Consider the following 144,179-nt stretch of genomic DNA (forward strand, 5'->3'; position numbering starts at 1 on the left):
TCCTGTGATGATTTTTCGTGCGCTTCTTTTGTAACCAGTGTTGCTTCCTGCAGTAGAGCCTGCTGTGACGAAGTTTCAGTTGCCTGTTCTTTTTCGGTTGCTCCTTTTGATCTCAAACAGTATTTATTTCGGGAGCAAACGTTGGGCCACGTAAAAGAGCATGGCGTCGAATGTGTTTTGCTTTCGGCCAAACGCTTCTAAGCCTTTAATGAGAAACAGGAGAGTATTGTTTAACCAACGGAGCCCCTCACGCCGTACGCGCTCCTCACCGGCTGGAGGTTTAACAGCTTCTGCATGTGCGCCTGTATAACGTCTCTTCATAGCCGAAACCCGATTTGAGCAGCTCCAATGCGCCTCGTAGCAGCTCGCTGTCAGAGGAAGGTCCTTTATTACATTCGCTGCGTCTCCTCTCACAGCTGCCAAGAGGTAGCCAAACTTATCCAACGCCATGAGTTCGCTATTGGCGTTGATAACTTGATCAAACTCCTCCCAGAACTCCTACCAGCTAACGCTCTTTCCGCCGAACTTTATCAGCTCCAATTTCGGTAGTTTAACTTTACAAGGCGGCGCCCCTGCTTTCTCGTTCTTCGGGGCCGGCGTGGCTTCGGCCCCTACGGACGATTCTCGCGAGCACCGTTTTGCCTCATTCACTTGAGCCTCAGGGCGGACAGCCGCGCTAAAAAAACTTCCAAGGGTGTTTCGCTTTTCAACCTGGCTCTCAGTGTAAGCGTCAATATCGGCAACAACTTTCGCCACCTGTGAACGCAGGGCTGATCCTTTTAACAGCGAAGTGATTTACAAAATCGTAATTTTTCGTGTCCGCGGTTAAAAATATCAAGAAATTGCAGAGCGGGTACACCTGAGAGCGGGAATCGCGGCGACCACCCGGCAGTTAACAAAACGAACCAAATGCTAACGCTCCTGTGTGCGTACCTTGTGACGACCGGCCAGCGCGCTCTGCACACGTTCGTCGCGCAAAGCATACCCACTTAGGGAGATTGGCCAAGATTGCGGCAACCGCGCAGTTAAAAAGAACGAAAAAAATTTGAGCTAATCCACATGTGAATGTGCTTGGAAAGCAAAGCTGTAACCGGCACCCACAACGATTACACATGCGACGTCATTTAAATTCATTCACGTCGCTCTAAAAACAGTGAAACCAGAGAGAAGTGAAATGCACTTAACCACACCCTTCATTACTTCAAAGAGTTATTCTTGGTACGGTTAATCAACGATGATGCATGGGCGGTGGTTGGTTGAGTTGTATTGGTGTAGCACATGAGTGGAAACTTTTTTTATAAAATTAAAGGAAGCTGAAACAAGGTGTTAGACGATCTCAATTCTCCGTGTCTGCCGCCGCGGACGGAGGCGACAAGATCGGCAATCGAGACGGTGGAGGAGGACGAGAAGAAGAAGGAGGAGGAGGAGCACAGATTGCGGCCTATGGGAGTGGTTCTTTCTTCACTGGAGCCCATATGCAGTCCGCGCCGCCTGTTCTCTGTCCACCAACTGAAGTTGGGTAGGCAGACAATGGCTGGACAGCACCATCTACCATTTCTTTGTAGGGTAGTTGACGGAAAGAGAGGTGGGTGCTCAGGGCTAAAGTATCACAACCCCATTATGTGGCGGAGTGTTCCTACTTTTGCGTAATATCTACATTCAGCGTCGTAGCGATTCGGGTGCATTAAGTGAAGAGGAGTCGGTTGTGGGAAGGAGCCGGATTGTATGTGCCGTAGGGTAATTTGTTTTTCTCTGGAAAGGTCAGGGTAAGATAAAGGTATGGTCTGTCTCTGAAGGTGATAATGCTGGGTTATGTCCCTGAATGAGACAAGAGCGTAACTGTCCTCGAGCAGCTCCATAGCACGGGGGGTAAAAGCGGATGCTTGTTGGTGGGTGAATTCGTTGCCCTCCATGGAAGCGTGAGCGGGTGTCCAGAAGTTTGGGGAGTGGGTTTTTAGCACACGCAGTGCACGTCGGGACACCCAACCCGACCGGCAATTCCGGAAGGCTTCTTGGGAATCGGTTACTAGTATCCGAACCCCTGGTTGAGTGAGAGCCAAGGCGAGGGCTGCCTCTTCTGCTGCCATCATGTCTTGTGTCTTGAGTGAGGCACACGCACGGAGGTTGGTTCTGGAGGTAGCCACGATGATGGCGTACTGCTGCCTTCGATGTTGGGAGGCGTCAGTGCATATAACTGCATGATCCCCACAGAGGGTGGTGTTGAGCGCTTGAGCCCGTGCTTGTCGGCGACCCTCATCGTGTGGGGGGTTCATATTTCTAAGTAAAGGAAGCATTTTTAGTTCTTGTCGCCCAGAGTGCGGGAGTAGATCAAGCGGAGTGACATTCTGTGCTGCCCAGCAAATCTGGTGAAAGATGCGGCGACCCACCGCTGTTCTGCTCATTCGGAGCTTCTGGTTAGAAAGATGGCCCTCTATCAGCTCTTCCACGGTATTGTGGAGCCCCGTGCTAAGCAGACTCTCTGTGGACGAACTCAGGGGAAGACCAATGACCTGCTCACTCGCCTTTCTAATCATTATATAAATCATCTTAATGTCATCCTTGTTCAGAAGAAGATAGGGGGTTGACGTAAGTAAAACTTGAGAGGACAAAAGCTTGAATTAATCGAAAGGTATTGGATTCCTTGAGGCCTCGCTTCTTCGTGGCAACTCGCCTGATCATGTGTATGATTTCATTGATGCTGTGTTTCGGGCGCTGCAACAATACGTCACTCTTGGTGTTGGCCTGGAGATGTAGGCCCAGGATCTTGATGCGGGGGCTTGGAGTGAAGGCCTGGCCATCAAGGAGTATTTGAATGTGTTCCTTGATGTGTCGTTTGACGTGAGGGCGGACGACAAGGAGCTATGAATTTTTACGTGAACACTGAAGGCCACAGGCGGTAGCACATTGGTGCACTAGAAGTGAGATGCCCTTCGTTGGCGTGAGCTTCCTTCAATTTTTGTAACTCCTAGCACACGCGCAAGGCTCGCACAGGGCCCCTAGCTGTGCCCTAGACGGTGCGCACAGTGGCGCGTGAGTTCGCGTGAAGCTATCACGTGGCATTCAGCGTGAATGCAGGGGTAAACCCGTAGATGTGCTTGGCGAGTCCACCACCTGTCTTCCCTGTCTCCGCGTGGGCTCGTAGCTTAATCGGTAAGACAACGGGCTCTCGCTCTGTTACGCTTTAAGTTGCAGGTTCGATTACTGGCGGTGCCAGTAAATTTTTTTAATTTGTTCGCAGGAGGTTTCTGTTGACACCAACTTTCGCGAAAGAACGGTCGCAGGCACAAGGGCAACAAGCATGACTGTTTCCAGTGCTTCCAAACGAAGAAATCCCGCAAAACGTTTCAGTAAATATCATCTATAATATGCAGCGAGGAACTAATGGCAGCGCCTTTGGTATTTATAGCAGCGAATAAAACAGCCCCATTTTGCAGACGGACCAGATATTTCCGCACTCCCGCATGAGTGCGCAAAATGACTGCCAGCTGCGTAAGAACTCAGCGATTCATGCGCGAAGAGATATTCGCACCCATGCGCCCAAAGCCCAGTGCTAAACGCTGCGCTCCCCTGTGCCCGGATGTATTGTTGTGTGAAGACAAGTACGAGTCTGTCTTCCTCGCCGCTGCTGGTGATGCACGGATTTGCACGAATCCGGAATGGTCAATCACTTTACTCGGAAGTACGAGGATTTTTGGAATGTATACGAAGCACCTAACCGCGGATTTGTAAAAGCATTCAGCATATGTAGGGACCGTTGTGGACCTGTCTCCCACAGGGCTCATTCACCACCTTTCTAAAGCAACCACCGATGTCGTCGAACGAGGCTATGGAGCTTGAAGTGGGCTTCCAAAAAACGGCCTCGACCTCATGACGAAGCTTCTGCAGTGGGTGAAAATCCTCACGTCAAGGAGATGCATAGGCGAAGAGGTTTCTCATGAGGGATATTTCGGTTCCTGTTTCTCTGGCCTTGACGCCATCATGTAATCCTTTAGGGCCTGAACGCATGTTTGTTTCTAGTGCTATCTTGATGAACGCAGCGGCTTCTTAGCCAGTGGCCCCTGCACCGTCTTCAATGCCAAAACGTGCATGTTGTACATGCCCCAACGTGGCATACAGGTGGTAAAGACTTGCAATACTGAAGATAGTGATGAAATGTCCTTCCGCAACTATTCCGCCATTTAGATTGAAGGTTTTGAACAGCTAATTAGGTTAAACCAGCGCTTCAAGTACGGGTATTCAAAATACGCCGTACATTCAGAATTTAGGAGTGTACAGGTGCTGTCAGAAGTAACTGGAGCACGGGAGCTGTTGCCGAATCGCATAGGAGCGCCGTGTAGCTAGACCGGCAGCAAACGAAAGGACGATAACACGCATGCGGGCCTGGCGACGTCGATAGCCCACATGTACACCTCAAAATACTTCCTTTAATCTGCATTCGAGAATTCTTGGCAGCATACTGGTCTCGCCGAGGGCGCTGATAGGAGAGACACATCTGACCACGTCTTTGGCACACTTCGAGCGCACGCGAGCTGCCTGAGAAGCCGTGCTCTCACGGGGGTCTGCAGTGACAGTTTTTTGCTTCAACTAGTTTTACGTGTGTACGCTAATAGCGCCATCGCCAACACCAGTATGCTGCGAATAATTCTCGAATACGGGTTAAAAGAAGTGTTTTGAGATAATAGGTGGGCTATCGCCGTCGCCAGGCGCGCATGCGTGTTCTGGTCCTTTCGTTTGCCGCTGGTGCAGCGACACGGCGCTCCTATGCGGTTCGGCCACAGCTCCCGTGCTCCAATTACTTCTGACTGCACCTGTACATTGGCGCATGCTGGTTTTCGAGGCTTCATTCATTCAACTATGTTTTGCTGTGGGAGGATTTGTTTATCTTCACAGATGCAGTTTATAACGGCAGGAAGGTGACCGCAGTCTTTAGAAAGAATGCAGAGGGGGAAGTTTCACGTTTAAGGTGCCCAATGAGAAATCCTAGCAGTACGTTGCAGTCAGTACGTTGCAGCCCATTCAAAGAAGATCACGCTTTTCGGAGCTTTATGTCCGGCTCTTCTAAGCCACTTTTTGATCAGAGATCAGCTCATTCATGCTCCGATCGGCCTTAACACAGTCGCGTTACTTTAAATTAGGGACAGTTTCAAAGTTCACGTGACAAGGGTGGAAGCAGCCGCTTATCCTGAGTACACCATCCTGAGTTCGGCATCTTGCGAAAGGCTGTATAAATGTGCAATAAAAACTAAAGCGAAAGTTATTGGGTGTGGATAACAGAACAAAAGAAACGAACACTGTGAAACCAAGACTAAAAAAAACAGTGAATAAACTGAGAAAGTATGGAAAAGAGCCTTGGAAATATGAATAAAAGCACAGCGCAAATCGGCCAACCATGTAACGTCCTGGATTTGCATAAAAATAATGCAAATCCAGGACGTGACTACAATCCTCATCGTCATCATCATTATCATCAGCCTGTCTGCGCCCACTGCAGTCTCTCGCATAGATCTCCAATTACTCCGGTCCTGTGCTAACTGCGACCAATTTATCCCCGCAAACTTCTTGATCTCATCTACCCACCTAACTTTCTGCCGCCGCCTGCCACGCTTGCATTCTCCAGTGATCCACTCTGCTAACCTTTAAAAAATGACTTTTTTTGTCTTCGCAATTGGGGACGTTCAGTTTCGTATTTCTAGCCAAAAACAGTTTTTCCGCGGTAAGCAAGTGGTAAGCGACCACATCCTCTTTAAGAATGTTCTCCATGTTTATTTACATTTTTTTCCATAAAAAAACTTCCAGTTCCAGATCAAAACGCCTTTCTGGAACCAGCTGTATTAAGAAATTGATTAGCAAGCATTGCAATGCTGATTTATCAGCGAGGGCAATCCAAAGACGCTGTTGCACCTTTTTTCCACATTTGTCCTTCCGAGCCGCACACGAAAAAAGATCTTTTTTTGGCCTTCACACTCTCAACATTGCAACATTGGATGCTGTTCTTTCATTCAATGATTAGAGCTACGCACGAGCCAGCATTCTGAAATCATTCGGATCGAACCCTGGACGCAACGCCACAATCAAGTGGCTGAAAGAGGTTGACCCCAACCGGAGATATTTTGCGAGCACAGCTGTACGACAGTTCACAAAATAAGCAAGGCAAGTCAGACAACATGCTGAAAAGCAAAAAAAAAAAAATGGCTTCGACGGTGATTACGAAGCTGGTGCTGGTGCATTTATTTAAAAAAATAAATGGCTCCAGGGGTGTTTCTGGCAAAAAGTATTGTTTTTCACCTAATTTTTTACTTTAAACTAAATTATCTCAAAACAATGTTTTTTCATTACATAGCTACCATTATTTCCTATATCTTCCAGCACAACGAGCGGATTTTTTTCTTTGTCTTCTACATAAATTGTCACACCTACTGTACTAGAATTGAAAATATGCAGGCAAACGTTTTTTTTTGTCGCAAAAATTTTAATATAGAAATAACGCCGAAATTGTAATAACGAACAAGAAATCGTAAAAATTTAATTTTTAATGCATGTTCTTAATTCTGCTACAGTTCAAAGCACAAAATGGGGAAGAAAATGATCTATACATTTTGTAGATTCCTTTATTAGATTCCGAGAAAAATGTACCTCAAAATCTCCCTAAATGCATGGTAAGTATATGGCTTATCCTGTTGTCTTAAACATCGCGCTGTAATTTAAGAAAAATAGCAGCTTCCGATGATTGTGTTCAATTTAAAGGGAAGCAAATAAAATCCGCTGGTGGCTTGCGCACTACAGCATTTATTTTCGCGCTGCCAAGCAAGTACAAAGTCCAGTAATTTTGCCCTGTCTTTGAATGGCGTTATGTTGGTTGGTCTCCGGGCAGACCTGATAGGACAACAAATAGGTTTGAATCCTATCGCAAAACGTAGTTTAAAATCGGGCTTTGAAGTGATAACGTGTACTTCAAAGTGATAAATGACCCATCTAGAACAAATTTGTTGGACCTCGACAATTCCTATCGCAAATAGGGTTGTTCTTTAGATTTACAAAATCTGATTTAGATAATTCAAACACTGTTAAACAAGTCATTAGCACAACAGTCACGCACGGTATCGATGTGGACGTGTATCATAAGCTTTGTAACAATTTTTTCATTATTGGATGCACAAATAAATGATGTTTCTTAAACAGTTTGTCCTACCTACAACATTTGGAGCAGGATTTCCCAAAACTATACTTCAGTACAGGATATATAGTACTGCTGTGAGCGACCAACAATGAATCTCAGGGAACGAACAATTTCGAATATTTGCCTGCACTGCACCCGAAGAGCTCCGAGACGCTGCGGAAGAAGTCATGATGTAGAAATTTATTAAACACATCATGGGCTTATTTCCAGCGAACATATCATTACATTATTACATTACATTACAGTACATTAGCAGCTTGACCTCATACAAAGGGGTGAAAAATTTCCGTGAGTGAACGGCTGCAAGTCAGGACCACTAGCCGAAAACTTCAGTCTTCGGAACAGCTTTCCGTTTGGGCCGACCACCAGGCTTACGCTTCCGTCATCATCTCAGACGGGCCCGTCCCAGGCTTGCCCTGCTTGCTTCCTGACAGGCTGCGGTTGCGAGCGGAGCCTTCGAAGATCAGCTTGCTCAACTTCACAGTGGGCGCTTCACAGGCCACGAAGAGCACGTACGAGAGCAGCAGACTCCACACAAGTAGAGCGAAGAACAGCGTCAACTAAAGCAAACACGAGAAAAAAAAACAATCATCGGATTTAACAGCCTGCACTTTACAAACAACAATAACACAGATTGCAGGTACAAAACAGATCGAGGCTGTGGGTGACAAACACAATTTCAGAGAAACTTAAACCAAAGTCTTGTCGGCTGACACGCCGCGAGGGTAGGATTCATTGCCGCAATATGTAGGGCCGACGCCAACTACCGGCGCGAGAAGTAAATCGGTTCAAATGAGAAATCGTACGCAGGGCAATTTCATTGGGGCGCAGGGCACCGGAAGCCTAAGCCGCTCTTCGCACTTGTTCATTCCACGAAGTACTCAGCATGGAAGGAGGGAGATGGGGTCGAGAGGTCAAAATTTTCTCTCGCCCTGCCAGCTGCCTTTTTTTGCCTATGCTAAGCAAAACACATCGTCCATATTGCAGCTTCTTTCAAATTACCAACATATCTTCTTTTCCCTGTAATTTTCATAGCACTCAGGACGCCAATTACACATAGAGGAAAAGGTGGTGGTGGTAAAAAACATTTTTTTATTGAGCAGCCAAGGGAGCTGGAAAGGGACGTGGTCAGCCTCCTACGTTTAGGAGACCGCGAGCCTGCGCCAAATCCAGGGCTCGTTGCACCAGGGCGATTTGATGCTCCGGCGCCGAGCTGGTCAGCGCAGACTCCCACTGCTCAAGGGAGGGGGAGTGAATGGGGTGGGGGTGGTGGGGACATGAATACACAAGGTGGTAGGTTGTGAGAGGGATGTCACATTGTGGGCAGTTGTGGGGGAAAATGGACGGAGATATGTGGGAGAGGATAGTGTTGTTGTAGAAGGTTTCTGTTTGTAGACGCCGATATATGTGAGCTTGGTGGTTGGAGAGACTGTGGTGTGGAGGAGGGTATGTTCTTCTGATGTGTGTGTAGTGCGCGAGGAGGGAGCTGTAGGTAGAGTCCAGCGGAGTTAGGATTCCATGGTGAGAGATGAGGCGCCCGGCGGTGTTGGTCCTTGCGGTTGGAAGTGTCCAGGTAAGGAGATCACGGGCTGCGGCATGAGCCGCCTCATTCCCGGCAAGGCCAGCATGGCCTGGGGTCCTGACTATATAAATTTCAATGTCCTCGGGAAGGTGTTGGAGCGCAGGGAGGGCCTGGGGTGGTGCAAGGCCAGCTTGATACAGCCGACCGGCTTGTTGGGAGTCCATAATGATGGTCAAGTATGGTTGATGCTGGTGTGTGGTAGTTGCATGGGCGATGGCAAGCGCTTCGGCTGAGGTGACCGGCAGATTTCGATAGGTGACGGCTGTGGCCAGATGTCCGTTCGAGTCCACAGTAACTAGGGTGGTGCGCGTGCGGTCGGGAGTTGTAGCAATATCCTTATATCGGGTTTGAGAGTCGGCGCCGTACCGTTTATCAAGCATCTTCACCCTGGCTTCGCGACGTCCTCGATTAAAAGATGAGTGCATGTGTTTGGGTACGGGGCTAACCTTCAGGCGTTGACGGATGGACAGGGGGATGCGTTGGAGTTCGTGTTGAGGGGAAGGGGAGGGCCGGCCAATGTTTTGGAGAACGCGTCTACCTGAGGGAGTGAGGGCGAGGCGATGGAGGTGGGACGTCCGCTGTGCTTCTAGTAGTTCGCTGAGCGTGTTGTGCAGGCCGAGGTGAAGCAGACGCGCATTGGAAGTATAAGGTGGGAGTCCAAGGGCGGCTTTGTACGTTTTCCGTATTAGAGCATCCAGCTTGTTGATTTCCTATGGTTTTAGGTTGACAAAAGGAGTTCCGTAGGTTATACTGCTGACCAGCAGTGCTTGGACCAGGCGGCAGGTGTCTTGTTCTTTGAGGCCGTGAGTGAATCCTCTTATTCGTCGTATTAGGTGAGTGAGCTGTGTGACCGTTTTCTGTAGCTGCGGCAGGAGGGTGGCGCCGGAACCATCGTAATGGAATAGCACACCCAATATACGGAGAGTGGAGACTTGGGGAATAGGAGAGCCCTGGATGGTAACTTGCGGATCGGGAGTAGCCACAGCAGGCCGACCTGGCATGCGGGCGCGAAGGACTAGGAGAGCCGATTTGTTAAGTTCGCATGTCAAACCTTTGGGCGAGAGATAGTCGATAGTTGTGTCGATCGCTTGTTGGAGAGCGTCTTGTTGTGCCCCGCTGGAGCCCTGCGTTGTCCAAATGGTCAAATCGTCCGCGTAAAGAGCGTACTGGAGACCGGGGATAGCTTGTAGGCGACTCGGAAGGTGAAGGAGGCAATATTAAATAACAATGGTGAAATAACGGAGCCTTGTGGGGTGCCCTTGGGCGGAATGTGGAAGATGGGGGATCGAAGGGCCCCAAGTCGCAGTGTTGCGGTCCGGTTTCGGAGAAAAGCTTTTACGAAGTGGAAAGTCTTGATGCCGTAATTGGTCGTGTTGAGGTTTTTCAAAATGGCTTGATGCGTGACGTTATCGAACGCGCCCTTGACGTCAAGTGTTAAGGTGGCCCTAGGAGTGGCTCTGCTCAGATGATCTAGAACCTGTTCCTTGAGCTGAATTAGTACGTCTTGCGTAGAGAGATTCTGTCGAAACCCGAACATGGTTAATGGATACAGATTGTGATCTTCCAAGTACGTAGATAAACGTTGATGGACCAGGTGTTTGAAAAGTTTCCCGAGGCAGGACGTCAGGGAGATGGGCCGAAGGGTCGTGGGCGAGACGGGCTTGTTTGGCTTTGGGATTAGAGTAATGTCCGAATATTTCCATTATTCAGGTAAGGTGCCTTCAACCCAGTGGCGGTTGTACAGGTCCAGGAGCGCCTGCAGGGTGTCTTCGTCCAGGTTTCGGAGAATGCGATATGTTATCTGATCTTTGCCTGGTGCAGTATTGCGTTTCAAGCGGGCAACTACAGCATGGAGCTCGGCGAGGATAAAAGGTGCGTCCAACTCATCGTTTGCCTGGCCGGTGTAATGTGTTTCCGGGTAGGTCGGATAAGAGGCTGGGTCTCCAAAAAGGTGGAGTTGGATAGACCTCAGGAGGTCTTGCGAAGACAGCGAGCTGTTCCGAATCAACTGGTGTATTTTGTGGTTTGTTTGTCGCCTGGTAGTGGTGTCGTTGAGGAGGGACCGAAGCAGATGCCAGGTTTTCTTCGTGTGCAGAGTGCCTTGGAGCTTGTCGCAAAGAGTACCAATTCTGTCGTTGAAGATCAGCAGCGTAGGTCTGTGGTAGCTGTGTTAGAAGGGCTATGCGTTTTTTCAAAGAACGATTGTGTTTCTGGCGTTTCCAACGTTTTGACAGGCTTCGTCGAGCTTCCCAGATGTGCATAAGGTGGGGGTCCGCGGCTGGTGTACTGTCAGTGAGTGCGATTTCTTGGGTGTGCTTATTGACCCGCTTTTCAAGCTCCAGTGTCCATTCGTCAAGATTTTGATCTATGGGTGGTAGAGGAGTGACGTCATCTCGAAACGCGGACCGATTGGTTAGGCGGGCAGTGCCCTTCCGAGGAGACTTCTTCGAGGTCGGAATTCGGATGGAGATGATCTGATGGTCGCTGCCAAGAGTTTTATCCAAGCATGACCACGTGATATTTCGAATGTTTTTTGTAAATGTTAAATCGGGTGTGGTGTCACGCGTGACACTGTTACCGGTCCGGGTGGCGACTGTAAGGTCATTTTGCAGGACTAACTGATGATTTTGGGTGGCGCGTAACAGAGCCGTACCCTTCTTCGAAGCGCGCATATATCCCCAAGCCGTATGCGGGGCATTAAAATCACCAAGGAGGAGCAGCGGGTTGTCATTGGCCTTGAGTGTAGCTTCATGCAAGAGCGCCTCAATGGTGTGAAGACTGCTGGTGGGAGGGCTGTAGATATTTAGTACATAAATGCTCGGTTGCGATGGGCGGGTGGAGATGATTTCAACGAAGGTATTAGGAATGGTCTGACTGAGCTGGTGTGCTTGGGCTGGGTGGAAATTCAGTACAAGGATGGCTGTGCGGTTTTGCGGGTCCTGGGTGAAGGCGTTGTATTGTGGCAAGCGAGGGGCAGGAGTATATTCTTCTTGAAGAGCAATGACATCTGGCGGGTCCTGTTGGGTAAGGAGGGCTAGCTGGTGTCGCTTACTACTGAGAGATCGACAATTCCATTTATATACGACGAGGAAGGCCTCCGGTGCGCTAGTCATAATAGGGTTGATGCTTGAGCTTCTTGGTCGGGTGGGAGGACGCCAGGGTGTCATGTATGCCCTGGATAGCCTGTTCTAACTTGTTCTGTCGGTCAGTGAGCGCCTGAATGCCAGAGCATAAGGGGGCCAGACTCTCTCCTTGGGCGTCGATGAGTTGCTTTAAGACATCGACTAGCTTGCTGTCAATGGTGGCGTTTATCTGGTCGGATGTGGGCACGACTGGTGCGACAGGTGTGGGGAGAGGGGACGCAACGGGGGCCTCAATCTTCTTGGTGAAAGTGTCACGTTGGGTTTGAAAACGTTGTTGTTGTTCTTTGAGTTCTTTTAGCACTGATTCGTAAGTAGGGGGGACAGGGGGGAGAGGTTGTGAGGGGTGGGAGGAGATTGGGTTGGGAGCAGTGGGAGTGTTGCGAAGGGCGGCTGACCAGCTCACCTGTGTTTGAAGATTACGATGGGACCTGGAGCGGGCGTCCGTCGGTGGGGTATGTAGCTCCGGGAAATCTTCAGTACAGTAGGCCAGAAGAGGTTGGTGGCTGGGCTGGCTGCGAGGCTTGCATGGAGCTGGGGTGGGAAGCAGGCGCTTGGGACAGTCCTTGTGGGCCGTGAGGTGAGGGCCTTCACACAACTTGCAGCGTGGAACGCAGGGATGATCCGGAGGGGGGTTGGAGATGCCGCAAGCCGGGCAGCATGGCTGGTCGGGTTGGGGGCACACGTCATGACGGTGGCCGATGTCGCCACAACACTTGCAAGTTTGGACGGCACGACGATAGGGCGGCAACGCACTAGTTCGCAGTCAAATTTAATGTAGTATGGTACGCGTGGCCCGTTGAAGGTGAGCAGTGCAGATCTTGTGTTACCCATCATCCGGGCGTGGATCAAATATGGGCGGTTGGTAGCCGTGAGTTGAAGGAGTTGCTCATTCGTGGTGTTCTCCGGGATGCCATGAATAACGCCCCTGGAGGTACCTGGTAGTGGCTTTATGTAGGCGGAAACGGCGTAGTCGGTTCACCGAAGGGTTATAGTGGCGAGTTGGGATAGTCGATCAGCCAGGTAAGAATCCGGAGTGCCGGCGACAATGAGGTTGGGCCCCGGCCGGGCTTGGAGAGTGACTTCCTTGCGGAATTGCAGGTCTGACATATGGCTGGCGGTTGCCAGGCTGCGAGCCAATTCTGAGGTGGGCCAGTCACTGACTCGGAGACCACCATGGGGGCGGAAAACCGTGACGTGGTAGGTTTGGGGGAACCGCGGAGGGGGTATTGGGCAGGCAGATGCTGGGCGCTTAGTGGCATTGGAAGGAAGTACTTCGTTGTGAGTCAAGGATGGTCGCTGCCGCGATTTGCTGACTTGTATCCACGGATTTTGGGGTGGCACGGTACGACCACTAAGGGGGCCAAAGTCCATTGCTGCGGCCTGGTTGTTCGCAGGGTTGGAGGCTTCCTGGTCGGTTGGTTGTAGTGGTGCGATTACGCCAGGAGTAAGCGCTGTAGCCATTCTCGGAGAAACAAAAGGGTTATTTATTTATTTATTTATTTATTTATTTGTTTATTTATTTATTTATTTATTTATTTATTTATTTATTTATTTATTTATTTATTTATTTATTTATTTATTTATTTATTTATTTATTTATTTATATTTTTTATTTATTTATTTATTTTTACGAGCACCTCACAGGCCCTTGGATAGGGCATTGAGTAACACGGCTAACAAGACGTGAATGCATGTATTAACGTCTAACGCGAGTAAAGCGTGAAAGGTGAATTTAAAAGTAAAAGCTCCTCATAAGTAACGTTGAAAGCAAAATTGAATATGTAAATCCGCATCAGACATTATGACAGCAAAGAAAAATACGACAGAGAGCAGCGTGCAAACTCTACAGGGGATGAGGAACAGCTGAAACTGGCAACATAATTTCGCATAATATACAGAGGTGTCATAATAGCTATAATACATATTGCTGAAATTAGTGTCTATGATACGTATTTCCCAGCAGCTCAGAAACGACGTTGAAAGGAAGGGATATTTTGCAGACAGTTCAATCCCAAGTAGCTTATTGGTTTCTAATAAGTACCGGCCTCGCTTGTTGCAGATTTTCGGAATATGCCACAGCCATCGTCGGCGTCGTTTTAGTATGAGATGCACGAAGGAAGGCCGGTTTTAAGGTATCACTATTATGGAAGGTTTTGAGCTTCCTGGTTAAAACATACATTTGTAGTGGTGGCAGCTTCACCCGCTAACAGCGCCACTATCATCATCACCCTTGCATCCCACAATCATCATCAGCAGCGGTGCTTGCCGGGCTGCGTCAACAGTGCCACGCGCCGTGAGAGGAGATCGAATTCGACCGAGCGCCTGGGCGGTCGCTTGCCATCGCCGCTCCCACTCCAGTTCCGGCCGGGCCTTGCGCACCCCAATAAAATGTAGGAAGCCACCGCACACCAGCCGAGTCTGCTTCCTACAAGTGGTGACGTGGAGGTTCCGCGCCTGATACCCGGCCAGCGGCACACCGACATGGCGACGTGGGGGACCTGCCGATACCGGTGTTCGACGCACGCCACCTCAGAGGATGGTTTTGCAAGCTTGAGGTCACCTGCTCGCTGAACTACGTCACCATTCAGCCGCTCAAGCACTCCATCCTCTGGGAGACGCTTCCCCTCGAGCTCCGCTGCGTCCTCGCCCTACCACCGCCCAGCGAAACACCCTACGATGACCTTCGCGCTGCCGTGCTGGCACACTACGGCTTGGGGGACGACTGCTTTCGGTCTGCAGCAGATAAGGTACTCGCGCGGTCCGTGCACGCTTCGCCGCCGCACATCGTCCCTCCTGCAACCATCGGCGTCGTTTCCTGCAACGAGTGTCGCCATCGCTGACTCCACCGCCAGCGCGGCAGCCATACCTACGACGACAATACCCACAGCCGATGACGTCACGGACGCCAACCAGCCGCAGCTCTCCTCCTCCCCTTCTACCACCCCATGCAAGGGCTGCGGTGAGTGCTCCGTGAGCGTTCCATCCTTCCCAACCTGGTCGCCCGCTACACAACCGTTGCACGTCAAGTCCACCACGACAGTAACACAGAGCCCCGCTCCACTCCTACCGCAACATGACTCGGGTGAAGCGACAGCCGCGGCACCCTCCGCGGACACCAACACAGCAGCGACCCTTGCTCTACATGAAACGTACCGCCAGTACCCCGTCAACCGCGACGTGCACGATTACCAGGAGAAGCCCGACCCACGGACAACAGACGTCCAACCTCATAAACCATTGATGTCGCCACCAGAGGAGCGCGTTCCCGAAACTCGACGCCGACGTCACCATCGACGCCGTAAGCGCCAGTCAAGAAATCGAGTTTCGCCACTGGCACTTCTTCGGCGCACATCGACGAGGCGTCAGTGCCGTTTTGCCAAACAACGTCTTGCATGCCAGCTACGACCAGCGTTGCGGGCTCATTGGTCGGCGTTCCGGGATGTGGGTGACTCGCTGTAGCCGCTGTCACCCTAGGCGTCGTACTGCAGTTGCACTTAGAGCATACGCAACGATGTCGCACCAGACACCGTGCTCAAACCGTCACCTCCGAGAGTACAAGCCTCCTCTTACCGGCACACGAACGCCAGTGTACACGCGTCACAAGAGGCTGGTCGTGGAACGCCCGTTCTACCGGCCCCGCCAAGTTTGCACTGTGGCCCCGGATCGTGCCTCTTTCACTTCGGGACTACTACACCGTACACCAGTTCGTCCCACTTTGCACTCCCAGCCAAGGCCACCTGAGGCCAATCAACGCTCCGGAGGCCCACAACGGACTGACCAGGACTGCTTTTATAAGTTACGCACGATTTGACCTGGACTGTCTAAGGACCTACCATGGACATGCTGTTTATTATCTGTACATAGCTTGTACTTCTCTTTCTGTCTTAACGCGCCCTGCGCTAGGGGGGGAGCTCTGTAGTGGCGGCAGCTTCACCCGCTAACAGCGCCACTATCATCATCACCCTTGCATCCCACAATCATCATCAGCAGCGGTGCTTGCCGGGCTGCGTCAACAGTGCCACGCGCCGCGAGAGGAGATCGAATCCGACCGAGCGCCTGGGCGGTCGCTTGCCATCGCCGCTCCCACTCCAGTTCCGGCCGGGCCTTGCGCACCCCAATAAAATGTAGGAAGCCACCGCACACCAGCCGAGTCTGCTTCCTACACATTAAATGCTATACACTATACAGGTGCCGTGTTAATGTTAACGAATACCAGTTGAATTTTACGAAATACCGTGGAACTGCGGCTTTGTGGAATGAGCCCCATTTAGCACACCGTTTGCTGTCTCTGTATCCTGGCCTACCGGCCACAGTGACGGAAGTGGCGACATCTACCGGAGTAGTCTAAAACCAAATGCGGCAAAGTGTTGTCGCTCAAAGTTAATCGCTTTCGTTTAAACTAGCTTGAATTTTTGGCTTTTTAGATAAAACAGTCACCATACAATAATCTCCCCGTGAGAGTGTTACATACATCTCTCCCGCAGCTTCGAAAAGAGCATATTGTTAATGCCGGCATCTATTGTGCTGTATTGGCACTAGATAACGCCAACAAGCTTTCACGCATAGGCCAAATACTTCAGAACAAAATAATTTAATGTGTTATAATATTGACGAAAAAATATGCTTTGCGTTGCTGAACTAGATTCAAGAGCCCTATACATTTCGGGAGCTCAACAACTTATACGAGCTATTTGAGCCGGGCGACGTTCTGTACAAGCATCGCCCGTTGTATAAGTGCCGTCGTTCGTTCACGAGCTTTTCGGCATTATTTCCAACACTCACTGCGTAACCGGCCTCTCTAAAAATCATCGATTAGCGATTGTACCAAGCATTCTTGAATTCATACCGCAACAAACAAGATGTAGGGAAACGAAAAGATGCAGCCGCTGCATTTGTTGCGGAGTGAATTCAGGAATATAGGAAACGAATTTGGCCAAGCATTAACGTTACCAAGCAGCCGGGCGAACTGCTTATGGAGTAATCAAGCCGCGTGGTTACACTTCATCGGCAGCGGCACCATAGCGGCAATGGTCAATGTTGTGCTGGTAAGTGCCCACTTGGCCCGCACTCTGGCATGCGAATCCAACTCCAGCATGCGGCCAACGGAAGCCTAAACACGGTAATGCTGTGCTCAAACTGTATACGCTGACAACCCGCAAAAAAAAGATCATGCACCCCTCCGTATAACGATGACGATCTTTGAACACGGAACTTCTCGTCGGAGTTTAGACTTTGACGTGCAGACGGTCTGAACTTTTACTCGTTGAGCTTTGACTTTGACTCGCGCGCAGTTTGGACTTTTGACCGCAGTTGCTTTGACTTTCGCAGTTCGCCATTTGATTTGGCACAAGGCAAGCTTCGCGTTCAACCATGCATGATTTTTGTGTATAATTTTGCGCGTCCATACGCCTCTCTGCAAATTCAAATTGTTTTGACCGTGCCGTAAAGGGGCAATCGGATAGACGTCCGGCCCAAAACGCATGCAACTCAGGTTTCGATTCCGAGCACGGGAGCCGTGTTTCTCTTTCGCTTCACCGACAATCAGCAACATCATCAGACAACGTTGGCTCCCCTACAGTGCGTTTTGTATGCGGCCTACGCCATAAGTGGACATAGAAAGCTTCGCCTAAGTAGAGTTAGCGAATTATAGGGATGTATGGTCGTTGACCTGCGAGCCGAGAAATTGGAGATGATGGAGGACATGTTGCTGGGAAGTATTGACGATGACATAAAAATAAATGTGCTCCGCCCATACGCTATGAAGTACTATTACACTCCACGGTTTCAAGGCAAGCGGTGATAAATTTCCCCGCCCTGGGTGTAGTTGAAGTAAAGCAAAAAAGAATCTCTGAGGCTTTTCAAGGTACTTTTAGCAACTGCTCTAGGCATTTTACATAACATGTCACACTAAGTTTTTGGCAGTGTCTTCAGTGAAGACTAAGCGCCGTGAATAAACCATGAGGAATCAGAACTTCTGTGCCTTCCCAGAAAACATCCCTTGAAATATGGTTTCTGAATTTCTGTCGACAGTTCGTTGAGTTCTTACTGATTCAACGGAAAGGCAACAGAAACTCAATTCTGATTGAGCTTACACATAAAGAACTCAACAGATTTTTTGTTGTGGTCTGCACAATGATTTTTATAGTGTGTAGTTCTTGTTGCTTTTTTGTTGTATTCTCATTGACCCATGGTGATTATATTCGTTTGTCCCCAGGGCTCTATATTCCACCAATTCTTCGGTAAACGTGATGATTCCCGTGTTGTAGAAGCCCAAAATGCCAGTCATGGACTCTAGATAAGCCACATCGGTCTATTATCAAAATGTCAGAGGCCTACGTACTAAGGCCAGTGAATTTTTTGCCAATGTTGTAGCTTCCTGCTTTGACATAATTTGCCTAACGGTAACATGGCTATGCCAAGACCTATCCGACTCCCAATATTTTACGGATCGCCATACTGTGTTCCGTCGTAATCGTAACTACGAAGCTACAAGACAGATGTTCGGACGAGGTGTCCTTATAGCCGTCTCAGGCGCGGTAAAGGCTACACGAAGGCATGATCTTGAAACCTATGATGAGTGTGTTTGGGTCGAGATCCAGGCTAACCGGTGCAGTTACCTTATAGGTAATTATTATTTTCCCCCCAAATTCGACACCTCATCTTTTATTACACATTTTAGCACACTATATGATAAAGTTGACTTCAGTAAACATCATGTGCAACTCTATGGTGATTTCAACCTCCCCAACGTTGACTGGCTGCTTGGTACTACAGATGACTGTGATTGTGTGACGCCCAGCAAGGCCTCTTGGTTCTTGACTTTTATCAATTTTACTGGCTTGATTCAATACAATATTATAAAAAATGTGGCTGGTAACACCCTTGACATTATGCTATCAAATTTTTGTATCGGCAGTTTGGAAGCTGCAACGGAATCTCTTGTCAACATTGATTCCTTCCACTCGCCTTTCGTGGTCACCTTTAACGCAACTTTTTATCAACGTGTACTAACCTCCAGCTTGTCTATTGTTACACAAAAGGCTATTATTTTAATCTCTACAAACACGTTGAGTCGTACACTTGGTATGAAGTTTGTGCTACAAGAGATGCAGAGAAAGCAGCGACCGAACTCTCCACGCTTATTAAAGGAGCCATGAAGAGAAAACAAAAGTTTGTTTTATTCGAAAGATTAGGTGTTTCATAGTACCCTAAGCGCTTTCCTGGAAGCAAATGATGCTATATTCAGTGAGAAATAAGGCAATTTAAGCCAAAATTTTAAATGTCCCGCTAAATTGCACATTTCGTGACGTGAACAATGGCGTCATACGAGCCGGTCCATGAAACAGATACTTAGTATGTCGACTCCATATAGCACCCACACGCGGGAATCAAAGAGGAACCGGAACTCGTGCCGAAACCGAGACGGCGGCCATTTTAAAAATGCTAGTAAAACCTAGCGCACCCGCAGCCCTAGTCATGGAATCGCCTGATCCGGAGAACAAAACTCTCGCCGAGGAGCTCGGGCTTGCATTTAACAACCTCACACCACTTGAACGCTCAATGCTTCTAAGTGCACGAGCGGCAGGAGTTGTGGGATACGCGGATGGACCGGAAAGCGACCATTCCGCGATAGCCACAACAGACGAACGCCCAGCCGTCGGCACCGCTGCCTCGTCAGCCCCGTCGCGACGGACGAATACAGACTGGTACGTATGTGCCGTATTTTTATTACGGTTAATAATAGTTTAATTTCAGTAGCAGTATCGCTTATGCCAGTTGGCCGGTGTCGTGTATGGAAAGCCGTTCGCGCGAGCTCTCTGCTCCGACCAGAAAGATAGGAGCGTCAATGCCCGGTGTGTACGGCATTTTTTCCCCCAAGGTCAGAGCGCTTTGAGGGCGATTTGACGAAGTCGGCGACGAGCGCCAGCATGTCCCAGGAGTGAGCTAACGTAAGGGTCCCTGCCGTAATCACTTCCTCGGAAATGAAGCGAGCACACTCGTACTTCCTTTAGCTCTCTTTCTCCTCCGTTTGCAAAGTTCACAAAACGTAGCCACTTGCTTCGCCGAGGTTCGTCGTTGGGCAGCACATGAAAGGAGATCTCCTCACCGGCGGGGATGTCGCACTCCCTCGACGATTTGCCCGTACTACATGGGCATTTCAAAACGCAGCAACGAAATTTCATTGTAAAGTACTCGAACAAACTGAAGTTTTCAGTGGTTGTAAACTGGAAACGAGCTGATAACAACAGCAGCAAGCCAACACCATTCCGAAACTTCTGCGACGACTGTCACAATCTAGTCGCTGCTTGCTGTTCCTTACTCCCCTCGTTTCTATTTTTACCTTTGCTGGTTGGCGATATGATGGCCAAAGCAAGGTCGCGGCTGTGCGTGCTGGAACGGTTCGTTGGCCCCGAAGAGCCTCGAAACCGAAAATTCGTCTGCGTGACGGTGGCGACGGCGAGATGTCGAGTTCGGCTGGCGGTAGTTTCGTATACATTGGCTTACGCGCTTGCGTGTTTATTCGGAACTTCAACCATCTACTCCACCGTTCTTAGTGTCATAAAAGGAATGTGCAGTATGTTTAACGGGTATATAGCTCACTATGCAAACTGGTAAGCCCTGCCTAACTTGCGTTTGCTTTTGCCGGCCTCCGCCAATCGCAGAGCATTCTCGTGTGACATCATAGGTTCTGTTGCGGGAAATGAGCTGGTGGGTCGCATGGTCATTCCCTTTTTTCCTAATTATATAGCTTGTTTGAGCGAAGTTTGTGTGAAAAGGGGTGTCAGTATGGTTCTAACGTGGCAATCTTTCGAATGAACCAAACTTGTGTTTTCTCTTCATGGCTCCTTTAAGGAGGCAATTGATCAGCACATCCCGAAAAGGCAATTTATTTCCGGTCATTTTCCCACATGGTTCTCTAAAGAATTAAAAACAGCATTGTGCAAGAAGGAAATGTTTCACCGTCATTTCCAGAAAACTGGGTTGACTGTTTGGTACGCAATGTTCAAGGCGTTTCGTTCTCTGGCAAAAAAAAGCTAACGCAACGTGATAAAGCTATGAACGAAAGACGAGCGGAGCATAGCTTGCGCTCCGATCCAAAGTCTTTTTGGAAATATGTGCACGATCACACCGGCCAATCTTCCCACGACATCTCTCTGCGCGTTCGCACTGATTCTCGAACCCGTCATCTTTCCTCACCGAAGAAAGTCGCGGACACATTTTTGTCCTTTTTTAGCGAATGTTATTTGCCACTTTGTGCACGAGGTTGCTCTGATTTGCGTGCAGGAGATACAGATCAGAACGCCAGTACTGATACCTGCTTCCTTTTCACTATTACCATCTCTAACGTCACATCGGCGATAAACAAGCTCAGACATAAACGGTCTGCGGGAGCTGATGAAATCCCGCTGTTCATCATCAAAGGATGTTGCTCGCTTATCGCCGCTACACTGGCTTACGTTTTTAATCTTTCGCTCAGCACTGGTGTCTTTTCAGAACTTTGGAAAAAAGGAATAGTCGCCCCATTTTTTAAAACAGGTGATGCTTGTAACCCGTCCAACTACCACCCGATTTCTTTGCTTTGTGGCTTTTCGAAGGTTTTTGAAAGAATTGTGTGCAGGCGCTTCTCTGCTCATCTGTACAAGCTGTTAACAACTCAACACCATGGCTTTGTGAGAGGGCGATCTGTAGAAACTAACCTCTGTTCCTTTCTGACCCACGTGTCCCCTGTGGTCTCAAACAGAGGTCAGGTGGACTGCATTTACTTTGATCTATCAAAGGCATTCGACAGAGTCCATCATGAATTACTCATACGAAAGCTAAAAGGCTATGGCTTCTGTCCCGCGCTCTGTAAATTGATGCTCAGTTATTTATCAACCCGCCAAAATTATGTCCGTGTTCATGATATTTTGTCCATATCCTTTGTTCCGACCTCCGGAGTGCCACAAGGGTCGGTATTGGTCCCACTCTTGTTTCTTGTTTTTATAAATGATGTTGTCAATTGTGTAAATTTTGGAAAATTACTTCTGTTCGCGGATGATATGAAGCTGTTTTCAAAAATTCAGTCAACAGAGGATTGTGTAAACCTACAGAAGGATATTTGTACCATTTTGCAGTGGTGTACGTACGAAAAATTGTTTATCTCTAAACATGTCTAAAACCAAAATCATTACTCTAACGAGGCAGAAGGCGCAAGTATTGTTTTCTTACAGGGTGGGCAACGCAACTATTCTTCGCGTAAACGTTATCAAAGATTTAGGAGTACTTATTGATAGTCATTAATTTCAAACCACATGTTGCGTCCCTTCGTAACACCGGTTTTAAACTACTGGGTGTAATTTCGTGCCTCACACGCAATTTCAAATGCCCGGATACCATCATCCACTTGTTTTGTTCTTTGGTGAGATCGCGTTTGGAATTTGGCTCCGTTGTTTGGAACCAGCTCCCAAAAACGTATTCCCACCTAATAGAATCAGTCCAGAAGCGCCTGGTTCGAATCATCTATGACAGATATTTGGAACGTAAGGTTTATTATGAATACCATTCTCGTTTAAATATAATAGGCATCACCGACCTAGAAAGTCGCCGATGTTATCGTGACGCCATTTTTTTCTATAGGATACTAAATGGTCATTTTGACGCTCCCGATTTACTGCACAGCGTCAATTTACATGTCCCCCAGCGATTCACGCGCCATTGTAGATTATTTGCCCCCCGTATGCCACATAGCAAATCACCTGCTGAACGCCTGCCAATTCTGTGCAATTATGTGTCAACAGGTATTGATTTCTTCATGACTCAAAGTGTTTTTAATCGTACCTTAACAAATCTGTTTCTAATGCCATGACTTGCGGTTATTTCACTGATAAATCTGTGCTCGCGATATCGGCATGTGCTTGTAGCTATATTAAATTGGTGATGTTTTTAATTTTCACTTTATCACATTTTACTATCTGACTTGTGTACAAATGCAAGACCCTCTATGGTGTATTGGACACGCAATAAAACATGAATGAATGAATGAATGAATGCAGCAAATGATGCCATATTGCCGCGAACCATGCATTGGGTTTGTTTATTTGTGTTTTGCTTTTACCGCCCGGCTGTGCCGGTCTGTGTTATCTCTGTGCCAAGGGAAGCGCGTGTTCCATTCTTTCTTTCGGTGCCGCATGTGTTATCTGTTCTGATAGGGAGAGCATTCCGATCTAACGTGAACAGCCCGGAATAATCTTCTTGGATCTACAATGTTCTCGATGCGAAACGACGGTTCGAGAACCACGCGCGCCAAAAGATAAAAAGCCGGCAGAGCAGACGCCGGGGTATTCGATTCTGCGACGCTCGCCTGTGCAAGTCACTTTGTTGACCGCTGCTTCGCCGCCTCTGTATTCTTTTGAGTTGTTAGGGGAGCACAAGTTCGCTCCAATAAACTTGTTTCTCCTTCAAGACAACTGCGTCGTCCTTGGCTTCGTGACAATATACTATCTACATCCCTGTTCGACATGGACAACCAGGTGCATTGAAACTTTAATACCCACTGTCCTGCGCGTATCAGCCTAATTGGGCAGCAGATACATATTTTTACGAGTGTGAGTCTATTAAATAAGTTGAATTATTCAATGGAGTTGCATTTTGTATAGGTAGCCGATATCATGCCCTTTGAATCGGTAGCCGATATCGGTAGCCGAAAAAAGGACGGCGATGTCGCCGTCTTTTTCTCTTTCGGCCGCAGTGCAGCCGTGCAATAGCCATGGCGCTGCTCCCGATAAAGCTGTTTCTATACTCCACGTGACAGGTTGATTACGGTAGCGTTGAACATCGAAGTCATGTAGCTGCAGTACGTGTATCTCTGTGTAGCACCATGTCGCGCCCTCATTGCACATTGTTGAGTTCATCAGTGCATCGCGGTGCATATTAATGTAACGTTGTGCCCACCAGAAGCCCTAAGTCTAGTTGTTTTAGGCTATTTGGCATTAGTACTTTAATTAGTTTTTTTTTTACTTTCCATCTCGAGTAAACTGCCACGCAAGGCAGTTGTTTCTTCTATGAAGCCGAAGACATTAAAACAACCAGTGTTAGCTTGATGTTGCGTCCTAAACTACCTATATGTCCAATGCTCATTTTAGTGGTCGAATTTAAGAACCAAAAAAGAGAGCACTATATGGCGCATGGCCACCCCATTGCACACTTCGTAGTTCTGCAAATAGCATGTGGCAATTTTCCGAAGACTGTGCTTGATGTTAAATGGTTAACTCACCTGGTTGAACAGCGAGTAGTACACACGTTCTCTGGTTGTCGAAAGAACTACGCCGAGGAAAGGGAGGTGGATGAGATATACTCCAAACGACAGCCTGCTCAGAGGGATGAACAGCTCCCAGGACAGGAATCGGCCCACGAATCCTGCGCCGTAAGTGACGTACGAGATACCATGACTCAAAGGCTTGTTAAAATGGAACAGTTTGGGGAAAAATGTACCCGTTCTGTTGCAGATTTGTTCTACGTCCGCCGGCAAGCCTGATTGGGCTCATTTTCGCGACTAAGCGGGCCCAAATAAATATTATTTGTTCTCTGTAACGTGTGTGCATCCCAATCCGCCCAAAGTCTCACCGATAAAGCAGCCACCAAGACACCTTCTTGGATATGTGCTGCTTCGTGGGGCTAAAACACTGTGCTAGGCTTCGAGTAGGCGCACAGACCTCATGTGATCGGACAACCGTTTGCTGGCGCGCCAATTTATTGAGTTGATATTTGTTTATTGGTTGCACTTTTTGACAAACAACCATGATTGAGTTGATTATCCACTACATGAAGCATTCTACAGTACACCTGTAACCCGCCGCGGTGGCTCAGTGGCTAAGTGGTTGCGCTACTGAGCACGAGGTCGCGGGTTCAATTCTCGGCCGTGGCGGCCGCTTTGCTGATGGAGGCGAAAAGCAAAAACATCCGTGTGTACGACATTTTAGCGCGCGTTAAAGATCCCCGAGGTGGTCAAAATTAATCCGGAGCCCTCCACAACGGCGCGCTTCATCGCCTGCGTTGTGTCGCCGCGTTAAACCCTACAATCAGACCATACACTTGTGCGGGTATGTGCTACTAAGTGCGTATTAAAGTGCGTATTAGGCGCTAGTATTAAACCAAGAGTGTAAAACGTGGTTATATTAGTCCTTTTTGGTAAGATGACATGTCACCACCCAGCTTCAAAGGGGAAACCAATAGCAATCATCATAATCATCATCATCATGTTACACTGCACTTGGCCTCACAGTAGCCGCACGCCTGCCCTGTTAAGACTTTCATAAATTGTTTTTTAAGTGCGAATGCACTTCTTAAGCGAGCCTGAATCGTCCGCCGCCGTCGTCCGCATAGCAACAGCTGCGGGTGCGCGCGCTCCTCGTCTTCCTCCTCGTCTTCCCTAGCAACGGGGAGAGATGGGCGCGCGCTACTCTCCTCCTCCTCTCTCCGCTCAGTGACTGCGGGTGTTGGGCGCCTCCTCTCCACTTCGGGCGGGAGAGCTCTCGCTCGCGTAGCGGGCGCTCCGCATTCCGATGCGTGAGGGCGCTCGTGTAGCCCCCGCCGTAACGGCGGGCGCTACTCTCCTCCTCCTCTCTCCGCTCAGTGACTGCGAGTGTTGGGCGCCTCCTCTCCACTCCAAGATCACGATATCCACCGTAATCGCGCAATCAACAACCGTGCATTCGCACTTACACACTCTCCCCCTCGGGGAAGTGCGAGGGAATTTTTCTCTGCGACGCTTCTCCAATTACATTATATAATTCTGTAACCGTTTCCACAATTCAATTCAACAGGCTGACTTTATAGTGAATTGAATTGAAACTCTATTTCTCTCTTGGTGCGGTAGAGTAGAGAGACGATGCATCGGAAAAAGCTGCAAACAACGCAGCTTGAAGACCACATCCGCCCAACCCGACAGCTTAGTTCATATACATTTCGCTTCGTACATTGGCCAAAGCACAATTTTAACGTCTACGTAATATGTCGGTCGCTCAGAAGGATAAAATAAAATCACAAAACACACTTGCATGAGAACAAAATAAAATAAAATAAACAGAGGCATACAAATCATAGCACATATCTTAAAAGGCACAGCATAAACCTCCCCCCCCCCCCTTCAAAGAATTCTAAAACACCGCCCAAGGGGTTTGCTGTTCGCGCAGTTTGCTGCTTGACAAACATTTTAATGCAGTCTCATCAAGATAATTCGCAGATTCGAACAGGTAAAGAGCCGTATACAATTTTTTCATTGAAATTTTTTCGAGGCAGATATTACTTTCAAGACAATTTAGATACAATGGTAAAATATAGCACAAGGACTGTAGGCGATAGTTACTAAGAAAAAAAGGCAGGAACCACGCCAGGCGCTGGCGTACGTTGTAAGAAGTGGCATGGCTATGACATGACATGGCTATGACATTGGTCGTGTTAGCCCCCCAAAAAGCGAACCCGTTTCTTAGCCAATCCCCCAAGTGGGTATCCATCATCAGTGAAGGAGTGACAACAACAACCAAGGTTACAGGGCGCACAAATTTCTCCTGGTGCGCCTTGCCAGTTCTTGTGTAATAGTAAAGGTGGCCGCGCAGCGAGCCCGACCTAGGCAGGCTCTCCTAAATGAGACATCTCGATTGATCCGGACCATGCTAATTTTTTTTAGATGCGACGGCATCTCATTCACTCACCTAGTCCCTCCATACGGCGTTGTCGTTATCCGTCCACACCCTTCCCCCATTCTCCTCGCCGCGCGAGCTGCGCTCTCCGCCGCTCACCCCCTCTCCTCTCCGATAGCGAACACTCTCTCGCGAGGGGCATTGGATTGGATTCGATTGGATTGGCTTGGCTTGGTTTGGATTGGATTGGATTGGATTGTGTTGGATTGTGTTGCGTCATAGCCGCGCCACGTTGCGTCATAGCCGCGGCAGGGGGTTCACGGCACGTTTCACGCGATGGGAGAATCAACCTAACGGAAACAACAACGGAACCCCCTATGCGTCGCATCTACACAGGGGTTCCCGCGAGAGGAGGTGGGAATAATTTTTTCTTTCCACCGTTGTCCCTTCGGCTGCGCAACTCGCTCTAGTGAGCCTGTGAAAGCTTACTACAAATTTCACGTTGCGTAAGGAAATCCTAAAACTGTTGAGTTTCACGCACAATGCCCACTGAGATGACTGAGTAATTTGTTATTGGAAATACGATTGCATCAATATATGGATGGATGCACGTGGCCTCAACGCCCTCTGAGAGGCCTCGGTTATGTATGCAAGACCCCGGGTTGTATATCACACGTCCCCAAATAACGCGGCTCTATGTTATGCATTAACGACACTGGGTGGCAAGCAATGTTTCAGCTAAGAGTGCTGCCTAATTTATTTCCGCCGGTAGAGGAGGGATTGGATTGGATTGGAAAAACTCTGTTGATGCCTGCAGTGCGCACTTTCGCGCGTAGACTGGGCCTACGTCGTCCTCGTGGCAAGCGTGCGGCGCGGATCCCCGCTGGCCGTTGCCGGCTCCCCGGGTTCCTGCCTGGCCAGCGCCTCGAGGGCCTGCTGGACGGCCCATAGTTGTTCTTCTTGGTTGTTGCTCATCGTCGCGGCCCCTAGTCGCGGCGGTATGCGTCCTGATTTAGCCTCATCTGGATTCTTGATACAATCCCACAACATGTGTGCAAAGGTGGCCGTCTCCCTGCGGCATGTCTTGCACTTGTCGTTCGGGTGTGACTCAGGATACATTCTGTGGAGCAGTGCCGGGGTCGGCAGCGTGCCCGTTTGTAGTTGTCTGAATACAACGGCCTGCGACCTGTTTAGCCCCGTGCAGGGCGGCGGGAGAAGTCTGCGGGTCAGACGGAAGGCCTTGGTTATCTCGTTGTAGTTTGTCATCCTGTCTCGTGTACTAAACCATAGCGGACGGTCGCCGCGGGCGCGGTCGGTTAGTGCTCGCGCCTTAGCGTGTGCCGTCTCGTTGCGGTTTGCGTTTCTTTCCGACGCCTCGCCCACGTGCGCCGGGAACCACTTGATGCGTACCTTCTTTTTTCCTTTCACTTCTTGTAGTATGCGGACCGCCGTCGGTGCGATTCTGCCCTTGAAAAAGTTCCTTACAGCCTGTCTGGAGTCGCTCAGCACGGTCTGGCAATCCCGGTCTGCGATGGCAAGAGCGATTGCTATCTCCTCGGCCTCTTCGGATTGAGTGCATAACGTGCTGGCTGCCGTGCGGGTGTTTCCGTCGGCGTCGAGCACGGCGACGGCGAAACCGTTGCGGCCGGCATACTCTGCCGCGTCCACGTATCTGGCTTTGGTGTCGCTGGCGTGTATGTCTGTTAGCGCTTTGGCTCTCGCTCTTCTTCTGCCTTTGTTGAACTCCGGGTGTACATTCTTTGGAATAGGATCTACTCTGAGGTTTCGTCGTACGTCGTCGGGAATCGAGCTTTTCGCCCCTTGTTGCTCGTGGAAGCCTATGCCGAGGTTGTTCAGGATCGTTCTGCCTGCTTTGGTGGTTGACAGCCTCTCAAGCTGAGCGGTCCTTTGTGCTTCGGCAATTTCGTCCAAGGTGTTATGGACTCCTAGCTGGAGCAGGCGATTCGTGTTGGTCGTCTCGGGTAGTCCCATTGCCGTCTTGTAGGCTCTGCGTATCAGCACGTCGACTTGTTTTTCTCGCTCTTTCTCCATTTGTGGAATGCCACCACGTAGGCTATTTGGCAGATCACAAACGAGTGTATGAGCCTAGTTAGATTTTCTTCTCTCATTACTCCTTTCCTTGTAGAAACACGTTTAAGAAGTCTGGGCGCGTTCGCCGCCTTCCCGGTGAGTCGGGTGATCGTGTCACCATTCCTGCCGAGTGACTCTATTGTCATCCCCAGCACTCTGATCTTGTTCACTATCGGTATCGTCGTCCCGTCGCTGGTCTTGATCTTGATCTTCTCGTGTTCCCTTTGGTCTGATTCTGCGGTTTCTGATCGGTAGGTACAACAAAAGCTCCGACTTGTTCGGTGAGCATTTGAGTCCGGTGCCTTTGAGGCAGTCTTCGATTGTACCGACGGCTGTCTGCAGCGTAGACTCTATGGGAGCATCGCTGCCTCCGTCTACCCACAGCGTGATGTCGTCTGCGTAGATCGTGTACTTGACCTCGTTGATTCTGCTCAGGCTTTCGGCTACTCCGATCATCACGAGGTTGAACAGCAGTGGTGAAACGACTGAGCCTTGAGGCGTTCCTGTGCTACCTAGGCGTTTCTCCTACGCCTTCAGGTCGCCGGCCCTAAGTTCCGCTGTCCTGGCTGTGAGGAAGTCCTTGACGAAGTTATACGCTCTCTCGCCCATATTGAGTTGGGACACTTGCTTTAGGATGGCGGAGTGTTTGACTTTATCAAAAGCACTTTGCAGGTCGAGGCCGAGTGCTGCCTTGGTGTCTTTGGTGCCTCCGTCTATGATTTGATGTTTGAGTTGGATCATGGCGTCCTTTGTGCTAATGTGTGGTCGAAAGCCGATGATCGTCTCGGGATACAGCCCCTCTCTTTCGAGATACTCTTGCCACCTGTTTAGCAGGACGTGCTCCAGCCCCTTGCCCAAGCAGGACGTGAGTGATATTGGGCGGAGGTTGTCCGTGCTCGGCGGTTTCCCCGGTTTGGGGATGAGTATCATCTTGGCCTTCTTCCATTGTGGTGGTAGTGAGCCGGTTTTCCAGCATTTGTTGTAGTACGCCGTTAGTTTATCGATAGATCGATCTTCGATTCTTGAGGGCTTTGTTCGTGATGAGGTCTGGACCGGGTGCCGATCTGCTGTTGAGGTCGTGCAGTGCCATTCTGACCTCCTCTACTTCGATGTCCCTGTCGAGGCGCGCGTTGCGTCTGCCCTTGTACGGTCCGTGATTGTCAGTTGGTGTCGATGGGAGGTATTTGTCTAGCATTCGCTTCAGGACGGCGTCCGTCCCGTGCGTCGTGACTTCGTGGTGTAGGAGCTTTGTTAGTCGGTCCCTTTGGTGCGATTTCGTCTTGGTCTCGTCGAGGAGGTGCTTGAGTAGGTTCCAAGTTTTGCCATTGTGTATTTGTCCGTCGGCAGCGTTGCATAGTTCATTCCATTGTTGGGTGCATAGTGTGCGGCAGTGCTCTTCGATCGCTCGGTTGAGCTCTGCCACTTTCTTGCGTAGTTTTCGGTTGAGAAGTTGTCCCTTCCATCTGTTCTGGATGGAGTTCTTGGCTTCAATCAGGTTGGCGAGTCTGCTATCCATTCTTTCGGTTTCGATGTCCGTCTCGATCTCCTTGGTAGACTTGCAGACGTCTTGGGCGATCTTCTTCGTCCATTCATCGATGTCGGTGATCTCGTCTTCTTGCGCCCGTTCTTGGTCCTGGTCTCTGGATTTTCTGAATTCTGTCCAGTCGATCCAGGTGTATTTCTTTCTGTTGTCGCTCGGATTCCCCTGGGTGGGTCTGTTGATCTCGACGATCATATGGTCACGGCCCAGATCGTTGCCGGTGTTGCTCCAGGTGATCGTTATCGCTCATTATTTTTGATGAAGGTAAGGTCAGGGGTGGTGTCTCGGGATACAGAGTTTCCAATCCTGGTAGGATGGGCCGGGTCAGTGATGAGGGTGTAGTTCAGCTCAAGCGCGTCTTGTGCCAGGTTTCTTCCCTTGGCATTGCTCTTCGCGTAGCCCCACGCGTGGTCCATGGCGTTGAAGTCGCCGCATGCTATCAAAGTGTGCTTGCCAGCTGTCGTGCTCGCCTTGTGTAGGATGGTCTTGAATCTTTGGAGCCTTTGTGACGGGTTGCTGTAAACGTTCAGGAGGAAGATGCTGCCCTTTGTGTGCCTGGTTGGGATGAGTTCTGTCAGGGTGTATTCGGTCTTCACGGGCTTCAGTTCGAGTTCGATGAAAGTCAGTCCCTTTCTGAGCAGGGCGCACAGGCCTCTGCCATCGGCCGGGCTCACGTGCGCTGTGTAACCGGGAAGGGATGGCGTATTCGTTAGCGTTTCTTGCAGTTGCAGCACGTCGGGTTTGCGTCGAGCATGCTCTATGTGTTGTTGAAGTACTGCCCGTTTCCCTTGGAAGCCGCGACAGTTCCATTGCCATACGGTTATGCTTGGTGGGCTGGAGGCCATGTTTGTCCGACGTGAAAGTCGTTGGGTTGTGGCACTTGGAGACCTTGCTGCATCTGTGCGAAGATGGGGTGGCTCATCATTAGTTGCTGATTCCTTTCCAGGACGCTGTACTTGTTGGCTAGCTCTGAGAGTGTGGCTTGGATGGATTCAATGCTTTCTTCATTGCCACCATCATTTCTTCGATTCTTCCTAGCTCCGCCTCGCATAAGCAGTCGTCGTTATTACCGACGCCTTGCGTGGCATTGCGCTTTTCTACCGCCCTCTTTTTCAGTGCGGGCTCCTTGGAAGGAGCGGCCTCCTCAGCCTTAGTGGTGCTCGGCGTATTCTTCGGTAGCTCCTTGTTGCGAATCTCATTGCGGATGTCCGTGATTTCTTTGGTCAGGCTTTGAATGGTGGCTCTCATGGCCGCGTTCTCCCGCCTTAGCGCCTCGATTGTTTCGCTCCCCTTGCTTTTTGTATGTTGCTTGTCTTCCTTTCGCGTGTTGATCGTCATGTTTTTGAAGGTTGCACGCGCAGTGTCTACCCAGCTGAGTCTGTCTCTCGACGGGGATCTCTTGACTTTAGGGTAATTAGCATCGCGGCTGTATTTTCTTTGCTTGCTCTCTTGTGACTGTGAGCGGTTCCTGGAAGGCGTTCTCGACTTGTGTGCAGCTGGTTGCTCGAGCGGTGGGAAGTCTTGATCGAGAGACAATGGGCTGCCGACCTTTCGCCGCTCCCACTGTCGCTTGCGCACTACGTACGGGGTCTTGTATCTTGCTTTGCATTTTCTGTCGGCGGTTAAGTGGTCTCCGCCGCAAAGCTTGCATTTCGGGGTGCATGGGTGGCCCTCCTGGGGGTTCTGACGACCGCATCCCCTGCAGATCCGGTTCGTCGGCGTTGGGCATACGTCCTTTCGGTGTCCGATGCGTCCACACTGGTGGCAGACGTCTAGTTGTTTGCTGTATAGATGGCACGGCACGAGCGTGACTCCGTACTTGACAAAATTGGGCACCTTCGGTCCGCTGAATGCAATGATGACCGTTGTCGAGCTTCCAATTCGTTTCGTAGCCAGGGCCAGTGGATTCCTTGCATTGACAATGTTGGCATCGATTTCTCTTGGGCTTACGTCGGTGGGAATGCCCCTGATCACACCTTTGACGGTGTCGTGCGGGGCTGTACGGTATGCGCTGACTTCGTGCAGCTTGCCTTGGATGTTGATTCCTTGAATTCTTTCGTAGCGACTAGCGTTCTCTTCTTTGGGCGTGCTGATCACCATGATGTTTTGCTGAGTATTCGGGCGTATCGTGTCCGAGCAGCTTTCCTCGGTGGTGACTTAGGCTGCGGTGAGTACGGCTGCGGCAACCGTCGTGGTCCCCGTCTTGGTGATATCCAGGCCTCCTCTCGGCCTGACGATTACCTGCATTTCCTCGAGCGGCATTGCCGGCATCCTTGCAGCCTTGGCGATTGAGGCTTTGAAGTTCTTGGCGACTCCAGTTGGCTTCCCGCCTTGGGAGTTGCTGCCGGCAAGCTTCGTGTCGGGTCCGCCTTGGCGGTTTCTCGACCGTCGCTCTCCAGCGAGTTTCCATTCGGCGTCTTCGTAATATTCTTCTGGTGAGATTCCCTCTCCCATCACTTGCACGCACATCTTGGCTTCAGAGTTCGTTATCCGAGCGGACGGCTCCACCTCGTAGCAGCGTGGTGCCCGCAGAGCCGGCGGGTCGCAGCAGGTGCGACGGCGAGGCCTAGAGCTCGCGGGGCACGCCTAGGCTTACCAGTCGTTCGCACGGCGGTGGCACAAAAGGTCAGAAACTTGCGTGAAAAAGACGTTTCTACGGGAGCTATGGGAATCCGTCGGTGTCTTTCGACTTCACGAACACATTGCTGAACAGAAAACTTTGGTGCGAGCTAATTAGCACTGCGAAAAAGTTCATTAAAGAAGGAGCCGATATGAACGCGTCCGTTCGGTTCGGCGATCGCAGCGCCACCTAGAGGATGGCATTTATTTTTGCCGCTAACATTCTAATCTTAGAACATGTACTTGCGGGCCGGAAGTACTCACCGCGCTAGTGTTTTATCAGCACACTCGCTTCTTTAATACGTTCCCTCCCTTTTTCCGGACATAGTGATCCGGACATAGAGCTAAAATCGTTATCTATTCAACAAGAAGAAAATGCACCAACACATAACGCGGAGAATTTGCGCTCCGCACATGGAATTCACATCAGGGGCCATTGAGGCCAAGCCTCAAGTCTTTCAAAATTACGGAAATTGAGAAGAGGAAGACGGATAGATGATACACTGTCCACTTTCAAATAACGACAACCGATCCTCTATTGAGCAGTTTATACATTCCCCAGCCTAGACCTTAAAGGAGCCATGAAGAGAAAATACAACTTCGTTTAATTTGAAAGAACTAGGATACAGTATCTCACTCAGCTTCATTGCAGCCCCAAAAGATGTTTTTTAACGAAAAAAAAGCAAAAAGTATTTAATAACTTTCAAATTTTGCGCCACAGTGACGTGTTATGAGCGAGAATGACGTCATACGGGCCAACAATAAAACGTAATTTTCAGTCCGTTAACTGCACGTTAGCATTCAAGTGATGCGGTAAAATGGAACTAGAGGCCCCATTACAGACGTCCAGTCATGTGTCGTCGCGACAGGTCAGTTAGGGGGGCGCCAATTGCACAAACAAGGTTCCGTGACGTCATAGAAAAGTTGCGGGAAATTGGCTAGGGGGTCGCCACGGCTTCACACGTTTTCGTTAATATCTCCGTTATTTTTTCGAAGATTGCGATGATATTGGTATCATTGTTATCGGGACTAAGCAGTCTTTCTAATAAACCCAACTTGTATTTTCTCTTCATGGCTCCTTTAAAGATGTGCGTTTTTCCTCTTAAAAAATCTGAAGAAAGAAATCGGAAAGTGCTGGAATCTTTGTTTCTTCAAAATAATTTCTTTAACCTTTGCTTTTCCATCTATCCCGTTCTTCGCTCTCTTTTACCGGTGCATACCCAATCTAACCCGCAATAGAACTATGCACACGCCACAGATCGTGTAAGTACTTAACACACCCTAGTTGGAATGTTGGCGGACGTACATCAAATAACCAGTGACATTATTGCTCATGATCTGTTAAAACAATTTGTAAATGGAACTCAACGGAGATCGGCGTAGGGTTTTTAATTTCGCTGGAAGGCTTTTTGAGTTCAGGGAGGAGAAATATAAGTGTGAGTTCGAGGTGTTCAGCTCCATGACCTTTCTTCCACAAGTCATTGATTTGACATGGACATTCCAAAGACTCAGGCGAGATCGTCAAGCTTGATAGGGTACAACAGCGCAGTTTGCACACGGACACGAGGGAGAACTAGGCACACAGGAGCGCTGGGATTAAAAGTTTATTGAAATAAATACACACACATATATTCGCAGTAGCCACGCTATACTGCTTGTTTATCAGCGGACCATGCGTAGGAAGTTTAATTCCTTCTTTGGCAGAGCTACGGACGGTGTGCTGACACATGCCTGTCCCAACCTCTTAATCAGTTCAGCTTCTATGATCTCTCGTGCGATACGGTCAGAACATTTTTTTACCACAACTGTTTTGTCGAAGAAAGGCACACATCCGCCCGTGGAGCAGTGCTGGGCTAGAAACCCATCGCTCACGTTTCTTTCGAGTGCGTTATTGACTTTGTTGGCGTGTTCCCTTAACCTATCATTTAAATGTCTTCGGGTCTGCGAAACGTAAACTTTTTTGCAACGAAGTGGAATTTTATAGACAACCCCCTCTCCGCATTCAACATAGGCCGTCCTGTGCTTCGTTCCCCAGCTTTTTCCCCGAATGGCCGCCCGGTCGCTCATTCTGCACAGCTCCAAAAACGTGTTTGGTGCAGAAAACACAACTGTCACCTCTGAGCGTTGAGCCACTTTTTTCATGTTGTGGGATAGTCGGTGCATGTAAGGGATTACCGCTACGTTTCGCCTGCTCGCCCTAGACTCTGCGCAAGGGTGAGACTTCGCACGCAGTCTTCCAAGTACGCCCTCCGCGACGGAGGCGAGCACAGAAGCGGCACGAAGCACAGGACGGCCTATGTTGAATGCGTAGAAGGCGTTCCTATGACATTTCACTTCTTTGCGAAAAAAGTTTACGTTGGGCAGACCGGAAGATGTTTAAATGATACGTTACGGGAACACACCCATAAAGTCAATAATGCACTCGAAAGAAACGTGAGTGATGGGTTTCTAGACCGGCACTGCTCCACGCGCGGATGTGTGCCTTTCTTCGACAAAACAGTTGTGGTAAAAAAAATTCCCGCGCCTTCCCGCGAGGGGAACACAAGTAAATGCAGAGCATTGGGGGTCGTTAACGCCGCGTAAAGTCGCGTTAGGGTGGGTAGTTGGGTCGTAGTTGCGTTGGTGTTGCTTTGGGGTAGAGAGAGGAGAGTAAAGTCGCGTTAGGGTCGAGCGAGCGTCAACCAAGGAAGGAAGGAGCAACGCAGTGACTGAAGCACGAACGACCGCTAGCCGCTTTATATTTGCAGCGCGCGCAGTAGAGGGAGAGCAGTACGGGGCTTGTACGGGGGGGAGAGCGCGCATGCGCAAGCAGCGCGCGCCCTTCCACGCCCTACCGCGCTGCTATCACGCACCTGTTACGGCGAGACCGCGACGGAGCGAACGGGCTGACTACGACGCATGCGCGCGCCAGCTGCTGTTGAGAGAGAGGAGGGAAGGAGGAGAGGCGCACCTGCTGCGGACGCGGAACTGTGGACGCCGTCGGACGCAGGAAGACGCGAGGCTAAGAAATGCTCTGCATTTAAAAAATGCTCTGACCGTATCGCACGAGAGATCATAGAAGCTGAACTGATTAAGAGGTTGGGACAGGCATGTGTCAGCACACCGTCCGTAGCTCTGTCACAGACGGAATAAAACTTCCTACGCATGCGCCGCTGATAAACAAGCAGTATAGCGTGGCTAATGCGCATATATGTGTGTGTATTTCTTTCAATAAACTGTTGGTCCCAACGCTCGCGTGTGTCTAGTTCTCCCTTGTGTCCGTGTGCAGGTTGCACTGTAGTTCCATATCATGCTCAACCAACAAGCCCAAGTAGCCACTTTAGTGCATCGTCAAGTTCGCCCGCAGAATATTGCCCTCCCTAGCCCTTTAACCACCAATTCAACTTCCAAAAAATGTACCAAAATCGTCAATTTTTTTAAGCAGTCATATTTTTCCTCATGCAATTCTGATCCTGAAAATATATTGCATGAATAATTTCTGTTTAGAATTAGCACAGAAATTACAAAAGAAAAAAACCTGCTGCTGGGGCGGCTTTGCCTCAATGCATGCCGTGATAATGAGTAAAAAAACGTACTGAAAGCCAAAGTATTTATTTGGTACCATCACGGTAAAACACAGAAAATTGCACAGACGTTCTTTCGTCGCAACAAAAGCTTTCATGACTAATAGTCGCTCTTTGTGTGATAGATTTCGAAGCATGGTGTCACACAAAGCCCGACTTGGCAGTCCTCGCACCAGAATCGCGCTTCTTTGCGTGACTTCTTTGATGCATCCTTAGAATGGGCACGAGTGCAGACAACACATTTCCACGTTGGCTCCTACTTTTTTGGCGTTGGTGGAATTTTTCTTGGGAAATGTCGGCATTTGAGCCTTGTCAGAGATGAGTCGGATCTGCGACCTACTCCAGCCAGAGTGTGGAGGCTCTTCCCAAGTACTACCTCCACAAGTCGTACGCGGAAATCCAAATGACTCAGTCGTCCTCCTGACTTCTTGTTCAGAGTAAATGCATTGAAGATGGCTATGTCAAGGAAGTGGCGAAATAGTTTCTTGTAGTAGACCTTCTGCCCCTTGTGTAACGATGGATAGTATGACAGGTTTTGGTCCGACCGGTCGACGCCACCCATTGTGTTGTTGTAGTCGAGAGCAATGGTGGGCTTAGAAACTTGCACGTTCCTGCGGGTGACAACATATTGCATGGTAGGTGAATGAATGGGGCTTATGAAGGTCACAAGCTTCTTGTCTCTCCATTGGAGGGCGAGGCATTTTCCACGTCGAAAGGCCCAAATTTCACCTTTTTTCAAACTCGTGTTTTTGAACGGAGGCATGCCCTTTCTTCCGGGACGAGCTGTTCCATAGACATCGGTTTTCCGCTTGAGAAAAATGTCAGCTTGTTCCGGTGAATTGTAGTAGTTGTCAACCGTCAAGGTGTATCCCTTGTCGAGAAAGGGCTCCATAAAGACCATCACTACCTTGGTGCCCATGGCTTCATCTCCGGTCACGTCTACTGTCCCCTTGCCAGTGTATACTATCAAATTGCAGATGTAGCCACTTGAAGGTTCACACAATTGAAATAATTTCAGGCCAAAGCTGGCACGTTTCAGCGGAAGATACTGCTTCCATGCTAATCTGCCCTAGAAAAGTAGCTCTCATCAACGGACACATCCTGTTCTGGCACATACACATAGACATCAAGGAATGCCTCGTTCAGCCTTGTGATAACGGGCCACAGCTTCCATAGCCGGGGGTGTGGATGAGTAGCTTCATCCATGGTTTTCAAGTTGGTGAAATGAAGGCAGCGCAACAACGCGTTGAAGCGGTTCCTGCTCATGGCTTTGCTGAACACTGGTGTCTCCAAAACTTGCTTTGTTGACCAGTACATCTCAACTTGAGGTTTGCCGACAATACCCTGCAATTTATCAGTGCAAGGAAGACCATAATCTCATCGCGGTCTACCGGTTTCCATGTAGAACCCCGGCAGCAAAGTACGCTACCGCAAATTGGTTTGTTTCCGTGACGGTTAGGTCAATGATGTCCCAGTCAAAAAATACATGAAACCAGCCGAGAATGTCATTTTCGTCAGTGCGCTTCCGCAAGGTTCCGGGCACTGAACAGAAGGGAAACCGTGGAGGTGCAGGTGGCGGGTTATCGGTGTCCACGCGCTGCCACACACGTGCACTGGTCAGTGCGTCACTCTCGTTGTCGTCATCATCGCCGTCGCTCTCGTCGTCATCTGAAGCAATATCCGTGATAAAGTGAACATTCATGTCTCTGTCGGACACAAAATCCATTTCTTCACCAACGCTGCTTTCTTCACTGCTCCAAGAAGCACTTCTTTTTCTTGGCGCGTCGCCGCCACCGGGATTCCTTTTGCGAAGCGCCATTGTGAAATGGCTATTTCGCGCCTTTCGCGCGCGAAAGGCACGAAATTCAGTTTTCCATAGACAACTACCACCATCTTGGGTTGAAAATGGTAAGCAAAGCAATTGACGACCGTGATACGTCTTTGGTGGCATTGTGAAATGGCTATTTCGCGCCTTTCGTGCGCGAAAGGCACGAAATTCAGTTTTCCATAGATAACTACCGCCATCTCGGGTTGAAAATGGCAAGCAAAGCAATTGACGACCGTGATACGTCTTTGGTGGCAGAAGGAGCGGAAAATCGGGCCGGACGTGCGTGACTAGTCGTTGGCGATATTGGTACAAACTTGGGTGACGAGTACAGCTCGGGGTTGGCGGCTAAAGGGCTAGTGGATTGCGACAGGTTTTCGGCCATAGTGGAAGGGTGAAAGGTTTATCCAAGTAAGGTTAAGGATGAGAAATATCAATAGATGATATAGACGCTGATGTGGTGTAGCGGCCGGGGGGAACCCAGTGGTAATGAGTCGTCACTCCTCTGTAGCTGAGCCTGCGCTGAGGGCTAGAGTATAAAAAAGAGGCAATCGTCTTTCCGCCTTTCGACTAAGCCTGCGGCGTATACGCAAAACAGCCGGCATGCCTTTCTCGTTACTGAGGGTGTCTCCACTAGTTGTCTAGTAATACTGCTTGAGTCGTTTTATGTCAGCCTTAATAAGTTGCTGTTATTTCCGAGCTTTAAACGATCGTACTCGCGTCGGCCATTTGGTCTGTAGGTAGGAGTGATCTCACCTGCTCGTTTCATAAAGTTAGCGAAATGGTTTTCCATGCGGGAGGCATTGATGCGTATTAAACATCCTCCTGCGTCTGTTTAGATGATGTGGTAATTAATGAGCAGGACTCCCTCAAGTAATTAACTGAATACTCATGGTGGTGTGATGGTGTGACGAAGCTGATTCCAATCAATTGTTTTTGTGGTTTCATGTTCCGCGCATCATCTTCCCGCGAAGATGGATAAAAGATTAGGGGTCGTGATTGCCTTAACAGGCGGAGTAAGGTAACCGTTTTCGAGTAAGGTCCCGGGTAGCCCAAATCATCCCAAGGTGCAAGCAGGTAACTGGAGATGTAATTTACGCATCCCTAATGAGAAGTTGATTGGGTGCTTAAGAGGGGGCCTGAAGTACTTGTCCACGAGGAACAGGGCGGAGTCCGCAGCCCCCCGTAGTTCTTTGTAAATCGAAGTAAACAACAGGGAAGAAGGGGGTACGGAAAACTGGGCGATGAGAGTGGAATGTGAAGAAACTGAAGCTGTGTTCGAATCAGACGACCGATTTGTTATAGGCTATGGTCACAATGAGAGCATTACCACTACACTGGCAGGTGTAGAGTCCGCCTAAGGTTCCGCTCAAGGGAATAAATTTGTGGCTTGTACTGGCTGAAAGCACCAGAATTGACACGGAACCTACGAACACAAACTCCATCCCAACGAAGAACTTTTTAATACCTTCTATCAGTTTTTGGTTGGCTTGTGGGAGTGCTGTAAATGTTTATTTCTTTTATGCTACGGGGAGCAGAGACACATAAGCTATTTTAAGGAAGCATCCAAAGAAATAGGTGAAGCATTTGCAGAACCGTAATATAGCTCGCAAGCACGTTCTCTCTGCCGCCTGTCGTTGTAAATACTCAGATGTGTAAAAGCGAATTCCTAAACAACCAGCATAACTCTGCTTCGAATGAAAGCACATCTGGCCGATAGACCATGACAGATGAGAAAATTAGTGCTTAAAAACAGATAAGGTCAGCTAGGTTTTTACTTTTTACTTAAAATCCTTAAAGGATAAATGCTTCGGGCCCAGTGTTCTACATCCCTGCACCCTGTGCTCTGCACCCGGTCAATGAAAGGCCCCTGTAATTATTGGAATGATGTCTAATAATTGCGATTATTGTGCACTGAGTAGGGAAATCTTCGTGGGCACTCACCGCCGTGGCCCGATCCGCACGCGAGTGTTATGAGGGACAGGAACAAGGACCATAGGATGCGGTCGAAGAACGCCGTGCAAAGCTTGCCCAACTCGGTAGTGGGTGTGGGATGTCGGTACCAGGCCAGCTTTTGAAACACGCAACACAAACCGCAGCATGCCGCCACGCACCAACCGGCCGCTTGGAGTGCCTGAAATGTGCCAAAATGGAGTTATTGAAGCCGGTGCTTTGCCTACTGGGTTACTCAGAAAATTTATTTGGCGATAGAATAGCAGATATAAATGGCGCAGCCTTGGGGATCATACATCCGGTATACTGATTCTTTTGATTTCATTACATTTAAATTGCTCTAATTACTCATCACAGGACTGTTACATGACGGGGTTTCTACCCTAAATTATGTGAAACATTACCAAAAACCGGCATTTCTCCACATTTCTTTAGCAAGAAGGCTGATCGGATAGATTTCTCATAACGTTTATGGGCAGGTGATCGCGATGACAGAGCATTGAACGTTTTCTAATGCTTGGCTGCACGGGACAAGAAAGAGGGGGAAAGAGTACCAGCTCCAGTAGGAAAATGGATACTTGAAGTAGATTGAATATTCGGTGTCACATGTGTGGCGAGGATAATACGGTGCTCCGTTCTATAACGGCTTAATATTTTCATAAAAAGCGACCCCCTGACCGCTGACTTTGGTATCACCAATGTTATAGTTAGCCGCATAGGTGACTGTCTGGATATCGAACAACATAGAGATCAAGCTGGGTTTAGGGAAGGGTACTCATATATGGATAACATTCATGTTTTCAATAAAGTGATATAAATTTCCGCAGAATACACTAAACCCCTTTTCATGGCATTTATAGACTTCGGGAAAACGGTTCATTTTGTACTCACCGCAGCCGTGGTAGAAGTACTACAAGACCAAGGAATAGACTATACCTACATGCGACTTCTAGGAGACATATAAAGAATGCACGGGCATGATCACCCAGCACACGCAAAGCGATAAATTCACAATTCGGAAGGGAGTAAGACAGGGAGATACCATCTCTCCAAAAATATTCACAGCATGTCTGGAGGGGGTGTCTCGAAAGCTTGATTGGGAAAAGATAGGATTAAGAAAAAATGCGGAATAGTTGTGCCATTTGAGGTTTGCGGACGACATAGTATTGCTGAGTGAGACTGCACAACACATGCAAAGAATGCTTGAGGAATGGACATGGGGCTAAAAATAATTATGAATAAATCTAAAGTAATGCGGAATAAGCGTGCGAGAAACGACATCTTCAGCTTAGGAATCCAAAGCGCTAGAAAAAGAGAAAGACTACAACTCTCTCGTACAGATAGTTAGTGCTGACCCCAATCACGAAAGAGTAATCCGGTGCAGAATAAGTTGTGTTAGGGAGCACTCGGCAAGCACTCCCAGATAATAAAAATTAAGAACCTCTGTCATTTAAAAGAAAAATCTACAACCAGTGCATACTGGCGGTCATGATGAATGGAGTTGAAACATGGCGCCTTACTAAACAACGAGACAGCAAACAACTTGGGTCGGCCCAACGGGGTATGGAACGAATAATGTTCGGAGTAACACTCAGGGACAGAAAACTAGCTACCTGGATCAGAGAAAAACTAGAGTACAAGATATCATAGTTGAAATAAAGAAAAGGAAATGTACTTGGGCTGGCCATGTAGTGAGGCGAACCGACAGCCGCTGGACAACAAGGATAACAGAGTTTATACCGAGAGATGGGTCTAGAAGTGGAAGGCCAGTTCGCTGGGTGGATAGAATGAGGAAGATCGGGCGTTAACTGTGGACCCGAGCAGCGCAGGACAGGAGCAGTTGGAGGTCAATGGGAGGGGCCTTCGTCCTGCAGTGGACCTGAGTAGGCTGATGATGATTATGATGATGATCATTATGATGATGACGATAGCCCCGTGACTATGTGGCAGCGAGTAGACAGATGGAAGTACTCCTGGTTTTGCTTTAACGAATTACACGCTCACATTCTACGAGCTTAATAAAATATTGAATGAAAGCTAGGGGACGGGGTTATTTTGAGCTCATGGATATCATATATAAGATATCCAGTGAGTTTGTCCAGTGGAGCCCATCCAGTGAGCTCGACGGCCTCCATACGCATCAGGCTCCCTCAAGCTTTGGTAGGATGGGCGACTGGAACGCGCGCTTCTTTAAAGTAGTACTGACACGAAATTTCTCGCTTTCAGTTTTTATGCTGTAAAGAATACCAATTGGCCCAGTAATTACGAAAATCGAACCGAAAGCCTTCAGCCGCCAACACAGAATTAATTATAGCACGTTTATTGCAACCAATTTCAAATTTGGTCGCCGCGCGGGAAACTGGCCGTTCGAAGGCCAGCCTGCAAGCGGGCCAGCCTTACGTCACGGTCTCACCCGTGACGTCAGGGACGTTTTTCTTTCCTCCATGCGTTCGCCGCATCGTCTGCTACGATTTCACATGGTCCGCGACTCACCCGCGCAGTCGACATGTCTGAATCGTCAGACTCGGATGAGTCACTGCCACCCGACAGACAGAACAACTTTATTTGGCCAGGCGATTAGGCCTGCGATGTCTTCGCCGTCGTCCGTTTTTTAATATCACTGCGGCTCGAACCGGCGCAGACCGTGATAGCAACAGCTTTGTCGCCACTCTTCTATAAGATTCTATCAGATCTTCTATCAGATTTTATAATCAATCTGATCACGAAAAAGAAGCTCCACATGCGAGAAAGTAGATGTTAGTGTGTTGAAAATTGTGGTAGGAGTTGTTATCAGCGCTGAATTTAAAAGTGGCGTTCAGATATTTGCCGCGATGGTAAGCCTACGCTGACCGGCAGCGGAGGTTCGGCGCTCCGACCCAGCACTGCCGGCACCACGGTGCGGCGAGCGGCCGAAAGATGGCGCCACCTGCGCGCTAGAATCAAAACAGGCCGCGGCAGATGTCTTGGTCGCCGATCGCTGGAACGGAAATTATCGCCAAAATAAAGCTTGATAGGCGAAAAAGGGGATGATAGTGTGGTGAAAAGTTGTGTAAGGGATGGTCATTCGCAGTTGTACAGATACCAGCGATCAAATAGTCGCCACGATACTATGTTCCCAACACCCAAGGTTACCCGTGCAACGCCGAGCCCGCTGGCTTGGGTGACAGTTCTTGCGGCCGCCGGCGCGCACGAACTCAGTCCACGTTTAGCGCTGCATGTCGTCGCGTGGAAAATAATGCATCTTGGCGTCGTCGTCGATTTGCTCGGACAGGCTTCCACGAGCAGTACTTCGCATACCGCGAGCTTGCCATAGCACAACTTGGGCGAGCTAGGCGACGCGCACAGCCGCGTCGCCGCGGTGCCCGTCGACATCGCGCCGTTTTCGGCACCAGTGCCGAACACCATGCGCCGGCAACGAACTGAAGAGCAAAGACGTCGAACACGCAACGTTTACAAGCATTGCTCACACAGCTACGCCCACGTCTCCTGCCCAAACGAATACCAGCGACAACAGCAGCGCAGGATACCGTTTCCGGTTCTGAAAACGACTATATGACGTCACCCTGAATCGGCCAGACACGCAGGCCAATGTTTCGTCACGCCGAAAGCGGTTTCGCTAGTGCTGCCGATTTGTGGAAGCTCGCGGCCTGGACAATCAAAATCGATTTTATATGTGATTCCGGCGTCGGATCGCTGGAAAAATTTCTGTGAGGCATCTGTACAAACTACTGAAGCCAATTATATCATTTTTTAGGTATCAAAATTTCGTGTCAGTACTCCTTTAAGCGTCATGTTGCACCGCGAAGGTCACGTTCCAAAAAGTCTAGCCTTTTGTTTGCGGAAGAAGTGACGCTGGAATAGGCCTATTCCAAGTGAGGCTGGGGGATTGTGGCGCACCCAGATATTGGAATGCTGCGATTTTACAGGGTTTTTTGCGATAGTCTATAAAAATAACGGCATTTTTTTATCAGACAAGAAAAAACCCTTCCAAACATTATGGTTAGCAGCAAAAACTACTTTTCGCGCCGTTCTTGAATGTGGTCAAAGTGTCTTTTACTGTACAGAAATTTAAACTTAGACGCGAACATGCGGGTTTTGCGAACATGGGGGTTTTGCAAGGTGCATTTGGGTAGATGTTCAATGTAGATCACAAATAGAATTTGGAAAGGAATCGTTCTTGTGGTGTACCTTATCTTACTTCCGAGAAACTGGGATCATCTGTTATTGACATGCCCGAACTGTGAACAGTTTGTCAGGAATGCCTTGGTGTTATTTGGCACTTTCGAAAGGGGGAACGCCGGGGATGTTATTATGCAGTTACTCAAATGGCCACTTAGGCCTGAGTATGTGCCACCGACACGAATATAGGGAAAGGGAAGTTAGAAAAGTAGACCGCTAGTGTGGCCATTTCGTCATTTTTTGATAGCGCCGCCTTCGCGCCTACTTTCCGGCAGAGGAGAACTTCAGTGCTTAAAACCTCATTATCGGTTATTACGTTTATGACATTGTGCTAATGCGTAGTCCCAGTCATTATATACGGAGCACAAACTCGGTGACTCTATGAACCCCTCGACAGATAACTTAACTCGACAATAACCTAACAAGCTATAGAACAAAAAATGGTTAAACATTATGTACTCATAACAAGTTTTGCAGTTAATGAAACACAGTCGGGTGGAAGGCATCTTACTTAAAAATTAAAATGGAGTTTGGGCCGGACATTCAATGCGGAGGCCGCTAGACAATCACGCTAACTGAATGGCTACTGAATGTCGGTGCTACAAATGAGGGCCCATCTGCTGCTGCGGTCCGACTGGCGGATCCACAGCCGTTGAAGAAGTTCGAGTGTCCAGTGTTGACCTAGCTGGAAGGACGGCGTCGGTTTTCGCGCAAGAATGATGTCGCTGCAGCATACGAAAGGGTTGTGCTGGAGATGCTTGTACGTAAATCAATGCATTTCCGGCGAAATTTTGGCCGTGGGCTGGCGGAGCATCAGCAAAAAGAAAGCGCTTCAACGTACAGCAAAATCAAGAAAGGTATTGAGAGTTTGAATGTACGCAAGGGATCGAAAATAAAATTGCCTTGGCGAGAAGGATGAAATGGTAATAGTGTTGTATACTCCAGTGTGTTCCCGTTAATATAGCGAACAGGCGCACCCGGACGCTTGTTTTTAAACGCTTCGCTCCACAGAGCACCCATGTGACAGGTGTGATGTGACTGTGGGCGCCATTCTATTGAGCGCTTGCTAAAAGGAGCCCACCGGTCGGGCTCCGTGGCCTCCATGTAGAGTACTGAGTACTGGCACTGAGGGCTGTGGTTCGAGCCCCAGCATTGTTATTTCTTAGTTCATTTTTCATTGCCCAACTCTTTTGTAAATTTAATGTTTTTCTGAACTAAAATCTGTGTTGATTTTGTATAATAGTGATTTGGTTTGTTTTAGGTCGCTTTAGCTTTGGCGCGCAGCCAATGACGACGTTTAATGACCGTTCTTCATTGCGCGAACACACATGTCACGTGGGTGCTCTGTGCAGCGAAGCGTTTGGAACTACGCCACCCGTACTGACCAGTGCATTGTAGGTAGGGATCGGCATTATTGGTACAGACTGGTATACGGTTGGTATTGATTGATACGACCATTACGATTTCTGCCAGCAGTCGCAAATTGCCTCACGAACCAAGCTAAGCTTGTCAAGTTTAGAAAAAAAATGTGGTTGTTCCCTCTTCCATATATGAGCCGGAAAAACACGAAAGTCAAATATGCCTTCACAGGAGCAGTTGAATGTTTATTGTGCATCGACATGAACTTGCACGTCACTATTTATATTTCTTCGGTATGGCACCGTTGGATGCATCAACGTTAGACACTGGATTGCACGCGTCGGAGCATCGCGTAAATCCGACGGAAGCCACAGGCGCTCGCAAACCGTCCTTGCGAACGAAACCCATTCGATTGTCAGCGAATCGTTTGGTGAATACACGGTCCACTGCAGCGAAAGAAGCAGCGGACGGTGTCACGAGCGCGACATCCGCAAGTCGGCTTCTCCGCAGCTTACGCTGCGCATCCACCGTACACGTAGTCACTGGCACCGAGGCGCCAACTGTCGGCGCTCATTAGCGTCATGATGCACTACTTGCTTCGCCTCTCCTAGATGGCAGCACCATCTGAAAGGAAGGCTATAAGGCGCGTTCGTCGCACTATTCGCGCGTTAGTTCATAGCGCATTCGGGAGCGCGTTTCGTACCTCCCGTTGCGGTGCAAGAGTCCCCGGCTCGAATCCCGGCGCCGCCGTGTCAGTGGACGTTTTTTTCGCGATGTCATTTCCGTGACGGATATGACGTCAGTTAAATCTTTGTGGACCTCGGCATAAAACACTTTTGTGTTAAAAATTTAGCCCCACCTGGTGGAGCGCGTCATCCCTAGCCAACAATTCCTCTGTGCGCTGGCTCCCGTAGGCACCAGAACAGGTTGAGTTGCGCTATGAAATAGGATCACAAATAGGAGACAGGATAAGCCAACCTCAACAATGAGGCCAGCGCTTACATAGTCACACATTTGAGGCAAGCCATTGCCGTAGTCCGAATGGCGCCCAGTCACTGATCGTAAATGCCTCAATCGGTATTATTCCCTATTCCAATGGGTCACAGGTGTGTTCCATTCCTTCCTCTGACTGTGAAGTTTTAGTAAAGCAAAGCTTTAAGCCTGTCACTGATGTCCACACAAAACGCACTGCAGTATCGCCAACTTCCTCGGACAATGATGATGATCGTAGGTGAAGTGAAGAAAAATTAAAATGCCTCCCGTTGTAGGAATGCAACTTGGGTCCCTCGCGTTAAGAAGCAGATGTCTCAATGATAGCGCCGTACCGGCACGGTCGAAGCAGCTTTGGTGTGGCGAGCAATAGATGGAAGTGCGAAATTAAAAAGAAAATGCGCCCATCCATCGGACGACTATGGTTGTGTTGGGTACTCCTCTCTCGTCCCGTTTAATTTGCGCTGGTTGATCATGAATGTATACCAACTAGTCCAGTTTTCGACCTTGTTGCACCTTATGGGGTAAAGATAAGGTATGCCAGGAATACCCTTATGCCTTCAATCTTAAAGCCTGAATGCGCTGTAGGATGGAACGCGTATGGAAACGCGTATGGAATGCCCGAACACGTTTTTGAGGTTTGTGGACGACATAGTATTGCTGAGTGAGACTGCACAACACATGCAAAGAATGCTTGAGGAATGGCCATGGGGCTAAAAATAAATATGAATAAATCTAAAGTAATGCGGAATAAGCGTGCGAGAAATGACATCTTCGTCTTAGGAATCCAAACGCTAGAAAAAGTGAAAGAATACAACTCTCTCGTACATCCCCCATCGTTGCCGTTTCGACGGAGGGTCTTGATTGTATTTATTTGGGTGGCTTAGGTTTTTGGCTTGGCGTAATCGTTAGAAGGGAAAGACGCACTGCAAAAGAGTAGAAACAGAGAGAGAGAGATAGCGAGGAAGAGATAGAGAGAGAGAGGTAATAAATGGCGTGGCCAGTGAAATTCGCCAAACATGCCAACCGCATTCAAACGTTTAGACTCCGTCGCCATTGTCAGGGCAGTCTCTCGGCCATGGGCCGTGAGGAATATGACAAGCCGATGGCTAGTTCTATATACGGTAAAAAGAATGCACTACAGACTCATAACATAAACTACGTGTGTACTGCATATGCGCCCTTCCCATTCACATGGTACAACATAAACAGTTGCAGTGCTGCTAGGCGTAATCTCTTGCCTCCGTTACAAATGGCGGAAAAAATCTGTTTAGAAAATGAAGTACTAATGCCAAGGCTCAAAATTGTAAGCAAGAAAAAATGTGTTGTGGGATGTAGAATTCGGTGTAAAGGTATTTCTTATGGGTAGCATGATTAAGTTCAAGTACATTGTTTTAAAAAAGACCGAAGGAAAGGCAACGCAGAACACATAGCGTAGCAGAAGTTGTAAAATACCCGCAGGAATGCTGATCCGATCAGTGCCAGCAAAGTCGCTCTATTGACTGTTCGAAACATGCAAGGCCATTTTCGTATGTCACGGCGACGAAGAATCAGCAGGTTACCGTGGCGTGTGCAGGAATAACTAGCGCGTTTAGAAACAGACAACCGAGCGACCACTGATCTTACGAACAGATTACTTCTATATATTCGACAAGACATGTTATGGAGTTAAAATTGTTCTGTTTAAATCAAGATAAGGAAGAGAGCACATTTCGGAAGCAAAAATTTAATTTTGTCTTCACCAATAAAGGCCGGCTGCTTACCTTAGAAGGGTTGAGCTTGTTGAATCCTTCCGACAGGAAGAAAACGATGCAGCCGGAGAAATAACAGACAAGATGGTAGAACGGCAAGATGTAATACTCATCCGTCTCTTGGATGAAAATACTGCGCATGCAATAAAAATAAAGCAAAGTTTTTGTTTATTTGCCACAACCATGATTCAGATGTTTACCAATACGATTGTTTTACCACTGTGTTTTTTCCCGTAGCCACAGCTGCGAGAATGTTGCTACGCAAATAACATCAACAAAGTCGGTGTCAAGTCGCGAGTGGCCAAGGGGGGATTCTGATTTTTTTGTTTTTCGTGAAACGGCAGCCGTCGTTTTCAGCCGGATGTATAGTCGCCATAAATGGATTCATCTTCCCCATGGTCCTCGTTCCCGGCCCGGCAGGAACACAATAGTTTGCATACGTTTCAAATGAAGTGCATTAAAATGAGACGGCACGAGTAAACGCACTCACGTTGCATCGTCCGTCGTGCCATTTCAGCCAGACACGCTTCACTTGAAATATTCGCGGAGTCTCTTTTTCTCTGCCAAGAATTAATGGGGAAGCAAGGAAAGCCGCTATTTCTGACGGGTATACGTCAGTCTTAAAGCGACGGCCGCAGCTTTTGATAATATGCAGAAGGCACCGAGGGCATCCGATTCACAACCCAACTAAAAACTCCAGTAATCGGGGTGCGGCATGGTAAAAGGAAGCACGTGAATTACCTTCCTACGCAAACGTGCAAGAAACGGTAACGAAATATTGGTGGGACATACCATAGGCAAATACCGCCTGAAATACCTGGGAGAAGTGCATTTTCACTTTTTGGTTGCAAAACTAATGTTACAGGCGGTAGTAAAAAACACGGAACCACTTTTCCCCCCTGTTGCTGCTGCCATTCTCGTAGCACATCAACTGAGCGATAAAAAGGCAAATTCCTAAATACCGTCCACATCCGCTGAAACTGGCTCATTTGTCCGGAGTGCATTGTTTGGGATTCAAATTACAACCTTTTTCACCCATAATGTACAAATTATTTCCTTAAAATCCTTCAATCGTTATACACTCAGCACAGACACAAATAAATACAAGCTTTCAAAAGGCGAAACATTCCAGAACTTTCGGTTTTAAAAGCGGTCTGAGACAGCTACACTTGTGACAGAGAAACAACAGGCGTTATAGGCCTAAAGAATTTTCCATTATTACCCAGTGGAGATCCCATTTAGAGAGTGAAATCATACGATGGGTGTCATCCTTCGGCAAATTGCGCCCTTTACATAACTGCAATAATTGATCTCTCATGTGCATTATGGGCGGAGGGAACCTGTGTGTGGAATTTTGTTTTCATTTTTTTTTCAGAGGGTATACGCATTGGGCTACAATATGCGGATGAACTGGAAAAAATATTACCCAAATATAGCTATACCAAGATCCTGTTTCCTACAACTCATGTGTATGAATTGTCGGTGGACTGGCATTAGCGGCGACTCCTGAACTACACCGCATAACTTTCTCGCTTGATTGAACAACACGTCTTTATTTTTCTTGAACGGGAGCTCCTGTAAGGTAAAAAACTGACGAAGTGATTTGGTCGATTATGGTGTAGATTAATGTTGTATAACCGCCCTAACACACGAGAAAAGACGTGCGAAAGGGAACCCGAGCGCTGACGGTAAACTGGCTTTTGATAAATAAAACACACATGTATATAGTGTTCTCAAATAAAAACCACGTGACACTCAAGGGTTAGACAGCCTGCAACCACGTCAATGCAAGACGGGCTCCGAGTTTTCATTTCGTATACCGTGCAGAAGCGGCACTTCCTGCATCGTGAAAGCATGGCTTCCCGACGCTGATAAGCTGCACGCTACCTGACGCAAACTAAAACCTGCCTAACCACTGCTATTTATGGAAAATTGGTACAGATACTGATTTCCATTCTGTCTACCGTACAGAAGCTGCTGTTCCTGGACTGCGCAAAGCATCAATTAAAGACAGTGACAGGCTTCACACTGCCTAATGCAATGTAAAATTACTTAAGCACTGTTATTTACAAAACAATATGGCCCAGCTTTGATTAACAACATTTGTGCACAACAGTGTCTCGACTTAAAAATTCATGCACCCCTCCACCGTCTAACGACGACGATGGTTGAATGCGAAGCTTTCTCGTGAGGGACTCCTTGGTTGTCGTCTAGGTTTGGACATCGACTCGAGGACGGTTTTGACTTTGACTCACACGCAATGCGGACTTTTGATCGCAGCGGCTTTGACTTTACCCCTTCGCAATTTGATTGCGCACGAAGAAACCCTCGCGTTCAACTATCGTTGTTCTCAGACGGTAAGGTGCATAACTTTTTGTGACAATTTTTCAGGGGTATGAATCCCTCTCCATATCAGAATTGCTTCATTAGTGGCGGAATGGCGCATTAGGATAAACTTTGGCTTCCTAACCCGAGTGACCCAGGTTTGATTCCGACCACGGGAATCGTTTCTTTTTCTTGGGGCGCTTCCACGATCATCATCATCGTCAGAGAAAGTTTGCTTTCCTGCAGTGCGTTTTCGGTACTCACGGACGAATCAGTGAGACATAGGAAGCTTCATTTTAAAAACGCGAAGGATTGCCGGGGCTCGATTCAAGGCTGTTACAATTGCAGCCCAGGACCATACCTCAAAGCAACGAAGATCGAACGGCAGACTCTCGTTAGGAGTTGGCCAAAAGAATATTCCTAGTGTTGAAAAGAAACCAGTTAATAACGCTGGGCGCTTTCACTCACGTATCGTAAAAGAAACGGAATGGTGCAGCCGGCCAAGTCATGTGGCAGCGCCTTGCGGAGGGTGCAATTGGTATCCTCTTACTTCTAATGCAAAAAATATTTTGAGCAGCCCGGACCACAGGATTTGCGCAACTGGCTGAACGCAACAAATCAGTAAAAGTTAAGTGTAAGCGCTAGCCGTGATTGAACCTATTGAAAAGGGAGATCTGTTTTAGAGCGGCGTGTAATGATGACTTCGTTGGTTCTATTCTTGCTCAGAGTAGTAAGTATCACGTGGTTTCCCCTCTAACACTAGATGTGTGTTTTCTTTTACTAACAACAGTTGTGGGGATGGCGACTTTCACACGAACCCCTTTCTGGCTAGCTTCCCATCGCGGCCGGTGTTGCACAACGCGCCTCGCTCACGCGACGGGAACCGTACGGGAGGGCGCCAGCGACCGGAGGGTTCGTTGTCAGGGTGGAGGCGTTGACCCTTTTCCCCTCTGCCTTACCCGAGAACCAGTTCTTCCTCACCACTAGCGCCACCAAAAGGCGAGGTCTGGTGGGTCGTCGCATTACGAGAGGACACTCTCTTGTCTTGGGGATGCGGTAGCGAGCGGATGTTTCGGCGCGCCGGTCCGGACCTGGGGAACGCGCCACAATGGGATGCGTCCGGGCGAGCTGGGAGACTGCAACCTCACTCGCACGCGCAGCGCTCCGCTGCTCCGGTATGCCATCGGTTAGTCGAACCATCTCGATCTCTAGCGTTGTTTAATGCGTCGCTCACAGTGTTACCGTTATGGCCTACGATCAGTCTGCATGCAGTGGATTTGATTCGCACTTTGAAATAAATGCTGCCATTGATGTTTTGCCCTCGCCGCCTCCTGCCTTTGTCTGTCTCCGCAAACAACGGACCCGTCCGCAGCCGGCGCTCGCAAGGCATGTTTGCTGAGCGCGGATGGCTGCGGGGGTGGGAAATACGTAGTGTGTAAAATCTAGAAACACACACAGTTCATGGTCAGCGCTCGTGTTTCCTGTTTTACCTCGGTCGTCATCTATTGGCGGTGTAATGCCAGATCAAATACAAGCACGGCTTGCGGTTTAAATACCGCGTAAAATGTCGGAGTCAAACTATACGCACGTGACTTTCCTAGCTGGTTAATCGTGAAATAGCTTGCGTCATTGTAGTATTTATTTCCAATAACCTAAACTGAAGGCTCGAGAATTGAGTGTTTTACTGTCTCATAAATGGAAAGTACATTCCAGATTCCCCAATAGTTTCACTGCCTGTTGACATAAAATAATTTGCTCCCAGGAAATACAAATAGGCTAGCTATTGCAAAAAGTTACTAAAACACCAAAAGAACTAAACATGCCTGTGAAGCAAATGTTTGAATTTTTTACCCACGGGTAGTTTGGATTTTTGGGCGCAAGCTTTTAGTTCCAAGTGAACAAAATTTTATTTAATTGTACTTCAAGCCTTGTAGGCTTTGCGCTGTCAGTGACAGAGTCAACATGGCTGGGCGGCATCGTGTTAATTTCTTTAAAGCTTTTTGTACCCAAGAGAATAGAAATTTCTCCTTTTAATACAACAATGACAAGCTATTATGGAATGCAATATAAGCGATCTTATATCGCCGCCGATGACTTTCTGGTCACAATTTGAGCAGCTGCGTCTGATCGGTAGAACGCCCGCTAAAAGCTCCAAGGATAAACGTAAAGTATTAATCTTTACCCACCCAAGAAGAGTCTGCCACTACTCCGAACAAATTACGTCCCCTAGCTGCCCCTTTTGTGGACCAGCCTGCACTCTTTCCCACATGGGTTGTAGATGCCCCTCCCACCTTCTCCCCAAGCTGAATCCTTACTACTCTCCCAAGCTCTGGAGGTGCGCCCTGTCCAGCTCATGTCCGCCCTACCAGCTTCGGCTGGTGGAGCGGGCTGTATCGGCTGGCAAGGCATATGAGATCCTGGACTGAGGACTTCGCCTCCTGAAGAGTCCACGCAACTTTTTCCACAATAAAGATGCTTATCCTACTCCTCCTAAATATAAATAATATTACTACGCAGCAGTCATGTCCACTTGAACCTGCAAACTTTGTAATGACGTTTAATGGTGGAGCTCCAGGTAACATGGGCTTGCCGCCTAGCTTGGCCGAAGTCTTTGCGAGCACAACGACCGGGAGCTGGTGGTGGTGGTTGTGCCTAAAGATGTGCTGGTGACCTAGTTGAGCACACGCGATCCCTTTTCTTCTTTTTTCTGATTCAGCTCGTGCAACGTAACTGTTGGGAAACTGGCCATAAGCAGGTGTAAATCTTGCAACAGTCATGAGACTCCGGGACATAGACACCGGAAGAGTGGCCTCTCTCTGATAAAAATCTTCTTGGCTTTAATAATTTCGGTGTTTCGCGTGAGGTGGTCTACAGCGAAGATAATTCAGCACTGCCCCGTCGCTGTACAAGGAAGCGGCCCGTAGAGGGCGATGCCCACTCTATCCAAGCGGCGAGCAGGACATGCTGGAGGCTGGAGGGCACCAGTTGTTGGTTGCGGTGGAGACTTACGTCGCTTGCAGTCTTCGCGGGATCCGGCGTATTTCGCTGCGAACATGTACATTCCACGCAGGTAAAAACGAAGGCCTAGTCGTTGGTAATTGTTTAGTACCCCTCCATGCACACACTGCGCGTCTCTGTGAAAAGAGAGCACATCTACAAGAGTAAAAGACGCGGGATAACCAGCAGCCATTTCCGACCTACGGAAGAATAGTTCCACGGTATAAGAGCTGGTCGCGGACGGCAAAGCGAGGAGCTTTACGGTGCAGTGAACGGGGTGCGGCTGCCGGAGCTGATCGTGACAAAAATTCAATGATGGAGCCGATCCACGGATCTGTACGTGTTTCAACGACAATGTCGGTAATTGCACGAAAGACGAGAGGGCAATCCGCTGAAGATAAACCGCCAGTGTCAAACTCGAGAGGGGACGGAGAAGGGCGTCGGTGTCGGTGTGTATGTGGTCGGACCGGTAGGCAACTGGTATATCGTACTCTTGTAGCCGTAGCGCCCAGCGACTCAGGAACGTCTTCCAGGCCCACCAGAACCACATTTTCGGCAGCCCGGACATGGGCCGCTTTAAATAAAGTTTGATCTCTCTCTCTCTCTCTCTCTCTCTCTCTCTCTCTCTCTCTCTCTCTCTCTCTCTCTCTCTCTCTCTCAGGCGACCGGAGGGATCCACGAGAAAAGACAGGCAGGAGAGGGCGTGGTAGTCTGTCACGATGCCGAGTAGGAGGCCGTAAAGGTATGGGTTAAATTTCGCAATGGCCCAAACAGTGGTTACGCATTCCTTCGCTGTGACTGGGTAGTTAACCTCGAACTTCGTTAGGCTACGGCTGGGGTAGGCAACAACGTGCTCCTGAAACCCAGCCTTGCGCTGAGCGAGTACTGCACCGAGGCCGACACCACTAGCGTCGGTGTGAATTTCCGTGGGAGCATGCGGATCGAAATGTCGTAGTACTAGTGGCGAAGGGAAAAGATGACACAACGTAACTAAAGCGTTGTCGCAGGCAGGGTGATCTCGTTGTCGCTGGCCCGTCGGTGATCTCGTTGCTTTCGCCGAGGAGGTTCCTCAATGGAGCAATGTGGGTTGCGATGTGGGTGGTGGTATTGCGGGCGAAACGGCGGTAGTATGAACAGAGGCCAACAAAGCTGCGAATTTCTTTCAGCGTCGTCGGTTTCGGAAATTCTTCCACTGTACGACGTTTTGCTGTGTCACGGAATACAGCGTCTTCTGATACCTGGATGGCCCAATACGTTTAGCTGGCGAGCACCAACGCGCCACTTTTTTATGTTCAACTGCAATCCCGTGGTGGCGAGGCGGTTCAACGTTTGTTCGAGGCGTGTAAAATTTGCCGGGAATACAGGGATAATACTCCGATGTCGACTAAATAACACAAAAAGGCTTTCCACTGAATCCCGCGTAATATGTTTTCCATCATCCGTTCTAAGGTCGTTGGCGCATTGCAAAGTCCAAACGGCATGACGTTAAATTCAAAAGACCGCCACGTGTAACAAATGCTGTCCTGGAATGATTCACCTTTGCCATGGGTACCTGCCAATAGCCGCCCCTGAGGTCTAAAAAAGAGAACTTGGCATCTTGCAAGCAATCCAGGGCGTCATCTATATTTGAGGCAACGGATTTGCGTGTGAATTCGTTGAGGCGCGGGTATTCCACGCAGAAGCGAATGGAACCGTCCTTTTTAGCCATGAGTATGACAGAAGCGGCCCAGGGACATATCGAAGGTCGGACAACGCTGCGTTTCAGCATACGTGTTCGTCGATGACTTGCCGCTCAGTTGAAGACACGCGCTATGGTGGCTGGCTCAGTGCAACGTGTGAACCAGTGTCGATTTGATGGGCAACACTGGATGCCTAACCCCAAGTAGCTTGCTGGCAGTCGAAAGATTCGAGGTAACGGTGAAGAACGGCGGGGAGCTCGTGGCGTTGTGCCGGATCCAGGGCGTCGCCAAAAGAGCAAAGAAATGCGTCGGGGTCAGATTCCAAGCGAGGGTTAATAAAGTCCAAACGCAGGGGCGAGGATATCTCGGAAACGTCAATGACGAGATGACCTTCGACAGGCTCGAAGTGGCCTAGACATTCACCGCGAAATAAGATAACAGGGCACGTTGACGAGTTAGAAACACGAATCGTACTCCGGCTAAATGAAATGTCGAGAACGGCGAAAGGCAAAGGTAGAGATTTACGGGTAGACAAGAGAGTAGACAGCGTAAAAGAGGACGTAGCGTCGGATACACTTTCACAAGACACGGGAACAAGCCCACAGGAGAGTGGTTGAATGTCCGTATCATTAGTAGCAACCAATTTGGCAGTGAGTACGTTCAGCGGAGTTTCTTGCGATAGAAAAGATCAACTTCAGCGCGAACGCAGTGAATGTTGGCGTGATATCTAGACAGAAATTCCGAATTTAAGGCGATATCATGAGAACAGTCGGCGAAACTATGAGCATGAAAACTTGGGCTAGTTGGTTATGCATGTTGAACCACAGAGCATAAAACAAGACATAGGGCGATAGCAAGAGGGCACAGGACGCGCTGACATACAACTTGAATTTTTACGTGCGGAGTGCCTTAGGACCGCACAATGTCCGTCCGCGTCCGTGCGCATAGCATTTACAATCGCAAAAAAATCACACAGGCACCGGCAGTATTCGACTCTGCGTCTGGTAGACCACACAAAGTTAGGGCCAGACGTCTTACCCATCGGGCTACGGCCATGGGTCAGTACCCGAGAGTCAAACGGATTACTCCCTCGCCTGTTACTGTGCGGAGTACCTTGGGACCTCCAATGTCCGTCCGCGTCCATCCGTGGACACACCACCATCAAACGAAAATCAAGCGAAATTCAATTTGAGCCGTGAGTTGCAGTTTCATTTAGGGAATAATCAATGTGCAACTCACGGCTGAAATCGAAAGACGGTCGGGGCGCAAATCGGATGTCTCTCGGGGCGCAACTTGGATGTCATTTTGAGGCCTCGTTTCTCGACCCCTCACCATCATCAACGGAGTGGAGATGCTGCCAATTTTTTCTCTAACGACGCAAAATGTAAACGAAACTGAAGAAAACAAAACATCAAAACACACGAAAAAAATTCCCGCGCCTTCCCGCGAGGGGAACACGAGTAAATGCAGAGCATTGGGGGTCGTTAACGCCGCGTAAAGTCACGTTAGGGTGGGTAGTTGGGTCGTAGTTGCGTTGGTGTTGGTTTGGGATAGAGAGAGGAGAGTAAAGTCGCGTTAGGGTGGAGCGAGCGTCAACAAAGGAAGGAAGGAGCAACGCAGTGACTGAAGCACGAGCGACCGCTAGCCGCTTTATATTTGCAGCGCGCGCAGTAGAGGGAGAGCAGTACGGGGGGGGGGGGGGGGGGGGAGAGCGCGCATGCGCAAGCAGCGCGCGCCCTTCCACGCCCCACCGCGCTGCTATCACGCACCTGTTACGCCGAGACCGCGACGGAGCGAACGGGCTGGCTACGACGCATGCGCGTGCCAGCTGCTGTTGAGAAAGAGCAGGGAAGGCGGAGAGGTGCACCTGCTGCGGACGCGGAGCTGTGGACGCCGTCCGACGCAGGAAGAGGCGAGGCTAAGAAATGCTCTGCATTTAAAACCAGCATGAATAAACACAGAGCCAACCCCACAACTAACCATTATCGGCACGTGTCCTGTTAAGATCTATCTCATTCTTCGTGAGTGCAGTTGAGTCTACACTTATGCGATTCTCACCCAGGCGTTCGATCTCAGCGGCCTCTACAATTTCTCGAGTCCGCGTGTTCAACTTTATGCCGATGACGCGGCCAGCTTCAAAAAGCGGCTCGCAGCCGCATGTGTCGCAGTGGGTGGCAAGATCACCAGAGATGGCCGAGATACGTCGTCAGTGACATTCGCTAGCCCCCCCGGCGCCCGTTCTCTCTCCGCAGGTGGTTCGCCAGCTGGCGACGCTACTCACTGCGTGTGTGCCGGCTTGGACATAGATGCGAGCGGTGCCGGGCCGTCTTCTCTTCTCTGAGCATTGCGCGGGAGCTGGAGGCTTCCAGCCTTTGGCGGAAAGCGGCGTCTGACCAACCTTCGGATATCGCCGGGCGAGCTTCTTCACTGGAGGAATGCCAAGCGCCCCAAGCTGCCGTCGGAGACCTAGGAAGAGCGAGCCGTTCGGCTCGGGAAACACCGGAAGCGGGACCACAACCATAGACACAGGCAGGCTTTGGACGAAGAGCGTGATAACTGCAGCTAAATGAAAGGTTAAACAAGTGAGACCAAGACTTAATCAGACTAAGCCAAGCTTTCACTTTGCATATGCAGGTTTAGCTGGGCTAGCCCACAGTCTTTTTTTGCCTATGAAACTGCAACCACTAGTTTCCCTCAGCGAATGGGTTGGGGCGTAGACGCATGGGAGAAACTGAGCGGCGACGTGGGGAGGGTGAACGGTGATTTGAAAATGTCGACGTCGACTTGCCCGGAGTGCACAAATTCGGCGTTGAGTTCGAAGCGGAAGGAGCGTAGTAGGGTTGTGGTCGATGAGCATAGATTCTGTAGACTTCCGCAGGAGGTCGCGGGCAGCGGTGGCAGAAGCGTTCTACATGGCGTGCAACTCCAGAAACGAAATAGATCTGGTGGTTGTGGGCCGTGCGCCGTGGATATGGAGTCGGATACGCTACCAGAGGATACGGGGCCACTCGCCGCTCCGCTGTGTGTTCGAAGGTTCTTAAAGGGTCTAGCGGTGGTAGTGCGACGGCAGCAGCGTACGTTAGGGCAGCAGTAACGGGTTGTTCAACGGGCGTGGTGACAGGTAATACGACAGGCGCAGTCACAGCTGAAGAAATGGGCGCGGGCCCAGGTTGTGGTTGACGCACTGGTGGGAGCGCCTCAGCCACCTGCTCTTGAATCGCTCGTTGTACAGCCTGAGGCAACGGACAAGAAGGCTGGGCAGCACAAAGAAGCAGGGTCAGCTGGCGGGTTATCTATGCGCGCACTAATTTCTCGTTGTGGGGTAGAAGATGTGAGAGATCGGCAGACACAGCCAATGCCGAGAGTAACTCGCGTCTGGGTTCTTCTAACAAAGGGCGTTGGCGGGCGAAAACGCGCAGTTTCCGGAGCTCGTCATAGCTCTGGCACAATTTGATGATGTCGCCAATAGTCTGCAGATTTTTGCCCAGCAGCATTTGAAAGGTGCCGTCAGTGCCCATGAGGATATGCTGGACCCTCTAGCATTCTGCCATTGCAGGGTTCACTCGCTTACGCAGATCAACCACGTCCTCAATTTCACTTGTGAGCGTCTCACTCTCCCGGTGTGCCCGTGCGCGTAGCCGCTGCTGCGCCCTGAGCTAGCGAACTTCCGATCGCCCGAAGACTGTTGTGAAAGTCGGTATGAAAGAGATACAAGTCGCTATGTCAGGCTCGTGGTAGTAGAATTTGTAAGATTGAAACTGACGTCGTTCAATTTCCTCGTGTGGTGTCATACATTGTTGGTGCTTACGCATTCGTAGGATGAAAGCCAATCTTCCACATCGTGATCGTCGGTGGCGTTAAACATGGTGGTTTCACGTTGGTGGAGCGCTCCGGAGCAAAATATGGGCTCCTGCGATATAGGCGCCATTGCATTGTTGGCCCGGCGATCTCTTCTCGATTCCAGGGTGTTAGAACGTGTGGGGATATTGTGGCCTCTACCAAAATGTGATGAAGTTTAATGGTGGAGCTCTTGTCGCGTAGCTTGGGCAAAGTACTTGCGTGCACAACGAGCGGGTGGGGTTTTCCCAACCGAACACAGGTGATCCTGTTTCTTCTTTTTTTGTTATGGAGCACGCGCAGTGTAGCTGCTGGGAAAGTGGCCATAAGGAGGTGTCTAGCTTGGCAACAGTCATAAGACTCCGGGGCAAGGCTACTTAAAGTGTGTCCGCTCTCTGATGTCAATCTTCACCGCTACACGTTCAATACATTTATCTCTTGCCTAAGAAATTAGTATCAAGCTTGATGCCTTTGTAGGCTGTATGCCTACTAATTTTTTTTTGACACCCTGATTTTGGATATTGCTTGTATGAAGCTGTGAATAGCAATGTGGGTAATACTGACCCCATGTTTTTCCACGCTTCGTTTGGGAAACTATCGATCCGACACTGCCTAAAATCTGTGGTAACCTCATTGTCCGGGCACGGTAATTTTAACGCTAACACTGAATATTCCCCATCGTTACGGGTCTTTTCGACGCAAAACAAGAAAAAGGACGAGTATACCGGCCTTCGTTTACAGGTGATACTATCCCTAGTCTCCCATCTACACCCTTAAAAACTCATTTTTGTTTTATACTCGCTGCAGCTGTAGTGATGGCTCACCGCGGAAGTGTCTTTGTGGCGCACACTCTGTGTAAGCACACACACAAAAGAAAGGGCGGAATGCAACGAGAAGCCAAGCTTCAAATACCATCTACAATCTGGTGCACGCTTATAATAGAAAGTAGCTACGACCGCATTGTCCCCGTTGGTACTAGTGCTAAAAACTAGCACGAACGTAAGCGGCGAATACTTACCGTAAGGTTCTCGCAGGGACTATGACGAAGGGTGGCACATCAGTGCCAGTGATTTGCCAGGCCGCAATTCCGCAAGCCACCAAAGACATCACGCTGAATGTGGCAATCGCCCATGACTTGCGCCTGTAAAAGTGTGAATTCAAATGTGATGCCCAAGTGTTAGCAATGCTTGCACTGAGATCAATTTTACGTGCAGCACTGGAATATGGCGTAAATGTTATCAAGATAGAAGGAAATACTCTTGGATAAAAATGAAGCATGTGTATTCAAAGGTTCTCTTTGTAATTAAATTTTCCCCAATTCCCAAGAAAATTTTGTAAGTTGCTTGCTAGTTTTCACAAATGCATGTTTTATGGATACACAGATGAGAAAAAAACAACTAGTACATAATAACACAGCAAATACTGCTCGATTGTTCAAATAACTTTTGCCAGTTATCTTTGATTTCACGCATGTTTACTGCCATATGGTTCTCGGGAATGCGGGCGGGTAACGTAGTTCTCGAAATTCTCCAGTCTGATTCCAAAAAATGAAGCATTGAAACCCGCCCCAGGTATTAGGGAGAGGGTCATGAAACGGTCGCGGTGAGCTGACGTCGTGCTTTCTGGTGGCGGTTTAGGTTGGCTGGGATTATAATTTTTATTTTATGGGGTTTCGTTTTCGTTTTCTTCTGTTTTTGTAGGTTTTTACCGCCCTTGTCTGCCGAAACACCACAGTCGTTGGAGCATTTTGCTTTATGTTTAAGTTCATCGAATAAATGAAACCAATCCAATATCTTTCCTCCTTCTCCTTCTCCAAAGCTGTTTTTTTTTTCTCATAGCTGCCCCTTTCGCTTTCCCTCCGTCACGCACTCCGGCGTCTTGATCTCGCTTACGCCACACTTCCCTTCCTCTGCTCTGGCTTTTCTCGTATACGACAGTGACTGTAAGCGAAACACGTCGACGTACATAAACATCGTTTCACGATAAAAAAAAACTCGTCCTGCTCTCTTTAGAAATTCGGCCTTCCCGCTCCTGAAACGCGCATGTTCCCCGTACCTTAGCTCTCATCTCCAGGCTGGTACCCATTCCTGTGGCGCTCCCTGGCTAAACTATGCGGCAACTGGAACGGCCAGAATAAAAGAAAAAAAAAGGAATACAATGCGAGAACAAACTGCAAGACGAGCGGTAAAATAGATTGCGAAACGTTTATGCCGCCCATACGTTCACGCTATTCAATAGCAGGGTTTCCTAGAAAAGAATAAACACAGAAATCCATTACAAATGCTCTAAATATGCTACGAAAAATAACTAGAAACTCTTAAGCTTTGATTGAATAAGATACAGACATTCTTTCAAAGATTCCAACAAGTAGGTCCCTCAGTACATTGTTCAGTAAGTGAAAACGGCATGAACCTTCATTTTTTTTAATCACTGTTTTAAGCCTGGCGAAGGTGGTGCTTACATCATTAAACCGAGTAAACTGTCCGGTAAACGAACAAAGTATGCTTTAAAAAGGACCGTCCTTCCAGAATAATTTCCTACCAAAACAGGTCGAAGATATAATGAAGGCGGAAACTTTTTCTCGTACGATATTTTTTAGCCGAATCTGAGGCTCTGCTATGAGGTGCGCAGTAGGATGAGGCCACATTTAGATGGTTTGGGGATACCTAATGGGGGTGAAATATCGACCAACGGCTTTGTTGTTTTTTTTTTTGCTCCTAAGAAACAACGGCAGCTCCGACTGGGTGTCTCACCGGCTACCCCATGATTTCATAACGGCAACTTGTTAGCCTTTCAGCCACCACAGCGACAATACTGCAAATTTTATTCGATAGGTAACATTGATCGACAAACTGACATGACGAGCAAATTCCAAGCACTCATAGACAACGCATTCAAAAAATGTACACAGTTAAAGCACTGTCGACTAAAATTGCAGACAAAGCCCGCCGGGTAGCGCAGAAACGAGTTATTTGCTCAGACATGTATAATGGAGGTTTACCCCACCCGTTCTGGTCGGCCGCACTAGCCGTATGTGTTTGTTGCAACCCCGGGTCAAGCCTGATTGGCACTATACTTGTAATCGCTAAGTCTTCAGTGCTTGTTCGCCAGTTGGTGTATTGCCGTAACTCTAATGGGATGTGAAACGGTACATTAATGTATGCTCCGCACAGTAGTGGATTGCACGGCACTAAATGCACTCTGCTGAAGTGGGTCATGATATAAAGACTCATGAACGGCGCATAGAATGGAGGCTGGAACTAACGAAAGAAAACGTAAGGTTAGCTGAGGTTCATTTTGCGTCAGTGTTCATTTAGCACTCCTCTACTGCCCTGTTACTCCATCTTTCTCTTCAATTATCAGCATATATGTCATTAACTTGCTGTTCGTTGGAAAATTTTGCTACTGCTGGTTCGACACATGCGGCTTTGTAAACGTAATTCCAGCGGTCTGACAATGCCAAGACCGAGAAAGAGACAAAAATCTTTTGAGTAAGTTTATAAGTTAAATCTTTTTTAAGCAGTAATTTAAAGCAGTAATTTTTGGCTGAGGTACTTTGCGACCCCCTAATCTAAGTACTGGATGTGTTGGCTGACTACATTATGCGAGCATTTAAAATTTCACAAAAAGTTGAAAAAAGTTTTGCAGGGTCCCTTTAATATTCTCCTTTACAGCATCCAACTACATTTTATACTGTTTGTCCCATTCTTACCATGTCTGAAACCATCTGTGAATCTGTTACCCTGACTTAAACATTCCGAATAATTTAACGAAAGATGACGGGCAATACCTTATATGAAGCGAAAATGAATTACAGAGGCGGCTAATCCAATTAATTAATGGCGTTTCTGTCACCTTAATTCAACATTATTGCTACTCTGGCTACTGCTTCTAGGCGCAACAGCAGGGCGTCTTCCCTGCGACCTATTCTCATGTCGAATTTTTTGCAAGCTGTATCAGGAATGTGCCAGTGTCTATGTAGCTGTTCGGCAATGTGCTTCTTACGAGGAGTCATCGCAACAGATTCTGAAGTGATAGTAGTAGGCAGTTTTAAAGGAGCCATGAAGAGAAAACACAAGTTTGGTTCATTCAAAAGATTGTCTCGTTAGAATCATACTGACACCACTTTTAACGTAAACTTCGCTCAAATAAGCTACATAATTAGGAAAAAACGGGAATGGTCATGCGACCCACCAGCTCATTTCCCGCAACAGAACCTATGATGTCACATGAGCTAAGCTCTGCGATTGGCGGAGGCTGGCAGAAGCAGACGCAAATTAGGTAGAGCTTACAAACTAGACGAACGAGCGATTTGCGCTTAAATTTAGGGCACATTCTTTACAAAGCAGTAAGAATGATGGGACAAACAGTGGAAGTTACGAAAGCACATGTAAACATAGAAGTACTGATGCGTTCTGCTGTTCGTACTGCGCACAGCATGCTCGGTTTAGCTGCACAGCACTACGGGGCTTGGGGTTGTCTCAGACGACACTGGCCGATTGACGCAAGCAACGGTGTCTTACGTGATCCCATTTGTCGAGCGAGCACTGTTTCAGGGAACGAATATTTTCTCCCAGAACAAAAACAAGCCAGGTTTAAATGCGGGCAAAAACAAACCAAACGCTTGCCACGGTCTCTACCCTGTACGGCGGATGCGTGAATGAAGGTACTCTTGGCTGCAGAGCGGTCGGTTCCTGTGATGTCATTTGGGACCACGAAAACGCACGATTGAGCGGGAAAATCAAAATTTTAACCTAAATTGTTTAATTTCTCAGTGAATAAAGCCCCGTTTGTATCCGGACAAGCGCTGGAGGCACTATAAAACACGAAATCTTTCGAATAAAACCAACTTGCATTTTCTCTTCATGGCTCCTTTAAGGAAAGAAGCCTCAGGTGACTCATCAAACGCTAAAAGTGGCCGTAGTCATCGTCGGCGTCAACAAGAATGGTACCAAAATGGCATCCGCCCCAAAGATGTCAATAAAAGTCAATAAGTCAATAAAACAGATTTCCGTTCATGTTGAAGTCGGGTCGCCAGTGCAGCAGCCAATTATGTTAACCATTCCACTAGCCCAGAACCGTGCCAGAGGGGGACAAAATCAGCGTGATGCAAGTCCCATGGCGGGTGAGCGTGACGGCGGGTGCGTGAATGCGGGGGAGAGCTCTTATTGTGGGGAGGCGGCCTCGTGAATTGCGGCCTGTCTGCTTCTCGCCGAAATTAGCGTCAAAAGACGAAAAACCGAAAGCGAAGGCAGAGGCGGAAACACAATGTAGCAGCAAAGAAGTCTTCGATAATTGCATAGCATTCACCTTCAAATCACGTAAGCAGATTAAAGGGCCCGAGAATTTTACGGTGGGCGAACCCCGTCTTAGCACTCTCTAAAGCGCGGCCCACATTGGAGTGAATTTTGATAACAAATTTTGCCGAACGGCGTCAGTAGCCGCGTCAAACCGCGGACCCTTCGCACTCATAGACCACCCATATTCTAGTTCAGGTTCCTACGGAGAGAATAATACTTTACTCTATGCACCTAGCAGAGCTAGATCGCCAACGATGTTCCTGTTTGACCACGCCGTAGTGGCCCGCCGGCTGCCGCCGGGCGGCGTGCGCCGTTTTTTCGCTAGAACTTCACTCATGAGGGCTGCGCGTATACATCTGGCTAGCAAAGCAAGCTGTTGTTGTTACGCGTTGCATCTTCGTTGCTAAAGCAACGGCCCTAGGTTTTGCATTTGCGACAGCACAGTGCGCCCTCCTCGTTACCATAACGCCAGTACTGCTACCGTGGACATATCTGCCGAGGCTCTACGAAAAAATGGAGCTTGACGTGATCTTCGAAGTGCGCAATTTTGAGCTTGGCCGCTGTAAAATAAAGGATATTCTAACACCTGGGAAATTCAACCATTAGAATACAAGCCAAATTCGTTGAAGGGATCATTAATATTATCATAATCACCCACCATGCCCACGTCGCATGAGCCTCGAGGAATTTAATTAGGTCACAATCAATCACGACTTGTGTCACTTCATCTACCCCGACGAAATAACTTCAAGGGCTTTTTGATGCACGCCAATAACAAAAACACCCGTTCTTGAAATTTTTCTTGCAGGATGAGATCTCTGGCTGGCGGTAAGTAATGAGTAGCCGTCCACAACGCGGCACCTTCCAAGTAGTTGCACCTTCCGCGGTAAGCCCTGCCTGATTTTTTAATGAGATGAAGCAAATTTATTTAAAACTAAACAGCAGAAAACGTGGTGTAGCAAACCCGTGCAGTGCGCTAGCCTCGTCGTGGTATGCTCCAGGACTCTTTGCACACCACATTACCGCTTGTTTCCTCCAGTGCTAGGACCACCTGCCACGCACTTAGGCGTTGTCTAGTAGATATACAGAGTTGAATTTTTTCGCATTTTTATAAGCAATCTTGATGAAAACCTCATTCCATGTTTTTACTGGGCTAAACCTGATTCACTAATCGAGAAAGCAGTGAGAACACGTGCTATCTCATTTCAGTCACCTACAGAAGAAATCTCAAAAAAACGGGCCGTCTTCACTAACGTGAAACCTGTTGAGCGACGAAGCGTGCAGTGTATAAGTGTATTCAAAGATTGTAAGTCTCCCTCTTGCAACACGGCACGCGCTGATTGGGCGTCGGGGAAGCGCCGGTGGGAGGAGCAATCGCGCGCTCGCTAAGGCGGTGGCGCCCTCCCTTGCGTTGGACCGCATTTAAACAATTTACATTCCCCATCTGCCCCAGTTTGAAGTAGTGGCAGGGGTCAACGCGAGTGCCGTGCAATTCCCGCCCCTCGCCATGGGGGCTCGTCCTCAGCGATCAACGAGGCCCCGGCACCAGGTAAGTATGCCTTTTCTTGCTTCGACCGACCACCCGACCCGATCAGGCCTAGCTTCGAGAGCCGGTGGGTACTTGAGTATAACACAAATTATATTCCGCGTACAAACAGCTTCTGCTGGTGCTTTGTACGATTGCAGAAGCGTACAGGGAGCGTTCCACAAATGGTTAAATCATGTTACTTTATTTTGAACCGGTTTTATCCATTATACACCTTTCGTTTAGTACGCGTGACGTTCTAGCCCGAGGCGTTGTAAAACGCCGTGTTCCGATGTTTTAGTACCACTACTACATGAGAAGACGACGATAGGAGACGCCGACAACCCGGGCCCCTAAGGTTCTCCGCCCCTAAGGATATTTTTATGTGTGCGCAAGTTTTCCAGGTACAATGCCCCGCATGACCGTGTTACCTCTTCCAATTTTAGCGTGCTTCACCGGGGTGCTTCACCCGCAAGTGGTGCAAAATGGTGCCCCTTGCGAACACCGCTGTTTTTATGGCTGTATTGCCCACAGATTTTTTTTTTCGTGCAGGTTACAATGCGTGATCAAAACCAGCAAATAAATCTTTGAGATTTTTCATCACGTTCGGGGAAACATCGAGCCATGACTCCCTTTGCATATTCTGGTTTCTTCCGATCTAGATGTTGTTAGAAGAAAACTTGGGTAATACCATGAAAAGATCGGTTGCAGCCAGAAAAATGCTTACTTTCTGAAGAGAAGGTATACCGGAAATGATAGCAGAAATGCTTGAAAGTCAGCTGAAAGGTACCAGTAGTGCCCCATATAAGCCTGCAATAAAATAAAGGCAATAAATTAGCAAACAGTGGCAGCTAAATTCACCCGAGAAGAATGTAAATTCCATTTTATCTTCTGTGCCACACACACAGCGCCGCTATTGCTGGAATATATGAAATATTTTCATATAATATTTCTATTGTTTTCATTTTCGTGCTTGGCGCCGTAAGTGTAGCAAATGATAAACCTTAATGAAAAACGTTCGCTCACGGCCCGTCTTACCTATAGAATTCAGTCCTCTGGAGCAATATGAAGAAACCATAAAATAAATTTGAATATTCCAAATTGTGTAGCCCCTCACAAGAAGAGAGGCCAGTCGGCAAAATGAGAGAATTCCTCTTATTCAAGAGTACATTTACTTATCAGAAACTTGCCGAAAATTGAGGAAACAAGCTTTGTTCTGGGCAATATGATGAAATAACGGCAAACGTATCGCCGCACATCTTTCGGATTTGGCATTTTTGCATGTCACGAAGACTGACCGAAGAAGATTTACGACACCACCACGCAGTCATTTAAAAGAGACCCGGTACAGGTGACTTCCACGTCAACAGTAGAAATAACCGATGCATCTCGATGGAGTTCTTAACAAAGTGACCATGTCATTTCACATCAACTATGACTAGTGTTGCAATCAACGTGCTCATTTGCAACGGAGACGTACACGCAGGCACCCTCCCCCAAAACTGGCAAGCAGTCTTGTAAACCTTGTAGCATAAAGGGATATTCACCAAAGCCGCCGAGGTCAGCCCTGCAAGCACAGGGCATGCTAAACGAGATGTGGTTGACTATCACCGCATATTTATGCACACTGGTATAAGAAATAGTGATGAATATAGTGTAACGACAAAACAAAGAAAACACTACACAGCAATGCAAGAACAAAACCAGAAAAAGAGTAGGTGCGAAAGCACAGTGAACGTAGAGGTGCCGTCATAAGTAATAGGAAGAAGAATTTCTGAATGTCACAAAATATTTCTCTTGCTGGCTTTATTACAGCCATTTCCAATTTATAGGAAGCTTTTTTCGATTAGGGAGGACTCCTTTAAACGCACACCTGTGCAGCCAGGCAGTCTCCGGAAGCAGAAATTTACGAGACCATGTTCCAATTACTGTTGACGGCACCTGTACGTTTAAACCTCACAGAACATTAAAGGGACACTGAAGTCCTTATGGAAGTTCCCCTAAATAGATGGATTACGAATATATTACACCGAAAGTACGAACATACCACTGTTACGCGTAGTAGTTTCTGGATGTAGTAGAAAATAGCGAAAACGTGAAAACAGGTGCCACCGCCACTGGCCATACCGGGCCATGTACACATAAAATGCTTAAATCGACTGGCGTGCGGAACGTCTTTCCCGGCTTCCGCGCTGGGTGGCGCTACTCGTCCACACTTAATGGGGCTCTACCGCTTTTCGGCGAAGCGTGCGAGCTTCGAACGAGCGGTTGGTTCGACGCTAACATTGGTGAGGCCTCAAAAGAACAGTATGTTTTTCTGCAACAAAGCGTCAATACTGATCACAGGTCCCATAAAGGGACATTTTGCTTATTGGTGCAAAGGACGTTAGAATAAAGTTGCAAAGGACGTCAGAATACGGGAAAGCACTACGTCGTAGCGTTGTATCCGGTTCCTGGTCCCTTCTACACCGCTATACCTCACCGCTGTCTCGCTTGGCTCCGGTTTATCGTGACGAAAACAGCGACAACAGTCGCTGTTTGCGTCAGGTTTGACCAAAGTTTGATTAGCGATTTCTCAGGAATGAAGGCATCTTTCGAGTCCGAATCAACGCTAAAGTGGCTAGGGGAAGGTCAGAATGTCATTTGAAACCAACTTGCTGGTTGGCTTCAGCGTCCCTTTAAGGAAATAGGAAGTTTGCGAGCCCACAGTCCTGCATAAATGTAAACAACATTTGCTTATTCCGCAGTGTTTCAGGTTTTCGCTGTTTCCAATAAAGTTGCTGTCCACCATATCATCATCCCCGTCCTACCAGTAATCCGTTATGGCTCGCAAAATTTCTAAGTTGTGTATGGCTTAGTTGCCCATTCGGTCGATAGCTGAGATGCCCTTCGCGCGACGTGCGACTCGTTAAAGTAAAGTTACGGCAGAAAAAAAAATTGAATGTTTTCTAAAAAAGCCCCTGTACCTTATTACGATAGTTACTCCCGAATGTAAAGTCATACTCTTGCATAATTGAGTACTCAGTACTTGCACACGTTTCAGTTCTACCGAGTGTTTCATGGGCAGTAGAATGTCTTATGGTGGAGTGGGGTAATGTAAAAAAGTCACGTAATGTGGTTTTTCATCGGGCAGAAGATAGCAGGATTTCCTGGTATGAGTTTGTAATTGCTCGTAACGCAGTAGTTGTCAAGCATACGCTGGCCTGACCGCAATACATATTCCATTCCAAGGAATGCAGTGACACCTGCTCGAGGGGCAGACTATCAAACAAGACGACCACAAGGAAAAAAATGCTGCCAAAAAACGTACGCTTTTATGCTTGTCACCGCTTGCCACGATTCTTCTGATCCCAATGCCAGCAAAGCAGAGATGACAGTTTTTTGTAAAGTGTCAGCTCTGCTTTGCTAGGTCTCGCTTTCTTCGGCACCGTACCATTACATCCGGTAATCCGGTAATTTTTAGCACCTCACCGTTAAATATCTCCCCAAGTCCGCTTCCCTACAATCCACAGAGTAATCCCACAGGCACTGTAATCCAAGCGGTTAAATGGGGGCCCCTGAAGACACCCTGCATAAGATCTGACTCGCGAAATCTGGTCTGCGCTGGGACATCGCTCAATACAAGTATCATATTATGATTGGCAGGGCGATGTAACAAAGCAGATCGCATCTAGGAGTGATATCAAAGTCGGGCATCTTTATTCCGCAAGTTTGTCGTTGCGCATGCCGCGATTGGCCGTCCACATGCATTGTCGCAAAGCATTTCGGTGGGCATTTTTGACCCTGTGGGACGCACTACACAGATCATCAGTATGGGCCTCTTCTCCATGAGCCTCATCAGTATGGGCCTCTTCTCCATCAGTATGGGCCTCTTCTCCATGGGGGGGGGGGGCTGGAATGATTTTGTTGTTCACAAAAAATGACCTAATTACAAGAAACCATTTCGTCACCGCGAACTCTGCATCACTGTCATCGCGCATGTTCTGCCACATGAACGGTAATAAGAGTTCGTGTCGGGGTAACAAGTTCAACCACGTGGTCTTGAGGCTTATCACATCGATGAGGCCGGGTTTAAAGTCTGACGTTCACCCAAAGTGGTTGCTCCTTGAAATAAATAGGAACAGCGGAAGCGCCAGTATCCTTTAAGTTGCGGAATAGTATTTCCAATCGTTTGCGGATAGCAACGGTTACGTTTAGTGGAGTTACCCAACATATTGGTGCTTTTGTTGCGCGAAGGTTTTCTGCTAAATAAGGCAGTAGTCTTGTCGGGCACCATGGTTTATATAGCACACTAATTAACTGGAAAATTGCATTTTGTACACAAAAATTTTTATCACTGCTATTACCTTGTGGTTAAGGGGGTAGAAGTTCCGCACTTGGGCTAAAAGATGCCACCACTGTTGCGAGATTTCGTTAAAGAAGCTCTGCATGAAAGTCCCGAGGTCTGGTCCATCCACGAAAAGAGGAAGGAGGTACATGCACATGATCACGAAGAAAGCTGGTATTAGGGTTCTGGAAGCAGTAGGGAAAACGAAATTAGGAGGAGCCTCTGCGGTAGTTGTTTCCAAAGAATTCAAGCACATATTGCACCAATTACGCCACAGTTTTTAACAATTAAGGGCCGCTTGTTTTTCTCTGTTCCGATACCGCCAGCCTTTGTTGGCATCATGAGCGCTGGCTTATTGGCGCGAACGTTATGTGAACTACTCCCTTGTATGACCATGCCCAGTAAAAAAGACGTGACATTCACGACCACAGACATGCCGTGTTGGAAGTGAGCATCGTTTAAAAAAACGGCTGATGTTTTGCACTTCTAAACCTAGTTATCACGAGCAAAAGCACACACTATTCACGCAGTGTTTCCGGAAAGTTTCCCTTCCTTGAGATTTCATTGACTGCCGTCTAGCCACATGAACTGGATGGTTGGATTCATCCTTTTGAGGGGCACGCTCAGACACTCCAGCCGGCATACCATCGATGGCCAGCTTGCCGGCACAGCCGCCTGCAAAGCAGCGCTTCCATATGCGTGCATCGTGTGTTTCTCTAGTGTTCGTTCCTGTAACCTCAGTCAGCGCAGTGTTTTTATATACCAATTGTGAAACTATCACCTAGTCACGTGGTTTGTTTGCGCTTAATCTTACGCCAAGACGGCCCAGCCACCGCTGGGCGATAAAGCACAGCTGAAGCAGCCCTCTCACCCTCGCCTTGTTACGGGGTTCCGCAGTAGCGAAGCTCCGACCAAGCGAAGCGATAAGATCATTAAGACGCCATTAGTGACTTTGGAAGATGTGGCCTGGTGCAGCTTTCGCTGTGAAATGGTACAAAAATCCATACAGTTGTCTCCTCATGCGTAAACGTTCTTCCCGGCCGTTCTTTTATGCAACGAGCCTCTATAGAGTCGGCTTCACCTCCATACAGCAGCGAATAGGTTGGGCGCGATTTTACCAGCAGTAATGTAAGCAATTTTATGTACTGTATGAAAGCATCATACTGTATCCCCATGAATATTAATACGCGACAAGTAGGAACTTTAAGGGTGCGGGTTGCCGTTTGGCGTTGCAGCTACGCAAAACGTGGATGTTTTTGTCAACCTGGCTGTGGGTTATTTCTCCCTCAGATGGACCAAGAAACGCATGAAAACGTAGAATGAGACAGTTATTAACCACCGCATAAATATCCTCCTAAACAGGTGTTTAGACATGTTTGGAGGAGATAAATGACACCACTAAACACATAATCTATCATTCTATACGTTGGCCATTTCTGAAAGATAAACAATTGGAGAAACTTCCGAGGGGAATAGCCGATTAAATGCTACGCGCACCAAGCCCACTAAGAGCTAGCTTTAATGCAATGCACAAATCCATTGCTGGCAAGACGTTATTACGGGGCCGCATAGGGAACTGAAACTGATTAGAAGGTCCTTGTGCTTTTTATTAATATCAATTCCGTAGGAGACGAAACTGACACATTAAGCGTTACAGACGGGAAGACGAATTTCTTCATTTAGTAAACATAGAAATTCTTAATCCTTTACCAACCCTAACTATTTTTCTCCCAAGCTCCACAACACATCTTTACTAAAAAAATGTATAAATAAAGTAAATGTAAACCCCTTTTTACGTTCTTTCCGCAAATATGCCATATTAAAGGGACACTGAAGTGAATTGCTCAAGCTCCCTGTTTTGCTTTCACTGCGTAGACTGGCTCAAATTAACACTTTTCATCGTTTATCCGGTTGATAAGTCGGTAATTATTTTATAAAGCGGGAAAGAAGAAAAACTACCATGAGCGGTCTGTGGTGGCCGCACCAACTAAAGGCTGTGACGTCGGGAGGCGGTGGCACCGTGATTGGACGATGTCCAAGGTTACCATTCAAACAAGTTTCGGTTTCGGTTCTGCAAAACAACATGCTTGACATCTGAAGGCAGCGTTGGATGGGCATTCTCGATATCTCAGTAATCGTCGTACTGCGCTTCTGCCATGTGGTCGGCTGTAATATGCCTAAGATAAGCCTCCCAGGACGGCTTGGCATCGTAGAAATCACTAGCCGAGGCCTAGGCAATGGATGAACGCTTTCTGCGTCACCGCAGACGCCCCCATATTCGGAGCTTGCCTCACTCATGCCTGTATCGTAAAAAGCGTGTTCGCACCAGGCCAAGGGTGTGCCGATTCTGGCCTGTGCCCACTGCCCGCAAGCAGTCGGTGCTTGTGGCAACAGCACGCCAACGAGAACTGGCTAGCGCGTTAGTGTAAGTCTGCGCGCGTTCTGCGAACTCGCTCGTGGAGCAGTGAACGTTACGGCCCAAAAATGGTGAACTCAGGTTTGAAAACATCGGCCGCAAACGAAAAAATCAACTTACAAAAAAAAAAGCATGCACCCTAGAGGACTCGAACTTGCGATTTGCTAAACAAAACCCCTAGCGCTTCAGACCACTCGACCACAAGTTCAGCGCTGCCGGTAGTCGAAATATGAGGTATATAATGTACAGCCAGTTTACACTTTTATTTAGTTTTAGCATTTCAAGTACTTTAGGTGACTATTTGTTGTATACCGCTCGTGCAGTAAACGTCCCCCAAACTTCCACTATATTTTACGTCTAGCAATTGCAGTTCTTTTGTGCAAAAGCGTTCGCAGATGTGTGGTCGTGCTGCTGACCGCTGTGCTTGTTCACCCAGCGCAAAACAAAAATGCTTCCGGATCTCTAGTTTTGCGCTGTACGGTAAAAGTAAAAGCTCCAGTTGATTTTATTTCATTAGTACCTATATTGACTTCGCTGACTCTTCTCCCGCCTTTAAGTGGCATTAGAGATTCCTACTAGCGTAGAGTCAGCGAAGCGTCGCATATGCACTTGTGCAGCGCTTGCGTGGAGTGACCCGGACTCGGAGCTTGATACAGTGTACAAACTAACAAAGTAAAGGTAGGCACATTCTTCCATTCACAAACCTATTGTGGCTTTGTTTCAACTGAGCGAGCGAATTGCGACGACCCGTCGGCGGACTAAACGCTTGGCCGACTGACTCTGTCGGAAGGTCGGCGAGCCGTGCAGTAGCGCAGCCAATTGCCAGCTCATCTCCTCCTGACGTCACACGAAAACGCCACAGAAAATGGGCGAGGGTGCAGAGAGGAGGACAGCATTTTCGAATTGATTTTTCTACGAAATAAATTCGCGTAAACGTGCTCAGAGTGGTCGAAACATGGCCTATGGACTTCGGACAACAATTTGCGCTAGTAATCCCGCAATGACAAATCACTTCAGTGTCCCTTTAAAGCACTTCCAAAAGAAAAAAATTGCGAATATTTCATTTTCCATACCGTTCGAAGACTATATACTGACGCAATAACTGGTTAAATAGAAGCGGCATGGAGTAAAGCAGCACTTGGCAAAAATATTCCGTCGGCAGGAACGCAGGCTTACTTAAGGCGCAATAGATATGAAAGATCGAGTATTATGAATGAATGTTGGTTACGGTCGTACAGTTCATAGTCATGCAGTAATAGGCTACAAACATTAGGTGACACTATTTGTAGCATTTAGTCCGCGCACAATATTGTCTCTTCCATGGGCGAAGTGGAATGATTTCCTGAAGAAAAGCGTAGCCATTACCTGATGAGTCTTAATGGGACCGCTACCAGTAGGACGACCGCTGGCTTATTTTTGTATTTCGCCAGTGTCACACACATCAAGAATCCACTGCATAAAGAAGAAAAAATTAAATTCTTGTGTCAATAGTAACGAAACCGACGGTTACATAAAGTTTTACGCCAACCCATCTGTGGCTAGCCCAAACCACATTTCTGTCTGTATACGCCATCATAAAAAAAACTGGGCATTGAGTTTGAATCATCTTATGTGTGTTTTCCTGAGAAAATGCCAAAACAACTACAACTCAGTAACTGTAGACGTCTCTTAACAAGATGTCAACACGCTGTCAATGAAAACAATAAAAGCAAGCAATACGTAACCATCAGCACAGAGGGAACACTGTTAAGTTCCTTTGACATAACACAAGCTGCGACGTACAAATTTGAAGGGGAAATTTGTGAATTTATCATACAGTCTAAGACACCCCTGTAGTTCAGCTGTGCAGAGCTTGCTTACGAGTGACCAATTCATGCGGTAAACAATGACATTTCGCAGAACGGTGATGTCCAGCGTACAATTTGACCCTATTGTTTGGTCTGCGCTGTGGTACCACGTTTTACGCAATTCAAGCATGATATTTTGTATTGCGCAGTGCTACAGTGCAGATCCCATTTTGTGTCAAACTGTACCCACGTTGCCGTGATGCAGCGAATTTGATTTGGGGGCGGCATAAATAGGTCCCTCGAGGACACTGTGGTGAAACTGAATCACAGAAATCTCTTAAAATGAATTGTATCCGTCAAATTGTGTAGCTCCTAATGACAAATTCATTTTTTTGCACCCTTAATATGCCATCTGTATGCTTTTTAGATGTGCTCATAAAATACTCGATATGTTTTATATTAATGCAAAACTAGAAGTCTAGTTCATTTCAGAATCTAGGGAGGTTCCATTGAAAAGTCAGTATATTTATTTTGGGATAAGAAAGGAGGATCCCTAGAGCGCTAGTTGAGTGAAAACTATCATGTTTGATTGTACAAGCCTCATTTGAAACCCCTCTCTAAAATCTAAAATATAAGTTCAACGGCATTGTTGCTAGACACATCACTGTAGCCTTCTTCATGAAAAATTGTTGGAAAGTGAAGTACAGCATAGACACACCAATTTTTGACTAGTCTTGTCATTGAACAGAGACGTTTTAAAGGAGATAACATATATTAAATGGACTCTGCTCAACCTATTGCTATAAAGAAGAGTGCCCGACTGAGAGACCACGGACCGACAAACCGGCCGAAAACCGACCGGCTGACTACTGACAGACAGATTCACCAGCACCCAGTCGAAGCTGTGGTAGACCGAAAACTGAAGTTTCAGCAGCAAATTTGCATTGCGGCGAAGAAGCTCAATAAGACTGGATTTTTGCGAAATATATTCTTAAGTGCAGAAAAAGGGGAAATAAAATTGTGTTTAGACATTTTCCTGATTATCTCGCTTGTCTGTAGATATATCGAACTGCTTTTTGGTGATAGGTGTAACCCTTACAAATATCTAAGGAGTAGTTTTACGGCTTTGGCCTAAATAGCTTTTTTGGTATCAATTTTTATGTGGTTGTAAACTGGCTCTTTTTACACACCGACTGACTTTGGAGCAAATTTCCTTCTTACATATTGACTCTGTTCTTCAAAACCTTTGCAGTATTAGGGCTATAGCAAGCCACCATAGACATGCTCTCGCAACAACTATTAGGCTGTTTGATTAAGGGCACTCTTCGTTTCAGATATTCATTATGCATGTGTTATGTGGGGATCGATGACAGAGACATACCCGAGCAAAATAATGACTAACAAAAAAGTATTCTACGAGTTATCGCAAATGTACTCTCTTTCCCAAAACTTTTTTGCCCAATGGCGAACGTGCATAGGCCGCCAAAAATTGAAAACACGAGCTTACCTCTAGAGCGACGCTGGAACACTTTATACCGAAAATTTTGAGAAAGACTGTACCTTTTAGAGAGCACAGTATGCAAGAAGTTATTGAATACAGTGTTTTAAGGCTACTGACATATATAAACATAATCTTGTATGAGAATACCATAAAAGCAGTAAACGTAAAAACACAATACTACACGGAAAGGCCAGTTTTATTGATCGTGGGGTTTAACGCGCTGAAGTTGCACCCAGTCTATGAGACGCGCCATAGTGTAGGGCTCCTGATTAGTTTTGACCACCTGGGGATCTCTAACGTGGGCCGAAATCTCGACACACGTGCGTTTTCGCTTTTTGCCTGCATCAGAAAAGCAGTCACCACAGCCGGGATCGTATAATAAAAGGTGATTTTGAACAAAATACTTATCAATATAATAGATAACAAAACACTGTGATGTACTCTCTTCTAGAGGAAATTACGGATTCCATTTTCACCGAAATATTTTACTTCCCCCCCCCCCCTCAACTGTTTGCACCGATCTGAAATTGGCTAAAATGCCCTGCGACTGTCGCAACTGTTACATGCGTCACTTTCGGTTAATTAAATTTAGGGCATAAACATTACGCATTATACATATTTATAATCATTTGATGTGAATTCATGCGCGTATACGACGGTATTCATGGTTCTTTTTGAGTATGTGTGTAGGTACATCTTTTTTCCCTGAGATCCCTTTATCTACGCGAAAGAAATCCATGTCAAGATTTCTCCAATGTTGCTATTAGGAATTTAATTGCGGACGCTAATTTTCGTACCAGGTCCAGAGCACTCAAGATGCGAAGAGCACCTTGTCTTCCCCGACCTCCTCGATTTTCGTTGAAATCAAGAGAAAAAACTGCTCAGGTTTAAGAATACTAACCGGAGTTATTACGAGCGAACGTAAAACACAGTTTCGGGAAAGTTTGCTATTGCTTGAGATTTCCCACCATGCCGCCTAGCTATATCCACTCGATTATTGAATTTATCCTTTTGTATACACTGAAGGGCACGCGCAGATAGCCCAGGTGGCACGCCATCAATGGCGCTACTGCGGAACCAACCGCTGGCAAAGCCGCCGGCAAGGCAGCGCTTTCGTGCGCGTGCATCGGGTTTCTCAATTCTTCGTTCCTGCAAAATATATATCAGTCGGTAAACCCTTGAATAGTCACGAGCAGGCGCAGCTGAAGCGGTCGTTTCACCCTCGCCTAGTCACGTGGTACCCCAGTGGCGAAACTCGGAGCAAGCGAAGCGATAAAAAAGAAAGGCGCAGCTCGCGCCCCGGGGGTGCTACTTAGAGAGCTGAAGGTCATTGCGACGCGATGAACGACCTTGAAAGACATAACGTATCGCTCTAATTGAAAGAAAATAAACACAGGCCTGAACGCAGAGCGTTTGGCCTCATGTCACTCTGTGGTCTAAAGCCCAAACCAACAGCAATTAAAATGTTCCTTGTACTCAACCTTCTTCCACATGCGGGTACCGGTTCACGTCGTAAGACCTCAAAGTTTAACTTTGGCGTAAGCGGTGGTGTTCCCGGATATTCAGCTGCTTGTGCGAGAAGAGCAAAGTGATATATGCCTGCAGAGTTTAACATGTATGGTACAGCTGCTCCCTTAGCTAAAGGTGCTGCTCAGGAATGAAAAAATAAATATAAAGATCGATCATCCACAGTCAAACTGTTGGAGATTCACCGACAAAACATTTCTCCTCGTACTCTGAAACCTGTCTGCGTACCCCGAAGCATAGCGATGTGTTACCCACCCGTCCCATCGTCTGCGCGGTTTTCTTGGGGTTACGCACATGCATAGCAGCACACAGCCACAATGGGATGTTGTACGATTCTTTGTATGCGGAAATGTGTGCTGCTATCGTACGGCATGCCTTGGTTGGCGCTGTCGAAACTTTTAATCATGGCATTTATAAAACGTTCTATGCCATGTCGTGCAACTAGCGTCTACGAAGGGAAACTTCCCGGTTGCATTTCCGTTTTTGATGTGTCTTTTTTTATTCTCCCAGTAACACTCAGTTTCTTACATTCCAACCTAACTCCATGTTTCACCGTCAGAGCTCGCTGCCATTGTCCATGCCTATCATCTCATAGTGCTCAATACCGAAATGGACACTTTAGGTTGAAGTCCATATCATCTTTCGTTTCAGTATAGCTTACGCCTTTGTTACATTGACGTAAAGGTAGCACGAAAGGAATTATACGATCGTAAGGAACAGTTGAAGAATGGCCGTGACTAGGCTGTTCTTTAGAAAATAAAGTTTGCTCGGTGTGTCTGCTTCGATAATTACTCCTCTGTCTGTTTCTTAACAGTTGCTTCGTCGAAGGATACAAAAATATGAAAAGTGGCGAATGACAAGATTTCTTGTAGCTATAGAGGCAAGTGTCTCTCAGCTATGTCCACTGTGCTTAATTCTGTCGAGCGTTTTGCAAGCGACATTCGGTTTCCAAGACAGTACAGGAAACGCCGTCTGTATAACATTGTCTGTGGCGTCAGACATTTCCCTATACGAACAGTAGAAACGCCGGAGGTGTGTCGGCCGGCGCGCGCCACACAACGGATCAGTGGAAAAACTAGGCGATTTATTGGCCCTTCTAAACATCGAGGCGTAGGACCGCCACCTAGCGAATGCTGTACAATCCCTGAAAATCATTTATATATCCCCGTGAAACGGCGCTGGCCGGCGGACAGTATTCAGGTCAGCAGCACGAGGAAAGGCTAGTGAGTGCACGGAAGGGCAGGAGAGAGCAACAGGAAACTTGATTTTTCGCAATGTTCAGCTTACGCGATAGGCAATGTTAAACAGGCGGTGTTTGAATTTTGTGTAAGTTTATTTTCATTTTGTGTTGGATAATGTTTGCAGTACGAGGTTACAGAAGGAGGTCCCAGGGTCAGAGACTGAAGGGGGACCTCCGGAGACGTTGGTGCAGGATAGCCCCTTCCCTGCGATGCTAAACTTCACTTCACCTTGGTGATAGGCGCCTCTTTGCATTTCTACGGCAGCGTTTTGTGTGGGTTGTAGCGTTTTTGCAGCATAATGTACGGGTGATTTCAACGCGCGCGCACACACACATTGGAGCCACTAGTTCGAAAAGTGCCTTGGGAAATGTTTTTGGGGAATTCGCCCCCATTCTTTGATACATTTGGTGTGGGAGCAAGTATATAAAAAATGGCGGAAAATTGTAACACTTATGCGACCCAAGCTTACAGTGGTCGGGGTTTTGAAGTTAGAGATAAGTAAGACAAGGTTGCCTGTCCTGTGTAGGCATTTTTGTGAAAATGATAGCAACGACAAGCTGTTCGTGCAGATTCGATATCTTTGCCTTTATGCAAACTTTGTATTCCTTCATCAAGGGAAAATATATGAAGGATTCCACCTACCTCAGAAAAAAGAAAGTATCCACGCTGTTGAAACTCGAATCTATTAATGACATTGTCCACTTCTGCGACATTAGAATGAGATTTACATGTCGGGCTGAAATGGAAAAAAAAGCCAAGGGAAACACCTTCGGTACTAGCGTCGTACAGCAGGGGAACAAAAGTTTGTGGCCCCTCTTTGCCAATAGCCTAAATACTGCATTCGAATTTACCTTCACGTATAATGAAAACGCTGCAGGGTAATAAAACTTTATTACGACAAAATGTATTAGGAACAAATCACATATAATATACGTCGACATAAGAAAGCCAATAAAGGGGAATCCTAAATTGTCCATTTTATTCACACGAGACCCACTGATGTACATTAATTATATGTTGTGACACTACTCTATCAGTGCAATGATGGACTATAAATATGGCAATCAAAGCCCCTTTCTTCAGAGAAACATGGTTAAAACGCCAAGCCTTCTCCCGTGCAACCTGAGGCAAAGTCGAAGTCCACAATCCAAACTGCTTCGGCCGTGTCCGAATGGCTCAGTCGAATAGACGTATACGCCTCATAACGCGAGGGACCCACGTTCGATTTCAACCGCGGAGAACGTTTTTCCTTGAGGCGTTTCATGGGCCTTCGCTTATCACCATAATCTTTTGTGAAACCCCACTGTGTGAAGAGGCTTTCCTAGTGTAAGCTTTACTCGGATGATAACAAGGTCATCGAGGCGCAGAAAGCTAAGCTATATACGTGGTGTGGGCTCAACCTACTGAAACAGCATGTTTTCATTGGGAGAATACTATTGCACAGAATATTGTCGAAGTTCTTTGTATCTCAAACGCTGAATATGATATCGCACGCTGTCCCCGTTTCCGTGGGAGGCTAAACGGAGAACAAGAGAACCCACAAACTATCCGCCTTTTTCGTACACAGGCGTGGGTTTTATAGTCGTAAAAGGTTGAAGGATTCACGTAAATCGTCAAATAAATCCAGCCTGTATCCATTTGTCTGAGGCCAACACAGTAAGCGCCAGGGGAAACATTAGATAATATTGATGCCACAAATTTCGATGTAGACAAGTTCCTTAATTAAGCGCAAAACGTTAGTTGAGGACCAAGCAGTAGGATTGTGGGTAGGGCCAGGAGAGAGAAGGTGTCTGCCTTTACCAACTCTAGCTTTTATTCCAAGGGTTCAAGATAATTAATATAAACATTCCATGGTAAATGCATTGGGCGGGGAACACACAGCCTCCAACGCTGTACCTTTGAAATAGAAATAACGCCCTGGTCTATTCTGGTAGAGATAAATGTATCATTGAAAAACTGTAGGACGTGGCTCGTTGCCCCCTCAAAGGTGATATGGAAACTTCCTTTTCAGAAAATTGTTAATCTATATTTAAGAGACTCAACGACCTTCATTCATTGCACATAATTCATGCTTTCCCCGTGTCGGTTTTGCAAGACGAACTGCAGAAAAGGAATTTCTACCACGAAAATTTACTGTGTAGTCATTTTATGTGCCTCATTTTTTTTCTTGCATTTCTTTAAACCTGCTACCCAAGACAAAACAGACCTCACGGCATATTGGTAATAGCTTTTACACGCTCTGCAGGCATACTGCAGAAACGTTCAAAGAATCCTGCTCTTACTAACTGCTACAGTTTCCTGACCTTTATTCGTGGGTTAACCGGCTGTTATTAAAATATTATTTCCTTCAGCTCTGCCAAAATGCGTAAACGAAGGACTTACCCCAAGTATCGGATAGGGTTGCGATGCAATGCCCGAATACAATGCTGCACATGGACAGGTATCGCAGTCCATGGAGAAATACATAGGTGTGTTCAGTGCTGTTCGGAGCTGGCATTTCTAGAAGCCCCCGTGTGTTATACGTAACGGAGAAGAAGGCCAGGAACTTGCACAAAATACCTGCAGAAGAATGGCCTTAAGCAGCGCTTGATACTGTCGATCACTGTCTCTAATGGATGCACTAAAGAAAAAACATCATTCGCGGGAACCACAGGACTACATAGCGATCATTAATGGTGTCTATATATATGTATATATGTATGTCTATGTTTATAAGTCTATATATATATATATATATATATATATATATATATATATATATATATATATATATATATATATATATATATATATATATATATATATATATATATATATATATATAGTTAAAAATAAAATTTACAAAGCGCGCAGAAATAGTATAAGTAACGAGTCGGATACACACCAAGAACAATAAAAACGAAGGTTTACTCACGTAGCGGCAATGGGACTTGCCTTCATCGGAGTACAGTTACATGATTTTGCTGTCACAAACATTTGGAGCACATTTCTTATATAGCTTTGGGGAAAACTGTGAGAAGGAGAGGAAGATCTCTCGGAAACGGAGAGTATGCATGCACTCGGGCTATGCCCGTGGTACCACAACAACCACAAAAAAAAAAGAAACGGGAAACGGGAGAGAGAGAGAGAGAGAGAGAGAGAGAGAGAGAGAGGGAGAGAGAGAGAGAGAAAGGGGTTGTATTAACAAGACCGCTCTCAAATTTGCACCACGACGGGGCAACGCACGTGGCGTGGACTGCAAGTTCAGACAGTGCGGAAGACTGGACAATAGCAGTTTCAAAAAGGAGGGAAGAGTATACAATAAGGTAGTCAGTGGGTGGGGAGACTGGTTCAAACGGATCCATACAGACATGACCGAAGACTGTATTTTGGTTGTGCCCCCCGTGGACGGAAAGAATAGATACGGCGCACAAAAGAGCATTGCACACTGAGCTAGCAACCGAACCGGAAATAGGCAGGGTTCATAGTTCACAAAGGGTTAAATGCTTCTAAGTGGTGGGGGAACGCGGCCTCCTCCCCAAGGACAAGTCTCAGTGTTGAGCCGCATTAGGCTAATAAAGCTGCTGTATTTGCAGAGTTTCGGAGAATTCTTATGGGAAACTGAAGGATAGGATTAATGAACAATGTGATAAAAATTATGAGGTCGCCAATTTTAATCGAGGGATAATCACATCAGTTTTCCGTAACTTTCATTAATACCAAGTGTCGCTGACCCACACTTATAAATGAGATAAGATTGCCGAACCTCGCGGTCGTGGTGGGTTTTGAAAGCGGATTCTAAAATTGTTGCTTTAAGATGTTCAAATGCATGACCGGGACCATTCACATGTCTCGAGAGGGGCAAATAAGGACAACGTTTTGCATTAGAGCGGTGATTATTGAACCGTATTCAAAAGGGCGTGTCAGTTTGGCCGATATATTGTTGCCTACAAACAGTGCACTCTAGAAGGTATACGACATTAGCGGAGTCACAGTTAAAGTTACCTTTTATATTTACGTAGTAGTCTGAAGCCGCGCTGGTGGCACGCTGTGTAGTTGTCATGTGTAGGCATACTTTACATCGAGGTTTATTACAGGGCATGCAACCAGTAGTTTCCAGTCGGTTGATGCGAGAGTTAGTAAGAAAGTCGCCTAAATTCTTATTACGCTGGTAGACAACGCGTGGGGGTTCGGGGAATATGCTTTTTAAGCGTTCACTTTGAATTAGGATATTGTGATGTTTTCTTAGTACGGTTGACACTCTTGGAGCGGAGGCTGAGTGGGTTAGAACTAAGTTTGTTCGTGCTGTGCATCCGACACTTTACTTATACTATATATATATATATATATATATATATATATATATATATATATATATATATATATATATATATATAGTAAGGAAATGAGGGGCTCGTTGAGGAAATACAGAAAGATAGGTCAGCAGTCTACAACGCCAAAGGGGGGGGGGCATAGGGGTGTGGTTAGGCTCTTTTGTTTTTCACTACAGTTAATGAAGTAAACATTTTTTAATATACAGAAGAAAGAAAGATAAACACGCGCCCAGAGTGGGGACCGAACCCCCGCCTTTCTTTCTAAATAAATAAATAAATAAATAAATAAATGCTAGAAGCAAATAAATAAATAGGAAAACAAATAAATAAACAAACAAAAATAGACTCCAAAACCTGAATAGCTTTGGCTGTAATTGAAACATCATACGTGTTTTACCTATTTCGGCGTTTGTTCAATTGCCGATAACGTCTTGTTTTCTGACGCATAAATAATTTAACCTTGCCCTCCTCTTTCCTGTTTCCCTCCCATTTTGTCCTCGCGTAAACAGGAAGTCGTTAAGGTTTTACAGAGTGTGCCGTGGCCCTATTTTTACTTTACACTATGGTCGCCGTTTTCCTGAAACCTTGTTTGAATTGCCTCTATCTTCGTCACAAAAGTTAAAGGACATTGGAACGATGAATGCAAATACAATGAGAAAGGGCCTTCTTGCACCATTTATCTATGGTGATTCCCCGAACCGGGCGGCCATCAGGCGCCGTCCATTTATGATCCTTTAAAGCAGACGGCTCTCCAAGAAAGCCAGAACCTCATGATTATAGGTCACGTGATTAGACAGTATCGACAGACCAGGTTAGGTTTGAATTTGATTACATTGAAAAAACTTCTTTTCGAGGCACCGGGAACCCCGTTTGTATACAGGCACTCCTCGCATTGTCTAGCTGAAAATGATGAAAAACTGGGCATTAGGCCGGGTGTTGGTAACCTGCCTGTAATATTTCTGAATTTTAATACTTCGGGAATATTTTTCCGTAGGCCACTGCTGTGCGGCCTATCTTCCTCTACTATATTTCAGAGCAAGCCACGGGGGAGCTTTGCTGTCTCACCGTCCTTTTTTCGTGAGGGAGCCTTCCAGGTAAGGATCAGATCGATGATGGTACAACCAGTAATGACGACAGCCAACGTAGCCAAGAATAGCCTACGCAAAGAGAAAAAGAATTCAGTTATTTGGGTGCGCAGTTAGCTTCGAAAGAACGAGCATTATTTAGGTTCGCTCTAAACTTCGCAGTTGCATTCTTGTCAGTCTGCTGGAACACATTTTCTAATTTTGTTTTTGTTAGCCTTTAAACCCTCGCTTGTTTTTCAAATTGCGCGTGCTACTTCTAAGATAATATTAAAATTGAAAGTTCAACATGAATACCGCACATTGGGGCTACAATCGGCAAACTCTTGGTGAGGGGGCTTTTCTGCATACCTCATATATTGGCAAATTTCTGCGACCACGGAAGCAGACATGAGCAATGGCGGTCCCCCAAATACGATGCGACTCAAAACTGTCAATGTGCTGGGACATGCAATGCACAACATGCTAATTGTTCTGCGGAATGTGGCAGCGCAGACGGCAATGTTTCACTCAGATCGCATGCTGGGCTTCCCAACTTGCTTACTATGGCCCTTACCATTTTTTTTACTCATGTGTATTGTGGTATTGTGCTGAAAAATACGCACAGGTATATTTCGTAAAAGGAGAGACTGAAGAATAATTGGTACCACAGTAATGTTTTTCAACTTCCCGGCAACACAAAACATTCAATGTCGGCGAAAGGAAATAGACCGCAGCCCCTCACTGTACGCCCACACACAGGGACCGGGGTCTATGTCGCATAAAACCTGTAATATCTTTTCTTACGACATTATTGAATGACTGTTTGCTTCCGGAAATATAATTACTAAAATATTTTCAAATTAAAATAACAACATCTTGGCCATTTGTGCACTCAACACCAATCATTAAAGGTCATGCTTTGTGCGGCTGCAGACACCTCATTTACGAGTGATGAGGTATTGGGGAGGAAAATTCCCATTTCTAGGTTCAAAAATTACCGATTTTTATCCCTTTTTCTGCCAGGTTTCTGAAGAATTCCCTGCCCATTTCCCGGCGTTCTTGTTTTGCAGCTGATATCTTTTGTGGATTCCTGGCCGGTTTTGGGCGTTAGCCAGCGCCAACTATGTCTACTTTACATATCCTTTCGGACGCAGACGCCGTTGAGAGAATCAGTTTCAGCGTGAACTAAATTGTTAGCCGTATCTTTCGACAGGTAATGCTAAATTCATATAAATTAACGTACCTGCCTTCATAACTTTACCAAAATAATTTGGCTTTTTCACATTTTAGCTAAGTGCCGGGAGTGATGGCGCCATCTCTTATTGACAGCCCACGGACTAAGGAACACCCGAAATACATTTTTGTATTTTGCGCAGAATACATGCGAACAGGCTTCAGCCCTTCAGCCGCCGCATCTCCACGCTTTACCAGCTGTTTCTCCTGGATTATTCTTTCCTCTATGCTCCCTCCTGTTTTATGAACTGGATTGCAAGTTCTATTGGATGCTTGCGGCTTGCGGGAAAACACCTGCAGAAATTTGAACATGAAGCCTACGAAGTCCTCAGGGAAGGTTATTAAAGAAAAAAAGTAATAAATGATGCTTGTTGGGTTTACTGACATTATTAATGATGTGAGGTTGTTCCATATTATTGTTCCTTTTTACTCCACCACTACTAAAATTCTATTCATCTATTATCGGCCAACCTCACTGAAAAGTTCAATCTCTTCATAATGTTATTTCCGCATAGTTTGACTACAAAGGCCGCAAGATACAAAATATGACAGCCGAAATACGCGTACCTACGGCGCAAACGGGTATAGAAAATCGGACATTCTCCGCTTGCGGCCGGCGAGCGAGCGGCCGCACGCGGACGGCCAACCGCAGCAAACCTACGCGCAACGCTTCGCCTTCCCACAGCCCTAAAAGAAGAGCGCCCAATGGCGCCCAGGTATGATGGCTCTTTCTAGCCACCAGAGCCCACAGGAGCCCGACCGGTTCCTTTGGCTGTCCGGAGGAAAAAGAACCCGGCCGCGCGCAATGTCACTTCCGCTTCATGGCTGTTTCCACGATCTGCCGGTATGTGCAGTATCGCCAGCGACGGAGATATTTTAAAGCTCTCTTACTAATTAACAACGGATTTCACGGGGCCACCAGTCATGTCACAGTTCGTTTGGTGGTACGTACTGTATATTGTATACTGTATACTGTACTGTAAATTATATGTGTCCGAGGCGAAATTTCAGTGCTATTGGCCTTTAAATATTCCCTTCTTCCCTTTTTACAGCCGAAAAATCCCCGAAAAACGGAAATTTCTCCGCATTAAACATCACTGATTTACAATTAGTGACAGCGACTCACTGCTTTTGATCCTTATTCAATAGCTGCGCTTCTTCTCATTTCTTGCCAAGGCCTTGCCTTCTTACAATAAAGAATTTTGACAAGTTGCCTGCAATCTAAGATCGCGTTTTAGCGTAACCGGTTTTCTAGAAGCAACTCACAAAATAAATTTTTGAGCGGCTGTCCATGGCTCAGGCACACGTGTAACACAGTTGGCCACTTCAATGTCAACTATAGATGGCTTCACTGCAAAAGAAAACGGGGCAGAAAAGGGTGAATCATGATTAAATGCATTTGCTTTTGTTAAGAATGGTTCCTATCGTTCTACATTATGTTTCAAGTACGAAGTCCAAACGTAAAAAAGCCTGTAGCGTTAAAAAACATTTAACGTCGCTCTACACTGACCATGTCGCTGAAACACCACTTCACTGCAGCCGAGCGTTTGAGTTAGGTTGGGCTACCGAAAACTTTTTTCTTTGAATCCAGCTTTACATGGGATTGGAGGAACATTTTACAGACGGGTATGATATGTTATGCTATATTGATCCCCTTTTTTACGTCATAAGAGTTATGTCTGAAACAATTTTGTTGCTATGAGGGTGTGATGTTTATTGTGGGATATTTTCAGAAGTTTGTATGCTGTGACACCTGAATACGATTCAAAGACCCGGACTTTCATGCCTAATCAGCGGCAGGGTGAGAGAGTAAACTCTAATGAGAAGCAGAGGTCAGCCAAGCCATACGCTTTGCTTGCTACTCGATACAGACTTGAAAAAAAGTGAAAATGGGTGAAACTCGCGAACAGACAAATATCCGAGTACATTTTAGCTATTCTTAAGAAAGAGACAGAAAAGAAACAGAAACTAAATCAGAACCGCGGAGTTATAATGAGCCCTCGGAGGAAGAGGGTATTCCACGGTCCTCCGGTGGTGGCTGGCTTGGCGGAGGTGCACAGAATGGTTCAATGTGCGCCGCCAACAGGGACCACAGGGCGGTCCGTAGATTTGAGTTGTGAACTCGCGAGAATTATTGTCCATTTGAACCTTCTGTGTGCTTCCTTCCAGTTTTGACTCACCAGTAATTGTGGTTGTTGCGACACTGTGCCAGGTCTACGGGAACGTGTTTAACGTGCCCCCGAACAGGGCACTCACAGCCGCCGCTGCGACTGCGGGCTTTCTACGTAGCTCTGTGTTGCTTAGCAGAACGGTTCTTAACTTGTGTTTGAAAGCGAAAGTCACAATTGCCTATTGAGCTCAAAAAGCAACGGCGACCGGCTGGCCGGCGTCAGTAAGAGAAAAACGGCTCCTTCCAAGGCGTTCCGCGGCCCGATCTCGAGGGAAAAAACCGACGTCTGGCATCGGCGTTTATCACGGAAAAACGGCCCCTTCCCGAGGCGCTCCACAGCGTGAGCGCAAACACACCAGTAGCGACAGGTTGGCTTCCCCACCAGCATACAACAGATAAAATTAGGGGAGGGTGAAGCGGCGAAACTAAATATTGCCTTCCACTCTCCCATAACGGGAGAGTGAGCGACTAGGTGACCGATAGACAGATAGAAGAACGTCTAGGTGAGAGATAGAAGCCATTCGAAAACGTTAAGGCAGATCCCAAAGCAAAGCCCCTCCTGAAGCAAGATTGCAAAGCCCTTCGATTTCGCATTCACAACCTGCAAGAAGTGGTTAAGGGTCATCGGACTTTTTAATAGCGTAGCTGTGTTCAATTTTTACGTTATTCGACCTTATAAACACCTGCAAATTTTTGAACTTGAACACGCTGCAATTTGCTTTTCTAGCCACCATAGCCCAGAGGAGCTCGACCGGTCCTTTTGGATGTCCGGAGGAAAAAGCACCCGGCCGCCCGCAATGTCACTTCCGCTTCATGGCTGTTTCAACTATCTTCGGATGTTTCCATGGCTGTTTCAACGGCTGTTTCCACGTCGCACGAGAAAATTGACATTAAACAGAGGCTTTTTTACATGGACCATTCGCTTTTCATTGTCTATAAACAAGTTGAACCTCCATCGCAGCATAGATTTGTAAACAAAAACTACGACCAAAGTAGGAGAGGGACCTGATTTTTAAAAGAAAAACTCAACCAATGTTGGGGACTGATTGGAAACTCTATAACCAGACAATAAAATAGATTTTTTTACCCCTCAAAATCAACAGTGTTTTCACTCACAAGCTACTGGGAAGAAGTTTGGTCCAAGCTCTTGTTGCGCGGAAAATGCGTACTTCTTTTGTAATCCATGGCTTGACTTTTACTTCTATGACATTTCCAATGCCCGAATTATGTCAGTGCGGCTGTTTTGTTTTCACAATTGTGCGGATTATAATCTATCGCGCTAAAAACCGTATAATTTTTAAAGGGAAGTTTTGTATGGCTTGGGGAAAGCAGTCGTATTTAGGCACAGAACTTTTCCTTCGCGACCCATGTGCGTCCGTGAGAAAAACAGGTGGGAGATTACTAAGAAGTAAGGGGAGGGAGTGTGACTTAGTTTATCTCGCTGGTAGCAGAGCGCCCTCGTAGCAAGCTGATGTGCTAAGCACACATCAAGCGAAAATAACGGGCAGGGGTGCCCGGCGGATCCGGCGCAGCACCGTCAACGTGTCAATCGCAAGCACCGGCAGTACGTAACATCGAAATGGGAAGGTCATTCGTGATACATACTTCCGAGGAGCAAGAAGTTTATAGGATCAGCGACGCCACGAGCAAAAAACTGTAATGAAAGAAAATACCACAACCGGGCAACGTGTAATGAAAAGGCTTTAATGAATCATTTAAGGAGCAACGCACGTGTAACCACCGGCCTCACGTTACAGCTTCGCAAGTTAACCATCTGTACGGAGTGCATCCGTGGGCGCATTGTTTTGTAAGTAGTTTTTCGGTGCACAGCTTCTGCAGGGTTATTGTCTCACAATATCTACACTTAGTGGAGCTTCTTCCTGTATCGTAACGCACGTTTGTTTCTCATCTTCCGCTGTAGTCACCGCAGATAAAATGTTGGTGTCGTTCCTGTTGAAGGGTTACCGACCTACCTGCATCTATCAGTGCCTGCAAATCGTTTTGAGTGCAGTCGTCGAGTACGCAGATTCCCAGGCGAATCAGAGGAAGCCCTCCCAGAGACGAGTATTCTCTGTACTCCCTTGCCTGAAAGGAGACAGTAAATATTTTACGCACTTTCCCTCCCTATATATTTCGGCCTGCAACTCATCATCGAAAAATTCCGCACAGCTACCATTAGAGGTGGTGGCGCTAATGCCGCAGTGCGTGTTGTTTAGCAATTTGTTTAAAAAACGCACACATTAGTAAATGACTAAGTGAATAAATAAAGAAGGAACCGCTCTTTGGCATTCCGAAACTAGCGTTAAGAGCGACCTAATTTACGGGTGTGCCAGAGTGCGCGCAGTTGTAGCACAGCGATTGTAGGCAGAGTTGCGAAACGAGGGGGGGCAAGGGAGCAAAATGTACTTTGAGCTGGGCAGAGCTTGCAGATATGGCGCTTTTCTCCGCATCCCGCAAAGAAGGTTTAGAAGAAGTTGTGTAGAATATGCACAAAAGCAAGAACCAATAAAACGTAAACATAGCAACAAAGCGAACATCAAACTTTGCAGTTTGAATCTGGTGTATTAAAACATCAACTTCAAAAAATCATGCAGCCCCAGTTCAATGACGACGATGATTGAACCCGGAGCTTTCTTGTGTGGAATCATTTATTGGCCAATGTCACACTGAGAGTATATGCTACTTTGTCGGTACGCACCACTTTTCTAGAACACCCACAGCAACTCTCGGGTGTGCACTCGGTAGGCCCAACGTCTGTATTTTGGTTGTTCGGCGCGAATCGGCACCTGCTGGTCCGTGTTCGCTTCCACCGTGTCGAAATGGAGAAATAGGACAGACGTCGGCTTCATAACGCGAGGGAGCGAAGTTAGATTCCGGCCGCGTGAAGCTTTTATCTTTCACTTCGCCCGCGATCATTCATCGATATCGTCAGAGAAAGTTGGCTTTGCTATAGGGCGTACAACGTACAACGGCATCAGTGCCGTTGTACGCCGTTTCAAGCTTGCTTAAAGCTTGAAGTGAAACCGGCGACATTTTTAAGCCCACGGAATTAACAAAAAAAGCTTAGTGAAGCACGAAGCTTTCTAACACCAAAACTGCGTCGAAGTGCGCCGGATCCTTTTCATATTGTGGGTAACGTTCGCTGAAAGTGCGTTCAATAGATCGTCAAATACAAAGACACAATGCGCAAACGAAGAACGAACCGATGCAGCGATTTTTCGTGCACTAAGGAAACGGATCTACGAACCACCTAAACGTGCACCGATACGCGGTTTATGAGATAAGTGTATACCAAGGTAAATATAAATGGTAGCGAAGGCTCGGGCAAAAAGCGGTTCAGAACCTATTGCCAGCGACATCAGCATGGGGGCTTATGGGAGTGGCGATTGAAGCGCGACTAGGTGAGGAGGGAACAAACACTAGTAATAAAAAACCAAGTTTTGTTCAACAATAAAACAACATTAATATTTTACGAACAATATTTATTTCTGAATCACATTTATTTAGGCACAATGTTTAAATAATTTATGAAAATGCTGTTCATTCTCAAAAACCTTTTTTGTAGCGCCCTCTGAAGAATGGCACATGTCATTGCTCTGTGATGCAGTCCTTGTAGTGTTTGGAAAGGCGCTCCTAAAGTTCGTCTGCTAGGAAACGCCCCTCGCGTGTTTTGGTGGTGCGCATTTGCATTCGTTTTTCCATGTCAATTTGGTGTGCACTTAATTTTTGCTGTGCGTGGAGTTGCGAGGTGCGTTGTATCGTCGGTGGACACGTCTAGTACCGTGCCCGGCGGGGACGGTAAACTACGGGACGATGCTGCCAACGGTTGGAGCGGAGCGCTTTCCTCGGTACCTATGGAAACGATGTGCCGTACAAGGTTGCAACAGCAACTCCCGTACACCTGGCGTTTTACTGCACCATTTTCCTCTCATTTCCACAGGTAACGCGAAACTATAGTTCGGGTAATACGTGCACGGGGGTTGTGTAAGGGTAAGTGGTGGTGCTTCAAAAAAAAAAATGGGTCTAAAGCTTTGTTATGTAACAGTTATCTCTTGATTTCACCTCAGGCTGGCTCGGAGCAAGTGGTGTCAATTACTCTAGGACTTCTCAGCGTAGTATCAATCGAATTTAAACGAGTCGCTTTAATTGTCTATCTCAGTGTTTTCTCTATTGCATTACAATGCTTGTAGTGCTCGTTGCTTTCCGCAATTGTATGCGCAAGCATTATTTCCATCGCAGTACTGTGTTGTGCTGCTCCGTGCTGCGCTGCTGCCAGATCTTTCCTGCGATGTGCTTTTACATACTGCCGTCGCTTTCGTTTGCATTGATCCATTTTTCCTCTTTTTACTTATCTGTTGCGACACTTGCCTAATAATGCAACCAGGAAATTGCAGGCGTGAATGCTGAGTGAACGTCTGTAGAAACACTTGTCTACTTGATAAGACGCCGGGATAGCTGCGGTGTGCTCGCTGCACTTTCGTGAATCGGCATTCCTGAGGCCCGGTTTTCTGCGTCAAGATGCAGTGCCTAGTTCTTTTCTCTTGTTTCGAAGTATTTCTGCTGCTGACGCTTTCATTGCTCATAATGCTATGTGTTACGGGTAAAGTCAATTTTTCGGCGCGTAAGGAAAGTCATAATGCATGTAGTGCCCACGAACTTTTTGTACTTATTGTATACGTGCTGATTTTGTGCAGTGTGGTAAATTTGTTTTATGTTTATCCTGTAATAAAATTCAAATGTCTTGATTATAGCATGACTATGCGTTATTTCTTCTCTTAGAACAGAAGTCCACAAACTGAGCAAGCATTATATAACCTTGATCTATACTTGACGCACGCACGCAACCTGCGTATGTGCGACGCAATTAAACCCAGCAGTGGCGTTGGTAGAAACTGGTATCGGGGTGAGGAGTGGGCACGTTTTTTTATATGAAAGGGGGGCCGGGGAGAGTGGTAAAGTGTCATGGTGTCATTTTGTGCTCTGTATCCCAAGGCAGAAAAAACAAATGTCGGGGGGGGGGGGGGGGTACGTTTGCCACCCACTGCAATCAAAATAAACAACTGATTGCTTTTATACAGCAGTGGAAGGCATCAATACAGAATTAAGGTTCAGAGAAGATGCAAGATGTTTTTATAAACACCGAGGCTAATCATACGACAGTATGCTAAAGTACGTTTCTCTAGTCACGAGTATAAGCTGGCGTTGACTTGAAACACACACGCCAAGGGCTCGCCAACTTGCGTCAGATGGCAATGACTTGAGCCCTCAGCGATCAGAGGCCTGCTAAGACTATTTGAAGTCAAATGTTCCCGCTAATGCCACCAAAATGACGTCACTTTCTGACCGGATCTTGCGTCACATCCTGTTTATTTTTTGTTCCGCCGGAAGTGTTCCCTCCTCACACAGATGGCGCTAAGCCCCATGAGTAGCTTAAGAGCCGCCATTTTCTGAACGTATGGGCTTCTATGGAAGCTTCGCTACCAGTTATATTTACCTTGTGTATACTGTTGCCCTTTTTCTTCATGATCGGTGCGTGTCCTATGCAGAACCGTTTCTTTTTTGTGACTTTCAAGTAACCGTTTGGCCACAATAAAAGCCTGGTTGTACGCAAGGACGATATGTCCAGCGATCTTATCAGAGCTTTTGGGTCTACCAACTGGTCTATGGGGAAATACATTAGTTTTTTGACAGGACGATATCGGTTCACCTAAAAACATTTCGCTTTAATATCCGCATAAGGAAAAATTGAAAGGCGTGGGAATGACGTAAATGTGTTCGAAATGTATACCGACAAAATGTACCCGGTATTTGCTTGAGCGCCCAAACACCTTTCATCCTCTCAAAGCTCTGTAGTCTTCTGGTTTGTAACGGTAATAGGTAGGGCTTCCCTTTCCAAGCAAAACACGTGGTTTGCATCCCCACTAGTGACTTTGCTCGTATTTTTTGTAATGCGAAAGCATTATTTAATATTGATATAAAACACCATTCGTCTTTGGCACAGAAATTCGACGTTTGTTCGTTAAGTAAAAAAAAAAACTGGTCGATGGACATTCAGACCCGACACCACAATTATCAGAGAATATCCGTGCCGAATGCATTCGGTTCAAAATCTTGGAGCACATCATTTTTCCGATCTCAATAAATTCATCTAGTGGACTTCATTTTTTCTTCAGAATCACAGCATGGCTTCCGAGGGAAGTATTAGTGCAATTGACCCGCGTTGACCCGCGTCCGCGTCTTGACGACTGGCGCTATTGAAGGTCCGCAGGCGCGTCCAAATGCCGCCTGCTTAAGTAAGCTCAGTGGCTTGCCGCGTAGCGGGTCTGGTGAGCCCCGTATCGCCCTCAGCACGCGTCACTCCAGTGCTGTGCAGGCGCTAACTGCCGCCCGGTGGCAGGCTGGGCAGACTCTGACGGTTGATTGACCAAGGTGCCAGGTTTAGAGTGCAATGTTATTTTTATATCGTGCTTGCCCACGCAATAAATCCCGCTGCTGTGAAAGTTATCGCTCGACATCGAAGTGATTGGCGTACACGCGGCGAGAGCTGACTTGGCTCGCTCGAACCCCACGTGGCCAATCTCTTCGCATTCGATGCCGTACGAAATCAGTCAAAGTACTAAAAACAGTGTTATTCAATTCTGTGCTACTTTTTAAGTGTGAATGCACTTTATAAGCGACCCCGAACCTTCCGCCGTCCGCATAGCAACAGCTGCGGGTGCGCGCGCTTTTCGTCTTCCTTAGCAACGGGGGGAGATGGGCGCGCGCTGCCTGGCCGCTGACATGGCACATACCCACGTGGGAGATTGGCCAGGAATAAGGGCGAATGCACTTCTGGCCCCACATGACTGCGCGCGCTCCGCCACCTCACCGCGGTTTGCGCGGGCGCGCGCCACTCCCCGCACCGCTCTCCGAATGCAACCGAATGCGCGCAACCGAATGGAAGCAACAACGCAACCGAATGCGAGCACTGCACGCGTCGTTGAAGATACCGCAGCGGTTGAAGACAAGGCAGTGCGGCGAAGGGCCCGTGAAGCCGAGCGCAAGCGGGCGAAGCGGGCTGCGGATCCCGAACTCCGCGCTCGGGAGGCCGAAGGGAGACGTAAGCGGCGCATCGCCTGCGGTGATGAAGGCCGGCAGCGAGACGCCGAACGAAAGCGTGCGAAGCGAGCCGATGACCCCGAAGGCGTTCTGGCCCGGGAGCGCGCGGCGCGTGAGCGTGTGCGGGCCCTCGAATTCGATCGGCCGGACGCACGCTTCAAGCGAGACTTCCTGGACCGCAGCTTCGGCAACAGCTGCGCCGTGTGCGACCGGCTGTGGTTCGATAACAACCTAAGCTGCATTTCCGCGCCTCTCCCCTCGCCTGACAGCTCCCCCTCGCCGGTACTGCGCCTCTCAAGGCGATGGCACAATTACTACGCCGTGTACTCTCGGCGCAAGAAATGCATCCGCACTTCCTCACGATTCCCTTCGGGGAAGTGGGGGCAATTTTCTGGAGGGTAGAGCGCTCACACCCTCCCGCCTTCTTCTTGATGCTACGATGGCGACTGGTTTGCCCTGCACGTCATTTTAGAGAGTAATTCATGCGGCACCGCTCTAGAGTAGAGCGGTTGCCACAGTGGTAGCAACAGTTAGCAGCACTAGTACTGGTTGTAGAGAGAGCAGTGGCAGTACCAAGAGATCCTGCAGTAGCAGAAGTAATGTAATGGCGGTAATGTAATGTAAGGGCGGTAATGTATTTGTTAAGTATTTCTTAAGAAGTATTTCTTAGTAGTAGTAATAGTGCAAGCAGCAGAACTCGTATTGTAGTAGTAGCAATTGTTGTAGTGGTAGCATTCATTGTTATAAACGTAAGCGAAACTAAAAGTGATCTCTAAAACAGGGGGAGGGGGAACTTAGACATCACATGCTCCTACTTTTACAGTAGCGCTGGTTGTCCTTTGAACAAATAATAAAACACCCACCGATGCACGAAAAGAAGTAGTATACACTGTTGAACGGAAGAAATATATTCCCGAAACACTGAGAACGACTGGTAAGGAAAAAGAAAAAACTCCACAGAAATGACCTTAAAAGGAACCACAAAGGCCTGCCATAAACCAAAAGTGTTTCGGTAGTGTCGAAATTACGGGAACAGGGAAACAAAAGAGCACCACTCCAGCTGTCGTATCGTTACGAATGAACGCAATGAGCAACCCGTTCCACAGTGTCATTAAAAGAACAGGTCTTACAAAGATGTAAAAAATTCGCTTAATTAGTCCGAAAATTTATTTCAAAATTTGGTTTAACCATAAAATATTACTTTTCCATCTCGCAAAAGGGAACTGCTGCGGATCGTTTTTGCACTGAGTGTGGAATTATCATCGCCTTTGGTCTTCGCAGACTTTCCCGTCGTCACCAGGGCACATTCTGAATTTTGAGCAGTCGTAGTAAAGCAAGAAACGTCAGAAAAGAATGTTCGATATAATTCAATAAAGCAGTGAACGCCACATCGGCGACAGGTAAAAATATTTCGGCTGCTTTTTGGTAATGTTGGCAAAGTGCACATACGTCTGGTTGGCGGCTTATAGTTCTGTTTAGTAAGCTTATTTACTGACCTTATTTACTGACCTTAGTTTGTTGTAACAAAGTAGCCATTTTCAATTAGTTTTCAAACCTGAAGCTTTTTTAAATGTAACGTATTAATTTTGAAGCATTGGGTAACATGAACTTTAGTTTTGGCCAATGGTACGCCGATTTACTATTACCAACAAAAAAATATTTAAGGACCGTGCCGTATTACGCAAGTCAGCCCAGCAACTATTTGAGAAATTCACCCAAAGATGCACCTAGTTTTCAAAAACTACGAACCTTAGGTGTGGACCTAACCGTATGTTCCCTTCTACACTCACCCCTGGGTGCAGGGCTTCCAATATGGGCTCCAACTTGTCCACTAGTGCACTTCCGTTCCTGTTGTAGACCATAATGGAGCAGTACTGACCCATTGATGTCCTCCCGAATTCATCGTGCACCGCCGTATCGAGGCATTCATCAAAGGAGCCGAGGTCGACCTTGGACCCGTCAAGAAGGCCGGTTGGGTACTTGCCTGATGCGTCAATCACTATGCACAAAAAAACAGGTCAAGAAGGCGGGAACACACATTGGGAACGGTCACTTTCGTCGAGTTATATCTCGGTGTATTTTTTATACTTTCGCTTAGCTAATTGCGTCTTCAAGGAGGGTTCCAGACACTTTGGACAAAACATGACGAGCCCCTTCCCAACAGAAAGTGTCTACCGCTGCCATGATGTTAACGAATGAATAAAAAAAACATTGTCGTACGTTTGAGCTTCGCCTTTAAGCGTGGAATGCGATAGCATCGTCATAATCGGTGATGAACAAGACTCCGTAGTGCGCCTGGCACAGATTTACGGAAGCACATTCATAACTCGTGTATGATTAGTGAGCGAGCGCACGCTGCGGGGCATTACACCCTAGCGCTGACGTCATCGTACCCCGACGGGGGCGCCCCTGAGTGGTGAAAATGTTTTGGTCCTGCTCGCACGCCAATGTTTTGGGCAGAGCCTTAGGATGCCGGGGGCTTCAGCGGGAGCCGCAAGGTGGCGCTCAGTGATTTTTTTCGCTCACGACACCTTTATCTTTAACGGGCAACGCTGGCGACGACGCCGGCCTTTCTGCGACATGGGGCCCTTATCGCGACGCGTTTAAATACAAACAAAATAATCCATTGCCAAGTCATCATCATCATCATCCTATGTACGCCCCTGCAGGGCAAAGGCCTCTCCCATAGATCTCAAAATATGCCGGTCCTGCACGGACTGCGACCAATTTATCACCGCAAACCTCTTGATCTAATCTGCACATCTATCCTTCTGCTACCCCCTGCTATGCTTGCCTTCTCTAGGGATTCACTCTGTTACCCTTAATGACCAGCGGTTATCTTGCTTTCGCATTACATGTCCTACCCACGCTCGTTTCTCTTCTTCTTAATTTCTACTAATATGCCCTTCACACGCATTTGTTTCCTGACCCATTCCGTTCTCTTCTTGTCCCTAATGTTACACCTATCATCTTCCGTACCATTTCTCGCTGAGTCGTCCTCAATTTAAAGGGGCCCTGAAAGGCATTTTGAGCACACTAAATGAAGTAGCGCAATCGTTAGATTGGGTCGTCAAGGTCATCTGGGCCAAGTATTACTCTCTTACGCGCAGCGGAAAGCTCACACTTTTGTTGCAAAGTTTGTCGCTTTTTTCTCACCCTTTCCTTCGTGTTTTTGGACGCCGCCATCTTCACATGTCTACATCATCGATTCCCCGATGTTCGTCATGAGCTAGACATCCTGCTATTGGGCGGCTTTTTCACGCACTTCCGGCAAAGAGATGAGTCGTCTGCTCAGCGTCGACTCGCCGGCTGATCTGCCAGCGTAGTGCCGGAGTGCTTGGACATTTTACGACAAACGAAACAAGTGTAAACAAACGCTTAACCGTTCGTATTGAATGCAACACGGCCATAACACGACATGGATATTCTCTTACCGGAGTACGTCCCATAAAGAAAGCGTTGAAGCCCCGTGGCACTTCTTTCGTGCAATCGCAGAGAACGCCCTGAGCCGAATGCCCGGGTTTGACGGATACATTTTTTTCCACTTCAAAACAATCCAGAGATGCGTTTCGAACGAACACAACGTCACAACATGCGTTGCAAGTCTGAACCGCGATTGACAGACGATGGGTTGCCTCCTCTGCCCGTCGTAAATTCGGCACTCACCTCGCGCGCGGTTTGCGGGGACGAACAGCAAGTCACTTAACTCTGGCGCGCAAGCCGAGATGGCTTTTAGCCACGCACACTGCACATACCCCATGCGAGGTTGAGTCGTACGTCGCTCGAGAAAGATAATCCAGACCATGGGAAGCACTATCCACCCGCAGAAGCACAACGTCGCATTTCATCGCGAAACAAAGGCGTCCACAACACACACACCATCGCCTCCTGTAATGCCAAACGCATCTCACACTTCCTAATGAGAGTGAGTGGTACGTCTGCAGTGCCCACATGTCGCGAGGTGGGGCCCCGAGCTGAACCGGGATCACGCAACCGTAACTGACCTCTGGGGTGGTTTGTGCCTTGTTGCCAAGGCAACCGATGTTTGAGATCGTCAAAGAAAGGCGCTCGCTCCAGCGCTAGAAAGCTCAGAGCCGCGCCGGAGCATGTTTTGCCAACGTTGCCGCTCTCCACCACGCGTCGCCCCAAGCTGAACTGGTCTAAGGTCCCTAAAGTTCTTTCAGGGACCTTAAACTGGTCACATGATTGAAGCGTTTTGTGCACGGGTTCTGAATCGGTTTAAAATGTCTTTTTCACATGGCGCCGGCAGGAATTACCACCACCGCAAAATAAGACCCGGCACCAGCGGGGCCACATCTGATCCGGCGCTTTTTGGATAAACAGTGCGCGGTGCATGAAAGGGACCGAGCGCAAGATCCTCCCCAGCGGCTGCGAGTTCGCCGCCGATTAAAAGTCACGTGCTGCACTGCAGCAACGCACACCGCTAAAGCGCAAGGCCAGGCCACCGCACTCATGCGGCCAGATTTTTCGTTCGCTTATCCATCCTTGAGCGGAGTGCGGAATTCATGGTGTCAACAAAACTTGCCCGTAGCAGACGGCAGTCGGAGGAGCGTAATGCGGAAGTACGTCACCGCTGACTAGCGCAGCATCATGGGAGGGAGTGCTGGCGCGCCGTCAACAGTTGAAAAGAGGAGGAAACGCGGCGCGACGATAATGCGCGGTTTTTGATTTACGATTTCTCAGCTAATACTCATCGCTTTAACAAAATTCTTGCGGGAGGAGATTGCTAATACATTGTCTTATTTGGTTACATGTACATCCATGCATCGGCGGAAGGTATTTCAGGGCCCCTTTAAGTTGAATCCTTTTACCGAGCCTCCAAGTTTTTTCCCGGTAGGTGAGTACCGGTAAGATTCAGCTGTCATACACTTTCTTTTCAGGGACAATGGCTGCGATTCGTTATCTGAGAATGCCCGCCGAATGCCCTGCATCCCATTCTTATCCGTCTAATTATCTCTGCCTCATGGTTGGGATCAGGGGTCACTACTTGGCCAGAGTAGATATATTCGACTACCCAAACCACAAATAACCATAAATAGCATAGGACCAGGCTGCTAGCGGTTTGCGCCAGCGTGGCTCAAGAAGCTGCATACATATTGAAGACAATAAAATATGTGCCTGCGTGCCCAGATGGGAATATCGTATGCATACTCACACCTCAATTCCCAGGGTTCTAGGTTACGAATCGCGCGAATGGTCTTAATCATGGCGATGGAGCAATCCGTAGATATTTCCGCCGCCTGGAGCTTCCGCATGAAACTTGGTGGTATTTTGGCGAACACCTCGTCCATAAGCTTTCCCAGCTGTTCCTTGTATTGTTCAAACTCAGCTGCCACAACGTTCTCGGCGGAATCGCTCGCTGCGTGCAAGCTGCCAAAGCACGCCAGGACCACAAGGACAGGAAGCACTGCGCTCAGGAACGAAGTTGCACCGCCGGTCATGGTTCTTCCTGAGTTTGAACGCCAACCTGTCCTGCATTGTCAACATAAGCCAATTAGAAACGGTGTTCTTAGATTCGTTCTCATTCAACGCCAACCTTTGAAAAGCGAAATCGATGTGAAGGCGAATCCTTTATATGAAGTGGTACGGAAGTTGAATTTGCGCTTAACCTTTAAATCCTTAAAAAATACGCTTTTCCCTGACAAATATTTAAAAAATGAAAACAGGTTTCCAGCCAATCCAAATAAACATTGTAGAGCACCGAAAAATATTTTGTCAGAAAGCCAATCTATCGTCGAAAAAAATACAAAATCGTCAACCCCAATCATTTCACACATGGGATATAATATTGCCCATACAAAAGGGTCCACAAAACTACACCCGACCTATGAGACGATGTGTCGTGAAGAGCTACGGAGTTATTCAGGCGACCTGTGCATCTTTAACGTGCGGCAAAATCTCGAAAGAGACTGGTTTTGATTTTTGACGCCCTCGGAAAATGGCCACAGTGACCACTAGCCGAATCGGCAACCACTAGATACAGGTGGTGGGAGCCCTCAGCACCTTTTCCGGCAGCGCGTTTCACTGAAGCGCCCAAGTGAAGGGCCAAATGATGTGCTGAAGTGAGGCACGCCATCTGCCAACCCCCACCGTACATTCTACCTTTATTTTCTTCATTTTCAGACCGTTTCCCACTGCTCCGCTTTACTCCTCGTGGTGTAGCTGTGAACGCTTTCATTTCTTTTTTCATCACACTATCTCTCCTATTGCTACAATTGCCTCCTCATCTGCGCTGTTTCCTGGGTCCTACCCGTTGGTAATGTACAAAATCGCGAAAGCCAAACGCAGTCAAACGACAGCTGCGCTCACGAAAATCCAACCCAGTATTGATATAAAAATTACTCTGAAAGTATAGTTTTGAGAACTTATCCGTATTCAACTACTGACGATAAACCCGCTTTAGCACTTTCTCCGGAATTCTTGGGTAAATCGGACCGAATGCTCCCACAGGCAAGATAAATCAACGCCAACTTTAAGGCACCTTTAGCACTTATTCCTTGTTTAAATGGCTGGCCCGACAAGTCCTTAGTTAGCCTGAGTTTCGCTAACAGTGTGTATATACACCGACCAAAATACGCTTGCCCATTCGGCACTCTAAATTGGTGGCCAGTTCGGCAGCAATTACGAAACAAACAACGTGACTGGCGCTTGTAGGTGCGCACTGCAATTTCGCTTTGTTGCCTGGCTGAAATGTTTCGTCAGAACATCTAAAAGCGGAGTTTCATTGAGCCAGAGTAAATCATTACTACAAATAATAAACACTCCCTTAATAACATCAATGCAGCCGTCCTCTAGGCAACCTCCGATCATTTGGAGCGGCACCAACATCAACGCCAGACGTCTGTTCGTTTTGAAGCATCAGACGTCCTGGCAGGGGGGGGGGGGGGGGGGGGGGGGCATCATGCGCAATATCGGCAACGTTGAAAAGTTTTTCTGGTGGATTTGAGGTTACGGAAGGAAACAAATGACGTTTCCTAAGCTCTAGTACACTGTTTCGGGTAACTCTATGGTGCAAAACAAAAAAAAGTGACTGTATAGGCCGTTCGTTGCGGGCGAATGAATGACGACTCAGATTTTTCAACTGCACAATCAACTGCACAAATTTAACAGTTTATGTGCTAGAGACCAAAGGGTGCGTTGATTGCTTTTGAATTGTATTTTGAGTTACTTTTGAGTGCTAGTTCGTGTTTCTGTTTTTTTTTTTGTTGCAATACACCTGCACGTCATGAGCCTGGTACAACTCGTAAGTAAGAGCGAGTTCTAAACGATCGCTTAAGAAACTATAAAAACACGGTACGTATATTTCGATCATGCGCATCTAAGCAACATTGTCATGCTACCGTCCTACGCGTTAAACTTCCCTCATACGGGCATTGGGGCACGGTGACGGCACCGTTTGTAGCTAGTCCAATTTGGGTGTTCTTCATTGGATCAGGGTGAAATTTACAAATGTATGTCGCCCTAGTTGGGGGTGCAGTTTAGGAACATATCTTGCAATCTATCACCACAATATTATTTCCTGGGATGTGTTTTCAGAGATAATAGTGTGTTTACCACAGTTTATCCTTTGTAATACATGGTGATTGCCCCTTGTAATCCAGTGGGAGGTATAGCGGGCGCTTGATACATACAGCAGGTTTTACGTAGAACTGCTAAGCCCGCCGTGCGCATACACTTCACCCTAAACAGATAGGGGAGAGAACAAACTTTTTTATGGAGAAAAAAATTAATTGGACTCTTCGGGGTGGCTTCGTCCGTCCAGGAAACCTTCAGCTCGTGCCGATCCTCGAGGGTGGAGCTGGCCAAGGCTTTCTCCACAACTCATGGGTGGGATAGGGATTGAGGCGGGGAAGTAGGGCGGGGTCGCAGACTCCTACAATATGATAAAGGTTCCCAGGGGCCTCGAAAAGGCGGCATTGCAGAAAGAGGTAGGAGCCAATATTGAGGTGTAGTGGGGTGGGGAAAGGTGTTCGTCTCGAGGGCACGGACAAGTCGCTCCAGTTCCCTCAGTAGTTGTTTTTGTGCTGGGCGGTAATGTTACGCTCTATTTGGTAGTGCTGTGTGAGTTGTTGGTACGTGACCATAAGGCAGAGTTATTCATATAGGAGTTGCGAAACTCCCCATAGGCCCCATGCATCAAAAAGTAGCCCTACGATTGGCCCATTGTTTTTTTTTTTTAATTTTCCGTACAATGGCGCCATCTGTTGGTGATGAAATAAACTATACAATGTCGTTCACCGCTCGACTACCTGGGCGAAAAATTGTATTTGGGTGCTTACGTAAATTTGTTGTGCCGAACAATCCCAACGTGCTGAACCGCGCAAGTGCTTTATACGCATTTAAACCAACAATAGTAAAAAAATGTGGCCGTGGGGTCAGCGAGATGCGTTATCGCCTGCGCGTTGTCGTTTGCTGTGCGTCATCTGCGGTCTTTTGGCGGCAAAAAAAGTGGTTAAAAATTCGCGTCGATGGCTTTAAGCAATCTTGAAAGGATTATTTAGAGACACTTGATCAGCTACTGTATTAGTTTTCACATACAATGTGCTGTAGGCAGAGCGACAACTGCAAATTTAGTACTCCAGGTCGGACCTGAGTTGTGCCGGAGGGCCTGAACAAGTGCCAGTCGGCCGAGACACTTGCGCGGACGCAGAAACAATCGCAACAAAAAACGCAGTTAAGGAAGCAATGAATAATTTAGGAGAGTACAAAAAATTCATTTTTAAACCAAAATATAACTTTAAATTGTCAGTTTGTATAATTAGTTTTTGTTTTGGTTAGTGCTTGCGGTGGCCGTGGTCGCTCCACCGTACGCAAGATCCAAAACCGGGGGGTCCAGGTGCGGGCCGTTTTTTTGAGGCGGAGCTTCGCAACTGCCTACATCGAAGAGCTCTAACCATCGGGTGCATGCGCTCGGGCTCACTTCCTCTCCCAACTGTCCCTTCTGTGACGCGCCAGACACGTTCTATCACTCGCTCTGCGAATGTCCACGTGACCCCCTCCGCCCTCTACCCTCCCCTACCTTCTGGGAACAGGCTCTGGGGTGCTCAGACCGGGGCCACCAAGAACTGGTGACCGTTCGGGCCCTCGACATCGTGGCGGCCGCCACTCCCCCACCCTAAAACCAGAGTTCCAAATAAAGTGGATTCTCTCTATCTCTCTCTCGGGCTCCCTTCCGGCAACAGCGGCTCCGCAGGACAACTCTCGAGGCAGGAGATGAGCGGTCTCGTTGCCCGGAACGTCGAGATTTGTGGGGGCCAGATGACCTTGATGGAACGGCTTGAGGGGCTTTGCGCTTCCTCCGCTTGCAGTGGGTTGTGGTGTGGTATAGTGAGGCTGGTGTGGTGTTCTTTCTTCATGAATACAACAGCGGCCGTGGCCTGAATCCCGGGGTGTGTGACAGCATCCGTGTAGGCAATGCCGGGTTCGTTTGCGTATTACTCCGAAATTGCTCTGGGTCTCGCCTCCCGTCTGGTCGCGTGGTGCACAGGGTTCATATTGCGCAGTAGGGGCAAATTAGGCATTGACAGATTGTGGGTGGGATGCTTCTTAGGTCAGGAGTTGAATGTTGAAGTGGGACTGAAAGTCCCGGGCCGGGAAATAGGCTCTGCCCACTCCTGTGGCTCCCAGCCTCTCCCTTTGGATTGAGAGGTTGGCCTCGAATAATTCTTCTGCGGTGTTGCGTATGTCAAGCTTGAGGAGTCGGTCTGTGGAGGTGCTTTCTTGGAGTTCGATGGCTTTCTTGTAGACTTTCCTGAATATTGTATCTGCTTTCTTGAGTTCTTCCGTGGAGAGAAGAGCGTATGATATTGAGTAGGTGATTAGGGCTACTATGAATGCTTGGACTATACTCCGGAACAAGTTAAGAACGGCAATAGCTCATGTACGGTATCACTCCGCCTAAGCGACGGACCCGGATGTCAACGGGCGCGCGCGTTTTCAAAAGAGACTGCTACGAATGCGTGATATCGTCTGCCTTTTCTCACGTCGTTTGTTTGTCCTCGCTGCAGTATTTTATAGGCATATTAGGTCCGAAAAGTTACGAAAACGGCTGGTGCCATGTTCAAAATATTCCCAGTAATGTGCTACTTGTACTGTGCGGAATAACATCCGGCTGCGGTGATGAGGCACAGCGGCAACTTCCGGTGCCGTTCTTAAGTTGTAACCGAGTATAGTCGAAGCGTGTCCGACTCCCCCATGCCTGCACTTAGGAGGAAATGCGTCTGAACATGTGGGTTACTTGTTCTGCGGTGTGTTGCAGCTTGTTGATTTGAATGGAGTATATGCGGTCTGCTTGGAAAGTAATGCCAAGGATCTGGATGAGTTGAGAGGGGTGATGGTATGGCCATCCATGTGGATCCAGGTGGCTGTCTTTTCTGGGGGGAAACCCGTAGCAGTTCAAACTTCTCGGGCCACGACTAAGACAGCACGATTGGGCGTAGCGGTTCACCATGTCCGCAGCTGCCTGCAATGTGTTCTCAATCTCACCTATAGATACAGTGGAAGACCAGATCGTAATGTCGTCCGCATGCAGGCCGTGTTGGATACCCGATATGTCGTTTAGGAGGGAAGGAAGGCCGAGCAGGGCGATGTTAAACAGCACGCATGATAGGACTACCCCCTGAGGTGTGCCGCGCGCACCCAGAGGAAAGAGATCTGTCACGTGGCCCCGACCTTGAGATGACTTGTCTGTTGGTGAGAAAGTCTCGGATGTACTGGTAGGTTCTTGCGCCGCAGCCGATAAAGTTGAGTCGCAGCAAGATGGCGGTGTGCTTCACATGGTCAAATGCGCCTTTTAGGCCTGGCGCCAAAATGCCGGTGGGACAATTTCGTGTGACCGGTGCCATCACCTCCTCTTTCATTTGAAGTAGGATATCTTGCTGTCTATAGATTCTGGCGGAAGCCTACTGTGGTCCCGGGAAATTTTTCTGTTTCTTATGGTTACGTTTGGAGCCGGTTGAGGGCGATATGTTCTAGATGCTTCCCGCGCAGGACGTGAGGGAAATGGGACGTAAATTTACAATGCTGGGTGATTCGCCCGGATTGGGTATTAGGCGTACCTCTGCCGTTTTTTATTCAATACCAGCTCGTCATAATTGGTTGAGGTAGGAGGCGACGTCTGATCGTACAAATTGACCAGAACATTGTTCTAGATTTGGTCCATGTCCGGGGCACATGGGCCTACGAGGACCGGTAACGGCTCCCCCGACCTCATGTAGATAGATGTCGTCCTCGAGTAGGGGGTTTCGACTTCCAGTGTATGGTGGGAGTGGCTTTGACGGGCGAGTGGAAAGGCACGGAGCCCGGAGGGCATTGAGGAGGTCTGCCATATCCCCTGGGTTGGATGATTCGGGTCATGTGGTGTTGTGATTGCGTCTTGCTGAAGCCCGGATTGATAAAGTACCGAAGCAGTTGCCAGGTTTTTCGGGTGCTCAACGTTCCCCTTAGCCCGTCGCAGATCGTGAGCCACTTCTCCAGGCAGAGCATAGATGCCTTTCGCGCTGCGAAGGCCGTGAGCTGTGTGATTCGCTTCTTAAAGGAGTACTGACACGAAATTTTTATGTTACGTTTTTTTCGCTGCTATGCGTGCCTACCAGCCCACTAATCATAGAATGACAGATTAGACGGTCGAGCGCAGCGTAAACATTCATTTACGGCGTCGTTTATTCGTGCCAGTTTCGGTTTCGACAAAAAAAACGCCGAGGGGCCGCCATGACAGCATGTATGACATGGCGTCACCATTCTTGCCGTATCGCTGCCTCTCTGGAAGCGCGCGCGAGCGAGCGCACGCGTGCGCCCAGACAGGCCGAGGTCTTCGCCGTCCCCACAGGCCCGGGCAGCATGACGTCAGTCCCAAAACCATGACGTGTACACACGCCCGAGCAGCGCGCGCCAACCACAGCCAGTGCGTCGGCTTCGTCACGGGAGCCCCGACGTCGGCAGTTTGGGGCACGTAGCAGATGATGTCACGTCGGCCCGCTCTGGGCTTTCTCGTGCGGGCGAAGATTAAAATGGATTTTAAATATGTTTCGCTGAACGGTTGCTGTTGAAACTTGCTGGGAGATATCTCCTGATAAAAAGGAAGCGTTTTACATACTTATCTCAGCTTTGAAATTTCGTGTCAGTACTCCTTTAAGATTGTGGTTATGCTTTTGTTTTTTCCACCGCTCCAAAGGGGCTCTAAATAGGCTTTTGAAGGTCACCATTTCAATCATGCAATCGCTAGAATAGCCCTTCACGACAATGTATACCAAATATTACACCTCTGAGTAAAGCAGGGGCCACACAAACACGCAACAAAGATCCTTTCTTTCTTTCCTTGCTCACCTACCGCTTCCTTGCCGCTACAGTGCCCCGCTGTGACGTGCGACAGACTGCTTGTGACGCACCCTGTGACGCACGAAGCTCTGAACAGTACGGCTTTGCTATTTGTGGGCCCCGTTAAATGCTGTAGCCAATCAGCGTTCCCGGCTCTGGGGGAAACGCGGTTGCGTCCGGCGCTCCAGCACCGACGGCCGGGCTTATGCACCGGTGGCACGGCGTATACGTCCTGCTCCGGTGGCACGGAAGAATGTAGATCGCCGCCATCCGTATAGCTTAGCTGAATTTGTAGATATAGCGCGTCGTTTACAAGGTATGAATAACGCTGGGAAACACGGAGCGTCTCTGCTGGCACAAACGCCTGCTGCACGCGCGACTGCGGCAAGCACCTACCTGCACGGTCGACAAGCAGCCCACTGTGCTGTGCATGCACGATACGGCATACACCGCAGCAGCTAAAACTTATTCCCGCCCGCCAGAGCGGGACTGTTGCTGAAAATCAATTTGCAAATACGTGGAAAAGGGTGATAGTGCAGTGATAGACTGCGCGGGGGGTCGCGTCGCGCGGCCTCGCAAAACAGTGTCTGGATAACTGCGGTGATATTAAGCCTTTTCCCAGACCTCGGTGGGACCAGTTCACCGCGACAGCGCGGCATGCCGAAAAGCTAGCGAGCCGCTATAGTGGTCGATGGCAATCTTCAATTGTAGTCGTTAGCGAGCATGTTGTGTTTGGAAGCCCCCTATCAGGACTTCAAACGCTCGTTTCCGCTATTAAAAAGTGACGTGCCGACGCGGGCCCAGTCGGCGCGAGGAGCCGTTCGATGCGGGCTGCGCACTGACCGACCCCGCTGAGCGTTAGCGGATGTAGTAGGCGAAGCTTGGCCGTCGTCTGCTAAAAAAAAAGAAGCGTTACGTCGGTGACGTCACCGCTTCAACAGTGTTTGGAGGCGCGATGAAACAGGAAATGTGCCAGGGGAAAGAGGAAATGCGCCAGGCCTTGTTGCGGGCCCTTTTTAATGAACGATAACTCGGCTAATACCGAACGCGTTTAAACCATTTTTGCGGCAGGTCATTCTTCGAATAGTACTCCAACGATTGCGCACGTAAAATTGCAACCTTTGGAACCCTGTTTAGGGCCCCGTTAAGAGGCTGCGGCGGGCCTCCCACATGTGGAGAAGCCGAGCGTCGATGGACGAGGTGGTAGTTGTGGTCTGTAGTTGTTTCGTGTGTTCCTGCACGTCGTGTTGGAGTTGGGAGATCCAGTCTTGTATGGAGGGTGGGGTGTGGGAAACCTCGGGTTGGCTTCGTTGACCCCGAACCTCTTTCAGCTGTCCCAGTCCGCGAGGCGGGCTGTTCCTATCCTTGCCTGATAGTGTGCTCCGTAAATGGTGGTGGCCAGGAAGACGTGATCACTTCCCAGGTATTAACCTTGGTGAGACCAGCTGGCATGGGGACGAATTTGGTCAGGGTGAGGTCACGGGTAGTGTCCCTGGTGACACTGTTACCTATTCTTGTGCTTTGTTGGTGTCAGTTAGAACGGTGACATCTTGATTCGTGGTAAACGCGTGCAGCGCTCTGCCCCTGGGGTTGGTATAGGTATCCCCAGAGCGGGTGGGCTGCGTTTGTAAGCACTCGTTCGTGCGCACTGCGTTTCGAAGCACTGGGTTTGTTTTTTCAGGAGGGGTGGTTGACCCCATGTGGGAAGCTTGCTCAATGGCTTACTTGAGGGCGGGGGGAAAGATCTTCGGTCTACAGTAGATGTTGAGCAGGAAACGGGTGCGTCTTCTCTTAACCACTTTCAGGATTAGCTCTTGCAGTATTCCTACGCGCTCTTAGCTAGAGCAGTACCGACGATGTGATACATCCTCATCTCGCTATCGAGAATTTAACACTTGTGATTCCCGGTTACCCGTTATTGTCCATCCCTGAACCTCGCTGATAAGTACGCCGGCTTTATCCTACACGACACGACTGCTTGGACGCCTGCAGGCGTTCCGCAGTATGCAAAAAATACTGTGCCTCTTTTGAGAAATCTATTCAAACAATGAGTAATTGAATATGACCGCGGCACTGCTGTCTGCTTGCGTTGCTTAAAGGCGAAAGCTTGGTAAATGTCATCGATTCCCTTATTCCTACATTGTATTTGCGTCAGTTCTTTTTTGTTTCTTCGTCCTTTCGCGAGTTATTTCGACAGGCTCATTTACTCATATGATATGTTTCTTAATTCTCTTTGTTTCTTTGTCTTCTGGCGCAAATTATTTCAACCAGCGGTCTGATAGCGCACGCCACAGTTTCGCCATTTTCACAGTTCTGCGCGGCTAGGGCCCCCTGGTCTCCTCACGCGCCGTCACGTTTACGTGCCACGCTGTACGCCCTACTCGCCCCTTTATTCCGCCGCTGCCAACGCGAGGAGGCAGTGCGGTCGTAACTCACGCGTCTCCTGCTCTTGACACTCGCGTTCAAATTGCATACATAATAAAATGCTTTAGTGTACGTTGCACTTCAGGGGCTGGTCGTCGCAAGGTCAATGCCAGTGCGCCACAGAAGCACACGTTCTCATATGAAAAGTGACTGGGTTTTCTTTTTGCGCTCCGCCGTTGCCGCGGAGGCTGTCGCTGCTAAACCGCAAGTAAGTAGAATAATACAAATTAAGGTAAAAATCATAAATTAATACAGTAATTACACTAAATTAATAAAAACTTGATCCAGCATACCTTTATAAGCCATTTGAGGGGCTGGGGCGCCCTCTCTTCATTACTTTCGATATCAACGCCCGACTCATACTGAAACTCGTCAAGATGGGGCTAAACAGCCCCTCTGGCGAATCGCTGATCCGCACTTGCCACCTCTCAAATTGAGTGAAGCTGTTTTATTTAGTATTTACTCTTTACAGCGCCGGACATTTTCCGTAAAGGAAAACAACAACAATGGTTTTTCGCTGAATGTCTTTTCACCCTACACAGTTCACCATGAAGCATTAAATTCGCAGGCACCTAAGTCTCCTGACGTCCTTTGAAGCCGAAAGCCTGGTGATGCTTGACAGAAATTTATTTGCTTAGTATTTGCGTCTGTTCTTTCGCTTTCCTTTCGTCGTATTTAGCGGAAATTTCTTCAACACGCTGTGTTACTGCAACACCGTGTTTCCGTCTCTTTCTTCCTGTTTATTCCGGTTCTTGCGCCAGATACTCAACGGGAAGACTTAACCGCTTAATTTTAACAAGAAGATTGATAACGAATGTCAGAGGTTCCCCAGAACAATAGTTCTGAGTGGCTGAGGCGCACGTGTTCAACTCATAAGCCGCGGCGTTCACTTCTCACGCCACGCACAGTGGTATAACTTTTCTTATACCGCTGGCAACGTTCGGAGATAACGCCACTATAATCCACTGGGCTCCTATTCTGGAGGCTTACACCAACCCTAATGTGTTTTATTGCGAAACAGTATAGGTCTACCCTAGTTTTCATTCCAGTAAAGCTATTTCACTCGGCCCCGCTCCGGGACTCATCATCGCCCCCGCCGACTACCCTTTCGCAACTGTGATTTCAGTCGCCACCACCGATGCCTCATTCACAAGTTGTGCAGTCTGCTAATGATGGCAGTAGCGCTGTTATTAGATGATTGCGAAGAATCTATAGAAGCGCGAACAGGCCTAAAAACGACCGAAAGCCACCGCCGCCGTTGCCGCCCCGTATTCAACCTCACCGAATAGCTGCGAATGCTTCCCGGTTGAAGGGAAACTTTCCCGGGTGGTACCACCGGCGTGAGCCCATATTTCTTCTTCAGCTTGAAAGGCTTTCCGACCAACATTTTCAGCTGTCTTCCGTAACCGAGGAGTTTGGGTCTGGGTTTGTGTGTTACATAGACAGTAAGATGCCTACGACGAAAGAGGGAAAAGGACAGCCGCATGCTTCTCCGCTAAAGTAAAGCTCGAGGCCTGCCATGTTTAAACTCACTTCGCTTGCTTGGAGGAAGAACGGAAATTGAAGCGCCCGTTCCTTGAGAAGCGCGTGCGAAAACAACGGAAAGCCGCGGCCACTGCCGTTGTTTCCCCTGAAGATCCAGCCTGTCGAGTAGCTGTGAATTCCTCCTCGATGAGCAGCAACTCGCCCGTTTCGAGCGCCGACGTGAGCCAATATTGGTTGTTCAGCTTAAAGGGGCCCTAAATAGGTTTCTGAAGGTCGCTATTTCAATCGCGCAATAACTAGAGTACCCCTTCACGACAATGTATACCAAATATTACACCTCTGCGTAAAGCAGGGGCCGCACAAACACGCAAAAAAGATGTTTTCTTTCTTCCTTGCTCACCTACCGCTTCCTTGCCGCCACACTTGCGCGCTGTGACGGGCGACAGAGCGGTTGTGACGCACCCGTGTGACGCACGAAGCTCTCAACAGTCCGGCTGCGCTATTGGTAAGCCCCTTTAAGTGCTGTAGCCAGTCAGCGTTCCCGGGTCTGGGAGAAACGCGGTTGCGCGCAGCGCTCCTGCACCGGTGACACGGCGTATTCGTCCTGCACGGGTGGCACGGACGAATGTTTATCGTCGCCATCCGTTACACGAGCGTAGCTAAGTTTGTAGTCGTTTACATGTATTAATAACGCTGAAAAACACGGAAAATCTCTGCGGGCACAAACGGCCGCTACACGTGCGACCGAGGCAAGCAGCCCACTGTGCGGTGTACGCACGATAACGCATACACCGCAGCAGCTAAAACTTGTCACCGCCCGGCAGTGCGGGACTATTGCTGAAAATCAGTTTGCAAATACGCGAAAAGGGGTGATAGTGCAGTGAAAGATTGCGCGGGGGGTCGTCGTCGTCGCGGCCTCGCAAAGCACTGTCTGGATAACTGCGGCGATGCTATGTCTTTTCACCGACCTCGGTGGGGCGAGTTCACCGCGAAACGCTAACGCTAGCCAGCCGCTATGAACCTTTTCATTTGTTAATCTTTAATAAAATCAGAGCATGGGCTGGGCTGTGTTGCGCATGCGCAGTTACATCTTCCTGTCAAGTGCGCCAATTCTAGGGCCGCTAACACAGCCCACTGATAAAATGGAAGCTACCAGGACGAAGTAAATAAAATGGTCTATAGTCGTCGGTGGCAATCTTCAATTATTCTCGTTAGCGAGCATGTTGAGTTAGGAAGCCCCCTATCATGCCTTGAAACGCTCGTTTGCGCTCGTTTCCGCCGACGCGAGCACGGCCGGCGCGAGGAGCCGTTCGATGCGGGCCGGCCACCGACCGACCCCGTTGAGCGGTATAGTAGGCGGAGCTTGGCTACGTCTGCTACAAGCGTGACGTACCGCCGAGCGGAGCCAATGGCTGCGCGCTTCTCGACCCAACCCTGTTTCTATAGGTGTCACCGATCAGGCCTTGCGCCTGGTCGGTGGCGTCTCCGCTTCCACAGTGCTTTGGTGGAGCGGTTAAAGAGGGAATGCGCCAGGCCTTGTTGCGGGCCCTTTTTTAATGAACGATAGCTCGGCTAATACTCGACGCTTTTAAATCATTTTTGCGACAGGATGTTCTTTGGATAGTACTCCAATGATTGCGCACGTAAAATCTCAACCTTTGGAACCCTGTTTAGGGCCCCTTTAAAGGGATTTCAGACCGTCATTTTCGCCGGTGTCTTTCACTTCTAAGCACGCGCACATAACCGGTTGCCGGTTATGCATGCGAGGGTTGGGAGTAGAGGGAGGGAAGGGGGGGGGGTGGGGCGAGCACGCACAGCTAGAGGTTTTGATGCCCTTACTGATGGCATGTCCGCTGTGCTGGAGGGAGGTTTAAACGTGGACTTCAAACTGCCCAATGCGACCTGTCCGGTGTTCTCAGTGGTCGAGCGCATTGGGTTCGTGTGTGCACAAATTGCAAGATGTCTACGATGCGGGAGGGAAACAGACAGCACCATGCCATGTTTCTCCGTAGAATACAGTCCGGGTCCTTCCAAGTTTCATTGGGTTAATTGGCTAGGAAATATTCTCAATAGCAAATTGCAAACAAACGTGTTTTGTTTCGTCCACTCCGTGTACTGCGTTTTGCTTCGCAAGTCATCCTGCTTAACAGAGTGGAAGGACACTATCTTTCTTTCATTTTTTCTTTACAGCCGCGGCGGCGATATTCTGTACCGGACAACAACTACAACAATAATAAAGACGATTTTTCGCACAATGGGCCACTTATGGCTTTCGCCTTAAAGTGACTGGCGCAGGAGGCGCGCTAGGGTGAGGCGAACTAATCTTTAGCTGAAGATAAGATCATCGCGCGGGAGTGATTGCAAGCAATACGTTCCTGCGATTATTTATTATCAAACCAGTACCTTCTTCACAGATATACGGTAGTCGTCCAGAGCGAAACGCTTCCATCCACATGCCGTCCTCACCACCACTCATCTCCGATCATCACGATCCTTATCTGTATTACTTTGCGACCTGTAAGACCCATCGCCAATACTACTCGCGGATGGTGATAAAGGATATTTCCGCCTGGACCACCACGCAAGAAAGACGCAATGAATCCCCATAGTCGCCCATTCTTTCCGCCCTGAGTCACGGGTTGGCGGGGTTAACCTAACCTTGTAATACAAAGGTTGAGATCAGAAACGAGCGCTGCTTGAGCTGCTGCGTGAGCTATGGCTGTAGCGCACCATGAAGAGATGTGCGACCACACCTAAGTATGGGCACCCAAGATTACATGCTCGCGCTATCAGCCGGATGTGGAGCGCGAGCTTGTATTCACGGGCAACATTTTAACGGTGTGCTCCGGGCGGAGCTGTTAACGCCTCCCGAGTGCACCGGAGTAGAGGCATAGCTTGAATCTCCACAGGTGTGGTCACAATGGCGGGTGGTGCGAGCCGTAAATCTAACGTACAGACTACGGTGTTTGGTGCGCGTGGGGCTAGATAAAAATGGCATCACGTCATTCCGTGTTAAAATCACGAAATGTTAAAATCGGGTTCCATTTTTCAAACTGATTATCGGCGTGAAATCGGATTTTTTGTAAAACCATTCCGATATTCGAGTTTTTTCGGGTTAAACGTACATTTCCGAATGTATTACGGGCTTCTTAACTCTAACGCGTTAAAACGGGTGTTTGTTGCAAGCTGGTAATTATCGGGGTTTTCTAGAAAATGATTTCCGAAATTTAGCATCTGTTTGGAAATTAATCAGTGATGATCAGAGGAAAGAACGTTGATAACTTCTAAGAAATAAAACAGCTTATTTACAAAAAGCTGGTCATCGATATTTCCCTCATCCTTGTTTACGTTATTATCTCCATCCGCAACGCGAACGTCTTCAGTTGAGAACCTGCCTTGTCGTTGAACGTATCTCAACTGGGAGAAATTTCTCTCGGCAACGCAGCTTACATCAGCAAGAAACATAGCAAACAAATTTTGTAATTGACTCAATAAGATTAAAGAATTGGTGGCATTTCTTAAGCCTTTGATGCCAAAATTAACTATTCCTAATAGTTCTTGAGCTTCGGCCTATAAGCTCTGAGCCTGAGTCGTACATATGTTGTGATATTGTAAGATGCCCTTTTCGTAAACGCTTCGTAATCGAATGTAACGGGTAATTTGTGTCACATTCTTCCCTAATAGGGCGGGCACGAAGTAAAACGTTTTTGCATAAAACGTTTTTGGACAGTGCGTTCCCTTTTACGGAACGGCGATTCATAATGGAACAGTTTGCAGGCAGTAGGGAAATGCGTTACATCACGCTGCTCTCTATGCTTGTGTGACTGTGTTCGTCGAAGCGACAAGGCATTGTACAACTCGGATTACCCAGAATATGCCACCACGAAGAAGCTCACCTTAGTTATTGTTGACCGAAGCGCACAAGTTGTCGTTGCTAGAAGGAGACTCGAGTATTTGGTGGTGAATGCTTGGGTAGTAACAAAAGTAGGCACGTCTGTCGGAGCTCGATTTTGTTACTTAGAGGGCGCGTGTTTGGCATACTTGAGCAGCTTCTCACAGCACGCCGCCCGTACGTTTGCGCGTGCTTCTTCCGAGCATATGCAAACTAACCATGCAACTCGGAATCTGCGTGAATCACAATAATTAAACCAGTTTGCTTACAGAAAAAACGGTAGATTCCACAGGATATTTAACTTTTCCCTTTCACGGCTCGATCTATACATTCCCTCGACGCGCGCGCGCACGCGCACACGCACACGCACGCACGCGCACAGACACACACACACACACACACGCACGCACGCACGCACACGCACGTACACACACACGCACACGCACGCGCACACACGCACGCACGCCCGCCCGCACGCGCGCCCGCCTGCACGCACGCACGCACGCACACCCGCACGAGCACACGCACACACACACACAAACACACACACACAAGCACACGCACGCATGCACGCACACACACACACACACACGCACGCACGCGCACACACACGCACACACGCACGCACGCGCACTCCCGCACACGCGCACACTCACTCACTCACTCACTCACTCACTCACTCACTCACTCACTCACTCACTCACACTTCCTGCAGAAGAGGAAGAGTGTGCGTTCCCTGCTGAGACCACAGCACCGGTTCACCATGTTCACTAGGACTTTGGCTAATCTAGACGACGCCACCACTTGCCTACCAACTGCACTACCCATAAACATCCCCACACAATTGGTACGGGTTGTACTATCACTATCCCTCAACGGCCTGACAGTCTGGAATTGCGAAGGAGACAGCACCCAGTTAAAGACGACACGGCGCCTACACAAATGCAGCCCGTTATTTGCGGCGATGCAATCCAGCAACGCGATTCAGCCATCTTTGGCGGCACCGACCAGCGCGACATTTATTATTGGCTTTCGTCTTACGAACGGGTGAGCCATTACAATGAGTGGAACGGTACGATAAAGCTATACAACGTCGTCTTCTTTCTTGGGGACGCTGCAAAATGATATTTCGCAACAACAAATCCGACATCTTGACTTGGACTTCCTTCAAGTCGACCTTCAAGGTGGGCTTCGGGCGTGGAGTTGTTCGCAAGCTCCGGGTTGAGCCGCGCCCCCGCGCAGGAGCGAAGTAGGCAGATGAACCATTCACGTGTTATATTGAGGGTGTCGTCGACCGCTGTGAGCGTGTGAACCAATCAATGATCGAATGCGTAAAATATCATGCCCTAAGGGACATTCAGGACGATGGGACAGAAATCCGCAGACTGTATACGCGACATCATCAAGTGGTTGAGCGCAGTAAGCAACGCATTTTCACCCACCAACGCCTTTTGCTTGAAGAACAGAAGCGTGGGGTACTGTCGCCGTTGGGTGCTTCACCTGACTTCTCCCTTCTTCTATAGCTCATCGAACAGCTCATGCGAGAAAAATTACGCGTCAATTGCCCCTACCTCCGTTTTCTTCACATCTGCCTTCCGCGTTGCCTCATGCTATGCAACAGATGATCCAAGAGCAGGTTGCTAAGGCTATCTTATCAGTACGACAGCCAACACTTACGTTCGCACCCATTCTTTCACCCGTGGCAGCGCATGTCATACCACCTGTGGCGTCGTTCCTTGAACCACACGCGGGTGGCACCTCGGATGGCACCTCGGAACGCAGATTATGGCGCACAGTCGACAACCACCAACCTTACTCGCTTGCTAAGTTCTCGGCCATAAGGCACGTTTGTGCCACCACAAACTGCCCATTCCGATGACGTCTTCGCATTCCCATCCAAGAAATTCCAATTACCTTTCGCTCCCGCTGCTTTTTCCCTACCCCAAATCTATAGTCAGCTGACCACTCAACCTCGACGCCTTTAAGTCGGTGCTCACCTTCGGCACGTCGCCTGTTTCTGCCTCCGGTGCGCCCACGTATCACTCCGGTGACCATGGGAAACTAGCGGCCGCAGTTCCCGAAGCAAGATCCTGTAACTTCTCCCCTCTGGTGCCTAAAAGCGTGATTAAAGTTACCGTAGAAGGTGTCCCCGCATTCGCCCTCGTCGATGCTGGGGCCGCAGTGTCTGTAATACGTGAAAATATTTGTCGCTGGTTGATAAAAGTAACAAGACCGCTTTCTAGCCTTCCCCTGCATGCAGTCTTCAAGTGCCTTTCTGATTTAAAATTAGACTACTACAGTTAGCCGTACTACAAACAGTATTTTAGGGCCCCTTCTGTTAACATTGACATGGGGATCGTTGATACTGATACAAAATACACAAGTCACATGGACGATGTATCTCTCCCTGTTTCATTTTACAATGTCGCGCATTTCGTAGTAACCACTAATGAAGTGCTTGAAAAATACACAGGTTACCTGCTGTTAACGGCTTGAGAGTTAATGTAGATAAAACGAGGTAGGTGCTTTTTCAATCCAGAAAGAGGAATGTCTGCTTATCGGCCGATATCATGTTGAAAAAGTACAAAATTGGACGGGTAACGTGGGCTAAAACGCTAAGCGTTTTTTTTTTTTTTTTGGAATAAGACGTGTCTTGGAATACACACAAACGTTCGAGCCGGGCAACTTTCGCACATAGTCAGTACGTGATCTTTCTATTTAAGTGAAGTTACTATTGTACAATGCATTATTTTGAGGTAATTTAAATTATTGCTGTGTAGTACGGAGCGCACCTTCTGCAGCTAATATTAATCGGTTATTTTTGCTGCAAAAAAAGAATTATTCGGGTTCTACGCAATGCACATTACCACGCCCCTACTGCCCCTTTATTTAGTAAACTTTGCCTAAAAGTCAGGACCTACTTAAATACCGCTTAGCCTGCACATATACTGTAAAAGGCAAATTAACGTTTAAGTACTTTTTCTTGTTAGCTAATTTTAGTTAATCAAACACTCTATGTAACTAGACAGTTCGAACATGGTCTCGTTCCCCGCCCACGTACAAACTACACTCTGTAGATGAGTGGGTTTACCCTTCCGAAATTGTTGATTCAGCTAGTATTTAATGTGTTTGATATTAACTCGTGTACTACACCTGTGCTGCATGACTTCCTTTTTCAGAAAGAAAGTGTTGTTTTCGGTTAACTCCTCGTTTTTCTGTACGGTTTGCTGCATACATTCATTCTGATAACTACTGCTCTTCACAATAAATGCTCTGAGCATGCGCTATGCATTGTACTCTAGAATATATTGTATGTCTGTGATAGCAATTTTGATGGCTACCCAAAAGTTGTTTCAATGTATTGCGTTGTTTGTTTCCACCGAGCTGTTATCCTGCCTCGGTGGAGAATGTAGGGCGCTGTCAAGTTGCCCAGTGCCATTTTTTACCCAATTTTCCTGCATGTATGTGTGCCCGTTTATGGAAGGTAATAAATAAACAAACAAAGAAACAAGGCTTTAAAGAACATTGGCGATTTGCACCGCATGTATTGCAATCCAGGAAGACGTCTAAATCACCCAGCTTGTAGTTTTTCCTCCATGCTCGCTCGATGGATGTCCTCCTCGGTTGCGGCTTTTGTTCCGACATCACGCCATCATTCGCTGCATGGAGTTCGGCAGAGGGGTGCAAACGGGCCACTCCCCCCCCCCCCTCCCTCAAGCCGCAAAAACACTTGCCCCTCACCCTTCTCACCGCTTTCCTCAGCCCCACTGCTCCATTCATGATTGCTTATTTTTCCTCTGAAATTGGTGATCACAAACTTTTCCCAATGTTCAATGCGGACAAAAGGATGCGAGGGAATGCACTTCTGTCGGGGTCTCTTCAACGGGAATGCAGGTACAACAAACAACGATCTAAGCCAGCCATCCCTGGACGCCTTAACCGTGCAAATTCTGCCTCTAAAATTTTTTTCTAGAAAACCGAACTTTTCACTTCGGACGAAATCGGGACCTACCTTCTCCCTCCCCGCATTAGCTATTTCTCGGTTTGTTATCAACCCCCTCGCCTAACGGAAGGTGCTGAGCCACTCAAGGAGAGTGTCAAATATGTTGGAAAGGATGGCTTCTGTGCATTTGCTCCTGCGAAACATTCTGGTCGGAATCTGCTGCTTAGAGTCGGAACATACATTTACTTTTTCTGGAGAGCTTTGCTAAAGCTACAAGGCCCTCACTGAGAGGACCGAGGCTCCGGTGCATATGATAATCTGTCTCTACCCCTCAATCTCCCGCCGTGGTTAACAGAAAAGGCCGGAGGGCTCCTGCAGCGTAAACACAATAAAAGCATCCGTCAGTTACATTGTGCCGATATGCACGCTCTTGGTTTTGTAACTCCGGCAACAGCGTCTTGGTGTTTGCTCAGAAGCCTTTGCTGACTGTCATGGGGATGAAATCTTTCGGCCCCGCTTGCCAGAGCCCATTGGACCACTGCCACACCCTGAACTTAACCCAATGTTAAAATAAAGTGGTACCGCCTGCAAACTCTCTCTTCTAGCTACCACTTTTGCTCCATAATTGGACTGACAATTTTGCTCTGTCGCCTGTAGTCGTACTAGCGGCATCCGTTCGAAAGGCAAATAATTCATGCCCCCCACCCCCGCACTCCCTCCTGTTGCTCTTTTTTCTCTGCTGCTAGGTGGCAGCGACAGGGGCAGTCGGCAGCATCAGCGTTCAGCCGTTCAGCTGGCCTGACGTCGAAAACTCAGTCCTCACATAAGTTAGTCGTAGCCTCAGCGGGTATGTCGAAGGTAGATATAACGGGGAAAAAGTCGGGATAGGGCCTCCTGGTGCCAAAGGGAGCTCGCGTTCATGCGCATTGCGGAGACAAGCCCGAAGCTTGTCGGAGCTGTTTTAGACCAGCGCGAAGCTCGTCCATTTGACCTTTTTGCAAACCTAAAATGGATTTTAGAAGCATCCTAAAAAAAAACCCAATGCCGAATTTTATGGAAGGTCTTCTTTCATAACAACGAGAAAACTTTCCGAGCTGGACGCTGAGGCTGTGCAGTTTGCTGGCAAGACTTTGTACAGCGAGGCAGGTGAGGTGGGCCCGGTCGAGCCTCAGGAGGGCAGTCTACGAATCTGAGAGGATGGCTACTTTCCGGTTGATGAGGTTCTGCTCGCACTCCTTGATGATGTTCGAAGTCAAGTGTAGGGCTGCTATTTCTGCCGTTGTTGAGCTGCTGGCCACTGGCAGGCGGCATTGCCTGGCTGAAGCGAAGGCAGGCGCGATGGATGCGGCAGCCACCCACCCTTTATCTGGAAACACGGATCCTTCGGTGAATATCAGCACGTGCCCCTCAAGGTTCTCCAAGCAGGCCGCTGCTTCATGCCTTAATTCACACAGTGCAGTTATCCTTTTTGAAGTCGCGTGCGGTAGAGTTGCACTTATGGTGATCTCATTCGTCACGTGGGGTGGAGGAGGTATGATGTGATCTGTCGGGGGCTGGCCGATCACGGTTTTGCAAGTACGGAAAATCATACCCATTCAAGAGCACGGCCTCCGTGATCGGCTTCCGGAGGCGCGCCGTTGCTCCGGCCGTCCCAATCGCCCGGAGAGAGCGTAATTCCGAAGAGGCCGTTTCGCCGTTTTCCGCCGTACCGCGGAGCGCGGAGCCGATGGTTGAAACGAATGGCGTGTATGCTGTAGCGCTCCTCGAAATGGCGTTTCGTCAGCTTTCGCGCTTTGTATCGGAATAAAAACAAAGTATACCTGATGTCATGGATGCAAAGCGACTCATAGAACCTGATAATGCATTTATTTTAGCTAGGATTGCAGCTATACGACTTCTTTAATATGTGCCGCATGACGCCCTCGACACACGGACAATATTCGCTGCTGCCAATAGAAAATTTCTGGCGCTTAAATAACGTTCAGTTCGCTTTATAACGTACGTAACGCGTTATAACGTACGGCGTACTTTATATAATCTGCATGGTCCATGCAGTTCATTAGAGCGTCATACCCGTGACGAATGGCTGTGCTTTTATCTAGCCTTTGAATTAATGGCTGATGGGTAGAAGGACCCATCCCATTTTTAAGATTAACACGTTTAAGGAGTGTTACCCTGTGCGATAGCCTCAAGGATGCGGCAATCTGTTTTACACATGGGCGTTAAGCAAATTACGGTTTCAATTTCAGTCACAACAAATAAAAAACTTGAAGTCAGATGTACCCGATTTTATTGTATTTTAAGCGTAATTCGGTGGCCACAGGCAAGCCCTAAAAGAAGCTGCAGCTGTTTTCAAAGAGGCCCGTTCTTCCTCCGTGGCAATATCGTAGACTTGTCCGTATGAAAAAAAAAAAAAAACGCTGGCGATAACAGTGTTTGCAAAATCATTTTAGTTTGACAGCACAACTTACATAAAACTCTTCATCAGATTTTCTGCGTTGTGGGGTGCAACCGAATGCCTGTAAAGCTGCTTTCTTTGGATAGTGACAGTGCACCTTTTATTTAGAGAAAACTGAATAAAGAATTATGAATCATACCATCGTAAACAGCGGCTAATTGTCTTAGCTGAGTCGCATGCCGCAAGAAAACGAATATAAATTAAAATCTTGTAGTAAATTTAAAAAAAGCATGAGCGCAAGAACATAATCAGTAGGCTGCATAGTAGGTGTACCCTGAACGAGGTATCAAACAAAAATATATAAACGGTCAATTTCTAAAAATAACTGGCAAAAATCAAACACGGCGTCAATATAAAAATGCAATGACTGCTCTAGATTGTCGTCTATAACCCACCCTATGCGGAAAAAAATATAACGGCTGTTCCAACAAGCAAACACCCGATAAATCTGTCGCCGAAAAGTTTCCGCACCCAAATGTCCGCGCACCGGAATGTCCGCACCGAAACGTCCTGCTCCGAAATGTCCTGCACCGATCAAATCAAGCCCAACAAGCAAAACGCGATTAACTTTTCGCCGTGCAGTGACATATCTTGGCTTCCGTGCTATTCCTGGAAACTTCTGAGACAAGCGGACTTCGTGACCTGGTCGTTTGGTTGGTCAGCTCAGAAAAAATAAAGCTTCAACACAGTTACGCGAATTCCGGCAGCGAAGACACGCAGCAACTCAGGCCCCGCAAAGCCGTGGAGAGGAGTGGGTGCAAGCTGCCGAACCATCGGCTAACACCGCCACCCCGCGGTGCGTTGCGGAGTTAGCCAAATTACAGGTTTTTGCTGGGTGACGCGCCGAATGGGACGGCCGGAGCAACGGCGCGCCGCCGGCAGCCGATCACGGAAGCCATGTCAAGAGCAGAGCACGGCCTCCGCGATCGGCTGCCGGCGGCGCCGCCGGCAGCCGATCACGGAGGCCATGTCAAGAGCCGATCACGGAGGCCATGTCAAGAGCCGATCACGGAAGCCATGTCAAGAGCAGAGCACGGCCTCCGCGATCGGCTGCCGGCGGCGCGCCGTTGCCGGCAGCCGATCACGGAAGCCATGTCAAGAGCAGAGCACGGCCTCCGCGATCGGCTGCCGGCGGCGCCGCCGGCAGCCGATCACGGAGGCCATGTCAAGAGCCGATCACGGAAGCCATGTCAAGAGCAGAGCACGGCCTCCGCGATCGGCTGCCGGCGGCGCGCCGTTGCCGGCAGCCGATCACGGAAGCCATGTCAAGAGCAGAGCACGGCCTCCGCGATCGGCTGCCGGCGGCGCCGCCGGCAGCCGATCACGGAGGCCATGTCAAGAGCCGATCACGGAAGCCATGTCAAGAGCAGAGCACGGCCTCCGCGATCGGCTGCCGGCGGCGCGCCGTTGCTCCGGCCTTCCCAATCGCCCGGAGAGAGCGTAATTCCGAAGAGGCCGTTTCGCTGTTTTCCGCCGCACCGCGGCGCGCTGAGCCGATGGTTGAAACGAACGCCGGGTCGTCAACTTTCGCGCTTCGTATCGCAATAAATAGAAAGCATAGCTGATGTCATGGATGCAAAGCGACTCGTAGAACCTGATAATAATGAATTTAATTTACCTACGATTGCAGCTATGCGACTTCTTTAACATGTGCCGCATGATGCCTTCGACACACGGACAATATTCCCTACTATCAATGGAAAATTTCTGGTGCTTAAATATCGTTCGGTTCGCTAAAAGGCGAATATTTTTCAGGTATTTAATATCCGGGCTTACATACTTTATATAATCTGCATGGTCAATGCAGTTCAGTAGAGTGCGGGGAGCGATCGCGTCATACGCACGACGGATGGCTGCGCTCTTATCTGGCCTTCGAAGTAATGCCTGTTGGATGGAAGCACCCGTCATATTTTAGTATTAACACATTTAAAGAGTATTACGTTGAGCGATAGCCTCAAAGATATGGCAATCTGTTCTGCACAAGTGCGTTAAGCAAGTTACAGTTTCAGTTTCAGCCGCAACAAATAAAACAACTTGAAGTCAGATGCACCCCGATTTCATTGTATTCTTAAACGTATTTCGGTGACCACAGGCAAGCCCAATTTTCCCTATTTTGGACCGAAGACTAAAGACATTTAAATTTTCAATTACTGATATCGAAGCCCATCCATGTGTAAAGCAATGATGACAGGTTTCATGTTTGCTTTGGACGTACACACTGCAGCTGTTTTCAGAGGCCCGTTCTTCCCCACTAAAGTATGCGAGACTTGTCCGTATGAAAAAAAAGGGTGGCGACAACAGTGTTTGCAAAACCATTTTAGTGTGACAGAACCTGCATAAAACTCCTAGTAAGATTTTTTGCGTTTTGGGGGGCAACCGAATGCTACTTTCTTTAGATAGTGACAGTGTGTCTTTCGTTTAGAGAAAACTGCATAAAGAAGGATTAACACCATCGTAAACGGCGGCTAATTGTTAGCTGAGTTGCACGCCGCAAGAATATAAATTAAAATCTTGTGAATTAAAAAAAAAGGCATGTGTGTGAGAATAAAATCAATAGGCTGCATAACAGGTGTTCCTTGGACGAGGTATCAAGCAAAAATATACAATTGTTCAACTTCTAAAAATAACTGGCAAAATCAAACACGGCGCCAATATAAAAATGCAACCACTGCGCCGGATTGTTGTCCATAACCCACCCGATGCGGAAATAAAAATATAACTGCTGTTCCAACAAGCAAGCACCCGATAATTCTGTAGCCGAGAAGTTTTCGCACCCAAATATCCACGCACCTGAATGTCCGCACGGAAATGTCCTCCACCGATCAAGCGCAGCAATCACAGCGCGATTAACTTTTCAGTGCTGTTCCTCGAAGCTTCTGAGACAACCGGACTTCATGACCCGGTAGTTCGGTTTGTCAGCTCAACAAAAATAAAGCTGCAACACAGTTACGCGAATCCCGGCCGTGAAAACACGCAGCAACTCAGGCCCCACAAAGCCGGCCAGGGGAGTCGGTGCAAGCTGCCGAACCATCGGCTAACACCGCCACCTCGCGGCGCGTTGCGGAGTTAGGCAAATTACATGTTTTTGCTGGGGGACGCGCCGAATGGGACGGCCGGAGCAACGGCGCGCCGCCGGCAGCCGATCGCGGCCACTGTAGCGGAGGCCGTGAGCAGAGTGAGGTCGTTCTCTTAGCCGTGCAAAGAGGGCGCCTCCGTCTAGAGCCCTATGGAGCCGCTCGACGTGATTGAGGGCACGCGCTGTAGGGCACGGAGTGGGAGGGGCAAGGCACCGGCTTCTGCAAGAGTGCCAGCACATTGCGACAAGCGTGGCAAGCGTGGTGGGGCGGGTTAAAGAGTATTTATTGCGAAGGACTAACCGGAAAAAATGTGTTTCATCCCTCTTTCATAGCAATTGGCAAAACACGAAAGTAAAAGGGGCCTTCACAGCAGCAGTTTAATGTTAAAGGAACCTCCTTGTTGTGCAAAGGGTTCGCGAGCCTGACCTCGCAAGACGAAGTGACACCGACACGCTAGAAACGAAAAACAGAAGAGGGTGCCTCAATTCACGCGCGTCCCCCGTACACGAAGGCGCTGGCATCGAGGCGCCAATTGTCAGTGCTCATTCATTAGCGTCATGATGCGCTAGTTCGCTTCGCCTCTTCTGCACGGCGAGCATGATGTGAGTGAGCCATAGAGAAGACACGTAGCGCAGTGGGAAGAGATCCACGTACCTCCCATTGCGGCCAGAGAGTCGTGGGCTTGAAACCGGGCGCCGCCGCGTCAATGGCACTTTTGCTGGCGACGGATATCCGTGATGGATATCACGTCATAAAAATCTTTGTGTACCCGGGCGTAAAACACTTTCGTGTTAAAATAAGTATGCTCTCGTGTTAAAACTGGTATGCTCTCCCCAGTTCCCAGAAAATGACTGCAGACAAAACGAAAAAGTGAGGATATCTGTTCCGATCGCCCTGCGGACCGTGTTTTGCCCATCCCAGAAAGCGTCGTAGGAGCAACTGTGATGTTGATACAAGTATAGAAGCCATAGAAAAAATTAAAGCCCTTCCACTCAAGCCTAAAGTTTACAATCCGAAGCCGGATGCGAGCTGGTGGAGAAGACCCTCTTCTAAAAGTCGTCGCACGCGAGCGTGTTGCGTTTGGGTTCCACTAGCTTCTTGGGGGCCGCCAACGCTTGGTTCCCCTTTTCTTAAAGTCCTCATTACCCCAAATCATATGACCACGACGTGTTTCACCTCGTACACAGCCTCACCTTCTGTGAGCAGTCGTTAGTTCTCGAACTTGATGCTCGAGAAAAGCAGGCTCGCTGTAAGCATACCAAAGCTCACACTGCGAATAGGAATTCCCACGGTGAGGTCCTAACGAAGAGTAAAAATATTCACGCATAAACACGCTCGAAGGCGTTCAAAATTCGCCTTCATACTATTCATACATTGCGGACAAGTTGTCGCGAAAAGCAAAACTATCAGCCATGTAGAGTACGGAAGTGATTGGTGATTAAATAAGGGCATAACTTTAAAGAAAACATTGAAGGGGAAATAGGCACTGCTTAAGCCAAACTGCACATCGTACCAGCACTTTTGAGCATGTGCGGTGAAGTAATCTTTTTTTTTTATTCATTTACCCTTAAGGCCCTTACGGGCGTTACATAGGGGTCGCAGTGAAAAAGAAAACACACGGTAACATTAAAAACAGCAGCACCCATATAAATGCGATTACAAACACATACATGTCAAAATGTATAGTTGCCAAAAAAGGGCACACAAAAAGGCGCACAACAGTTATGCAATTTCTAAAATGCGAGGGTTAGAAAGTGACCCAGGTTCAAAATCACACAAACACTGAAAAATGATTTATACATTGAGGAATAACTGTAACTCTTTGATAAATGAGTCGTGGTTAATGAGGGTGACGATGTTACCTGGAAGCTGATTCCAGTGACGAATAGCAAGTAAGAGTGGCGAGAAGAAAAATAGGTTGGTACGCGCGAATATTGGTTCAACTTTCAATGCATGATAAAACGGGAAAAAACGCGACCAGCGGGTCTTATGTGTGAGGCAGCGGAAGACGACGGGCTGTGGGATAGGCTATGAAAAACCGATAAAAGGCTATGAAGCCGGCATTGTTGTAGAGGTGGTAAGTTCAGGGCTTGTTTCATTTCTGTTATACTTGATGTTCGTGAGTATACTCGGTGACAACTTAAGAACGGCACCGGAAGTTGCCGCTGTGCCTTATCACCGTAACCGAATGTTTCTCCGCGCGGCGCAAGTAGGGTGTTACTGGGAATATTTTGAACATGGCGTGATCCATTCCCGTGATTTTTTAGACTTAATATGCTTATAAACGACTCCAGTGACGACAAACAAACTGCGTGAGACAAGGCAGACGATATCACGTATTCATAGCAAACCCCTTTCAAAACGCGCGCGCACTGTCATCACGGGTCCGGCGCTTTGGCGGAGTGATACACTACATGAGGTGGTGCCGTTCTTGAGTTGTAACCGAGTATAGTTCCTCAGAATGAATCGGGCAGCTTCATTTTGGAGTGCCTCAAGTTTATTTACGAGATACGACTAATGGCGGTTCCAGATTAGCGCTGCATATTCAATCTTTCATCGAACAAGTGTGTGGTAGGCCAGAAGCTTTGTGGATGTGTTAGCTGAATGCAGATTGCGCCTAATGAATCCGAGTGATTTAGAAGCTTTGCTGGTTATTGTATCGATATGGGGATTCTAGGTTAGATCAGACGTTATGTGGACCCCCAAGTATTTTACCGTGGTTACGGTTTGTACAGGCATACTATTGAGAAAATAGTGACGGGGCTCAGACACGCTAGTTTTGGTAAATGTTATGGCGTTAGTTTTGGGCACAGGTACTTCCATCTGCCAATCCCTACACCATTTAAGGTCTGCTTGCAAGGATAAGAAATCTTGGTGGTCTTTGATTTGCTTATAAATGACGCAGTCATCCGCAAATAATCGGATAGTAGAAGTGGTATTAGTGTTAATGTCGTTGTTATATATTAAAAATAAGATAGGGCCCAAGACTGAGCCCTGCGGAACACCAGAAGTTACTTGAGCTAAAGAGGAGGAATGGTCATTAATGGTTACTGACTGAAACCGATGGGTTACGAAGTTCTTTATCCACCTGTTAACCGTAGTGTTAATATTAGGCGCAGTAAGTTTTTCCATTAGGCGGATGTGAGGGACCTTGTCGAGGGCCTTGGCGAAATCAATGAATATAGCATCTATTTGTGAGGACGAATGTACTGCATTATGGAGATCAGTCATTAATTCGAATAACTGAGTTTCACAAGAACGGCCTCTGAAAAAACAACGTTGATTAGAAAAAAAATAAGCTGTGTTTTGTTAGGTAGCTCATTACGGCAGATGATATTATGTAATCTAGAAGTTTGCAAACCATGCTGGTTAAGGAAATCGGTCTGTAATTAAGAGGCACAGATGGGTCACCTGACTTGAAGATGGGGATAACAGGGGCAATTCTCCAAGCAAACGGTACGCATCCTGTGTCTATCGATTGTTGAAATAAAGCAGCTAAGATTGGGGATATGACCACTTTAGTCGTTTTTAGTAATTTGGTGCATATTTCATCGGGGTCTGGGGCAGAGTTGGTCGGGAGTCTATCAATGGCTGCAGCAATACCCTCCTGAGGGATAAGCAAGTCATCGATTGCTGAATCTAACCACTGTGTATTAAGAGTGACTGGTAATGGGCTTTCATTCGTAAACACAGAACAAAAAACAGAATTGAATTCCTCTGCAGCCTCTGATGAGGAAAGGTCTGTACCATTTTTAGACAATAATATGGACGATGATTATGAGTACTTTGGATTTATCACTTTCCAAAATTTTCTCCTGTTGGTCTGCAGTAGGTTTGTTATATCGTTGTTGAAAAATGTTTCCTTGGCTGCCTCGATTTCTGCTTTGCACAGTTTATAGTGTTCTTTGTAGCGCTTCCAGTCACCGGCTGAATCAGATCGTCTGGCCTTGGAATAAAGTCGCATTTTCTTATGATGCAGCGTTCAAGGCCTCTCGTAAACCACGCGCTTTGCGTCGATGACGTGATACTGATTCTTGGAACGTATTTTTCGTTCCGTTCCAGAAGCTTATCGCGAACAATTAGCCAGTTTTCATTTGCATTTCTGAGGGCAAAGGAGGTAAAGAACGGCGCGGACAATGATGACAATTCGGTTTCTATTTTGCCGTGGTTAGCAGGGCTGTAATCAAAAATTGTTTTCTTTTTATTCTCGGTTTTGCAGCTTTGTAATGTTACCTCACATTGCAGTACGTTGTGATCGCTGATGTTATCTAAAACATGTACGACCATATTGCTTGGTTCGGTGGTCAGCACAAGATCTAAATTTTGTGTCGATACGCGTAGGCAATCTCACCATTTGAGTCCAGCTAAAGGAAGATAACACATCGAGAAATTCTTGACATTCATGCCTTTTTGTGCTGCCATGTGGTATGCCTGACCGCCAATCAATCCCTGGGTAATTGAAGTCTCCAGCAAGAATTATTGGGTATATTGGCTACTTGTTTTAAATAAAGCACAGCTATTCGTTTAAGTGCTCAATATATTCGGGGGAAGAATATGGCGGACGGTAGTAGACGCCAACAGCACAACGTACAGAGGCAGATACGCGTACTATCACCCATAAGGTCTCTATACATGAAATTGTATCGACTAAATGGGCTTACAAGCTCTTTCCAACGGCCACAATAACACCACCACCGCGAGACACTTTTCTATCTTTCCTAAATACAGAAAACTGTTTAGCCAATGACAACTCGCAATCATTAACATCGGAGGAAAGCCACGTTTCAGTTCCAAGCACAATATCCGCCGGAAATGATTCAGTGAATGAGCATAGGAGGTCCTGTTTATTAAATAGGCTGCGAAAATTTTCCAGGAGTTTGACAGCTTTGAAGACGAACGATTTTTAAATCACTTTTTTTAGCAGCCGTGGCCCTTGACTCCTCTAAAAGCGTTTCATTGTATCTGGCAATGCGCGCATTGCGCCTGGTGAGATCACAGCTGAACGGCACGTTCCCGTTGCTGTTGCAAGGTCTATTTTCGTCGCACACAAAGCCTCGTTCGGGCCACATCACACGTATTTCGTAATTAATTAACAGCGTACTTTTCTCGGCGTCAGCTCTATCGCCCTTGGCGTTAGCTAGCTGCGTACGAGCTGTGGATCACGATGGTACCAACTACGTAGACGCGGCGGAGTCGCCGGAAACGAGAGAGTAGCTTATTGCTTGCCCGGATTATTCGGTCTGTCGACCACTTTTTGTGTAATTTGCATAGAAACCACGAGGAAGAGGCACATGGTGGCCACACACAAAAAAAGAACACGCCGTCTCATAAACAAATTATGTGTTCTAGCACACGACAACATAACCCGGCAGCCTACAAGTGACGTCACTCGTAAGTGGCGGCGCGGTATTCGCACATTTGGTCACGATGATTGGTCTTAGTGGCGTGTTATGAGGAATCCCACCTGCGAGGATTTTTAGGAGTAGTAATTTTTGTTCATCCAAATTTTACTCTATATGCCCAACGGAACAGTTAAGAGGCGGACTATCCCCAACGTAAAAAAAGGCCAACTGCCTCAGGCGCTGCTTAAGCGCCAATGGCAGGCACCCACCAGCTGGAACGCACAAGATGTATTCAGAACCCATTATCCAGAAATGGTGATTGTGGACAATCTCTCTGCCCCAGTAACAATTATCAGTCCGGAAACCTTGCGACATTCGCATCGCTGTGCGGAGCCAGTACCATGACAAGGTATTCGAAAAAAAGCCATGGCGTTGGGAACATGCGTATCTCTATTTTTTCCCTGGTGCTCTTCAGACCATGTCGAATGAATTCGCCTCACAGCACACATCCTTTCTTTCAGTAATCCCCGTGCAGCCTCGCCGTTAACCCTGTCCTTTGCCTCCAGAGCTACTACTCTAACTATGGGTGTGGTATTCAACCAATAAAATCAAATGGGCCGTGTGTAGGACGTTGGCTCGAATGTTACCTCTCCTCAGTATTATTCTAGCACCTCTTTATTGATTTCCATTGCTGCAATTCCGGAAATGCGAATAATTTATTCAATTTTCCAGCAAATATTTAGTTTAAATTGCCGTGGTTCGAAGAACAAACAGAAACTATTTTTCGTTTAGTGAGATTCAAGAAAGACTGTCTTCTATCCGTCACATTGTACACCCCTCTCGCAAGTGCATTGACAATTTCACTTGCCTAGCCTGCTCTACCGTCCTCTAATTAAATTGTTGAGTATACATTGGATGCCTTTCTCGAGTTCCACAAATAAACATTTTAAAGCCCCGCTCCGAACCCAATATTTGGTGTCACGTCTTACACTCTTATGCAACAATCAATATTGAAAGTTTAAATTTCGAGCCTTACTTTCGTGGGAAACTTCTATTGTTGCACCGCCAGATATTGAATTTAAATTTTTTGCCCCATTGCGTTGTCAGGAACGAAATCACTATACTAGCCCCATCCTTGGTGTTTTTATACAAATGCAGGATAGTATACACTAAGCAACCCACTGCCCCCCCCCCGGAATACGCACAACTGTGAAGGCTTCACAATTGGAGCTGCGTCCGCTATACCGTAAAGTGCACTGTGGATTTTTTTTTTACTCTTGCAGTTTTCCTTTGGTTGCCACATATTTGAAATAGAAGGGCGCCAGTTTTCTTATATTAGGCTGATTTTCAATTTCAATTTCGGCGCACTGAACCTCATGATACATCAAACCGAACAAAATGTTCGTCCGTGGGGCTGCAATAGCTTTTCGTGCGAGACTGAAACGCCACTTTAGAGATGTTTTGATTTTGGGGTATACATGGAAGCACATTATTTTGTATTGTTGTGGAGAGAATGCTTTGAGTTGCGTGGCTGGCGCAAGCAATGCATTGTATGGCACACTGCAAAGTAAGCGGAGAATGGCACGACTGCCGCGCTAGCTGCAGGAAGCGGGTGGGCGCATTTAACAGCAAACACTGATGATAGATAGCGGTGAATGAAGGAAAATACGGAGGCACGCTTATCAGCCTCCCACTCTCAATTACCAAAGAAAGACCTCCTGACATGCAGCACTCTGTTTATTGCAGGAAGCGCTCTAATCAACTATGGTTAAACTTTACTCGTAAGCATACTAATGGCCTTCGTATAGCAGGCGGCTCAGCCACAGCACGAACACGAAGGCGGGTACGTATCAACGCGCGTACCACTGTTCTCGTGCTTCCGTCATTCATTCTTCGCTGCGCTGTGCGCTCGCTCTCTTTTTTCATCCGCCGTGCCAATTGTATCGTTTGATCCATTTCGCTGACGGCAGGCCGGGCGCCCGAAGGCGTCCACGATTGCAGTTGAGCCGTGTTCTTTGGAACGTTAGGGTTAGCAGAGACGCTCACCGCTTGAAACTTCGAGTGGTTCCGGCGAGGTGAGAAATCGTGCAAGGCTTTTGTGGCGGGTATCAGGGTGAAGCTGATGACTTAGCGAACACGATGATACTAATTATAGAGCGCTGCTGCACGGAGGTTCAAAGCCAGGGCGGTGCAAAGCAGTAGCCCATGTGAAGCGGGTGTGGGCTCCGCAGCCCCCTGATGGCGTTTTTTTTTTTTTTTTTTTACTCACCACAGTGCAAGTTTTGCCCCGAAAGGGGTACACTGTATCACATCGTATGGGAATGCTCCCACACACCCGACCTCCCTCCCAATCCCCACCCCTCCCCTTCACAGTGGGCGGCGCAGCTGTCCAGCTCTGAACCCGGCTCCCAGCTTAACCTGGTGAGACGGGCCCGGACTGCCAGCCAGAGCCAGGGACTCCTGGACTAAGGAGTCTCCCCACTGGTCTGCCTCCACACACGGAGTCAGATTGGGCCTGAATAATAAAAGTTTATTCCTCCTCCTCGCTGACGGCAACAGCTACGTTCAAAGCACGAGCGGGCTTTGCAAAGTGTCCGACTGAAACATCACAATTCTATGCAACATTACGCACATCTCTTAATGCAGAATAACGACTACGCTACACTACACTGACTACCCTACACACAAAGACTTGGTCCCCGTAAGTTGCCTTCACCACAGCGCTCCAGAATGACTAATTTGAGAGGCCAAGTGTGCGAATTCGGCGAGAGATAAAGCACAGTATATGATTTCGCACAAAAAAATTTCACGTGCGCAGGGACAACACGCCACGCGTAAGTGGCCTTTTGAATTGCGCGATGTACCTGCGCAGACACCCTTTTTCATACAAATTGAATGCTAGGCCACGTCATTAATCGAATTTGCATACTAGGCCGCTTTGATCGGTAATTGTGGAGCATTCTAGCGAGGCTACCCTAGGGGTGCTTCTTAGAGTGTATGTAAAAACCACAAATTCAGGCAGAAGTAATAAGCTTGGTTTTCCGTTCGATAACGTAAAAATGTGGTACGCGTTGTTTTGATACCTCATAGTCGTCTCGTGCGTGAAAAAATGGTCAATTTTTGAAGTACTCCTTAAAGGGGTAGTGTAAAAATTCAGCATAACTTGTGGCTGTTTCGGTGTTGCTTAGAATTTGAGTATTTATGTACCATTAAGCTTTGTTATTTACGTACTGTTACAAATTGGCGAGCACGGAAATATATATTACGTTATGCATAAAAGAAACACATAACGTATATGATGAGTCAGAACAAAGCTCAAAATATTCTTATTCTCCCCCTTCATACCATTGTAAAGCTTCTGCTTCGCAAAAGCCAATGCCCCAAAAGCTTTTTGGGCATTGGCTTTTGCGAAGCAGAAGGCTGCATTCATTCATGTAGACGAGTTTCAACTGTAAACATCCAGGTTCAAAAAAATCATTAATCGAAAATTAGCAGGAAACGTGGGTGCCTGAAAGGATAAAACTCAATAATAGGGCTTCGATTCCCGGCCGCGGCGGCCGCTTTTCTGATGGAGGCGAAAAGCAAAAACGCCCGTGTGTACGAGATTTCGGCACACGTTAAAGATCCCCAGGTGGTCAAAATTAATCCGGAGCCCTCCACTACGGCGCGCCTCATCGCCTGCGTTGCGTCGGCACGTTAAAACCCTACAATCAAATCAATCAATAATAGGGCAACTAAGATTCGGTGACTTCAATAGAATTTTAATACATTCACTGTTCAGTCGTCTCTGCAATTAGGATAACGTGTGAATACTCCGACCAGTGCATTACAAACAGTATTGTACACGTTACAGAAAATAAGTAACCGATTTCAATTTCAATTGCTTCCTTTCAATGTAATTGATTACATGAGTCAATTACATCGCGAGAAAAGTAGCTGAGAAATTACAGAAATGTAATCGATTACTTTTGCGTTACTTCCCTTGAAAAGTTTGTTGCCGTAAGACAATAACACAAGTTTGACAACGAACTACTGTGGCTTGCATGGTACCGAAACTATTTAAACCCACGGGTTCTATTCCTGGTCGCGGCGGCCTCTTTTCTCATGGAGGTGAAAAGCAAAAACGCCCGTGTGCACGAGATTTCGGCGGACGTTAATGATCCCCAGGTGGTCAAAATTAATCCGGAGCCCTCCAATACGGCGCCCCTCATCGCCTGCGCTGCGTCGGCCCGTTAAACCCTACAATCAATCAATCAATCAATCAATCAATCAATCAATCAATCAATCAATCAATCAATCAATCAATCAATCAATCAATCAATCAATCAATCAATCAATAAATCAATCAATCAATCAATCAATCAATCAATCAATCAATCAATCAAACATTTAAAGCCAGCGTTACCAGAATTGGCAAGTGAATTGGTGGGAAGAGGCTTTCTTTTTTTTCTAGTGCATTATACGCGGTACTTTTTAAAAATACGGTGGCCCTATGATTTTTTACGGAATACTTCAGAAGACAACTTGTTTTCGGATGGAGCGCTATGAGCCACTTCAGACCCGGCTTCAATCACAACTGCACACAAATACATTGCTTGAAAGACACTTTCAAGGCAATATGTGTAGTCTCGTATCAAAGCATGAAGGTCATAGAATATTTTGTAAATTTTCTTATGCAATCGAAGTGTGACATTGAGTCCAACATAAACGGAGGATTTTCCGCCGGGTAGCGGAAAAATGCGTGTGCATTAAAATCTAGTAGCAGAATGAATGGGCTACAGCGGCGGGCCGGTAATTGCTGCCAAGGCAATTATCGGCCCGCCGCTGTACCCTTTCTTACGAAGGAAACCTAGAAAGGGAAGAGAAGGTTGAACCTAGAAAGAGAAGGTTGGAGGTCGAAACTAGAAGCGGAAGATTGAACCTGGAAATAAAAGCACGTGTCTGCAGCATGCCTGGTGAGGCGAATCGCTGCTTTTTGGGACGTGGGCGCCATTGACTCATCATATTCATAGTTCTTCTGTGTAGCTCCCATCGGGAGCTAGAGTTGCGCGTCGTCTGCCATGTTGGAATCCTAATTGCTCAGAGAAAGCCACCTGTCGGGGGTGAAGGAGCCCCACGCTGGCCGCGGTTCGACAACCCATGAGGTGCGCAGCAGTGCGGCGGGGTTTTTTTTCTCTGCGGCATTTGATTCTCCACGCGACGTCATAAAGGCGGTGCGTGGAAAGGGTCGCACAATGGTACCTCCCTGCGGGAGCTACATACCGGCATTCTAATCAGGCAGAGTGGAAATGTACAGGCTCTGTTAAAATATTGAAGGCCACGGTGACCGTGGCCTGACCAGGCGTGCGGCAATGCAGATGCGCTGCAATTACCGCAGTCGGCTGGTTGCGCGGGAAGAGAGAGCGAAGAAAACGTTCGCTCCGCTTTCGTAGCACGTATGGCGCGACAAGTGTGGCACGTGGCCGGTTTCTCAAAGCAGGCACTTCGCTGCGGGAAGAAGCATGGAGGCTTCGTGCTCAATTCGGTAGCGCGCTCTTTGACGCAATGCGCTCCCCGTCCGAGATTTTTTGTCTCAGTCAGGACAGGACGCGTTTTTGCAAAGCCTCCGTTGCTAATTTTTGCAGAGTTTCTAACATGCACAAAATACGTTCCACAAGGTCCACCTTAAATTTTTTTTTGTCTGGCGCGCATGTTCCCGAAAAAAAAAAAGCGCTCAAGGAAATAAAATTGGGCGTACGGATAGCTGGTTATGACTGGGCGTGTGCAATGAATTGAAATATTTGCTAAGCTACCTAGCGGACAAATTTGTCAACCATCCCTATTTGCCTATTGAAAGTCCTCCGGGAACTCCAATATGATAAGTAGAAACAAAATCAGTTTCCTTCCAACCTGTGAAGGAAGATAACCAGCCGAGCTGGGTGCAGTCGAAGAAGTGCCCGGAACAAACACGCCGTTTGTAATTTTGATTGATCATGCTCCGGACGGCGCTGTGCTACTGAGTGCAAAGACGCGGGTTTCCCGGCAGTGTGGCCGCTTTCGAGGTTGAGGCTAAAACGTAAATATCTATGGGCCCTATTCTGAGACCCTCCTCCACTCCATTTGCTCCCTCCACTCGGCTGGGGGGGGGGGGGGGGGGGGGAGGAGGAGGAGAGGAGGATTCCGCAATGCTTATGCAATGGGCAAATCGATTTCAAGGATCTCCTCTACTGGAGGCACGAGCGGAGGAGGGTCTCAGAATACCAGGGTATGTGTCGATATTTCGGCGCGTTGAACCCCATAATCAATCGATCATGCTTCCCAGTTAGTTGGATGAAACTTGGACGGACACGTTTCATCTACCAGAAAAACATGGGATTATTCGTTTGGTTCCCGTAGAAACTCATTCGGTAACAGCAAACGGGCATTTCATAATATTTACAACGCTACGTAATTATAAAAAATAGGCAGTGCAGAGAGTAATGTTAGAGTCCCCTTAACGGGTAGTTGCCATATAATTTGTTTCGGGGTTATTTCGATACAACAAGCGTTACAGCCATTTTCCGTAACCGTACTTTCTCCGTAGACGCCCGTCTATTGACAGTATCCGGAATTTTGTAACGTTTACAACTTCACTGTGAAATAATAATAGAGAGCTTTACTATAGCGTTTCCAGCCCTACGTAAAGTGTTAACGCACGCTATTCTCTTGCGTCGGTCTCACCGCGCATGCGCAGTACGCAAAGTTGGTTTCGCGTTTAGCGGCCGTAAATTGCACGCACGGTATTTCAGCAATGTAGCGTACGTACGCTGAGCTCATTGCTTGTTCCCGTCTTTACATCATGGTGGTAGGTAAAGTGGATGGATCACCTCAGCGTCTTCATTCCTCTGTGAGTTGTAATTTGCGTCTTACGCGAACAGTTTTTTGCTCCTGTCTTGTTAAATGGGCCCCGTGGTTTGCACGTTGCTATCGCAGTGAGCGAAACTAACGTGGCATTGCTGACTGCCCCAACAAAGCTCCTACAGCCCCGCGTCCCATGGTGTGTGTGTGCGGTTGCGTTCGCTTCACGGTTGATGACGACGGTGTGCTCCACAGGGTGGACTGTGCTTGCGGTGTTCGTGATTAGTGATCACTAGCGATGACTCAACTCAGTGTGTGCGGATAAAAGCCTTCTCGTCTTGCGCTAGAGTGAAATGACATGCTGTTCGACCCCGCAAACACTGCGACGTGAGTGCGATGTTTACGAGGCAAAAGATTGCATTTTATTTTTGTGCTTCCGCCTCGCAGTGCAATCAGTTACACCGTTACGTCGCTTTTGTTCGAACCGGATTTTTGGATTGTTTTTGAGTCGAATAAAATGTATAGGGGAAACGCGGTCTATTGGTTCTGCGCGTTGTGTGCGATTGACAAAACAATCAACCTCGGGGCTTCAATAGTTCCGCTATAGAGTGTGCTTATGTAGGAGAATATTTGTATCATGTTGTGCACGTTTTGCATTCAATGCTAACGGGAAGGTGTTTGGTTCCACTGGTTGGGTAGTCGTGCAAAATTTCGGGTGCTCGTTCGACCAGATTGTCTCTTCGCATTCGGTTCAACCGATGGCGACGTAAAAGTTAGCCGGCCGCAAAGCAAAACCGACGAAACGCTGTACTAAAACTCTCCGCGCGGCGCCGACGTAGCGTGCCGCCAATAGTGTAACGTTTAACTCACGCAAAGGCAGAAAACGCCATAGGCACCGGTCACTGCCCAGAGGGCGACACTGACCCAGAGACACCCAGCGCCGCCTTCGGCAGATACGTGAAATACTGGGTCGGCCACCGCGCGCCAGCACGTTCGTGACTGGGGTGCGTTCCTTTTTCGCCCCATCCGGTGAATCGCAGTAGTAGCCCATTCTATGTTTAACATAAATTGCGCCCTTGTACAGTAATTCTGGTACACAGTGCAGAATAACGAAGACGGATTTTCTCGGTTGAACTCGCGCATGGGATGGATGGGCGAAACAAATTGGCGTGACTCCTAGAAGGGAAGCGCATGCGCGGTATTGCTCACGCCTTTTCTCACTGGCGCGCACAACTTCCTTATGATCTGCGTGTCTTGGTTCAAAAGAAACAGCACTTTATTGCTTTCGAGTCTCCTAAAGAGGATCTTTCGTTTGCACATACGATATACACCGTTATGCGATGTTTCCGCGAGTTGGCCGATTCATGTACGTAGGTGTGCTTGTCGAAATACGTTGTTGATTGCAGAGCTACTGACTGAGCAACATGAGTGTTACATTTGATTTTAATATAGTACTTGGCATACGCAGCAGTATGAAATTCACACTTCTGTCTGCCTATGAGAAGTGGTGACGTTAATGAATAGAACACGCCATCGAATACGACGTCTCGAGAGCTGAAAATACAACGCCGATTTTGAGTTCATGACTTCGATTACAACAACATAAACATTACAAGGGTCCCTCAGTCACCCGTGTCATCTTCTTTTCATGGCTCTGTTCGCTACTACCGGAGCACCGCACGGCCGATATCACCGTCTCCAGCCTTAACATAGCTTGTGTCTATTTAGCCCCTCCCCCAATAGACTTTACGGGTTTCTTAGTGCAACCCAGTACGCCAGATGTAAAAAAACACGTCTCGAAGAAAAGAATCTCTTCGCCAGAAGGCTATCGAAGAACTTTGATTTGTTTGAGGAGGTCGAATGGTGGAGGGGGAGGAGAAGGGGTGAGAAGGATACCAAATAAGCATATTGGAATTATTTTAGAACTTTCATATTTGGCGATATTTTTCGCTTACACTAACGGCTCTGGCGGGAGAAGTCTATTAGAAAGTAATTGTGTCGCTTTTCTTACCTTCAATTTGCAGCAAAAGCTTTTTTCTGAACAAAAAAAATATTTTGAACGCGGACATTTGGTGCTGCGTTCTGCTCATGTCCAACTTTTATTGAAGCCGATGTTATCTGTATTTTTCTGACCCATTCAGTGGATTAGACAATTGTCTTTCATATTTTGTTTTGCATGGAAAGCCAGTAATATGTCATGATATTCAATAGCTGAAGAAGCATTTGGAACATCAACGGCTAAAGAGGGCACCACATGTTGTTGCCTGTATTAAATACGGCGGCAGCCCCGTGGTATAACAGATGCATAGAGTGGAACCGATTGGTCATAAACTACCCTGTGATAACTGCGTTTGAGCGTCCTCGTTGTAAACAAGTATACTGAGCAGTGCGCACTTATGCGTATTTACAGCCTGCTAACCAAACCGTATAACTACCTAGTAGAAACCCCTCCTTCAGGGTTTGTGGTTCGTTGACGGTGGCGAAGGAGCCCTTCGCTGCGGGTGCTCGGCGGTGGTGGTGGTCAGGGATGAGACGAGGGAATGTCGACAGAAGGATTTAGTGAGCAAAAGAAGAAAACTATATTTACGGTTATTTACAAGAGCTGGTTACAGAAAAGGGTGATTAAGCATGGCTATTTTAGCGATCGAGACTCCGAATTACGCCCTAGGTATCATACCTTAGCGATCGACTTGGGGTTACGCACTAGACGGCAAGGTTTACGTGCACTAAGCACGGAGGCTCGCTGGTCTCCAACCCCATTTAAGTCTGCTGCTCCCTACGTTGCGCGGCAATATCATTCCTCGCGCCCATTGTATGCCGCGCAGCCGATTTGATTGGTCAAGCGACCTCTTACATCCACCAAATGTGGAGTCAAGCGGTCCCCACTATAATTCCGCCCCTCGTCTGCTCTCCCAGACGTGGCGGACACACGAAAACGCAGGAACGTCGGAGACTGAAGTTTCTCACGGTAAGAGCGGCCAAGCGCCGCGGTGCTCACAAAAGTCGCCTCCCAAGCTTTCACACTCTAAGCGTACAACGTTACGGTAGCCCCGAGGCACGCAAGTCCCAAACGGCATTTTATTGCCCTATTTGCGCGCGTCCTTCCGAAGCGTCTTAAGGCGGGAGTCGGGCTTCCCAACATTCCATTAGGCTGGTGTCCACAAAGGGAAGCGGGGGTGGTGCTTACAAAAGTCGCCGTCCTGGCCTAGTCACTGCAAGGGTAATAGGGTGGGCCCTGGAGGCACGCTACGGCGCGTTGTTGCCGCAATTGGGCGCGTCGCTCCGTTGCGCCCCAAACGGGAGCCGCGCTCCCCAGCAGAAAACACCTGTTACGGCGGCGGCCATTGAGAGAAGCGGGGGCGACAGTGAGCGCAGCCTCTCAGCCCCCGCATGTTATCTCCCAATCTCCTCTCTGCAACTATGGCTTCGTACCCGCAAAAAAAAAAAGAAAAAGGAGAGAGAGAGAGAGAGAGAGAGAGAGAGAGAGAGAGAGAGAGAGAGAGAGAGAGAGAGAGAGAGAGAAGAATCTGCGAGCAAATGCAAATCCTTCAAAGCAACCTTAACAGTGTGCCGGCCTGCGGCTCGGCAGGAAGGCGACATTATTCCATCAGCGCCGTCTTATTTGGAGGCTTCTACCTTCTACCACGGTTCCTTCAGCCATCGCTGCAAAATTTTGTAAGTATGCACGCTAATAAAGTTATGCTGGGCGCCTTTACGAAGGCACGTTCGAGGGCGATGAAGGCGGTCGGAGCGGCCCCACCGACCCAGTTTTGTGCGGGTCTGCCGCGGCTGGCCCTGCGGTCGCCCGGCAAACTCGAGTGACCGGCGCCTGAACTAAAACTCTCTAGTGACAAGGGAATGAAACTCCGCGCAATGGTCAGGTTATCCTAGTGGCCAATTTTTGTACAGATGTTTACAGCGAAGCCCTCTATGGCCACCTTCTGAAGATTTTTTACGTTAGCGGGCAGTGTGGCGTCGGAAAAAAAGTGCCGAGGCTACAAAGAAGATGCTGGCGGCCGGCGAGCAGGAAGTGAAAGGACGCCGGTGCCTCGTCGTCCCTTCACTGGCTGCTGCAAGGCGTTGAAGACGAGGACGTGCGTACCGCCCTTGCTTCTTATGGCAAGGTCATTGAAGTCACCAAGGAAAGATGGCGCGTGCATGGAGTGCAGGACAAGGGCTCCACGACGCGGGCGGTAACGCTGAAGCTCAAGGCCGGGTTGACGGTAGGAGATTTGCCTTATCAAATCCGGGTCGCAGGCGAGTTGGCTCTCTTGGTGGCGCCAGGCAGGCCCATGCAGTGTTTGTGCTGCAAGGGAGTGGTAACGTTCGCCGTGACTGCAAGGTGCCTCGCTGCTCGAAATGCCGTCGGTTCGGCCATGCAGACGCGGATTGCGTCCGCACTTACGCCAACGTGACGGGGCCTGCGGGTAGAGAAGAGTTTTCAGAGCACTTGATGGACGTGGCCGAGGCGGAAGCAGCAGCACAAGGCACGGGAAACCTGGAAAAGGTGGAGGCGACCCCTGCAAGTCCGTCCCAAGACACGGAGACAAAGAACCAGGAGGAGACGGCAGCGTGTGTTACTGCGATTTCAGTGGACGGTTTAAAAACATCCCCCTCGCGAGGGGCACGATCAAATGCAGAGCATTTCTGCGGGGGGGGGGGGGGGCGCCTGCAAGTCGTATGGATTACGTATTGGTTGTTGTTGTTGTAATTGTTGTCTTCCAGCGTAGACATTGTCGATGAAGTCGATGGTGAAATGTGCCGTGAACCCCCTGCCGCGGCTATGACGCAACGTGGAGCGGCTATGACGCAACGTGGCGCGGCTATGACGCAACGCAATCCAATACAATCCACTTTAATCCAATCCAATCCAAATCCAAGCTAATCCAAGCCAATCCAATCGAATCCAATCCATATGCCCCTCGCGAGAGAGTGTTATAGCGCCGAAATCGCCACCACGCGAACGCGTGATGCTGACGTCACGATCACGCCACAGATGTTAGCGACCGCAGCGCGCGCGAACGACATATGTGGTTTAAGCGCGAACCGACCGCGGCGAGAGAGCGCGATGCGAGCGCCCCACCTGTTCTTGCGCGCGAACCTAACGCGGCGAGAGAGGGTGTTACGCACGTCCCCACCTGTTGTGCGCCCGAACCGAACGCGGCGAGAGAGGGCGTTGCGAGCGGAGAGAAGGCGAGGAGGACGCGGGGGAGAGGGCGCACCTCTGGCCGACGGTTGAATGAGTCAAGGATATAAGGCACGTTCGTAACCTTCCGTTCTGTGTTGGCTTTGTGGCTCAGTTGGAAGAGTACCGTGCACCTTGCGTTCCGCCCGCAGAGTCGTAGGATCGAAACCTGGCGCCGGCAAGTATCGGCTCTATGATTACGACGAGTTTCAGTTACTTGTCATAAAGGATTACATTACAGCGAAGTTGTAAGCGTTTCAGAATTATAATCTGCACTGGCGGGCCAACAAACGACGCCTGCACGTGCTGCGTGACCCGCATAGGACGGATAGATCACACCGCAGCGGTAGGAACACCCATTTACTAGGGACGGGAGCGACGTACGATGGACGGGAGGCGGTACACGGGACAACAAAAACTCGCAACACAAAAGTACGCTTGCCAGCGCAGTTACGGAACGCCCGCGTCTGGACAATGTCGGCCTGGCTCGCGGTCGCGGGTCGTTGGCAGTCCCTGGTGGCGCGCCCTCGGAATCGGTTCTCGGTCCTCTCTGTTTTCCCTGTGCACCCTAGGCCCGCGGATGGTGCTGCCGGCGGAGCGAGGATGCAGGTGTTTCCGGGGATAAAAATGGGGACGGTACATGACTATCACGCAGTACATGACCATCTACAGAGGAAATTTACATAAAACGGTCGTAGCTCTTGTTTAATCGAAACTCTCCCGAAGCAAATTACGTTACAATTAGCCGCTGAGATAACGTTAACATTTCGCCGACGTTAATTTACTTTCCATAACTAGTTAGTTCACAGTGATGTTGCAAAAATTCTGCAATCCTGTAAATGACGATGACCAGCGAAGCTTGGTGTAGTCCAAGGTGTGAGCGAAGCAAAACACGATTCTTTATTTATTTGCGTTAGAGCATACTAGAAAGTATGCTCAAACGCAAATAAATAAAGAATCGTGAGCATACTAGAAAGTATTCTCAAACGCAAATAAAGAATCGTGTATTGTTTCTCCCACACCTTGGACTGCACCAAGCTTCGCTGGTCATCGTCGGTTACAGAGTGTAAAGGCGCTGAACATTTAGAGATACCTATATTAGATTGACAGCTAACGAACATTGGCCAGTAAGATGGCGTTCCCGCAACATTCAATTTTATGGGCGTGACTTCTTTTTATGCACCCTGTCGATGCAAGCAGTTTTGGTTAGAACCTAGCCGATAACACCTCCGCCGCAACTGGCGATCACATGATTAAATGGAGCCACCTGGCTCTTGTCGTCTGCTCAGGGACTCGCGCCGCTGCAGTCTGCTACACTCAGCTTGCGCGAGGAAACAGTTTCTGCGCTAAAACTCGCCACTTTGGCGAGTTTGAAACCACGATTGTTTTGTGAACAAACAAAAGGCTATAAACTCAGCCTATTTTTTGCGACCTTAGGTGGTGCATGCCGGGATAGTCACGGGCCACGACAACGTAAAGTGATGCTACCATACTCTCGAGCATTCCGAAAGGTTACAAACAACAGTTATTAGCACCTGGCTTAATCTCCTTGTCTCATGGCCGAATATGACGTTGGCCCTAAATATTCGTAGCAATAAGAATATAGAACTTTGCACCCTTCGCACGGGATCGGCCTTGAAACGAATGGAGTGAAGCCAACTATGCTTCCCCCGGATTGGCCCCAAACAAGCAACCCTACTTGAAGCCGTGTGTTGAGCGTGTTTATGCGGTTTGAAGCAATTTTTCCCGATAAAACATTATGCGCACGCAAAATACATTGCAGTCGAGCATCAAAGGATAACCGAGCACAAAGAAGCCGCAGGGAGAGCGAGCCCGAGTGAAGCAGATGACAAATTGGAGTGTGCCTAAGCCGACGTCACGCAAACGTAGCATGCCTCGATGCACACACATTTCCACCGTACAGGGTGGATACACGTATACCTTGTCGCCGCCATTTTGGGTGGCTCGGTCGCGCCCGAATCAAGACCGCGCGCCTTAATTTTCGCTGCGATGCGGTTTACTCCCGGAGATTTTTGGCTGTTATCGCCTGCTGGCGTTCGACAATTGCACAACGACAGATAGAATGTGCCAAATGAGTCCGCCAAGCTGGGCTACGCGTAATGTTCGGAAATGTGGATTATCGGCCGGCGCAATAAAGCAGAATTCTTTCGTCCCCTACAGATGCCTACAGCGCGGCTCGACGACTGGCTTCCTTCAGCGCGCAGACGCTTTGCTCTTACGCCGTGTCACGACAGTTTCAACCTTACAATTTATTTCGCGTGGCCTGGTCTTGTGGGAAATGAAAACAACTCAGCTGTTTTGTTGTCGATCTGCTGCACAGCGGAATACAATGGCTGATCGTCTGGATAGTTGTTACTGCTCATGCGAAACTGCTCACAGGCAAAGTAGTGTACCAGTACCGATTCCGCAAAAACCCGAAGCCGTCTCTGCAATACACGCGGCCTAACCCATCAGTATTGAGCACTTTGAC

At 48.0% G+C, this 144,179-nt stretch overlaps 1 protein-coding gene across 2 annotated transcripts; it reads right to left on the reverse strand.

Moving 5' to 3' along the window:
- Positions 1-7,038: 7,038 nt before the first annotated feature.
- LOC144168610 (nose resistant to fluoxetine protein 6-like) lies at positions 7,039-114,989 on the reverse strand. 2 transcript variants are annotated; one of them, XM_077697559.1, is made up of 16 exons: positions 114,872-114,989; positions 99,907-100,223; positions 96,521-96,729; positions 89,606-89,717; positions 86,729-86,813; positions 84,231-84,322; positions 81,235-81,411; positions 79,495-79,588; positions 74,162-74,248; positions 70,400-70,565; positions 66,781-66,863; positions 60,247-60,369; positions 48,403-48,523; positions 40,103-40,292; positions 24,156-24,298; positions 7,040-7,737 (listed from the first exon to the last, which is right to left on the reverse strand). In XM_077697559.1, the coding sequence occupies exons 2-16, from the start codon at positions 100,190-100,192 to the stop codon at positions 7,549-7,551; spliced, it is 2,157 nt and encodes a 718-aa protein (XP_077553685.1). In that variant the 5' UTR covers positions 100,193-100,223; positions 114,872-114,989; the 3' UTR covers positions 7,040-7,548. The 2 variants fall into 2 exon arrangements, with proteins under 2 accessions (XP_077553693.1, XP_077553685.1); XM_077697567.1 differs by lacking the exon at positions 74,162-74,248 and having other exon boundaries at positions 7,039-7,737.
- Between the last annotated feature and the right edge of the window lie 29,190 nt (positions 114,990-144,179).

The sequence above is a fragment of the Haemaphysalis longicornis genome, unplaced genomic scaffold, assembly GCF_048455015.1.
Source record: "Haemaphysalis longicornis isolate Haplotype H1 unplaced genomic scaffold, Haemaphysalis longicornis Haplotype H1 scaffold_1, whole genome shotgun sequence".
Classification (NCBI taxonomy): Eukaryota; Metazoa; Arthropoda; class Arachnida; order Ixodida; family Ixodidae; genus Haemaphysalis; species Haemaphysalis longicornis.

What these genes read in the sequence shown, in the direction of transcription:
- LOC144168610 (XM_077697559.1), bottom strand. Translation starts at nt 100,192, where the DNA reads ATGACCGGCGGTGCAACTTCGTTCCTGAGCGCAGTGCTTCCTGTCCTT. An exon ending in AACCCTATCCGATACTTGGG is followed by an intron (nt 79,589 to 81,234) that starts GTAAGTCCTTCG and finishes TTTCCATTTCAG; the next exon opens with CCCGACATGTAAATCTCATT. An exon ending in GTCCCTGCGAGAACCTTACG is followed by an intron (nt 48,524 to 60,246) that starts GTAAGTATTCGC and finishes TTGCATGCGCAG; the next exon opens with TATTTTCATCCAAGAGACGG.